Source organism: Mesoplodon densirostris, chromosome 14 (assembly GCF_025265405.1).
Source record: "Mesoplodon densirostris isolate mMesDen1 chromosome 14, mMesDen1 primary haplotype, whole genome shotgun sequence".
NCBI classification, from domain to species: domain Eukaryota; kingdom Metazoa; phylum Chordata; class Mammalia; order Artiodactyla; family Ziphiidae; genus Mesoplodon; species Mesoplodon densirostris.
Window position 1 is genome coordinate 78,897,872 of NC_082674.1, and position 129,767 is coordinate 79,027,638.

The window sequence follows — 129,767 nt, forward strand, 5'->3', positions numbered from 1 at the left end:
CACTGCATGGTTAGAGGGCTGGAATTTTTAGGACAGCAGCCTACTATCTAGTAGAAACCCTATTTGTCTTGGTACATTTAGAAGCCAGAATAAGACCCAGGATCATAAAACAAACAAACAAACAAACAAAGAAAAGCCAAAAAACAGGTCAAAGAAAGAAAAACTTAAAGAAATAGAATAAAATAAAAGGGTAAATAATACTGTGACTAGTGAAATATGGAACACATAATCTACATGTACTTCTACACCATGATTTTTTCTCAGCAAATGAGATTACTGCCATAAAGTTCAGAGTTTAAAGGTGAACATCATTTCTGCTCACTTGTCTTTTCAGTATTGTTTCAAAATCTTATTCTTGAGTGTTTCCCAGAGAATATGCAGACAAAACATGCTTGTGGAATCTCATATAGTATTGTATTAGTTCATTTGTTTTCATCAATTAAGTCCGATTTTGGATTTAAATTACCCAAATTTAATAAGAAGACAAAGTCTATTTTTACAATTTCCAAGACTCTATTTTCAGGACAAAAGCAATTTGATATTGCACTATTTTTTAAAAGCTGTTCAATTCAACATGACCTGCATCAGGCTGACACATAAGAATAGTCATGTTGGGCTTCCCTGGTGGCGCAGTGGTTGAGAATCTGCCTGCTAATGCAGGGGACACGGGTTTGAGCCCTGGTCTGGGAGGGTCCCACATGCCGCGAAGCAACTAGGCCCGTGAGCCACAACTACTGAGCCTGCGTGTCTGGAGCCTGTGCTCCGCAACAAGAGAGGCCGCGATAATGAGAGGCCTGTGCACCGTGATGAAGAGTGGCCCCCGCTTGCCACAACTAGAGAAAGCCCTCACACAGAAACGAAGACCCAACACAGCAAAAATAAATAAATAAACTCCTACCCCCAACATCTTCTTTAAAAAAAAAAAGAATTCTGTATGATACTGTAATGGTGGTTAAATGTTATTATGGACATGTCAAATGCATAGAATGTACAATGCAAAGAGTGAAGCTTAATATAAGGGATGGAATTTTATTAATATAATGGATCAATGTTGGGTCATCAATTGTAACAAATGTATACCACACCAATGTCTAACAATAGGGCACAATGACTGGAGTGTTGAGACAGTATTTGGGAACTCTCTGAACTTTTTGCTCAAATCCTCTGAAAACTTAAAATTCTAAAAAAAAAATAATAATACCATATGTACTAATTCAAAAAAATTGTGTGCACATGTCTTGGAGACGACTGAACTTAAATTTGCCTGTGCAGTTTGGTTTGGGGATTTTGTTCACTCCTGCAACTTCCCATGAGAATGTTGTGCTCTGAGTAACCACTGCCTTTCAGTCTTGGCCCAAATCAAACACAGTCCATAAGCTGGAGACAAGCTCAGGTGTCTGCCACAGAACCACCCTGCTGAGACCTGCCTGGATCAGCCAGGGTTAATCATGTTAATCATTGTTAAAATGAACATTTGTGAACATGAAAATAAATGCTTAGTGATAGACGCCACTGAGTTTTCAGCGGTTGTGTACCAATAATTATCGTCCAAGAGGTGACCTACATAATGTTTACACACCTACCCATCTAGATATATTTATTAAAATGTTTGGTATAAGTACAAATATTTAGTAATGTATTTATAAATATATTAAGAGTAAATTAAAACTAGACAATATTTGAATAATAAACGTGAAATTTACCTCCTTTTTGGAAAAATTTGCATATTATATGTAATATACATATCTATGCATGTGTATTTATTTGATATATTATTGTTGCATATACTTATATATACATGTTTATGTATAAATAAGTTTATAAATACATCTATGTACCCACATCACATGAATATGTGCAAAATGATTACATAAATGAAATGGATTAAGGTATACTACCTGCGCTAGCTATAATAACATCCTACGTAAACATTGTTTTTAAAACTCCCACAAATGGTTGTGTTCACCTTAAAACACTTTTCTATCTCAGTCCTGGTTCAAAGGGTATGAATGGAGACAATTTTGCCTAATGTTAAAAAGTAAATCATTGAAGCCTATGGAAGTGCTTATTATATGTATGTTCATGACAATACTGTAAGTTCTTAGGGTTTCTTTTCATTTTAAGTTGAAATCTAGTTGATATTCGAGTCACCTATGTATTAGCACTTGTGAGTTATAAAGATAATAGCAATTAAACAAACTGACCAACCAACAAACAAACCAATAAACAAACATAATAAACAAACCAATTAAACAAACTGACCAATAAACAAACATGAATGGCTGAAAAATTAATTACCTGGATAAATTCACATGTCTTCAAATACAGTATAAGGGACAACACTCAGTCTGAAGATGGGAAATATATCAGAATTTCAGGGAGAGAGAGTTATGAAGTTTTGATTTAGTTTACTTTAACAGTAGATTTTAAAGTCCCCTTTTCATGTGACAAATATTATACTAGCACATAATTTGCATGCTTTACTAGCTCCTGGCCTGTCTCACAATAACTCTTTGAGTGACACCCCTGGCCTTTTGGGCGGATTAGAGGACAAAACTACACTTTAGAAATGTATATTCATACATTAAGATTTTTCTTTCGGTCGTTTTTAGGTAGCCATTCCTATCATTGTATAGATTATTGATACTGGACAACTTGAAGAAAATGGGCCCAACTGAACAGGTTCTCCGTTGTCCAGCCGTGACCAAGATATGCAGCAAGAATAAATCCTAAGTCAACCCATGTCCTAATGACCTCTGAGAGAGATGCATTGTATGGACCACTGAGGAGTACATCACCTATATCCATTGACCTCCTTTTGCACATAAAGACAGAGAGGGCAAGAGATGCACATTCCCTTAGAGATTAAAAATTCACTAGTCAGTAACTATTATCATTCGAATCCTTCTTTTGTTCCATCCATTTTCTCTCCTCCTTCCACGATTCAAGTGACACATATGTTAGATCTTTTGTTATTGCCTGACATATCCCATTCCACCTGATAATCTGGTGGGTTGAAAATTACCAGATTAGGGCTTCCCCGGTGGCGCAGTGGTTGAGAGTCCGCCTGCTGATGCAGGGGACGTGGGTTCGTGCCCCGGTCCGGGAAGATCCCACATGCCGTGGAGCGGCTGAGTCCGTGAGCCATGGCCGCTGAGCCTGCGTGTCCAGGGCCTGTGCTCCGCAACGGGAGAGGCCACAACAGTGAGAGGCCCGCGTACCGCAAAAAAAAAAAAAAAAGAAAAAGAAAATTACCAGATTATAATGGGAAACTCAATCACGAAGCTACTTCACTTCCAAGGCCATGTCTAGCAAGCATCCCTGACATTCTGAGGGCTGATTTTTTAACATTGTATAGTTGATTTTTTAAATTTCCTGAGGGTGGCATGGTCTTGCCCTAGAACCCTAGAAATCTATCATGTGAGATCTATTACAGTTTATAGAGTGTACACACAATATCCTTATCTATCACAGATGTATCATGCAACAACATATGTACTGGATCGTATGGCCCAAGTGACACAGCCACTTATATATCATGACCTGAACCTGATGCAGAGACCTCTCCTCCCTGAGCCAACTCAGACCTGGCAGCTTTCTGTGTGAGCCACAAATGGGTGGTGTCGTGTACCTAAGTGTGGAATGTATTGTGTCAACATTCCACCAAGCCCACAAACACTCTACCTCACCCTCAGTGGTAGGAGGACAAGTTTCAATTTCTTGTTCTTTACCCTGAATAGCATGTGCCAGTCTGAGATGCCTCGGGCACCTGGACCCCTGCCATATTCACTGATTGGCAGCCCATGAATTTTGGTAGGATTTACATCGTATTGTCTGGAGCACATATATTTTTACCAGTCATTTACAGTCCTGGCAATTTCTTGCCCATCAAGTCTAATGAACGTGATGTCATCAATCCAGTCCTGCATTATACGACACACTGTGGAATGTCCAGACAATCAAAGTTTCTTCAGCCTTCACTGTGACAGAGAACAAGAGAATTAACACCGTCCTGGGGGGAGAACTGAGGATGTGAGCTGCTTTTACTCTAGATAAACACAAACTATACCAGAAGACTGTATTAGTTTGTGTGTTTTTATTCTCCTGCTCAGTTCTGCATGGGATCAAGCATGGACAAACCTTTTCAAAATAATGAGTATAAAGTCTCAGCTTTGAAGATGAGTGAGATCCAGTGATCTGCTGTACAGCACAGCGTCTAAAGTGACAGGACCATATAATGAACTGAATTGTTAGGAGGGGAGATTTCAGCATTGTCATTAAAAATGAATAAATAAAATAAAATGTAAAATCCTAACAACAACAAAATACCCAACAGGATGTGATGAAAATTTTGAAGGAGAACAATATATCTAAAACTTTGATGGTGGTAAAGATTTCATGAGTGTATGCATATATCCAAACTCACCAAATTGTATATGCTAAACATGTGCAGTTTATTGGATATAAATAAAGGTTGTAGAAAAAATCTTAACATGTCTCAACTCTAGATCACCAGCAGAGGGAGACATAATTCATTCAGAGACAGGACAAGGGCAGGTGCTCTCCTGACAAGCATTCCTGACTATTTAATCCAACATGAAACACCCATAATTTGCATGTAACCTTCCTCTTACATCTGCCTCTCAGAAGAAGGTGAGAAATCATGATAGATAGATAATAGACACATAAATATAGATATAGATAAGAGCTCTTATTTCTCCAATTGTACCAAGTCAGCCACAGTTAACATTTATAACTTTATATTTTCCACTACCCATGTGCCCACTGCCATATACAACAATGCTTTTGGTGTATAGTAACTCAAATCTTTTACTCATTAATGGATTAACCAATTTGACATTTATGTATTGTGTTACTGTAATCTTCTATTAACTATTAAACTTTACTTCTGTACCTGAAAATACTAAGGGGGCACTCCAAGAAATGTGCCCAGTCCTGAAGATCCATTTGAAAACTCTGCTTTAGATCTACTTCTCACCAACCTTCCAGTCATGGTTAATCCAATCTTCTGACCCTTTGGCCAAACTGTTAATCACTGCTCTTGAATTAGTAAAGATCTCTGACACAGGTTATCTCTGTGCAAGGCAAAGTGGATTAGAGCACATAACTCCAAGTCCTGCCCACTGAGATATTTTCTTCCTGCATGGTCTTACCTCACTATTCTTAAAGTGGGCTTCAATGCTATAAAAATCTACTTTGGGGCTTCCCTGGTGGCGCAGTGGTTGAGAGTCCGCCTGCCGATGCAGGGGACACGGCTTCGTGCCCCGGTGTGGGAAGATCCCACGTGCCGCGGAGAGGCTGGGCCCGTGAGCCATGGCCGCTGAGCCTGCGTGTCCGGAGCCTGTGCTCCGCAACGGGAGAGGCCACAGCAGTGAGAGGCCCGCGTACCGCAAAAAAAAAAAAAAAAAAAAAAATCTACTTTGAAAAGATGAAAGCATATATGACATAAATTTGATCTGAATTATTTTCTTCTTCAATCAGTTTGCTAAAGGGAATCCACATAAGTCTGTAGGTACAGCATGAGAGAAAAGGAGGAATTCTGCAAGTGTTGGTGCCAAGAGAGTTTGAGCAACCTACCTGGGTAAATCCTGTGTGCCTGGGGGACAGAATCAAGCCCTAGCCTTAATATCCCACTTCTACCTGATGATAGAATGCTCTTTTGCATGCATATGTTTATAGACTAGTGGGTCAGTTACCACTCAATTCATAAAGAGCAACTCAGGTCACAGGGCTCCTTTTGGGCCTATAGACAGCATGTAGTCTCTACAAGGAATTAATAGCAAATCAGAACCCATATCAAAGAAAGGGAATTGGTACCTTCAGAAGGGATTATGGCATTATTCCAATACTCTAGGGATCTGAACTGTGCTTCTCCTGCTGAGCTTTCTGCAGCCTCCATTACTCTGTCCCTATCTAACCCCAGGCACTTTAGCTTCACTGGTCCACTAGGTCATACAGTCCACTGCAGGTTGTACTTAGTGCAGAGCCTTCTTCTCTTCTGGGACTCGCTCAGAAATGGCAACCTTACAAGTTCTTAAGCAATCAGTCAGACCACTGACTCCAAAATATACATGCAACTTTCAGAACCCAAAGAAGGGTAACTAGTGTTGACTCTATTTTTTTGTTATGAGGGCTGTGTTTTCATTTTGAAGATAATTTCTTGATATTCCCCCAGCCATTCAGATGCTAGAAACTTATTTGCAACTACAGCCAGGACCCCAGAGGGAGTGGTGGGTTAAGTTGTGTGCTTTTTCTCAACCTTCTGCAAATTCAACCACTGAATTCATGGTTTTCACCTGATCTTGATTTTTAATTATTGAAGCCCTGGGTGTGATGGTTTTTAATGTGGAAAATTATAGACAATATTTTCTCAAATATTTCTTTGTACTCCTGTCCCTAATTCTTCCTCTCAGGACTTTAATTATACACACAATAGATTGCTTGAAGTTGGCTTGCAGCTCACTAATGCTTTGCTCATTTTATTGTATTTTTTCTCCTTGTGCTCGATTATGGATACTTTTTATTGAGAAAGTCACTAATCTTTTCTGCAGCAATATCTAATCTTGTTGGCTGAATCTGTTTGAGTCTAGTGGATTTTGCTTTTAATCTTTATTAGGGAAGACCTGAATGGCATCGAGAATACAGATAATTTTGCCCTCTACTGGAACAAAGCCTTTTGGAACATGCAACCTGATGTCTCTCAAATGATGAGACTTTGTGCTCTGGCTGGTGGAAACAACTAATCTTGGCTCTGTGTGAGCTCTGCAGGTATTTTCCCTCAAATAAGTTCAGAGAAATTTTTGTACAACATCGGTAGATTCCGAACATTCTGCACATGTCTGGATCTGGTGCATTGTTAAATATGGATGGGAAACGCTGTGGTTATCCTATGTTCTATCTCTCTAATAAAATTTATCACTCCAAGAGCATCAGGGAATCAGGTCAACAAAGAAGACATTCTAGCTTCAATGATATCCCCAGGTACCCAATGCAGAGATCGTGTAAAAATTCTTGCAGCTTCTTGAAGTATATCATCCATGATAGAACCCATATTAGATGGAAAGGTAGCAAAAAAATCATGTTATGAACATTGAAAAGAACAAAAGAACAGTAGAGTAATTCAAGTCTCTGGCCTCCAGGGAGAAAAGCATTGTCTGCAGTCAAGTTGGAGCTGCTCTGATCAGACTTGGGCATCTGGGAGACACGGCCCCTGTGCGGTGTTATTGAGATTGGCCAGCCCTGCAGCTGTGCCCAACTCTGCCCCATCCCCTGCTGATTTGCATGTTACTGGAGAACAACCCACCACCCTGGAGACTTATTAATGCTCTGAGCATATCTTGTGCAGAACTCAGTCCCAGTCAGGACACGGAGTGAACATGAGGGTCCCCATTCAGCTCCTCAGCTTGTTGCTGCTCTGGCTCCCAGGTAAGGACGGAGAGCTCTAGGAATTTACTCTGCTTGTGTGGTCATTACTGCCTGGTCTTACAGGATAGTCCTCTTATAACTTAGTAATAACATGGATATTTGTTTTTTGTGTTTCCAATCTCAGGTGCCAGGTGTGACATCCAGATGACCCAGTCTCCAACCTCTGTGTCTGCATCTCTAAGAGAAAGAGTCACCATCTCTTGCCGGGCCAGTCAAAGCGTTAGCAAATATTTAGCCTGGTATCAGCAGAAACCAGGGGAAGCTCCTAAGCTCCTGATCTATGCTGCATCCAATTTGGAAACTGGGGTCCCATCCCGGTTCACTGGCAGTGGATCTGGGACAGATTACACCCTCACCATCAACAACCTAGAGGCTCAAGATGCTGCAACTTATTACTGTCAACAGTATGATGAAACACCTCCCACAGTGTTACAAACCAGAACATAAACCACTAGGGGATGCAGATGTGTGAGGCTTGACTGCCCCAGCTGCTCTTGCCACCTCTATCCACTGAGAACATTTCTGAGATGTACCCACTTTTTGAATGTGGCTAGAAGTTTTGGTAGAAGTGGCAGGAACAGCACTCTAACTCTCCTGCCCCTCTTCAGTGCCAGTGGCAGAGACATGATGATGCCTCTTCTGATTTATACAGGACAGATGATTACACCTGAGGAGTTTGGTTGGAGTTCTTTCAGCAAAAGAAAACCAAGTCTACATCTTGCAAGCAAGGATTTTTTTTTTAATACATGGAATGTGAGTCTAAACTATACCCTTTTAAAGTCTGGGGAGTGTGATACTAAGTGAAGCACTATTAGAAATAAGTGATGCCCTGGTGTTCCCAGAGAAGCTCGAACATATCTGCCACTAGAGATACAGGCTGTAACCAAACCATGTGGCCTGTCTCTGATGCCCAGGGGTGGGTGTGCTGATGTAGCAAGCTGCCTGAAGCACCTCAGACGATTCTCAAGATCTTGCCTGTGGCCATGCATGGAGCTGGAAGAATCAGGCTCCCTGACTTCAGTAATCAAGACAGTATGGTGCTGGCACAAAAACAGAAATAGAGATAAATGGAACAGGATAGAAAGCCCAGAGGTAAACCCATGCACCTATGGTCAACTAATCTACGACAATGGAGGCAAGAATATACAATGGAGAAACGACAGTCTCTTCAATAAGTGGTGCTGGGAAAACTGGACAGCTACATGTAAAAGAATGAAATTAGAACACTCCCTAACACCATACACAAAAATAAACTCAAAATGGATTAGAGACCTAAATGTAAAACTGGACAGTATAAAACTCTTAGAGGAAAACATAGGAAGAGCACCCTTTGACATAAATCACAGCAAGATCTTTTCTGATCCACCTCCTAGAGTAATGGAAATAAAAACAAAAATAAACAACTGGGACCTAATGAAACTTCAAAGCTTTTGCACAGCAAAGGAAACCATAAACAAGATGAAAATACAACCCTCAGAATGGGAGAAAATACTTGCAAATGAATCAACAGACAAAGGATTAATCTCCAAAATATATAAACAGCTCATGCAGCTCAATATTAAAGAAACAAACAACCCAATCCAGAAATGGGGAGAAGACCTAAATAGACATTTCTCCAAAGAAGAGATACAGATGGCCAAGAAGCACATGAAAAGCTGCTCAACATCACTAATTATTAGAGAAATGCAAATCAAAACTACACTGAGGGGCTTCCCTGGTGGCGCAGTGGTTGAGAGTCCGCCTGCCGATGCAGGGGACACGGGTTCGTACCCCGGTCCGGGAAGATCCCACATGCCGCTGAGTGGCTAGACCCGTGAGCCATGGCCGCTGAGCCTGCGCGTCCGGAGCCTGTGCTCCGCAACGGGAGAGGCCACAACAGTGACAGGCCCGTGTACCGCAAAAATAATAATAATAATAATTAAACTACAATGAGGTATCACCTCACACCAGTTAGAATGGGCATCATCAGAAAATCTACAAACAACAAATGCTGGAGAGGGTGTGGAGAAAAGAGAACCCTCTTGCCCTGTTGGTGGGAATATAAATTGATACAGCCACTCTGGAGAACAGTATGGAGGTTCCTTAAAAAACTAAAAATAGAATTACCATATGATCCAGCAATCCTACTACTGGGCATATACCCAGAGAAAACCATAATTCAAAAAGACACATGCACCCCAGTGTTCATTGCAGCACTATTTACAATAGCCAGGTCATGGAAGTAACCTAAATGCCCATCGACAGAAGAATGGATAAAGAAGTTTTGGTACATATATACAATGGAATATTATTCAGCCATAAAAAAGAACGAAATTGAGTCATTTGTTGAGATGTGGATGGATCTAGAGACTGTCATACAGAGTGAAGTAAGTCAGAAAGAGAAAAACAAATATCGTATATTAACTGATGTATGTAGAACCTAGAAAAATGGTACAGATGAACCTGTTTGCAGGGCAGAAGTTGAGACACAGATGTAGAGAACAAACGTACGGACACCAAGGGGGGAAAACCGCAGTGGGATGGGGATAGTGGTGTGCTGAATTGGGCGATTGGGATTGACATGTATACACTGATGTGTATAAAATTGATGACTAATAAGAACCTGCAGTATAAACAAACAAATAAAAAAAACAAACAACTAATACTAAACTTTCTTTTGGTTATCTGTATGGAAATATGTTAATATAAGTGTTTCGGACATTATATGAAATTTCTAAAAATCTTATATGTTCTGGTATAATGTTATAAGTCATAATTCTAGTTATTACTTTAAAATGTATATCTCAGAAATAACTAAATTTCCTTGTCAATTGCATTATTATGAACTATCATCAAATCTTTAACTGTGGTCATTTTTAAGTCTTTTGTCATTTACAGACAGTTCTGGGTGTACTCTGATGCTTTTGCAAAAATGTTCCTATAAAAGTGTTACATCTTCAAGGAATTCATGCAAAAGACTCTGACAAGTACAGCTTTCTGGTAACTGACTATACTGCTGAACTGAATGAATAAGCATTTTCAGAACTCTAATGGAAAACTGATGAATTCATAAAAGTGCTAACAAAAGATCAAGATAAAAAAAATTAATTACATGGGACTGAGTGAACTGAAGAGGATGATTATAATTTTTGTGACTTTCTGTTTGAATAAAAAAAAATCCCACAAGGACTCAGAGGCAAAAAATATAGAAATCAATTTTCACTGCAAAGTAAAGGAGCTGTTACAGTGGAGGATTACTGGACTGAATGTCAATATTATGACATAGTATGAGTGTGTTTCATGTTTGGTAATTGCAATCATTGTTGCTTTTGTTGTTGTCATCCATTTACAATGCTTGGTTTCAGTTTATTTATCTCTTGTAAAAATAAAATTCAGTGTGTGTGTGTGTGTGTGAAAAAAAAAAAAAAGAATCTTCCTGGCAATGCAGGGGACGTGGGTTTGAGCCCTGGTCCGGGAGGATCCCACATGCCGTGGAGCAACTAAGCCCGCGTGCCACAACTACTGAGCCTGCGTGCTACAACTACAGAAGCCTGCGCACCTAGAGCCTGTGCTCTGCAACAAGAGAAGCCACTGCAATGAGAAGCCCTCGCACCACAACGAAGAGTAGCCCCCGCTCACCGCAACTAGAGAAAGCCCGCACGCAGCAACAAAGACCCAACACAGCCAAAAATAAAAAAATTAAAAATTAAAAAATTTATTTAAAAAATAAATAAATAAAAAATACATTTCTTTAAAAATAAAATAACATAAAAAATAAAAGTGAATGTAAAAAAAACAAAGACACATATTCAACACCGTGGAAGGGGATGTACATCCCCGTGCTGTTTATGAGGCACGTGTGACAGCTCTCTTACTAGTGGGGGAAATTTTTTTCATGTGATTTGGTGCCAGCTGTTTTGTGTCAGAAATATAATCTGGACAGCAACTCCAGTAAAGGGAAATCAACCACAGGCAACGACCAGAATGTCACCCGACAGCCCCAAAAGTGTTCCCAACTCATTTCAGATGTCTTGGTTTCACACGATTTCTGGACTGGTGCTCCAGTCAGGAGGGCTTAAATGGAGATTATTACCTGTACTTGTACCTACTTTCACCTGGTGAAAGAGTGGCATGGACTTATATATACTACCAAATGTAAAATAGATAGCTAGTGGGAAGAAGCCTCATGGCACAGGGACATCAGCTCGGTGCTTTGTGACCACTAGAGGGGTGGGATAGAGAGGGTGGGAGGGAGATGCAAGAGGGATGAGATATGGGGATATATGTATATGTATAGCTGATTCACTTTGTTATAAAGCAGAAATTAACATACCATTGTAAAGCAATTATACTACAATGAAGATGTTTAAAAATAAGGACACCAGGGGGCAGTCAAGTCAAATTCTTAATACACATACATGTCTATCCTGTTGCGAGTTCTGGTCCTAAGTTTGTCTTTATTTGCCTATCACCTTGAAGATTTTGATGGTGGGAGAATGGTAATTCATATTATGGTTCCTCTTCCTTCTCTCTCTCTCTCTCTCTAAATCTCTGTCTGTTCTCGTTTTTCTCTGCAAATGTTAACAGAGACAAATTTTGTAACATGTTTTTCATTCTCTCTTCTTTTTTCTACATGTTCTGAGTGTAGTGAACTCCTGTTATGACCAACATTAGAAGTTTAGTTTATATGAAGACAAATAATTTTACTGAATCTTGAAACACTATTATTCCGTCCCAAACAAAAAAGTGTTGTAAGTTGAGGAGTATTCAGGATTATTGTGACCAGCAATTATTTGCTTTATTTTTTTATTTTTATTTTTTTTTTTGCGGTACGCGGGCCTCTCACTGTTGTGGCCTCTCCCGTTGCAGAGCACAGGCTCCGGACACGCAGGCCCAGCAGCCATGGCTCATGGGCCCAGCCGCTCCGCGGCATGTGGGATCCTCCCGGACCGGGGCACGAACCTGTGTCCCCCGCATCGGCAGGCGGACTCTCAACCACTGCGCCACCAGGGAAGCCCTATTTGCTTTATTTTAAAAATAGAATCAAAGAGTTCTCCTCTTTACATTTATAAAATAATAAAATATTTTGGTGCAATTCCCTGGAATACTATATTTGTATACTTTCTAATAACGGCCTCATATTTCACATAAGGCTGTGAGGATTCCAGAATAGAGAGCCAATCTGTGGGTTGAGGATGTTCCCAACTGACCAGGATAAGGATATGTAATGTGAGTAAGATCTGCACAAGCACGTTTCCAGTAATTTATCATAGCCTATAGTTCCTTCTTAAACTTATAATATCTTCCTGTCTCCTCCAAGGAGCTCAGATATTATCCTATTTAATTTTTTATTTTTTATTCATGTATTTATTTTTAATATCTGACCCTTTATCTCTGCTTGGTCTACTCATTGCTTTAGAAGAGTCAACATGCACATTTCTGGAAGCAGTAAAAGATGGGGGCAGTTGATTCTTCAAAGAGCATTTGCACTTTGGGTGACCCCTGGCTCTTGGTCAACAGTGACTAAGTGGACATGAAGTTCACTACCATGAGGCCAATACTTCCTTAAGGCAGAAAATAACCATGTTCCCTTCCTGATGCAGGCAGTGTATTTTTATTCTAGGATAAGGAATAGTCACTAAATACTTCATTCATCCCTTGCGTTTTTCATGTTCTGAAGTTTCCATTTATGTTAACGATAGGTAAAAAGGACTGGTTACAGAGAATTTAGCCGATTTTAGATATCAGTTTAAGTGATTGAATTTGATGTTTTTTCCAGATGATATGGAATATCTCTTTTTCAAAATTATAAGAATTTCTAGAATCCTGAAATTGCTGAATATGTAAGAAAAGCATTGAATTTGAGAATTCTCAGCTTATAGTCTCCATTTTTTTCAGTTACACCTCCTTATCTCTATAAAAAATTGGAGAAAATTATATCCTTTGAGATTTTGGATGACCATACAAACTCTTATCCAAAGGCAGCTTCAACTAAAATTTAATAGACTAGAATCTTTCATTTGGTGCTCAGAATCTTTTTCTGTTCTCCACTCCCCACTTCTCAAGTGACCTAGACTTTCTTACAAGGTCAAACCAAAAAAACCTCACATGTAGACAGTGGAAAAAATTATTAAACATCCAGAAAAGCTATGCCTTGTAAGGAGACCATCTTTGGAGTGCAAGGGTGAGCTTTGAGTGAAGATCCCAGAGGAGGTGAAGAACTTATAGGGCAGTGAAAGCTCAGGCAGGCAAATCAATGAAATTATTGTCTTACTTTGTCCAGTTAGTCTGTGGGTGAGTGGTACACAACATAGTATAACATTTACAGACAAAAGTCTTCATCTCCAGCACATGATTTTCCCATTCATCTTATTGATCAGTTATATTCAACTATGGGATTTTTATCTTTATTCCAAGAGAAAGGAAACAAAAATGAATCAAATATTTAGATACAGATTCTGTCATGAACATGGAGAGTAAGGTCTTGAAGATTCAGAAAAGTCAAGCAGGGAATCAAACCTGCTTCTCCAGGGTGTGAGGAAACGTATAAAGTTCAGATAAATACATTCACAGAGCCATTCCTGTGGCCCCTATAAGCCAAAATGCTTTTCCATGGACTTTGCCCTCTGGTGGGTGAGAACTTGCTGTTAGTTTTGACAGGTAACCAGTTCCAATTCAGGGCTCAGGATCCAGTCCAGCCCACCTTCAGCCAGAGAACTCCCTCTACTGAGTGGGTTGAGCTCAACTGTCCCTCAATGACAAACTGTCTCCTGTTGACACAGAGAACAGCCCTTTGGATCCAGGAGGTGAACAGGCCTCCGTGTGTCTCTAATCTTGTCCAAAGCACCATGGGTTTGGGCTATTTGGGTGGCAACGTCTACAGAACACCCTGCACTGAGTGTGTAACAGTATCACATTCTCCATCCCACAGAGCAAGGACAGCAGGAAAACAAACTCAAACACCAACAAGACAGTCTTCCCAGGCCATGAATATCAGACACTGGCTTTCACTTTTAAGGACCTCAAACTAATAGTATCTGACAAGAGACAAAAGTACAGTGAAGCTGCCTGCCTAAGACCTTCCTCATTCAGTTGACTGTGGTCAAAATTAGAGACTCACAGAGGTCTGCTCCCCGCCTGGAAGTCATGGAGGTCACTCATTCAACCCTGAAAAACTCTTATTATTGGTGCGTGGTGTGAAGTGACTGGTGTTGGCTGCTCGTTAGTTTTGTTTACAGGCCTCAACATGGTTTTGTCACATACCTGGGACAGAGAGCCTCTTTTAGAATCAGAAGTCTTATCATTTCTGTCTGAAGGTAGGAAAGGAATATTTCAAAGACTTTCCTGACCAAGAATGAGTTTTTAAGAGATTTTACATTTTCTATATATTTTAGGACAGTTGGTCATAATACAACAAATAATAATTGGAGACTTTAAAAAGTTTTCTGGTAATTTCACAAAAGAGACAAATTCTCTTTGAAATTCATCCATCTTAAAGAATATTTTGCAAAAGGGGTTTCTGGAAAATTGATTTGTAACAAAAGAAAACACAACAGAATTCTCACTTTCACTCTTTTTCCCCCAGTTTATGTTCCCATGTTCATTACTGGGTTTATTTGTTTCTTAAGGCTTCTGTAAGAAAGTTCTAGGAATTTGGTGGCCTAAAACAACAGAAATGTATTCTCTCTCAGGACTGCAGACTTGAAGTATGAATTTAAGGTGTTGTCCAGGCCAGGCCCTCTCTGAAACCTGTAGGTAAGGACCCCTTCTTGCCTTTTTTTCACCTTCTGGTGGCCCCAGGTTTTCCCAAACTAGTGGTATCGTAAGTCCAATCACTTGTCTTCACGTGGTCTCTTCTGTGTATTGCTGTCTTTGTGTCCTTTCTCCTCTTCTTGTAAGGCCACCTGTCATATTCATTAAAGGCCCACCATACTGTAGTATGACCACATCTTAATTACCTAATTATATCGACAATGAATATTTTCCAAATGATGTCACATTCTGAGGTCCTAGAGTCTAAAACTTCATTATAATATTTAGGGGAACAGAATTCATTCAGTAAGAGTGCCTAAAAACAATTCTTAATTTAATACTTGTTAAAAGGATCATATAAAACTAGCTTTAATATTTATAATACCTTCTCCATTTTGCTTCATATTTGTTTGTTTGTTTTTTCAGATGTTTGTTTATCTTTTGACTTCTTTCACTGCATGGTTAATTAAAGGGCTGGAATCTTCAGGACAGCAGCCTGCTACCTAGTGGAAACCCTTATTTGTCTTGGTACCTTCAGAAGCCAGAAGTAAGGCCCAGAATCTATTTGCTAGCATCATAAAAGAGACCAGGTCAAAGAAAGCAAAAACTTAAAGAAATAGAATAAAATAAAAAGGTAAATAATATTTTGACTAGTGAGATATGGAACATAATGTACTTCTGCATGTCCTTCTATACCACGATTTTTCTCAGTAAATGATATTATTGCCATAAAGTTCTGAGTTTAAAGGTGAACATAATTTTTGCTCAGTTATCTTTTCAGCATTGTTTCAAAATCTTATTCTTGAGTATTTCCCAGAGAATATGCACACCAAACATACTTGTGGAATCTTACTAGTTAATTGTCTAGTTAATTTGTTAATTGGTCTTCATGGTCAGTTAAGTCTGGCTTGGATTGAAATTACCCAAACTTGAATAGGACAACAAAATCTACTCTTTCAAATTCTCCAAATTCTATTTTCAGGACAAAAGCAATTTGACATTGGCACTATTTTTCAGGAGCCGGTCAATTCACCATGACCTGCACCAGGCTGACATGTGAGAACAGTCACAATGTTTTCCTATTTAATGAAAGCTGGTGTAACAGACTGACCCTCTGAGCAGTGGTAGTCTGGAACCATGCTCCATATGGACCATTCTTAAATAAAGGCCCAGGAAAGTGCCAATGATAGACACAGGATACCCTGAGACATTAAAATAAAGGATCCATCATTGCTCTTCTCACAAACTGCATCTTCTTTTGAACTGTAGACTCACAGCTGTGGCTTCCAACACACAGGCAGTGGGAGCTTAGGTGCTCACACAGAGCTGACAAAAATCGGGAAATCCTGCAGGACCTGGTTCTACTTGATGAGAAAGAGTCAACGGGGAAGAGTCTTTCTAAGCACCACTCAGAAAAATATATTATAAAATAATTCTTTTTTCATATTGTTCCATCATCCCAAGTGAAGTTTTTCATGAAAAAATCCTTTGATTAGTCTGCCCTATATATTTATATTATATATATATATATTTATATATATATATGAAGAGAGACAGAGATAGAGATATAGATAGAATTATGATAGAATATGCACCAGACTGAAAAAACTGGTTTTCAGGTATTTCATTTTACTGTTTTAGGCATAAAATTCTTATACCTTTTCTTATTGTCTTAAACTGAACTAACAACTCTCTGAACAGCAGACATATTTTTTCCCTGTCAGGCTTAAGTGCTCTTTGAAATTCCATTCACTAGGTGCCAGAAAAGACCAGTTCTAACACCTGCTTCTAACATTCTTAAACAGGTAACCTGGGAACTGCAGTTACCTGACAGCTGTTGAAACAGCTTAACTCTGTGCAGTTATTTGGAGAAAGTTCTGATGGTCAGTAATAGCGGGGAAGGAGCTGTTCTCTTATCTAGGCCAGCCTGGAAGTATCAGAGCAATATGACTGTTCCTCTCCTGGATATTGACCCTGGACACACATGTCCTCACTTCAGGGTCTCGTATGCTTTGTTAGAGCCACAAGCCATGTGCAGTGTGTTCTTGCAATCAACCTGGACTTTCACAGTGGGATTCTTCCTCCCACTATTCCAAGCAGTAAGGACTTTTGCTATTGGTTGTCATCTAAACACAGAAGACCTTTATTTCACTTTGCCCAAGTTGAGCCCCTCCCTCCCTCCCCCAGGCTCTTTCCACACAGCTGCCCCCCCCAGGGGATTTGCATGTTGTTCCCCATGGAGGACCTTCCCCTGCAAGTCTGAGATAAAAGCTCAGCTCTAGTCTTGCTCTGACTTATCAGGACTCCTCAGTTCCAACTTCTGAAAATGGGGTTCCCTGCTCAGCTCCTTGGGCTGCTAATACTTTGCATCCCAGGTAAGGACGGAGGGGAGATGAGATGGAAGATGAGCTCTGAAGGCAACACTGCTCACATGTGTGTTCTGTCTGCATGTTAGATGTGTATGACTTGTCCTGCAGACTGGCATTGGATGATTAGATCTGTGAGAGTGAGGAAGTTTCCAGAAGAAACAGTTACCTGGTCTTTGTTCAGGACTGTGACAAGGGAAGTAGGGATGGTGTAGGTAATGTTTAGAGGCCTCTTTGCACTTCGCAGATGTCAGGTTCATTATTGTGACTGTACAATTTTGCTGTATAGGTGAAAAGGACAGACAATGAGAGTAAAACAAACTAGCATTTTAGATAAAATAAATAAGAAATTGGAAATGATAAAAATGGCTGCTAATATTTTCATGGAACTTGGTACTTTTTGTCATGATTTTAGGATCCAGTGGGGACATAGTGATGACCCAGACTCCACTCTCCCTGTCTGTCATCTCTGGAGGGACGGCCTCCATCTCCTGCAAGTCTAGTCAGAGCCTCGTACACAGTAATGGAAACACCTATCTGAATTGGTTGCAACAGAAGCCAGGCCAGTCTCCACAACTCCTGATCTATGAGGTTTCTAACCGTAACTCTGGGGTCTCAGACAGATTCAGTGGCAGTGGGCCAGGGACAGATTTCACACTTACAATCAGCAGGGTGGAGGCTGAGGACGCTGCCGTTTATTACTGTCAGCAAGGTAAAGAGGATCCTCCCACAGTGGTACAGCCCTGAACACAAACCTCCCTGCCTCGGGCTGCTCAGCTGCCCCAAGCACACCTTCTCTGGGGAACTCACAGCAGGTTCTCTGTGTCTGTATAAGAGGAAGATGTTGGAGATCTCAGGGGAATAGTTTGAAGCCGAGGGCTCTGGACCATGAGTGTCTCGGCTACACCTCAGGCACCACATGTTAAGGCATCATCAGCTGCACGGCCTGGTCCTGGCAGAAGCAGCAGGGAAAGGTAGGGGGTCCTGTGTCCTGTAGCAACCAGTTATGTGAAAGGGAGGCTGAGGGAAAGGTCAGCCTCATCCTCTCTGCCTTGTCTATGTTTGTCAATTTAATGCATCCAGTCCAATAATCAGACAAAGGACACTAATACGTGGCAACAAAAGTTTAACACATTTGCAAATGCATAGTCTGGGGTATATTTTCCTCAGGATAATTTTTGGTCACATTGGTAAATTGGTATTTTCCCTCTTTTTCTACTTCCTACTTCTTTATACTTAGATGACCTCCTCCTCTGACATGTTCCAGAAAGTATTCTACACAAGCTGTCCTCAGGGAGACTATGAATGAGAATAATCGGTAAAAATGTTTAATCTTTGAATATTTAAATAGGCTCTTTGAAATTCACAGAAAATAAAAGATCTCAATGCCAAAAGATTTTTTTTTTTGGCCTCTTTTACTTTTTCTGAGTGAAAAGGCTTGCAATTTCAAATGTGGGCTTTGAATATAAACAGCAAAAAATGAATAATGGAGGACATCAAGTTTACTGCATGTGCAACAGGAAAAACCTAGATATGACATGTTTCTTTTTACTCCCAATTTGAAAACAATATTAAGAATATTTAACCAAAATAGTATTTTAGATATGACAAATTTGGTAGTATATTGTCATAAGAAAACTTTTCAAACAATGAATATGTTCACTATTTTCACATGACATAGTTATTAACTGAAAATAAACATGAAAAAATGTATTTTAGTTGGAAATGTACATAAAATGTATGCATTGCATAGATTTCATTTACAGTAGTGCCCCAAATGAAATCTGACCGAATCAGGGGTCCTGTCATTTAAGTGTCAGAACACAGGGTGATAGAATTACAAGGATGAATGGATGAACAAAACAACATGATCTTAATTCTCGTTAAGAAAATGAAGTATTTTAGAGTTGATTGTCTACTCTAAGATAATGGACTCCATGGCAAGTGTAGTGAAAATCCCAATGTGTCAATTGCATTAGGTTTCAAGGTGTATGGGAAAATATATATAGAAATAAGCAGACAGGAGCCTTCAAACTGAGGAATTTAAGACTCAATAAATTATTTGAAAATACTAGTTCATCACTGAGTTGAAAGAGATTGTGGAATGCACTGGGAGAAAAAGGAAGCGAAAGTAGGAAGAGGAGGACTTAAACTTTTCTGCAGTCATCTGATGCCTCATGAGATTGATAACACCCAGAGTTTCCAAGCTCAGAGAGGAGATAAAACCAAAACCAGCGCCAAGGTGGTGAGATAAGTAAAGGAATCCTACAGAACACGAATACCCCAAATGGCTAGATTCTCAAAATGAAATGATCTCAAAAACTGAAAGGGGAATGTGGGGGGAATGAGTGTCTGGATTTTTCCTGTGGCTTCTAGTGTCCCTCAGTTCCGATGTGCAGACATATTTCTCTCAGTCTCACAATACGTGGCTGAAAACTATCACTTCCTGAGTAGCAGAGCTAATTACCTGGGCAAAATAGTAAATATTTTGATTGCCTATCAGTCTATTGACATATATTACCACATACTGATACAGCTTTAGAATATCCTACAGAATCTTCAGGTAGACATATAGTTCTAGGAATAAGAAACTTTGTTACAGCAAGGCCCCAAATTGTATGACAGGAAGCAGGCATTTCCCAAATTGGTCATTGTGTGTAAGGATTAAAGAGCTTGCTATAAATTTCACCCTTGGATCAAACCTATTCGTTCCTGCTGTCATGGTCACTTTTTCAAAATATACAGAATATCTTAATGGAGAGTTTCCTAAGTCTACAAGATTTCACACCTAAGCAGCCTCCTTTGTGTAATATTGTGTTTGGTAGGATTAATGGATGCTATGATCAGATGTCTATTGTTATACGACTTTTTTCACAAAGTAAGTTCCTTGATCCAATGGCTTCTCCTATGGGCAAACCACAGGCTCTGTGAATCCGTAGATAGTAACAGCAACTGAGGCTCTGTGGGTAGGGAAGGCTAATCTCTATCCAGATTGCAATTAATCCCAGGAGCAATGCATCAAAACTTCTCAAGGAGGAGTTGATATGGGGTACAAAATACCACCATGTGGGTGCTGGTATCGATGCCTAATGCTGGGAACACTGATATCCAAAGATTACAATATGAGATCTACACTCAGTGTATGAGATCTACATTGCTGTTGGGCATCTGCACAGCCTCCACCCATGTCACCAGGGCTGCTCTATTCATGGACACGCAGAGGAAATACTGTAGTAGTTGTGACAAAGTCTGGGGCTAGTTAATCTGCTCAGGTATGTAAGAATCTTCTGGTGCTTGGTTGTTTGGAGTCTTTTCTGTGGTAGATGTTCTGCAGATTTTTTTTTTTTTTTTGCGGTACGCGAGCCTCTCACTGCTGTGGCCTCTCCCGTTGTGGAGCACAGGCTCCGGATGTGCAGGCTCAGTGGCCATGGCTCACGGGCCCAGCCGCTCCACGGCATGTGGGATCTTCCCAGACCGGGGCACGAACCCGCGTCCCCTGCATCGGCAGGTGGACTCTCAACCACTGTGCCACCAGGGAAGCCCTACGTGACTCTTTTTGAATTATGGTTTTCTCAGGGTATATGCCCAGTAGTGGGATTGCTGGGTCATATGGCAGTTCTATTTGTAGTTTTTTAAGGAACCTCCATACTGTTCTCCATAGTGGCTGTACCAATTCACATTCCCAACGGCAGTGCAAATATCGAGGAATAAACCTACCTAAGGAGACAAAAGACCTGTATGCAGAAAATTATAAGACACTGATGAAAGAAATTAAAGATGATACAAATAGATGGAGAGATATACCATGTTCTTGGATTGGAAGAATCAACATTGTGAAAATGACTCTACTACCCAAAGCAATCTACAGATTCAATGCAATCCCTATCAAACTACCACTGGCATCTTTCACAGAACTAGAACAAAAAACTGCACAACTTGTATGGAAACACAAAAGACCTCGAATAGCCAAAGCAATCTTGAGAACAAAAAACGGAGCTGGAGGAATCAGGCTCCCTGACTTCAGACTATACTACAAAGCTACAGTAATCAAGACAGTATGGTACTGGCACAGAAACAGAAATATAGATCAATGGAACATGATAGAAAGCCCAGAGATAAACCCACACACATATGGTCACCTTATCTTTGATAAAGGAGGCAAGAATATACAGTGGAGAAAAGACAGCCTCTTCCATAAGTGGTGCTGGGAAAACTGGACAGCTACATGGAAAAGAATGAAATTAGAACACTCTGTAACATCATACACAAAAATAAGCTCAAAATGGATTAAAGACCTAAATGTAAGGCCAGAAACTATCAAACTCTTAGAGGAAAACATAGGCAGAACACTCTATGACATAAATCACAGCAAGATCCTTTCTGACCCACCTCCTAGAGAAATGGAAATAAAAACAAAAATAAACAAATGGGACCTAATGAAACTTCAAAGCTTTTGCACAGCAAAGGAAACCATAAACAAGACCAAAAGACAACCCTCAGAATGGGAGAAAATATTTTCAAATGAAGCAACTGACAAAGGATTAATCTCCAAAATTTACAAGCAGCTCATGCAGCTCAATAACAAAAAAAGAAACAACCCAATCCAAAAATGGGCAGAAGACCTAAATAGACATTTCTCCAAAGAAGGTATACAGATTGCCAACAAACACATGAAAGAACGCTCAACATCATTAATCATTAGAGAAATGCAAATCATAACTACAATGAGGTATCATCTCACACCAGTCAGAATGGTCATCATCAAAAAATCTAGAAACAATAAATGCTGGAGAGGGTGTGGAGAAAAGGGAACCCTCTTGCACTGCTGGTGGGAATGTAAATTGATACAGCCACTATGGAGAACAGTATGGAGGTTCCTTAAAAAACTAAAAATAGAAATACCATGTGACCTAGTAATCCCACTACTGGGCATATACCCTGAGAAAACCATAATTCAAAAAGAGTCATGCACCACAATGTTCACTGCAGCTCTGTTTACAATAGCCAGGACATGGAAGCAACCTAAGTGTCCATCGACAGATGAATGGATAAGGAAGACATGGCACATAAATACAATGGAATATTACTTCGCCATAAATAAAACATAAAATTGAGTTATTTGTAGTGAGGTGGATGGACCTAGAGTCTGTCATATAGGGTGAAGTTAGTTAGAAAGAGAAAAACAAATACCGTATGCTAATACATATATATGGAACCTAAAATATATATATATATATATATAGGTTCTGAAGAACCTAGGGGCAGGACAGGAATAAAGACGCAGACATAGAGAACAGACTTGAGGACACAGGGGGGGAAGGGTAAGCTGGGACAAAGTGAGAGAGTGGCAGTGACATATATACACTACCAAATGTAAAACAGATAGCTAGTGGGAAGCAGCCACTTAGCACAGGGAGATCAGCTCGGTGCTTTGTGACCACCTAGACTGGTGGAATAGGGACGGTGGGAGGGAGATGCAAGAGGGAGGAGATATAGGGATATAGGTATATGTATAGCTGATTCACTTTGTTATAAAGCAGAAAGTAACACACCATTTTAAAGCAATTATACTCCAATAAAGGTGTTTTTTAAAAAAAAACTCAGTCAATATTCTTTGAGACTCTGCATTGAAGATTTTATGAACTGCTGTATCACAAACTGCCGTTAGATGGCAGACATATGCTGAATAAACACAAGACATAATCCTGTTCTCAGAAATACTGAGAAGATTAGTGACACTGTACCATTTTCAACAGGAGCCCCTAAGGCTTGAATGGCTTCTGGCGTGATGGGGACACCTGGGGAGGGGCTGTCTTCTGCTGAGTGGTGGAGAAACCCTCCTATATGCTCTGTGCTCTGTGGCTGGAAGCCCTGCCTTGTCCCTCCCCTCTGTGATGGCTGTGTCCCCAGTGCTCATCTCTACCCTCTCTGAGCAGGACCCGCCTCAGGAAGCACCTCGGGAAAATGGGGACGCCAGCTTTTCTCCTCTTCCTCTTGCTGTTCTGACTCTGGTGAGGAAGGAGGACTCAGGCTGCATCCTCAGTTTCTTTGCACTGAACACGCACATGCCCTTGAAGAGGAAGTTGTTAGTCTGTTATTTTCTGAACAGAAATGCATCAAATGGAATGAGCTACCTACATGCTTCATTTTCATACTGGGGATGTCCATGTTTGCTCCCCCACTGCGATGACACTGGACACACTGTGTGGACACCGTCTCCAGCCTTCCTCCCTGTGTCCCAGGAGAGATGGGCCCCATCACCTGCAGGGCCAGCCAGAGTATTCACAGCGTTATGGCCTGAGCTCAGCAGAAAGCAGGACCAACTGCTGAGCTCCTGCACACTGACACTTACCCCTGGTCATGAGGCAGTGGATCTGCACAGACATCACTCTCATCACCAGCAGGAGAACTACCTTCAGGAGTCCCGGGACACTCCTCCTGTCATCACTCTGAGCCCAAGCCTAACCCAGCTTTCTCTCCTGGAGCTCCTAAGCTTTCTTGGGCCATCTCAGGGGAATAAGGCTGGGCCAATACCCTCTCCTCCTGACCCTCGCTTCCCACCTCCTCTATGGGCACCTCCAGTGCATTTCACCTTGATCACTGAGTGAAGCACTTTGGTGTGTTCTGTCGACCTCCTACTCTGAATTCACTGATTTCAATGCATCTTTAGGTCATACACATGTCTCCTCATCTTGAGATTTGAGGCCCCTGTTCCTCACATATCCTGGCCCACTGTTATCCTGTAGTTCTAATTCCACTCCATGAATTCTTGTGGAGGAGTCACTGTTGGCATGTTGAGGTTATTGGAAACCATAAAGTAAAATTCAAATACTCAGATGCTAGCAATAAGGGACAGGGGAAGACCTGGCCCATTGAGAACAAGAGTCCTGGCAGCCATGAGAAGCAATGAACCCTGGGGCAGGGGGGACATCCCTCCTCACTCCGAGTCAGACCCAAGGCTGACAACAGGCTTGAGTGTTCTCAAGTAGAGTGGTTTCGTCTGTGTGACTACACTTGCACCTGAGGTCACCTGTGCTGTTCTTAGGGAGGGAAGCCACCAGGGGAGGTTCTGCCTATGGGATGAGCTCTGGAAATAAATATTTCTCCTCTTGAGTTCCTGGCACACTACATACCTCCTCCAGTGCCTACAGCTTCACAGGGTCCCCCAGACCTCCCTCGGAACACTCAGAGTCCTCAGCAATGAGCAGATCCTGATAGCCCACCAGGAACATGGGTGTGGGGTCCTGGGCTTCATCACCATCAGGCTCTGTAGTGGGGAAGTGGCCATAGAGCAATGAACTCATTGTTGATTTGAAAGGTTCACGCTCATTTTTCAAAATATAAAATCATTTTTATGACCACCTAGAGGGGTGGGGATAGGGAGGGTGGGAGGGGGATGCAAGAGGGAGGGGATATGGGGATATATGTATATGTATAGCTGACTCACTTTGTTATACGGCAGAAACTAACACACCATTGTAAAGCAATTATACTCCAATGAAGATGTTAAAAATATATATATAAAATCAATTTTATAATGCAATTTAGGTTATGGTAATTTAGCAAAACAAGGGAAAACAAGAAATGTGTCACACTTATACCAATTTGAGGATGTTGATTTATGTTACAAATGTATGTAACTTTAATTTGATTTAACAGTCTCTGCCAAAATAAACTTTATTTCCTATAACTTAAAATGTTTATATATGCTGAGAATATAAAACATAGGTAAAAGAAATTGAAGATGATTCAAAGAAATAGAAAGATATCCCATGCTCTTGGATTGGAAGAATTGACATTGTTAAAATGGCCATACCACCCAAAGCAATCTACAGATTTAATGCAATCTCTATCAAATTACCCATGACATTTTTCACAAAACTAGAACAAATAATCCTAAAATTTATATGGAACCACAAAACACCAAAATTACAAAGTAATCCTGAGGAAAAAGAACCTAGCTGGAGGCATAACCCTCCCAGACTTCAGACAATAGTACAAAGTTACAGTAATCAAAACAGCATAGTATTGGCACAAAAACAGACCAATGGAACAGACTAGAGAGCTCAGAAAAAAACCCACACACCTACTGTCAATTAATCTTCAGCAAAGGAAGCAAGAATATTCAACGGAGAAAAGATAGTTTGCTCAGCAAGTGGTGTTGGGAAAGTTGGACAGCTCATCTAAACCAATGAAGTTAGAACACTCCCTCACAAAACGCACAAAAATAAATTCAAAATGACTTAAAGCCCTAAATATAAGACATGGCACCTTAAAACTCCTAGACGAGAACATAAGGAAAACATTCTCTGATGTAAATTGTAGCAGTAGTTTTTCAGATTAGTCTCTCTAGACAAAAGAAATAAAAGCAAAAGTAAACAAATGGGACCTAACCAAACTTACAACTTTTGCACAGAAAGGAAACCATAAACAAAATGAAAACACTACCTACAGACTGGGAGAAAATATTTACAAACGATGTGACCAACAAGGGCTTAATTTCCAAATATACAAACAGTTCATACAACTCAATGTCAAAAAACTAACAGTGCAATGAAAAAACTGGCAGAAGACCAGAATAGACACTTCTCCAAAGAAGACATACAAATGGCCAACAGGCACATGATAAGATGCTCAACATTGTTAATTATTAGAGAAATACAAATCAAAACTACAAAGAGATATCACCTCATACCAGTCAAACTGACCATCATCAAAAAGTCTACAAATAGGAAGGAGCTTCAAGATGGTGGAAGACGTGGAGATCACCTCCCTCCCCACAAAAACATCACAAATACATCCACATGTGGAACAACTCCTACAGAACAGCTACTGAATGCTGGCAGAAGACCTCAGACCTCCCAAAAGGCAAGACACTCCCCACGTACATGGGTAGGGCAAAAGAAGAAAGAATAAACAGAGACAAAAGGATAGAGACGGGACCTGCACCAGTGGGAGGGAGCCGTGACGGAGGAAACGTTTCCACACACTAGAAGCCCCTTCACTGGTGGAGATGGCGGGCGGCGGAGGGGGGAAGCTTCAGAGCCACAGAGGAGAGCGCAGCCACAGGGGTGCGGAGGGCAAAGAGGAGAGATGCCCGCACAGAGGATCGGTGCCGACGGGCACTCACCAGACCGAGAGGCTTGTCTGCTCCCCCGCCGAGGCGGGTGGGGCTGGGAGCTGAGGCTCAGGCTTCGGTCGGAGCACAGGGAGAGGACTGGGGTTGGCGGCGTGAACACAGCCTGAAGGGACAAGAGACTTTTTCTTGCCTCTTTGTTTCCTGGTGCCCGAGGAGAGGGGATTCAGAGCGCTGCTTAAAGGAGCTCCAGAGACGGGCGTGAGCCGCGGCTGAAAGCACGGACCCCAGAGACGGGCATGAGATGCTAAGGCTGCGGCTGCCGCCACCAGCGGGTCTGTGTGCAAGCACAGGTCACTGTCCACACCTCCCCTCCCGGGAGCCTGTGCAGCCCGCCACTGCCGGGGTCCCGTGATCCAGGGACAACTTACCCGGGAGAGCGCACAGCGGCCTCAGGCTGGTGCAACGTCATGCTGGCCTCTGCAGCCGCAGGCTTGCCCCGCACTCCGTACCCCTCCCTCCCCCCGGCCTGAGTGAGCCAGAGTCCCCGAAGCGGCTGATCCTTTAACCCCGTCCTATCTGAGCGAAGAACAGACGCCCTCCGGCGACCTACACGCAGAGGCGGGGCCAAATCCAAAGCTGAACCCTGGGAGCTGTGTGAACAAAGAAGAGAAAGGGAAATCTCTCCCAGCAGCCTCAGGAGCAGCGGATTAAATCTCCACAATCAACTTGATGTACCCTGCATCTGTGAAATACCTGAATAGACAACGAATCATCCCAAATTGAGGAGGTGGACTTTGGGAGCAACAATATATATATATTTTTTCCCTTTTTCTCCTTTTGTGAGTGTGTATGTGTATGCTTCTGTGTGTGATTTTGTTTGTATAGCTCTGCTTTTACCATATGTCCTAGGGTTCTGTCTGTCCAGGGTTTTTTTTTTTTGTTTGGTTGGTTTTCTTTTGTTTTTTTTAGTATACTTTTTGGCGCTTGTTATCATCAGTGGATTTGTTTTTTGGTTTGGTTGCTCTCTTCCTTCTTTCCTTCTTCTTTTCTTTTATTACTTTTTAAAATTGTTTCTAATAATTATTTTTTATTTTAAAAACTTTATTTTATTTTATCTTCTTCTTTCTTTGTTTCTTTTTTTTTCTCCATTTTATTCTGAGCCATGTGGATGACAGGCTGTTGGTGCTCCAGCCAGGCATCAGGGCTGTGCCTCTGAGGTGGAAGAGCCGAGTTCAGGACATGGGTCCACAAGAGACCTCCTGGCTCCACGTAATATCAAATGGCAAAAATCTGGCAGAGATCTCTATCTCAACACCAAGACCCAGGTCCACTCAACGACCAGCAAGCTACAGTGCTGGACACCCTATGCCAAACAACTAGCAAGACAGGAACACAACCCCACCCATTAGCAGACAGGCTGCATAAAATCATTATAAGGCCACAGACACCCCAAAACACACCACCAGATGTGGACCTGCCCACCAGAAAGACAAGATCCAGCCTCTTCCACCAGAACACAGGCACTAGTCCCCTCCACCAGGAAGCCTACACAACCCACTGAACCAACCTTAGCCACTGGGGGCAGATACCCAAAACAACGGGAACTATGAACCTGCAGGCTGCAAAAAGGAGACCCCCAAATACAGTAAGTTAAGCAAAATGAGAAGACAGAAAAACACACAGCAGTTGAAGGAGCAAGATAAAAACCCACCAGACCTAACAAATGAAGAGGAAATAGGCAGTCCACCTGAAAAAGAATTCAGAATAATGATAGTAACGATGATCCAAAATCTTGGAAATAGAATAGACAAAATGCAAGAAACATTTAACAAGGACATAGAAGAACTAAAGAGCAAACAAACAATGATGAACAACACAATAAATGAAATTAAAAATTCTCTAGAAGAGATCAATAGCAGAATAACTGAGGCAGAAGAACAGATAAGTGACCTGGAAGATAAAATAGTGGAACTAACTACTGCAGAGCAGAATGAAGAAAAAAGAATGAAAAGAATTGAGGACAGTCTCAGAGACTTCTGGGACAACATTAAATGCACCACCATTTAAATTATAGGGGTCCCAGAAGAAGAAGAGAAAAAGAAAGGGACTGAGAAAATATTTGAAGGGATTATAGTTGAAAACTTCCCTATTATGGTAAAGGCAATAGTTAATCAAGTCCAGGAGGCACAGAGAGTCCCTTACAGGATAAATCCAAGGAGAAACATGACAAGACACATAGTAATCAAACTATCAAAAATTAACTACAAAGAAAAAATGTTAAAAGCAGCAAGGGAAAAACAACAAATAACACACAAGGGAATCCCCATAAGGTTAACAGCTGATCTTTCAGCAGAAACTCTGCAAGCCAGAAGGGATTAGCAGGACATATTTAAAGTCTTGAAGGGGAAAAAGCTACAAACAAGATTACTCTACCCAGCAAGGGTCTCATTCAGATTTGATGGAGAAATTAAAACCTTTACAGACAAGCAAAAGCTAAGAGAATTCAGCACCACCAAACGAGCTTTACAACAAATGCTAAAGGAACTACTCTAGGCAGGAAACACAAGAGAAGGAAAAGACCTACAATAACGAACCCAAAACAATTAAGAAAATGGTAATAGGAACATACATACCTATCGATAATTACCTTAAATGTAAATGGATTAAATGCTCCACCCAAAAGACATAGACTGGCTGAATGGATACAAAATCAGACTCGTATATAGGCTGTCTACAAGAGAGCCACTTCAGACCTAGGGACACATACAGACTGAAAGTGAGGGGATGGAAAAAGATATTCCATGCAAATGGAAACAAAAAGAAAGCTGGAGTAGCAATTCTCATATCAGGCAAAATAGACTTTAAAACAAAGACTGTTACAAGACACAAAGAAGGACACTACATAATGATCAAAGGATCAATCCAAGAAAAATATATAACAATTGTAAATATTTATGCACCCAACATAGGAGCACGTCAATACAAAAGGCAAATACTAACAGCCATTAAAGGGGAAATTGACAGTAACACAATCATAGTAGGGGACTTTAACGCCCCACTTTCACCAATGGACAGATCATCCAAAATGAAAGTAAATAAGGAAACACAAGCTTTAAATGATACATTAAACAAGATGGACTTAATTAATATTTATAGGACATTCCATCCCAAAACAACAGAATACACTTTCTTCTCAAATGCTCATGGAACATTCTCCAGGCTAGATCATATCTTGCATCACCAATCAAGCCTCGGTAAATTTTAGAAAATTGAAATCATATCAAGTATCTTTTCCGACCACAATGCTATGAGTCTAGATATCAATTACAGGAAAACTTCTGTAAAAATACAAACGCATGGAGGCTAAACAATACAATATTTAATAACCAAGAGATCACGGAAGAAATCAGAGGAAATCAAAAAATACCTAGAAACAAATGACAATGAAAACACGATGACCCAAAACTTATGGGATGCAGCAAAAGCAGTTCTAAGAGGGCAGTTTATAGCAACACAATCCTACCTTAAGAAACAAGAAACATCTCAAATAAACAACCTAATCTTACACCGAAAGCAATTAGAGCAATTAGAGAAAGAAGAACCAAAAAAACCCAAAGTTAGCAGAAGGAAATAATCATAAATATCAGATCAGAAATAAATGAAAAAGAAATGAAGGAAACAATAGCAAACATCAATAAAACTAAAATCTGGTTCTTTGAGAAGATAACAAAATTGATAAACCATTAGCCAGACTCATCAAGAAAAAAAGGGAGAAGACTCAAATCAATAGAATTAGAAATGAAAAAGGAGAAGTAACAACTGACACTGCAGAAATACAAAGGATCATGAGAGATTATTACAAGCAACTATTTGCCAATAAAATGGACAACCTGGAAGAAATGGACAAATTCTTAGAAATGCACAAGCTTCCGAGACTGAACCAGGAAGAAATAGAAAATATAACCAGACCAATCACAAGCACTGAAATTGAAAGTGTGATTAAAAATCTTCCAACAAACAAAAGCCCAGGACCAGATGACTTCACAGGAGAATTCTATGAAACATTTAGAGAAGAGCTAACACCTATGCTTCTCAAACTCTTCCAAAATATAGCAGAGGGAGGAACACTCCCAAACTCATTCTACGAGGCCACCATCACCTTGATACCAAAACCAGACAAAGATGTCACAAAGAAAGAAAACTACAGGCCAATATCACTGATGAACATAGATGCAAAAATCCTCAACAAAATACTAGCAAACAGAACCCAACAGCACATTAAAAGGATCATACACACACAGCAAAAGAAACCATAAACAAGATGAAAAGACAACCCTCAGAATGGGAGAAAATATTTTCAAATGAAGCAACTGACAAAGGATTAATCTCCAAAATTTACAAGCAGCTCATGCAGCTCAATATCAAAAAAACAAACAACCCAATCCAAAAATGGGCAGAAGACCTAAATAGACATTTCTACAAGGAAGACATACAGATTGCCAACAAACACATGAAAGAATGCTCAGCATCATTAATCATTAGAGAAATGCAAATCAAAACTACAATGAGATATCATCTCACACCAGTTAGAATGGCCATGATCAAAAATTCTAGAAACAATAAATGCTGGAGAGAGTGTGGAGAAAAGGGGACCCTCCTCTTGCACTGTTGTTGGGAATGTAAATTGATACAGCCACTATGGAGAACAGTATGGAGGTTCCTTAAAATACTAAAAATAGAACTACCATATGACCGAGCAATCCCACTACTGGGCATATACCCTCAAAAAGCCATAATTCAAAAAGAGTCATTTACCACAATGTTCATTGCAGCTCTATTTACAATAGCCAGGACATGGAGGCAACCTAAGTGTCCATCAACAGATGAACCGATAAAGGAGATGTGGCACATATATACAATGGAATATTACTCAGCCATAAAAAGAAACAAAATTGAGTTATTTGTAGTGAGGTGGATGGACCTAGAGTATGTCATTCAGAGTGAAGTAAGTCAGAAAGAGAAAAACAAATACCATATGCTATCACATATATATGGAATCTAAAAAACAAAAAAAATAGTCATGAAGAACCTAGGGGTAAGACGGGAATAAAGATGCAGACCTACTAGAGAATGGACTTGAGGATATGGGGAGGGGGAAGGGTAAGCTGGGACAAAGTGACAGAGTGGCATAGACATATATACACTAGCAAATGTAAATTAGATAGCTAGTGGGAAGCAGCCACATAGCACAGGGACATCAGCTCTGTGCTTTGTGACCACCTAGAGGGGTGGGATAGGGAGGGTGGGAGGGAGGGAGATGCAAGAGGGAGGAGATATGGGGATATGTATATGCATAACTGATTCACTTTGTTATAAAGCAGAAACTAACACACCATTGTAAAGCAATTATACTCCAATAAAGATGTTTTTTAAAAAAGTCTACAAATAATAACTTCTGGAGGGGGTGTGGAGAAAAGGGAGCCCTCCTACACTGTCAATGGGAATGTAAATTGGTGCAACCACTATGGAAAATAGTATAAAGTTCCTTAAAATAAAAAATATAGTTACCATATGATCCAGCAATCACACTCCTGGGCATATATCTAGAAAAGACGAAAACTCTAATTTGAAAAGATACATGCACCCCAATGTTCACTGCAGCACTATTTATAATAGCCAAGACATGGAAGCATCCTAAGTGTCTATCAACAGATGAGTGGATAAAGATGATGTGAGATATACAGAGATAGATAGATATAGATATAGATGAAGGAATATTACTCAGCCATGAAAAAGAACAAAATATTGCCATTTGCAGCAACACGCATGGACCTAGAGATTATAATACTAAATGAAGTAAGTCAGAGAAATACAAATGTTATATGATGCCACTTGTATGTGGAAGCTAAAAAATAACACAAATGAAATTTGCAAAACAGAAACAGACTCACAGAAATAGAAAACAAACTAATGCTTACCAAAGGGGAAAGGGGTGGGGGAGAGATAAATTAAGACTATGGGATAAAGAGATACATGAGGATCTTAAAACAGGGAAATTATCCTGGATTATCTCTGGTTTACCCCTGCTGGTGAGTTCTTGTTCACTCAGGCTGGGGCTATTGACATTTGATAGGTCCTATAGATAAAAATATTGAAAACTTTAGCCCTTGCTTTCAAGGAAGACACTGCCTTTTGGGGAAGATGATCCCTTAGATATACAAATGATTACAGCATAACTGATTTAGGCTGTGGTTATAGGTAAAGACAAAAGGGACTGTAGTGGAACACTGCACAAAAGAGACACTGCATGAGGAAAGTTTTTACGGAGGAAAAGGGATTTTCATGGGTATAAGATGGGGAAGAGTATTTCTTTTCCCCGGAAAGAGGTTGGGGCAGCATCTCACTGCTGTTATGAAGTCTCACTTTAGGGATATCCCTTCCCTAGGGCATCACAGAAATATTCTTCACTCTTGCAAGGAAGCAAAGTAGAGGGAGGCCCTAGCCTTCTTTCCAAGAACCTCAGCACCCTCGAGAGTCAGACTGAGTTCTTTTTCTGATGTCTCTGTTTTCTAGACTATGACCTACTTTAGGGAAAGGCTGACTCAACTTTGGATGCTGAGGAGTTCCAAAATTTAAATGGTTGAGAATCTGTGTTTCCAGTGGGCATGCCATCTCTCACATGGGCAATGACCATGGCGGGGAGTGGGAATCAAGGAAAGGAAATTTTTTGATTAAAAAATGCAGTGTATATATATATATATATATATATATATATATATATATATATATATATATATATATATATATTCCATTTTATATATAATATATTCCATTTTATATATTATATATATAATATATATATAATATATAAAAGGAGGTGTGAAAGGAGGAAAACCTGCCATTTGCAACAACATGGATACACCTCGAGCACGTTATGCTCAATGAGGTAAGTCAAAAAGAGAAAGACAAGTACTAGATGATATCACTTATATGTGGCATCTAAAACAGTTAAACTTGTAAGAAAGGCATGATCAATGAGGAGTTTTCACCAGGTTTTCACGTGTGCAAACTCAGCCTGCGCCCTCTGCTCCTGTCTCCCACAGAGCTCGTCCCATTTTCCTGCAGAGCAGTGAGGTTGCTTCCGTCACACATAACACAGCACTCAGGTCCTGGTCCTGCCCCAACAGGATCAACAGGGTTGGGTATGGAGCTGATTTTCTGCTGACCGCTAGCAGGTCTGCCGCAGAGAAGGCCACTGAATCTGTCTGCAGCCTGATGCTGGCCCTCTCTGCTCCAAGGCTCTGGCACTTGCATGGACTATTCCATGGAGGTCAGGGTGACATCAGTGAGCTGTCACCTCCATGACCACACAGGGCCACACAGAACTCCTCCCACTCTCAGACCCCAGGCTCATTTTTTCCCTTAAAATCAATCTCAACCGGCTGATTCCTTTCTTTGGTCATTAAAGATGCTTTTGTAGAATCAGCAAAAGTCCCTACCTACAGTGAGGAAAGAATATTCCAGTTCAAAATGCTTCCTTAAATTCCTGAGGATTCTACGTGCAGCAGTAATGGGATTGTTCAGCCTGCTTGTTTGCCCAGGTCTCATGTTCTCTGGGAACATGTAGTTCTAAAGTCTAAACAGTCAGAGTGACCACAGGACTGCGTCCTGTCCCTGGGGAACTGCCTACCACCTCATTTCCCTGCTGTGTTCGGTTCACCCCTTACGGTGACTGACAGGGTCTTCCTAAGGAAGGTTGCCAACAGACAGATAGACCCACAGAAAGAAAGAAGGGGACCAGACTAAACCAGAAAGGCAGGCATGCTCCATGAAGGTGCCAGAAGACTAAAGGAGATTCCTGACATTCCAGGAGGTCCTCACAAATCTCACTCCCGTAATCATCACTCAGTCCTGTCCATGAGAACCCCAGAGCTACAAACTTGTCCCAAAGACCTGAAAATAATACAGAAGACTTGATCTGAGACCCTGAGACTCCCCAACTTACAACACACAGGAAAGAACCCAAAGGCCCCACTGTGGTCTCTGAGGGCAGCAGAACATCATCCTTTCTCTGGAGACGTGGGCTGGACAGGCTACTGCATTGTTAGGTCAGCAACATATACCCATATTCTCTCTGCCAGTATGTGGCTTCCCACATTAACTTTTTCCTTCAGCAACAACTTAATTTTAATTGCCAGTCTTTGTTGGTAGTGGTTGTGTATATTTGGAAATACATTCTCTGTGATGAAGGCTGGCTGACTTGGCTTTCCTGTGATATCTTGATTGGCTGGTTTGGTCTTCAATCAAGGGTAAATTTGGAAACTGGTTAGAGCAGAAAGTAAAACAAGCCCCCATCTCTGTAAGAATAGAGCCTTGAGTGACCACTCTGCAGGCATCTGGCTGGCTCTGGAGTGACCTCTGTCCCAGCCTCTGCAGAGGAGCCTGTGAAGGGGGCAGCCTCACTGGTACCACTCAGTCCAGCCTAAGAGTCTTTGGGACCAGAGGCACCTCCCTCACCTCCAAGTCCTCCTGCAGCTGTAGGTGCAGTAAGCCTGCTGCCCTTAGAGGGCTCTAGAGAAGAGCTCTGGTCAGGCCATCAGACATGCAAATCAACTCCAAGGAAGCCTGTGTTTATTTAGTCCCAGGGCTCAGCCTCAAGTCCAAAGCAGTACTATCTCCCGCCCTTTGGTACAGAAGCAACGGATTCCAGGACACTCCAAGATGAGCTCCCAGACCCAGCTCCTTTGTCTCCTGGTGATGGGTTTTCAGGGTAAGCATGTTTCCCACTGCAGATTCTGAGCTAGAACTTTAGCCCTTGACAAAGAGATCATGTGCTCATAGGGGCTTTAGAAATTACAATGCGATATGTAGAGTTGTTTTGACTTAACTCTTATTAGCATCCAAGGCAGAGTCCAAGGCTGACACTGAGGCACAGGCACAAAGAACCTTGAACCTGTCCTCTTCCCCTGAGGACGATGGAGCCCTCTGACCGTGCCCCCACCCCATGTCCACCCTCTCCTTAGAGGTGCACCGGGGACCCATTTAGACCAGAATGAGTGGACTCAGCCCTCAGGCCCCCAGGATGGGACTGTCCCATGTTCTGTCACTTTTCACAGCTTGCCCTTGTCCTGAGGACTTATCAATAGCCACTTCGATGTGGATTCTGAGTCTTTGAGAAAAGCAACACTTTGTTTTGCCTTGGTGGGGTGTCCTTACAGGCTGCTGGGGACAGATCACACTGACCCAGTCTCCAGAGACCCTGGCAGCATCTCAAGGAAGCTTTGTCTCCATAACATGTAAAAGCAGCGTGGAGGTAGGTACGTCCATGGCCTGGTACCAACAGAAACCCAAGGAGGCTCCCAGGCTGCTCATCTTTGGAGCTTCTGCCCGGGCCTCAGGAACCCCGTCCAGGTTCCAAGGAAGTGGCTCTGGCTTTGACTTCTCCCTCTCCATCCATGGCGTAGAAGCTGAAGATGTTGGGGTGTATTACTGTCAGCAGCACATCAGCCCGCCTCTCACAGTGACAGGCCCTCAAATAAAAATATCCTTTCTGGTCTAATGATGCCCACTTGGTGAAAAGACACCTGCTTCCTGCAAGAGGCCACAATGTGAGATGTAAAATGTCCATATTTTAGATGCCCATATTCTCAGAGTCTAAGTTTCTGTGCTGGGTGAAGCAGGGGTATGCTGAAGAGTTATTACTTCACATTTAAACTGGATCTGCACGGGGGAAAAGGTGGAGGAGATTAGAGCCAAGCTGTGATCCAGACAGAAGCTTTAAATTGATTTTGTTGTTATTTCCATTATCAACTGCAGCATAAAAGAATACCCCCAAATCACAGCTTAGAAAAGCAACAGTTTATTATTTCTCGTGATTCTGTGGGCTGGCTGGGTGCTTTCTCTGCTGCTTTGCCAGGGGCTCACCCATGCTGCTGCAGTCAGCTGAAGGTCACCTGGGCTGAAAGGTCCAAGCTGTTCTCAGCCACAAGTCTGCCTATTGGTTCTGGTTGATGAGTGGGGAGTCTTGGTTTTTCCCTTAGGCACATGTAAGGGAAGTGGAGGTTGGTGAGAGACCTGCACCTCAGGTGCAGGCTCTAAACAGTGAATTGACTATAGAGAATTTTAAATTAATAATAATGCTCCGGCGGCGGCGGCCGCGGCGGCCGCGGCGGCTCGGCAGGACCGAGGGCGGGAGCGGCCGAGACCATGGCTGGACGCAAAGCTGGAAAGGACAGTGGAAAGGCCAAGGCTAAGGCAGTGTCTCACTCACAGAGAGCTGGGTTACAGTTTCCCGTGGGCCGTAACCACAGACATTTGAAGACTCACACCGCAAGTCACGGAAGGGTCGGTACCACTGCTGCAGTGTACAGTGCCGCAATTCTGGAGTTCCTCACTGCTGAGGTGCTGGAGCTGGCAGGCAATGCTTCCAAGGATCTCAAAGTTAAGCGGATCACTCCACGCCACTTGCAACTTGCAATCCGTGGTGATGAAGAGTTGGATTCTCTTATCAAGGCTACCATAGCTGGGGGTGGTGTGATCCCTCACATCCACAAGCCTCTGATTGGAAAGACAGCAGAAAACTGCTTAGAGAGTTGTTCTAACCAACCCTCTGCCTCCCCGTCATTGTACTGTAACTGGGACAGAAGAAATAATGGGGCTATGTGGACTTTTTAAAACAGTTAAGTGGAAAAGCATAGACAATTACTGTAGACGTGAAAAAGAAACATTTGTATGTTCTTAGACTCGAAGTTTGATAAAACTATCTTTTCGGGCTTCCCTGGTGGCGCAGTGGTTGGGAGTCCGCCTGCCGATGCAGGGGACGTGGGTTCGTGCCCCGGTCTGGGAGGATCCCACATGCCGCGGAGCGGCTGGGCCCGTGAGCCATGGCCGCTGGGCCTGCGCGTCCAGAACCTGTGCTCTGCAGCGGGAGAGGCCACAGCAGTGAGAGGCCCACGTACTGCAAAAAAAAAAAAAAAAAAAAAAACAAACAAAAAAAACTATCTTTTCATGTGGCAACAGCTGTGTGTTGATTGGCTAGGTTTCTCCCATGTGTTTTATACAAAATGGAATTGATAAACCTTTTTTTTTTTTTTTTTTTTTTTTTGCGGTACGTGGGCCTCTCATTGTTGTGGCCTCTCCCGTTGCGAAGCACAGGCTCCGGACGCGCAGGCCCAACGGCCATGGCTCACGGGCCCAGCCGCTCTGCGGCATGTGGGATCTTCCCGGACCGGGGCACGAACCCGTGTGCCCTGCATTGGCAGGCGGACTCTCAACCACTGCGCCACCAGGGAAGCCCTGATAAACCATTTAAAATAATAATAATAATAATAATAATAATAATAATAATAATAATTTGTCTCAAAACCATTCTGTTTGTGCTGTGTTGAAAATATTTTGCTCATACTTCAAAATTTTTTAAATTTCAAATTGGTTGCATATTCAGAAAAATCTTAAAACAGAAATTGGGAACCTACTTCTATCATGATTGATACCATATTATATTGAATCTTGGCTGCTACCTGTTAGTAGCAGGCACCAACTATGTTACATACCACTAAAGAAAAAACTGCCAATTAAACCATAATATGCCATCAATTATGAGATGCATCCCAATTTCAGAGATGTTAGAGTATGAAATCCTGCATTTAGAATTGAAGAGATAGGATAGTGGAATTATTTGAATTATTTAATGAGCACTTACTATGTGGCGAGCCCTGTGCTAAGCGCTTTATTGATGAAGAAATTTTATTACCCCCATTTTAAAGATGTAGAACCTGAGGCTCACAGAATTTAAATGGCTTGCCAGAGAACATTTATCTAATAGATAGAAAAGGGCAGAACTGGGATACAAACCTAGATTTGGCTGACTCCAGAGCCCACACCCTTACCTCGAATTGAAGTTAAGGTTATCAAAGTTGTCTGCTTTTGGCTTAAAATTCCAGCTTTTAGTGATCTTATATTGATACAGTAACATTCAGTAATTTGTACGATATTTTAAAAATTCTTTTTCTTTGTCAGTTTCTAAGTAACTTGTAAGATTTAAGTTAATGTATCAGTTAACGGTCCATCAGAAAATTATATTTTTCTGGAAGTCTGGAAGTCTTCATTAAAAATGGAAATTCTTTACTGTTTTTTAATACAACAGTATCAAAACAAAACTCTCATTTTTAAAAACATTTTATTATGGAAATTTTCAAAAATAAAGAGAATAGTATAATGAAAAAATAATAATAATGCTACTTTTTATTATCACTGTGCACAGAAAATTCTGAACAATTCTCCTCCCCACAGGAAGGACCACTCCCACTCCCCTAGCCATCCTTGTCATGCCACTGGATGGCCTTCTCACATGTCTGGTGGTCAGTGCCGGCTGTTTGCCCAGAGCCTCAGTTTTCCTCCATGTGACCTCTCATCTTCTAATAGGCTACATCTGCTTTCTAACATTCAAGAGGGGAGATGGAAGCTGCAACACTATTTGAGACCCGCTATCCAAAACTGGCACAGGGTTCTTTTAACCACATTCTGTTTGTCAAAGTAAGACCCAAACCCAACTTGATTCAAGACTTGATGAAATAGACTGCAGTCTTGATTAGAGAAACGTGCAGCAATGTTTTTCTGATCTACCATAACTGTCTGAGTTATAAATTTAAGGATGACAAAGAAGAATGGCTGCAATATTTATCAAATGCTTATTATGTTCCATGAATTGAGCTAAGTCTTGGTATGAGAAGGATGTTTTATTCCCATCTTCCACTAGAAAACGCGGTGGCAGAGAGAGGTTATAAAATGTGTTCAAGGTCATCCAGATAGTAAGGACAGATTCTAATCAGAAAATCTGATTCATAGAAGGGAGTGAGTATTATGAGAACACAGAAGGATTCTGTGTAGGTAGCTGATTGGAAAGATTCTGTGAGAGGCAAGGACACTGGTACTAGACAAGGCTCCACATGTAACTTGCTGAGGACAGGGTTTGGGATCTCTTAATACCTTTTTTTTTTTACATCTTTGTTGGAGTATAATTGCTTTACAACGGTGTGTTAGTTTCTGCTGTGCAACAGCGAATCAGCTATATGGTTACATATATCCCTATATCCCCTCCCTCTTGAGCCTCCCTCCCACCCTCCCTATCTCACCCCTCTAGGTGGTCACAAAGCACCGAGCTGATCTCCCTGTGCTATGCAGCAGCTTCCCACTAGCCATCCATTTTACATTTGGTGTGTATATATGTCCTTGCTACTCTCTCACTTTGTCCCAGCTTCCCCTTCCCCTCCTGTGTCCTCAAGTCTGTTTTCTACGTCTGCGTCTTTATTCCTGCCCTGAGTCACTAGGTTCATCAGTACTCTTTCTTTAGATTCCATATATATGCATTAGCATATGGTTCTTAATACCTTTTTGTACCTTCATTGACAGTTCTGAAGCTAATCAGTGTGACTAAGATGACATTTGATCACTTAGAACCAGAGGGAAAATGGGATATTTTATTTTATTAAGATGATGACAAAAAAAAACAACAACAACAACAAGAAAATAACATACAAGCAATAGAGAAAACACTAGACTGAGGCCTTTTGATCAGAGGTTAAGACTCTTATTAGGGAGTAAACTGACCTTCTCCTTGCAGAAGACAGAGAAAACCAGGAAAGGAGATGTGAAACAAAGGTACAATCTTGGTTACTCAAAGGAAACCTAAGAGGAAATGATGATTCTTTTTCCTGAGCGCCAACAGGCAGAAGGAATATTCTCATTCAAAAATAAATAATTAAGAGTGATTATAGGGCTTCCCTGGTGGCCCAGTGGTTGAGAGTCCACCTGCCGATGCAGGGGAAGTGGGTTCATGCCCCGGTCTGGGAAGATCCCACATGCCGTGGAGCGGCTGGGCCCGTGAGCCATGGCCGCTAAGCCTGCGCATCCGGAGCCTGTGCTCCTCAACGGGAGAGGCCACAGCAGTGAGAGGCCAGCTTACCGAAAAAAAAAAAAAAAAGAGTGATTATAGTTACAGCATACTCAACACAGTGTGCTGGGAATCCTGGAGCAAAGAGAAGTGGACAAATTATCCCAGATCTCCAATATATCCCAAATCTGACCACCTCTGATCACCTTCACCTTCACTGCCCATCCCGGTGCAAGCTTCCATCATCTTTTACCTGGACCAGGGCCACACCTTCCCCAAAGATCAACATGTCTATTCTCAAGTCAGCAGCCAGGGCAATCTTTTAAAATGTGAGTTAAGCTTGTCCTCTGTTCAAAATCTTGCACTAGATTCTACTTCACACAGAGGAAAAGCTCAAATCCTTACAATGCCTATTAGGCTCCAACTGACCAGGACCCTCCCTGTTACTTCTCAGACCCCATCTCCTATGGCTCTGTCCACTAACTCACTGGGCTTCAGCCTCCCTGGCCACCTGGCTCTGCCTTGAACAAGCCACACACAGTCCTGCCCTTGGGCCTCTGGTCTTACTGGTCCCTCTGACAGCAAAACTTTTCCTCCAAACACGCATTGTGTTAACTCCTCATCCGTCAGTTCAGCCCAAAGCTTCCCTTCTCAATGATCACCCCAATCCTGCATGAATAGTGTACATCCTGCTCCACACTTTTGTTCAAAGCACTTCTCAAGTTTACTTATTTCTTTTTTTAAATTTTTGGTCACACCCTGTGGCTTGCAGGATCTTAGTTCCCCAACCAGGGATTCCACCATTGCCCTTGGCAGTGAAAACTTGGAGTCCTAACCACTGAACTGCCAGGGAATTCTCAAGTTTATTTATCTCTTTTTGATGTTTACCCTTTAGAGTCTGATTCTCTCTAGTAGAATTTCAGCTCCATAGGGTCAGGGACATTTGTTTCCTGTGAGCATTGACGTATCTCAGAGTTACACAAGATTATCTGCCTGGCATATTCAAGGTGCTCAATAAACATCACTGCATGAAGGTTGTACATTCTCATTAAGAAGAAAAATGACCACAAAGAAAGTAAAAGCATTCCCTCTAAGACAGTGTATCATTAAGGTATTAAATTTGTGCTGTGCCATTGCACTAAAGTAAGCAAGAAACAGAGTAGCTAAGGAAAAGCTCATGCATCTGATAGCAGGAAACATGGTAAGTCCAGAGTAAGCTAGAGTGAGGATTTCAGAGGTGATATAAAAGCACCTGAAAGGGCTTCCCTGGTGGCGCAGTGGTTGAGCGTCCGCCTGCCGATGCAGGGGACACGGGTTTGTGCCCCGGTCCAGGAAGATCCCACATGCCGCGGAGCGGCTGGGCCCATGAGCCATGGCCGCTGAGCCTGGGCGAGCAAAAAAAAAAAAAAAAACAACAGGTTTCATGTACTGCTGTGGCCTCTCCCGTTGCGGAGCACAGGCTCTGGACACGCAGGCTCTGCGGCCATGGCTCACGGGCCCAGCCACTCCGCGGCATGTGGGATCTTCCTGGACCGGGGCACGAACCCGTGTCCCCTGCATCAGCAGGCGGACTCTCAACCACTGCACCACCAGGGAAGCCCCACAACCTGTTTTTTTTAAAGCCATTTTGATTAATTAATTTTCTTTCCAAATTTTTAAAATTACTCTGTTCCTCTGATGTATTCAGCTTTCATTTTTGTATGCACTGATGATGTGCCAGGCACTGATCTAAGGACTGCAGTTTTAGGAGGTCAAGGTTACATTGTATTGGGTAGGGGTAGGCAGTAAACAAACATTTTAATTTCTAATACTTTCTTGTTTCTATGGTAGAAACTTAGATAACTGATTTTAAATCTATTTTATTTTTAAAAAACTCTTAAAACTCTATATTACTCTCTAAACACTGCTTTTGCAACATCTGACAAATGTTGACATTTTGTGTTTTTATTATCCTTCAGTTTAAAATGTTTTCTAATTTTCTCTTTCTGACCCACTTGGTATTTATAATTCTGTTGCTTGATTTTAAATATTTGGGGATTTTCTTCAGATTCTTTTTATATCTGGTTTGATTGTGTTGTTGCCAGGTAAAAATGAACTTAAGAAATTTAGTAAACTTTACTTTATAGCCCAGCATATTGTCCATTTTGGTAAATGCTCTATTGTCACTTTAAAAAGGATATACTTTATTTGTGGGAGTATTGTTTCGCAAAGTCTATTTGTTCAAGACATTTAATAGTACTATTCAGATCAGTTATGGCATTACTGCTTCACTGAGTGTTTTTTAGGTTTACACTTTATCTCTCAATTGACTCTTTGGCTACATCTTGATTGATTGACTGATTTTTTTCCTAGAAGTTATTGTAGTGTAGTGCTTTTCATCTAGGGAAATTTTTACCCCTTCTAACCTGGGAACATTTGGAAATCTCCAGAGACAATTTTATTGTCACAACTAGAAGGCAAGGGGGTGGGCTGTGGCCTTGGCCTCCAATGGTAGAGGCCAGGATGTTGCTAAACATCCCATGAGGCACAAAACATCTCCCCACCGCACACACACAAATTATCATGGTCCAAAATGTCAATAGACCCACACTGAGAAATCTTGTTCTATGGGTTATTTGTATCCATAACTATACCAGTCTCCAATAAATTAATATTTTTCCACGACACAGTCTAATGTGACACACTTACAGCTGTCTACTGTCATTTAGCCCCTGCCATTCTTTATGCTATTTTTGCCATGCATTTTATTTTGACAGATGTTTTAAAACCAACAATACGCTTTTATTTGTTTTTCTTTAAATAATTGGGAGTCTCTAAGGAAATTTTAACCAAAGAAAAACTCTTTTACATTTACCTGTGTATTTGCCATTTGTAGTGTTCCACACTTCTGTTGTGTTTCTAACTGGTAAAATTTCTCTTCAGCCTGAAGAATTTTCCTTGGTGTTTCTTATTCAGATCTGATGGAGACAAATTGTCTCAGTCTTTTTGATATTTAAATGTCTTTATTTCACCTTTATTTTTAAAATTATTTTATTTTATTATTATTATTATTTTAATTTATTTTTGGCCGTGTTGGGTCTTCATTGCTGTGTGTGGACTTTCTCTAGTTGCGGTGAGCAGGGGCTACTCTTCGTTGCGGTGCTTGGGCTTCTCACTGCGGTGGCTCCAACAAGAGTCGCGGAGCACGAGATCTAGGTGCGCGAGCTTCAGTAATTGTGGCACGTGGGCTCAGTAGTTGTGGCTCATGGGCTCTAGAGCACAGGCTCAGTAGTTGTGGTGCATGGGCTTAGTTGCTCCACGGCATGTGGGATCTTCCTGGACAAGGGATAGAAATCGTGTCCCCTGCATTAGCAGGTGGATTCTTAACGACTGCATCACCAGGGAAGTCCCCTCACCTTTATTTTTGAAGGACATATATTCTGGATATGGATCTAAGTTAATGTATTTTTCCTTCAATGTTTGAAGATGCTGTCTTGTATTCTGTTTTGCATTTTGTGTGTGTGCACAAGATGTATGCAGTCACTTTTTGTGGACTGCAAAATGAAAATTCAGTTTGCTGTTTTTCAGTAACTTGTTCCTGAACCTGATTGTTTTTAAAGTTTTCTCCTTATGATGTTTCATCAGTTTGTCTAAGATGTACCTAAGTGTAATTTTCTTTGTGTTTTTCCCACTTGTGGTTTGTTGAGCTTCTTGGATATGTGGGTTAATATTTTTCATCAGCTTTGGGAAATGTTCAGTCATCATTTCTTCAGCTTGTTTTTCTCTCACTATTCTATGCACTGTCAATTCAAGCTGCATTCTGCTGGGTAGTTCTTCATCCTGGTTGGGATTCCTTATACTTTGTGTTCAGCTGCAGACTAGGGAGAGAGAGAGAGGGAGAGGGAGGGAGAGAGGAGAGAGAGAGAGAGAGAGATCTGCAATTCTAGCCTGGGCTCCCTCAGAGGTTGCCTGGCTGGTAGGCTCCCCTAGAATAGCTTTACCTTTGATAACTGGATTCTCTTCCACATGGTCTCTAATCTTCCATGGTCTTCAAATATGACTCGATAGCAAGTCAGCTGTAGGAGGCCAAGAAACTAAGGAGAAATTATGCAAGGTCTTTTCTGGTCTAGATTTGGAGCTGACACAACAGCTTGTCTGCCACATTCTATTGACTGAAGCAAGTCACAGGCAGCCCAGAATCAAGGGTGGGCAGATAGACTCCACCTCCTGATGAAGGAGCTGCAGGGTCACGTTGCAAGGGCTGTGCCACAGGGAGGGAAATCACTGGAGGAAGGAGTCCTTGAGGGGCCGGAGAGCACAGCACCCACACTGCAGTGTGAGGATCCAGGTTCACTCTGCTGAGAAGACGGTGGTTCAATCTGGACAACACTGGAGACATGTGGGTCATGTTTACTCTCTGGGGCCAGAAGGGATACCATGCTGACTGTTTCCAGCCTCCATGACTCCATGAGAGAAACTCACCACTGGCTGCAGGCCAGTGACTTCAGCCTAGAAATTTCAAAGATTAGGAGAGGCTCCTAAGCTCTGTTTTGTAAAGTGACTGATCAATGTTCTGTGACCTCAGGTAAGTTCTGTAACATTCTCAGATTCTGGGGATAGTCAGCAACTTGGGGGCTCTCGTAATACTGGAAAGATTTCTGTCAATATATAACTTTCCCTTTACAACTTCACTTCTCTGAACATAAACCTTAACACACGCAAGCTTATCTCTCAGCGGAGCCTTGTGCTTCCTCGCAAACAAGGAAATTGCTTTGTGTCTCAAATCCTGTTGGGCAGAAAGGTTTGCAGGGCTCCTAACAAACTTGATTAGTTCCCATCTTGATAAAATAAACACCTACAAACTTCAAGAGTACTTTCTCAACAGGATAGTGAGCATATGGGTTCTTTCCTTCATTCCTCCCCTCCTTCTTTCTCTTCTTTCCTTTCTCTTCTCATTCTTCCTCTTGTACTTTTTCCTCTGTCTATATATATATTTGATAACATCATTTTGTATATTTAAATATTCTCAAAACAAATCCCCCGTGATATTTCACAATTTATATACCCAATTTCATGTACCATATTGCCAAGTTTGCTGTTAAAAATTGTACCTTAGGGCTTCCCTGGTGGCGCAGTGGTTGAGAGTCCGCCTGCTGATGCAGGGGACACGGGTTCGTGCCCCGATCCCGGAAGATCCCACATGCCGCGGAGCGGCTGGGCCCGCGAGCCATGGCCGCGGAGCCTGTGTGTCCAGAGCCTGTGCTCCGCAACGGGAGAGGCCACAGCAGTGAGAGGCCCGCGTACAGCAAAAAAAAAAAAAAAAAAAAAAAATTGTACCTTAAATGCGTCAATTAATTTTAATGTGAATTTTTGGATTAATTAATTTCCATTAAACCAAGAGCATTTATTACATATATTAAACACTCAGAAAATATTTTAAAATTAAAATTGTATACATTTTTCAATGATGCAGGGTTTTCCAGTAATAGCAGGTAATCATAGGAGACCAGGCCTTCTGCTCCCCTTTGAGACTACAATGAGAGAAAGATAAGTTGAATGCTTGCCGTTATGAGGAGGAAAGCAATGGGATGAAGAAAGCAGTTAATACATCTCATAAGATTTTAATTAATTGGATATGATTCAAAGTAATCAAATTAATTGGATATGATTCTTCCCCTACTATCCTTAAAGTAGGTTTTATGGCTATAAAAATCTACTTTGAAAGGATGAAAGCATTCTTCATAAATTTGATCTGAATTCTTTCCTTTCTTAATCAGTTTGCTAAAAGGAATCCACATAAGGCTATAGGTATAGCATGAGGAAAAAGGGGGAATTCAGCAAGTATAGTTGTCAAGAGAGTTTGAGCAACTTACATGTGTAAATCGTATGTGTTTTGGAGACACAATCAAGCCCTAGCCTGTATATCCTGCTTCTACCTGATGATACAATGCTCTTGTGCATGCATATATTTATAAACGGGTGGATCAGTTACCACTCAATTCATAAAGAGCAACTCAGGTCACGTGGCTCATTTTCGGCCTATAGACAGCCAGGGATTAATGGCAAATCAGGACCCATATCTCAAAAAGGGAATTGATATATTCAGAACGGATTATGGCATTATTCCACTACTCTAGAGGTCTGAACTGTGGTTCTCCTGCTGGAGCTTTCTGCAGCCTTTGCACACTGTCCTGATCTACCCCAGGCACTTTAGCATCATTGGTCCACTAGGTCATAGTGTCCACTGCAGGTTGTACTTAGTGCAGAGTCTTCTTCTGGGGATCACTCAGAACTAGCAACCTTACAAGTTATTAAGAAATGAATCAGAACACCTGACTCTAAGATTATATGTTACCTTCAGAATCCAAAGAGGACCTACGAATGTTGACTCTACTTTTTAGTTATGAGGGTTGTGTTTTCATTTCGAAGATAATTTCTTGATATTCCCCCAGCCATTCAAATGCTAGAAACTTATTTGCAACTACAGCCAGGACTACAGAGGGAGTTATCGGTAAGTTGTGTGATTTTTCTTGGGCTTCTCTATTCAGCCACTGAATTCATGGTTTTTAGCCGACTGTGGCTATTTAAGTTTGTAAACCTTTGGAATGATTTCTTAAACCCTGGAAAATTGTAGACGATACATTCAAATATTTTTTGTACTTCTCCTCCTTACCTCATCCTCTTCAGGACTTCAATTATACACACAATAGACTGCTTGAAGTTGTATCTCACTAATGCTCAGCTCATTTTATGGTAATTTTTCAATATTTTTCCCCATTGTGTTCAATTTTGGATATTTACTATTGCTAAAATCACTAATCTTTTCTTCTGCAGCACCTAGTCTTGTCACTTGAAACTGTTGGACTCTATTGCTCTTGCTTTTAAGCTTTATTAGGACAGACCAAAATGGCATTTGGTACAGGGATAATTTTGCCCCACTACTGAAACAAAGCCTTTCAGAGTACACAATAGGATGCCTCATGAATTTTGAGATTTTCTTCTCTGGCTTATGGAAACAACTAATCTTTGCTCTGTGTGAGCTCTGCAGGTTTTTCCTCTAATAAGTTCAGAGAAATTTTTCTATGACATCAGTAGATTCTTCACATGTCTGTATCCATCTGTACATTGTTGAATATGGAGGGGAATCTCGGTAGTTATCCTGGGTTATCTCTCTGTGCTGGTCATTTATCACTCCAAGGGCATCAGGGAGTCAGATGTATCCTTTAAAGAAATTATAGAACCTATCTTATATGGAAAAGTAGCAAGAAAAACATTGTATGAACACTGAAAATAGCAAAAGATCACTGTACTGAAAGGACACTAGACTGATTCAATCCCTCGGCCTCCAGGAGGAAATGCAGTCTTTAGCCAAATTTGAGCTGCTCCGATCAGACTTGGGCATCTGGGAGACACGGCGCCTGTGCTGTGTTATTGAGATTGGCCAGCCCTGCAGCTGTGCCCGACTCTGCCCCATCCCCTGCTGATTTGCATATTGCTGGAGAACAACCCATTGCCCTGAAACTTATTAATAGTCTGGTTATATCTTGTGAAAGAATCAGTCCTTGTCAGGACACAGAGTGAACATGAGGCCCCCATTCAGCTCCTCAGCCTCCTGTGGCTCTGGCTCCCAGCTAAGGACGGAGAGCTCTAGGAATTTACTCTGCTTGTGTGGTCATTACTGCCTGGCCCTTCAGGGAAGTCCTCTTATAATATTAGTAATAACATGTTTGTTTTTTTTTAATGTTTCCAGTCACAGGTGCCAACTGTGAAACCCCATCTCCATCTTCCCTGTCTGCATCTCTAGGAGACAGTCACCATTACTTTCTGGGCCAGTCAGAGCACTGGCACTTTGTTAGCCTAGTATCAGCAGAAACCAGGGGAAGCTCCTAAGCTCCTGACCTATTTTGCATCCAAGTTGGAAACTGGGGTCCCATCCAGGTCCAGTGGCAGTGGATCTGGGACAGATTTCATCCTCACCATCAACAGCCTGGAGGCTGAAGATGCCGCAACTTATTACTGTCAGCAGTTTGGTAGTATACATCCCAGTGTTACAAACCAGAACATAAACCACTCAGAGATGCAGATGTGTGAGGCTGGGCTGCCCCAGCTGCTCCTGGTGCCCTCATCTGCTGAGAGTGTTTCTCAGACACACCCACACTTTGAATGTGACTAGAAGGTTTTGTAGGAGTAGGGGAACATCCTCAGCCACTAACTCTCTTTGTCCCTCCGCAGCCCCAGCAGCATGACACTTTGTCATCTGATTTAATAAAGGACAGATGATTACACCTGAAGGGTCTTGTTTATGGTACCAGTCAGGGTTCATTCAGCAAAAGCCAGTTTACATACTCCAAGCAGGGATTTGTTTAAATACGTGGAGTGTGAGTCTAAACTATAACCTTTTGGGCTTCCCTGGTGGTGCAGTGGTTGAGAGTCCGCCTGCTGATGCAGGGGACACGGGTTCGTGCCCTGGTCCGGGAAGATCCCACATGCCGTGGAGCGGCTAGGCCCGTGAGCCATAGCCGCTGAGCCTGAGCGTCCGGAGCCTGTGCTCCGCAGCGGGAGAGGCCACAACAGTGAGAGGCTGCATATCGCAAAAAAATAAAAATAAAAATTAAAAAAATAATAAAAATAAAAAATAAACTATAACCTTTTAAAGTCTGGGGAGTATGATACTAAGTGAAGTAGTGGAAGAAATAAGTGATTCCCTGGTGCTCCAGGTGTGGGAATTATGCCCCCTGCTGTGGGAATCATAAGATTCAGCACCATCCACGAAGGGACCCAGAAGGATACTTACCCCCCTGGAACCTGGGTGAGAATAAGCAGACTTATTACCCACTATAACCTGTGGACCGGCAGAGCCAGTGAACCTACTCTAACCCCACTCAGTTGTAGTCTGGGAACACCTGAAGAGTGCTTACCTAGGTAGATATCCATACACACCCATATTTTAATCCAGCAATAGCCCTCCTTGGTATTTACCAAAATTAGTTTAAAACATATATCCACGTAAAAACCTACACAGGGATGTTAATAGCAGTTTTCTTCATAGTTGCTCAAATATGGAAGCAAACAAGATGTTCTTCAGTAAGTCAAGGGGTAAATAAACTGTTGTATGTTCAGACTGTGGAATATTATTCAGCTCTAAAAAGAAATAGCTATCAAGCCATGAAAAGACATGGAGCAAACTTAAATGCATATTACTGAGTGAAAGAAGTCAATCTGAAAAGGCTACATATTGTATGATTCCACCTATATTACATTCTTAATGGAAAGACTGGAGATAATAAAAAGGTCAGTGGTTGCCAGAGATTGGGTGCAGTGGGGGACAGAAATGAATAGGCAGAACACAGAGATTTTTCAGGGCTCTGAAAATACTCTGTATAATATTAAAATGATGTATAACATTTCATTATACATTTGTCCAAACCCACAGAATGTACAACACCGAGAGTGAACTCTAAGGTAAATTATGGGCTTTCAATGATCTTGATGTGTCAGTGTAGGTCCATCAGTTGTAGGATGTACCACTTTAGTGAGTGATGTTGATAATGGGGGTGGCTGTACATGTGTTGGGCTGGGGGCATATGCAGAATCTCCTTACCTTCCTGTCAATTATTCGACCAATATATTTTAAGCATCATTTATGTTGGTGGTGTGGCAGTAATTTGTTCCTTTTCACTGCAGAATATCTTGTATATGAATATATCAAAATTAATTTATTCATTCTTTAATTAAGGAGTTGTTTACAGCTTTTATGAATATAGTTGTTTTTGGAATATTCTTGCAATGTCTTTTGTGGACTTATGTACTCATTTCCCTTGGGTACATTCCTAAGAGTGGAAGTGCCAAGTCATAGGATTGGGATGGGTTTGGTAAAATTGCAAAATAGTTTTCCAAAGTGGTGAACATATTAAAATCTGCCAAACATGTATAAAAGTTCCAGTTGCTGCAATCTTTTCCAATATGAGGTACTCTCAGACTTTTTAAAAAATCTGTATTGGTAAACCTGAAGTGATGTTGTATTTAAAATTTATATTTCCCCTATGACTAATCGTGTTGAATGACTCTTTATATGCCTACCTATACATGTTTATGCATATATATATTTTTTTTTCTGTACGCGGGCCTCTCACTGTTGTGGCCTCTCCTGTTGCGGAGCACAGGCTCCGGACGCGCAGGCTCCGTGGCCATGGCTCATGGGCCCAGCCGCTCCACGGCATGTGGGATCTTCCTGGACCGGGGCACGAACCCATGTCCCCTGCATCGGCAGGCGGACTCTCAACCACTGCGCCACCAGGGAAGCCCTGTTTATGCATATTTATGTAATATGAATCACATATAATACATAAATTATATATCATTTGAAATTCTTAATTATAAAGCACTCTATTATCTATTTTGTTCTCTTATGTTTGCTTCATGTGTTTATGTGTGTGCTCTGTTCAATAAATTTTTGCCTACCTTTAGGGCCTAAAGATATTTTCCTATACTTTCTTCTAGGAACATCACTATTTTACCTCTCACATGAAGACTATACTCTAATTCATATTTTTGCCTGGTATTAGATGGGTCAGAATTTCATTCAAATTTCTCATTTTATTTACATTTCCATATCTAATAGCTTCTCACCAATTATTGTGAAACAAAAACAAACAAACAAAAAACAAACAAGCAGCTCAATATCAAAAAAAAGAATAACCCAATCAAAAAATGGGCTAAAGATCTAAATAGACATTTCTCCAAAGAAGACATACAGATGGCCAAAAAGCACATGAAAAGATGCTCAACATCACTTATTATTAGAGAAATGCCAATCAAAACAACAGTGAGGTATCACTTCACACTGGTCAGAATGGCCATCATCACAAAATCTACAAACGATGGATAAGAGTGTCACCAGAAGAGGAGGAACCAAGATGGCGGAGCAGAAGGACGTGCTCTCTCCCTCTTGTGAGAACACCAGAATCGCAACTAGCTGCTGGACAATCATCGACAGGAAGACACTGGAACTCACCAAAAAAGATACCCCACATCCAAAGACAAAGGAGAAGCCACAATGAGACGGTAGGAGGGGGTGCAATCACAGTAAAATCAAATCCTATACCTGGTGGGTGGGTGACTCACAGACTGGCGAACACTTATACCACAGAAGTCCACCCACTGGAGTGAAGGTTCTGAGCCCCACGTCAGGCTTCCCAACCTGGGGGTCCGGCAACAGGAGGAGGAATACCTAGAGAATCAGACTTTGAAGCCTAGTGGGAATTGAGTGCAGGACTTCGACAGGACTGGGGGAAACAGAGACTCCACTCTTGGAGGGCACACACAAAGCAGTGTGCGCATCAGGACCCAGAGGAAGGAGCAGTGACCCTGGGGGAGACTGAACCAGACCTACTTGCTAGTGTTGGAGGGTCTCCTGCAGAGGCGGGGGGTGGCTCTGTTTCACTGTGGGGACAAGGACACTGGCAGAAGACGTTCTGGGAAGTACTCCTTGGCATGAGCCCTCCCAGAGTCTGTAATTAGCCCCACCAAAGAGCCCAGGTAGGCTCCAGTGTTGGGTTGCCTCAGGCCAAACAACCAACAGGGAGGGAACCCAGCCCCACCCATCAACAGTCAAGTGGATTAAAGCTTTACTGAGCTGTGCCCACCAGAGCAACAGTCAGCTCTACACACCACCAGTCCCACCCATCAAGCCTCTTAGATAGCCTCATCCACCAGACAGCAGACAGCAGAAGCAAGAAGAACTACAATCCTGCAGCCTGTGGAACAAAAACCACATTCACAGAAAGAGAGGCAAGATGAAAAGGCAGAGAGCTATATACCAGATGAAGGAACAAGATAAAACACCAGAAAAACAACTAAATGAAGTGGAGATAAGCAACCTTCCAGAAAAAGAATTCAGAATAATGATACTGAAGATGATCCAGGACCTCAGAAAAAGAATGGAGGAAAATCAAGAAGACGCAAGTAATGTTTAACAAAGACCTAGAAGAATTAAAGAACGAACAAACAGGGATGAACAATAAAATAACTGAAATGAAAACTAAACTAGAAGGAATCAATAGCAGAATAACTGAGGCAGAATAACGGATAAGTGACCTGGAAGACAGAATGGTGGAATTCACTGCTGTGGAACAGAATAAAGAATAAAGAATGAAAAGAAATGAAGACAGCCTAAGAGACCTCTGGGACGACATTAAACACAACAACATTCACATTATAGGGGTCCCAGAAGGAGGAGAGAGAGAGAGAAAGGACCAGAGAAAATATTTGAAGAGATTATAGACGAAAATTTCCCTAACATGGGAAAGGAAATAGCCACCTAAGTCCAGGAAGTGCACAGAGTCCCATACAGGATAAACCCAAGGAGAAACATGCTGAGACACATAGTAATCAAATTGGCAAAAATTAAAGACAAAGAAAAATTATTGAAAGCAGCAATGGAAAAATGACAAATAAAATACAAGGGAACTCCCATAAGGTTAACAGCTTATTTCTCAGCACAAACTCTACAAGCCAGAAGGGAGTGGCATGATATACTGAAAGTGATGAAAGGGAAGAACCTCCAACCAAGATTACTCTACTCGGCAAGGATCTCATTCAGATCCGATGGAGAAATCAAAAGCTTTACAGACAAGCAAAAGCTAAGAGAATTCAGCACCACCAAACCAGCTCTACAACAAATGCTAAAAGAACTTCTCTAAGTGGGAAACACAAGAGAAGAAAAGGACTTACAAAAACAAACCCCAAACAATTAAGAAAATGGTCATAGGAACACACATATTGATAATTACCTTAAATGTGAATGGAATAAATGCTCCAACCAAAAGACACAGGCTTGCTGAATGGATACAAAACCAAGACCCATATATATGCTGTCTACAAGAGACCCACTTCAGATCTAGGGACACATACAGACTGAAAGTGAGGGGATGGAAAAAGATATTCCTTGCAAATGGAAATCAAAAGAAAGCTGGAGTAGCTATACTCATATCAGATAAAATAGTCCTTAAAATACAGAATGTTACAGGAGACTAGGAAGGACACTACATAATGATCAAGGGATCAATCCAAGAAGAAGATATAACAATTATAAATATATATGCACCCAACATAGGAGCACCTCAATACATAAGGCAACTGCTAACAGCTATAAAAGAGGAAATCAACAGTAACACAGTAATAGTGGGGAACTTTAACACCTCACTTACATCAATGGAAAGATCATCCAAAATGAACATAAATAAGGAAGCAGAAGCTTTAAATGACACGATAGACCAGATAGATTTAATTGATATTTATAGGACATTCCATCCAAAAACAGCAGATTACACTTTCTTCTCAAGTGTGCATGGAACATTCTCCAGGATAGATCACATCTTGGGTCACAAATCAAGCCTCAGTAAATTTAAGAAAATTGAAATCATATCAAGCATCTTTTCTGACCACAACGCTATGAGATTAGAAATGAATTACAGGGAAAAAAACGTAAAAAACACAAACACATGGAGGCTAAACAATATGTTACTAAATAACCAAGAGATCACTGAAGAAATCAAAGAGGAAATCAAAAAATACGTAGAGACAAATGACAATGAAAACACGATGAACCAAAACCTATGGGATGCAGCAAAAGCAGTTGTAAGAGGGAAGTTCATAGCTATACAAGCCTACCTCAAGAAACAAGAAAAATCTCAAGTAAGCAATCTAACCTTACACCTAAAGGAACTACAGAAAGAAGAACAAACAAAACCCAAAGTTAACAGAAGGAAGGAAATCATAAAGATCAGAGCAGAAATAAATGATATAGAAACAAAGAAAACAATAGCAAAGATCAATAAAACTAAAAGCTGGTTCTTCAAGAAGATAAACAAAATTGATAAACCATTAGCCAGACTCATCAAGAAAAAGAGGGAGAGGACTCAAATCAATAAAATTAGAAATGAAAAAGGAGAAGTTACAACAGACACCGCAGAAATACAAACATCCTAAGAGACTACCACAAGCAACTCTATGCCAATAAAATAGACAACCTGGAAGATATGGACAAATTCTTAGAAAGGTATAACCTTCCAAGACTGAACCAGGAAGAAACAGAAAATATGAACAGACAAATCACAAGTAATGAAATTGAAACTGTGATTAAAAATCTTCCAACAAACAAAAGTCCAGGACCAGATGGCTTCACAGGTGAATTCTATCAAACATTTAGAGAAGAGCTAACACCCATCCTTCTCCAACTCTTCCAAAAAGTTGCATAGGAAGGAACACTCCCAAACGCATTCTATGAGGCCACCATCACCCTAATACCAAAACCAGATAAAATACTACAAAAAAAGAAAATTACAGACCAATATCACTGACGAATATAGATGCAAAAATCCTCAACAAAATACTAGCAAACAGAATCCAACAACACATTAAGGGGATCATACACCATGATAAAGTGGGATTTATCTCAGGGATGCAAGGATCCTTCAATATATGCAAATCAATCAATGTGATACACCATATTAACAAATTGAAGAAGAAAAACCATATGATCATCTCAATAGATGCAGAAAAAGCTTTTGACAATATTCAACACCGTTTATGGTAAAAACTCTCCAGAAAGTGGGCATAGAGGGAATCTACCTCAACATAATAAAGGCCATATATGATAAACCCACAGCAAAAATCATTATAAATGGTGAAAACTGAAAGCATTTCCTCTAAGATCAGGAATGAGAAAAGGATGTCCACTCTCACCACTATTATTCAACATAGTTTTGGAAGTCCTAGCCATGGCAATCAGAGAAGAAAAAGAAATAAAAAGAATACAAATTGGAAAAGAAGAAGTAAAACTGTCACTGTTTGAAGATGACATGATATTATACATAGAGAATCCTAAAGATGCCATCAGAAAACTACTAGAGCTAATCAATGAATCTGGTAAGGTTGCAGGATACAAAATTAATGCACAGAAATCTCTTGCATTCCTATACACTAACGATGAAAAATCTGAAAGAGAAATTATGGAAACACTCCCATGTACCATTGCAACAAAAAGAATAAAATACCTAGGAATAAACCTACCTAGGGAGACAAAAGACCTGTATGCAGAAAACTATGACACTGATGAAAGAAATTAAAGATGATACAAATAGATGGAGAGATATACCATGTTCCTGGATTGGAAGAATCAACATTGAGAAAATGACTCTACTACCCAAAGCGATCTACAGATTCAATGCAATCCCTATCAAACTACCACTGGCATTTTTTATGGAACTAGAACAAAAAGTCTTAAAATTTGTATGGAGACACAAAAGACTCCAAATAGCCAAAGCAGTCTTGTGGGAAAAAAACAGAGCTGGAGGAATCAGAATCCCTGACTTCAGACTATACTATAAAGCTACAGTAATCAAGACAATATGGTACTGGCACAAAAACAGAAATATAGATCAATGGAACAGGATAGAAAGCCCAGAGATAAACCCACGCACCTATGGTCAACTAATCTATGACAAAGGAGGCAAGGATATACAATGGAGAAAAGACAATCTCTTCAATAAGTGGTGCTGGGAAAACTGGACAGCTACATGTAAAAGAATGAAATTAGAACACTCCCTAACACCATACACAAAAATAAACTGAAAATGGATTAGAGACCTAAATGTAAGACTGGACACTATAAAACTCTTAGAGGAAAACATAGGAAGAACACTCTTTGACATAAATCACAGAAAGATCTTTTTTGATCCATTTCCTAGAGAAATGGAAATAAAAACAAAAATAAACAAATGAGACCTAATGAAACTTCAAAGCTTTTGCACAGCAAAGGAAACCATAAACATGATGAAAAGCAACCCTCAGAATTAGATAAAATATTTGCAAATGAATCAGCAGACAAAGGATTAATCTCCAAAATATATAAACAGCTCATGCAGCTCAATATTAAAAAAAACAAACAACCCAATTGAAAAATGGGCAGAAGACCTAAATAGACATTTCTCCAAAGAAGACATACAGATGGCCAAGAAGCACATGAAAAGCTGCTCAACATCACTAATTATTAGAGAAAAGCAAATCAAAACTACAATGAGGTATCATCTCACACCAGTTAGAATGGGCATCATCAGAAAATTTACAAACAACAAATGCTGGAGAGGGTGTGGAGAAAAGGGAACCCTCTTGCCCTGTTGGTGGGAATGTAAATTGATACAGCCACTATGGAGAACAGTATGGAGGTTCCTTAAAAAACTAAAAATAGAATTACCATATGATCCAGCAATCCCACTACTGGGCATATACCCAGAGAAAACCATAATTCAAAAAGACACATGCACCCCAATGTTCATTGAAGCACTATTTACAATAGCCAGGTCATGGAAGCCACCTAAATGCCCATCAACAGAAGAATGGATAAAGAAAAAGTGGTACATATATACAATGGAATATTACTCAGCCATAAAAAGGAACAAAATTGGGTCATTTGTAGAGGTGTGGATGAATCTAGAGACTGTCATACAGAGTGAAATAAGTCAGAAAGAGAAAAAGAAATATCGTATACTAGCGCATATATGTGGAATCTAGAAAAATGGTAAAGATGAACCTGTTTGTAGGGCAGAAATTGAGACACAGATGTAGAGAACAAACATATGGACACCAAGGGGGGAAAGCGGCGGGTGGTGGTGGTGGTGGTGGTGGGATGAACTGGACGTTTGAGATTGACATGTATACACTGATGTGTATAAAACTGATGACTAATAAGAACCTGCTGTATAAAAAAATTTTTTTAATAAAAAATAAAAAGAAATTTTGAACAATGTAGAGGAGACGTAGCTTCTCCTATGGCCAAGGGAGAAATAGGGCTGAGCCGGAAGGAAGCAGCTGTTGCAGCAAATACTCACTGACCCATGGCTCTGGGGAGGGGTTTATGTTTGAGGCTGAAACACCGTAAGAGGCTTGCCATAATACTGCTGGCAATAATAAACTGCCACATCTTCAGTCTGGACGCTGCCTACGGTGAGAGTGAAATCTGTTGTGGACTCACTGCCACTAAATCAATCATGGCTCCCAGATGCCTGGATGGATGCCCAGGAGATGAGCATCTCAGGAGACTGTTCTGGTTTCTGCTGGTACCAGGCAAAATAGGTTTTCTGGTTGGAGTATAAGATTCTGGCTGGACCTTCAGTTGCTGGTGACCCACTCCCCTGTGGACACAGCCATGGAGCTTGGAGACTGGGTCATCACGATGGCCCCAGAGACACCTGCAATCACAATGGACCAGTGACCATATTTTGCATCATTAATATATTAACATATATATCTTAAAAATGTACGGTTTGTTCTTTGTCAAACCTAATCACACTGTTTTAGGTAAAATGGTTTATTCATTCTGCATTGTAAAATCAATTTTTAGTTTTATAAAGATATTTCTCCTTTAAATCTCTCCCCTGAGGGAGATCAGCTCGGTGCTTTGTGACCGCCTGGAGGGGTGGGATAGGGAGGGTGGGAGGGAGACGCAAGAGGGAGGGGATATGGGAACATATGTATATGTATAACTGATTCATTTTGTTATAAAGCAGGAACTAACACACCATTGTTAAGCAATTATACTCCAATAAAAGTGTAAAAAAAAAAAATCTCTCCCCTGAGACCCAGAGGACCAGGAAGATGAGAAGTTGTGGCTCTGGCATCATCTTGATGTTGCTCACCCGTCTGATGCACTCAGGCCCCATTTCCAGGAAACCCCATGAATAGAGCCTGAGCAGCCAGCCTAGGGCTCCAGGAGCCTATGCAAAGCATCAGAGCATGAAATCAAAAGCTCCTGTGCAGTGCGTTGTGAAGACAAATAATGAAAATAAGGAGGGCTTCTCTGGTGGCGCAGTGGTTGAGAGTCCGCCTGCCGATGCAGGGGACGCGGGTTCGTTCCCTGGTCCGAGAAGATCCCACATGCCGCGGAGTGGCTGGGCCCGTGAGCCATGGCCGCTGAGCCTGTGCGTCCGGAGCCTGTGCTCCGCAAGGGGAGAGGCCACAATAGTGAGAGGCCCGTGAATCGCAAAAAAAAAAAAGAAAATAAGGAGACGAAAATATCACTACCCCAGGAAATGTGATTGTATGCCTAAAAGAGGCCCAGAAACCAACTTAAAACTGTGATTTTCAATACAATTCGCCAAAATTCCCAAATGTAAAATTTTCTTAATACAGCTGTACTTTTTTCAAAACAGTTGAAGGAAACTTGAAAACATAAATTAACTTATAATAAATAAATTAATTGTGAGTATGTATACAGGACTTATTTAAAACATATAAATATGGCGTCAGTATATAAAATATATTCATGTCACTGAATAGAACAAAGATATTATGCACACGTTTGTATCTACCTCAGATTCTCTTTACAATTTTAAATTCATATTTGAAGTTCCTCTTGGACAGCTCATAAGCTCTCAATACATCCAAATTATACCTCTCATATTTCCCTCAACACATATGCTGTATTAGAAAATGAATCGCCACATACTGATGAACCACCCTTGTTACTAATCTTTAGGTCAATCAGTTAGTTTCTCGAATATCATTTTAAGTCCTCTCAGATTTCTTTCTCTAACTGACCTAAAGTAAATAGCTTCAGCTCACAAGCACTGCTAGAGCAGTTCTTTATTTATTCCTACTCCAAATGAAATACATATATAGAATTACACAAATAACAAACAGTATCATGAACGCTTCTAGGCACAGGACATTTTGAACAACTCCATCAGAACACTTGACCTCATAGAGCTTTCAGTCTAATGGGAGGGACAGATAATAAACAAATAAGCTCTCAGCTGTTCCTCCTGCCCTCTCCCTCTGAGATTCCTCCCCTGAAGAAATGTCATCACACAGGGTGAATGGGGCAATGAATGTGCAGGTGCACTTATTTTATCCTCATCCTGCATCATAAAAAAGAGTCAGAGGAAAGCGGAAAAAATCAGTACAGTTTAACACTTGTGTTTCCTGGGAAAATAAAGTCAATTGTAGTCTCATTAATTGTCAGATATCCAAATCATCTCTTGATTACAAACAGTGGTCTTTCAGTTCATCATGTCTCTGCAGCATGAAACTACACAAGACACAGGTCAGTGACAAAAATCAATACACTGTACACAAAAATGACCTGGATCTAGTTTTAGAAGAGCACTTTATGTTTAATATTCATGTCTCGTGAAGGGAACCTTCTTCCATTTTACCCCTCTCCATTTTTTCTTGAAAAATGAAGTTTTCCTAGATGAAAGAGACATCCACTTATTCTTTTTGTGCCTCAGATTTATAGTGACTCCTTGAAGCGCTTATATATTCCTCCTGTAATCCTTAATTCAGAGCCTCATTCCTTGGCTTGCAAATTGCCGTCTTCCCTCTGTGTCTTTACATGCTCTTCCCTATGTGTGTGTGTCTGTGTTCCAATTTCTTCTTCTTTAAGGACACCAGACATACAGGATTAGTGGTCACATCTCATTTTAACTTAATTACCTCTTTAATGATCCTATTTTCAAATACAGTTACATTCTGAGGTAATTACCACTGGCTATTACAACACATGAATTTGGGGGATAGGATTCAGCCCACAACGTACAGTGATAACCAGAAGCGATGTTCTGCTCTGCTCACTGCATCCTATCAGGTGGTGCATGATTTCAATCGGCCCCATTACTGATGATGTTTCCTTAGAATCTTGAATTAAGGTAGTGTCTCCCAGACCTCTGCTGCATAGTTACTTTTGCCACTTTGTACTTAATAAGAACGTATGAATAAGTTCTTTGATACTATATGAATCCATATTCCTCATCAAAACATCAATATGAACTCATGGATTCCTATTTTCATCAATGGGTTATAATATGTTACCATCATTAATTATTTTGGTACTCAAAGTTTCCCAGATTTGGCCAGTTGGTGAATGAACCACTGAAGTTGGCTTCTATTTCCGTCTGCCACAACTCCATCATTCTTTGAGCATTTCTTTAGTTTCTGGAACTAGATGGTCCAGGCTCATCTGGCTTTTTTCCTGTCCTAAATCCAGAATCAGACATTTCTCCAAGAATTATTGGTTCCTTTTAGTGGAGAATGGTATTCAGAAACCAAGATTTGAGCACTATGGATGCTATTTGGGACCGGGGTGTCATTGCTTACAGCCTAGGGAAAATTTATCTATCTATCTATCTATCTATCTATCTATCTATCTATCTATCTATCATCTGTCGATCTATCTACACACACACGTATATACATGTGCACATTCATAGCTGTATCTACAAAAGCCCAAGGGTTTACACTATCTCCAATTCCAATCTAACACCACAGAGTTTATTCTAATACTCTCCTTCGATTATTCATGACTCTTTCTCTAACACTGATAATTTGACTCCAAGTATCATTATTGCGTTTAATTACTTGATCAAACCACTTGATCAAATTGATTTGAAATCAATCTCTGGTGGTGGCCTTCCCTTCCACCTCTTTTGCAGACAACTCCACCTCCCTCCCTCCACACACATAGACCTTGCTCCAGCTCTGATAGCCCTTGCACAGCCACCACCATTCTGTGCCTCCTGCATGGGTGGACTCCTCACCCAGCCTGGGCTCTGACTTCTGCACTGTGGGCCCCTGCCCACGTGAACATCCTCTCAACCACCCATCAGCTGGCACACCCAAACTAGGAAAATAGTGCCAGCATTCCTTGCTGTAGCCCCAGCAAGCCATGTTGCACTTCCAACTCCACCCCACACAGATGCCCTTTCCATATTACGGGCTCCAAACCTCACATGGGTCTTCCCCCTTCATTTCCCTATGTGGTTGCTTCCTCATCATGCTTGGGCTCTAATGTCCTAAATGCAAACATTGACAGCTATGTTCTCTTAAGATCTGGAAAAGAGTTGGTGATAGTATGGTAGAATATGCAGGTTTAGGGAACATAGCAGATGCAAGGGTATACATGAGCATTTGGTCTAAGGAAGACCTTAACTTCTAGAGAAGAATAGCTTGGGTTAAGAGGGAATAGAGAGCAGTGATGTGTGCAATGCAGAGAGCATCTAGCATGTCATAGCAAATAGAGTTAGGAAGGTGGCTGATACTTCTCAGATGTAGAGATAGAAAATTTCTGACCTTGGCTGGCCTTGATGGAAATGGTGGGACGGAACAACCATAAATGCTTAGCTGGAGATGAGCAGTTGGTGATGACAGATAACCAGGGCCTGGTCCTTTCTTTACAAATCATGGCTGTGCATATTTTTATTGCTCTTCGACTTCATAGCATCTCTCATTAGTACTGCTAATAATTTATCTTATTAAGAGCATCAGAGGGCTTCCCTGGTGGCGCAGTGGTTGAGAGTCCGCCTGCCGATGCAGGGGACACGGGTTCGTGCCCCGGTCCGGGAAGATTCCACATGCTGCGGAGTGGCTGGGCCCGTGAGCCATGGCCGCTGAGCCTGCGCGTCCGGAGCCTGTGCTCCGCGGCGGGAGAGGCCACAACAGTGAGAGGCCCACGTACCACAAAAAAAAAAAAAAAAAAAAAAGAGCATCAGAGAGTCAAAGAGAAAGCCTCTCTGGCCTCAGTATCCATAGGTTCTAAGTTGAAGGAGGTTATAAAATTTCTTGCAGTTTCTGGTGTTGTGTCATACCTGAAAAACCCTGCCTTAGTTGGAGAGACAGCAAGAAAAGCATGTTTTGAACTCTGAAGAGAGCAAAATATTACTCTAATTGTAGGACCGCAGACAACCCAGCATCATCACTAGTTCCCCAGCTCTCAGAATTTTAAGACAGGGGGTGGACCAAACTCTACTTGAATGTGCTTCCAAGAATCATCAGCAAGTTTGGATTCACAGCAAGAAAACTTCATCAAGTCATAGATGAAACAGAAAAATGAGCAAATTGCATTAAATATATAGCAATCATTTGACAAACGAATGAAAAGTGACCATACTAGGCTTCAAATCTATCTTATTAGTAGTATGGTCTGTGTGACCTGTCGGTTTTTCTGGTTATGAGACTATTCACCCTATACATATATAATACTGTGAAAAGTGTGTGACATAAGCTTCCCTTAACAAAACTGTGATCAGTGATCAAGAACCTCCTCCCAACAATACAGAAAAATTTTACTCTTAAATGATACAACTCATATGAGTACAAATCTTAAGTACAAATTCAGATATGTCCCCGTAACTCAGTGGTATAGAGAAGATAAATAATATTAATAAATGTGAAAAGGCTCTAAATTCTTAAAAATCTATTTGACAAGGAATGAATAATCCATTCACTACAAAATAACCTAGTAATCTTCCAGAAGTAAATCTGACATATTACATCTTTCTCCTTCATGATAAATACAGAGTAATTAACTCTGCCTGCATGGACAGTACCATTGTCTGTCTTCATGTATATGGTATCAGTACACTGGAGGGGGGAGGGAGGAGGGGAGAGCCAGGGTCCTCCTCATCTGTGCAGTTGTCGTTACCCTTACAACCATGTTGCCTGGCCTAACCTGACAGTACTCTCCTAATTCTAACAAATAAGGTGACTTCTTGGGAAGTGCCCTTGGGAAATAGCACTGTGCAGCAAATAAAAGGTGTATCTGGAACATAAAGTTCCTATAAACTTCTCAATCCATTTTGACCCAAGCATGCACCAAGGGAGACATCTAGGCATAGTGCTGGTAGAAAGAGGAAAATAGAACCAAAGGCATCTATTTTGTTCCCAGCAGGCTTATACCAAACACCATCTCTCTGAATCTAGGTGAATAATGAAGTGAGAGGACACGGAAAGGAAATTCTGTGACCAGAGGAGAAAAATTCATCCCTCAGACTAAGTCAATAGGCTTTTCTGACTTGACCACCTGGGGATGGGTTGCTCAAGTGTAGAGAAGAGGAGGAACGTGGTTTCTGCAGCTGGAAACCCAGCTCGCCCCACCCCAGCTGCTTTGCATGTCCCTGCCAGCCCACCCTGTTGCCCAAAGCCCATATCTATGCCTGAGTCAGTGCTCTGGGGGAAGATCTGCCTCAGATCTGCCTCTGAGTGGATCATGGAAGCCCTAGCTCAGCTTCTCTGCCTCCTGTTACTCTGGATCCCAGGTGAGAGGAACATGGGGTGGTTGTGCATGTCAGTGAAGATTTGGTTCATGCAGTTGGGTCCTGCACCTTTGCTCAGCAAGCAAAAAATTAAAGCTCAGTGCCGATCGATGATCCTAGCCCTGCTGGGAAGACAACAAGTAGGCTCTAGATTACATGAGTGACTTTTTTGTTTTATTTCCCATCTCAGATACCACTGGAGAAGCCACGTTGACACAGTCTCCAGCCTCCCTGTCTTTGTCTCCAGGGGAAAGGGCCACCCTCACCTGCAGGGCCAGTCAGAGTGTTAGCAACTATTTAGCCTGGTATCAGCAGGAACCTGGGAAGGCTCCCAGGCTCCTCATCTATGATGCAACCAGCAGGGCCTCTGGCATCCCAGCCCGGTTCAGTGGCAGTGGGTCGGGGACAGACTTTACTCTCACCATCAGCAGCCTGGAGCCTGAAGATGTTGCTGTTTATTACTGCTATCAGTACTATAGCAGGTATCCACAGTGATTCAACGTGAAACAAAAGCCTCTACAAACCTTTGAGGGTTTTTCATGATACCAGCTGTTTCCTTTATAAGCAGCTGCTGTGATGGCTGTGCAGTTTTAGCATCTCTACCTCTATTTGGAAATCTTAACGTTCTGAAAAGTAACCCCATGACAAGATTTGCACGCGGATTCCTGGAATTTTTCTTGGACTTAAAGGCACAGCCAGGTTTAGGCACAATTTCTCTGCCAGTGGCATTGGATCAGACTCACATGAGTGGATGCCTTTAAAGATGTACCTGTCCTGGCCAGTGCAATAAGGCAACAATAACAACAACACAGAACAGAACCGGAAAGGAAGAATTAAAACTGTCAAGATGAATGGATTGTGTGCAGAGAAAATTCAAAATAATCTACAGAAAAACTACTGAAATCAATAAGAGAAATAGCCACCCACTGGATTCAAGGTGAATATACAAAAAAAAAAAAAAAAAAAAAAAAAACCAATTTGATTTCTCTATAACTGCAACAAATTATAAAAATTAAAATCACAAAACACACCATCTACAAGAGCATCCAAAGCATCATATATTTAGGAAAAATAACAAAATACACTGTAGACGCCAGAATATTATTCAAAGAAATTGAAAAAAACCTAGTCAAAATCAAAATCTCAACAGGGTTTTTTAAAAATCACACTTGCTGTGCCATTCAATAGAGATGAATAAGACCCAGATAGGTAGGTGGTAGGAGTTGTTCAAGGTCGTCCACCTAGTTGAAGAGCATCACAGATAATTCTAGTAACTCCATTTTAGGACAAATTTCTTTCTCAATAATTCAAAAAAATGGATCATCTTTAAATGTTCAAAACACATCTCAGAACACAAAGCCCCAGGCTTACCAATAGCTCTTTCGGTCTCTACCACTCACATATTCTTGCTGTTCCTTGCCGGAGGTCTCTTCACTCTTGAAACTCTAGACTTTTTTTTTTTTTTTTTTTTTTTTGCCGTACGCGGGCCTCTCACTGTTGTGGCCTCTCCCGTCGCGGAGCACAGGCTCCGGACGCGCAGGCTCAGCGGCCATGGCTCACGGGCCCAGCCGCTCCGCGGCATATGGGATCCTCCCAGACCGGGGCACGAACCCGTGTCCCCTGCATCGGCAGGCGGACTCTCAACCACTGCGCCACCAGGGAGGCCCGAAACTCTAGACTTTTAAGTAACACCTTTATGGCATTATAATTCATATACAATATAGTTCACCAATTTATCTTGTCCAACATGATGGACTTTAGTATAAGAGTTGTGCAATCATCACCGCAGTCAATTTTATATTTTCGAAAAGAAATCCTGTACCCATTACCAGTTACTCCCCATTTCCTCCAGCATCAAATATCCCCAAGTCCTAGGTAACCACTTACTGTCTGTGTCTACGGTGAATATTTCATATAAACAGCTCATGCTGCATGTTGTCTTTTGTGACTGGCTTACTTCACTTACCATAATGTTTGCAAGGTTTATCCATGTTGTAGTTTATTATAGTACTTTATTTCTTATTATGGCCAAATAGTATTTCATTATATGACTATGCCACATTTTGCTTTTCCATTCAACACTTGATGGACATTTGGGTTGTTCCCACTATTTGGTGAATTCAATGCCTCTGCTATGAACATTCTTTTACAAGTTTTTGTGTGGGTATCAGGTAAACAGAATTTGATTAAGGAAAAGAAAGACACTTACCTTACTTTCCTTTCAAACTGACAGTAGCAATTTAATGTCTCACCCTTCATCTTTTTTGCCCTATTATTTAGCTGTAGTTCTCAAGTTTCCACTTTCAAATGCAGCATGTAGTTTTTCTGAAATGTAGATGGATGGTATACAAGGAAAATTATTTTAGGTTCTACCCAGTACCACCAAGTAGACATTAATTCACTTGAGTCAAAAGAAAATTTTAAATTTTTAATGTGAAAAAATCTCAGTGTAAGTAATTATGGTTTAGGGTAACTAATATGTGTGTAAATATTGGAACAGAGAGCTGAGTAATCATGGAAGCAAATGTGCAGTTGGAAACAGCATTACATAGACACCTCTCTGAATCCTGTATTCAACCATGATGTGAAGTAATTATGGTCCTGAGTGTGTAACCCAAAAAGGGGGGCAATGGTTGATGATGTCAGGAGTATTGCCATGGTATCTGTCACCCCAGTTTACTTGGCATCAGAATGGCAGAAGATGGAATACTGAATCCTGCAGAATAATGAAAAGTCTGGGGGCAGAAAAGCAAAGCAAAGGAAGGATGATGATTATTTGCCCAAGAGTTTAGATTTTACTCACAGCCCTTTAGAGAGTAAGGAAAGCTCTGACAATATCACCATGGACAGCTCATGCATGAAGTTTCACAGTCGGCCAGCTAAACACTGCCTGCCCATCCCACCACCACATACCATGTAATTTGCATATTGCTCCCATATATAAGTCCCTCAACATCTCAGAGGCCATATAATGTGTACTGTTCAACTGGTGAGGACACTGACTACAAGTGAACGCCAGGCCAAGGTTATGAGCTCCCAGGCTCACCTCATCTTTCTGCTCCTCTGGATCTCTGGTAAGAGAAATAGTTCCTCTTTTTGCAGCACTTAAGTCCTCTGAATCTTGACCAAAAAATATAGCATTTGTATATGAAATTGGTTTTTTTCATTCTCAACAAACATGATGCTTTTGATTTATCTTTTCTCTTTTCCTCCCTAAACAGAGACCAGAGCAGAAACACCCATCACACAATCTCCAGCATTTGTGTCAGTGACTCCAGGAGACAAAGTCACTGTCACCTGCAAAGCCAGCCAAGACATTGATGTTGATGAGCACTGGTACCAACAGCAACCAGGAAAAGCTCCTAAACTCATTGTGAAACATGTTTCTACTCTCATCTCTGGGGTTCCATCCCGGTTCAGTGGCAGGGGGTATGGAACAGATTTTACCCTGACAGTTGAGGACATGCAGTCTGAAGATGCTGCATGTTATTTCTGTCAACAAGATGATAATAAAATCTCACAGTGATATACTCTGTAACAAAAACCTCCAAATGGCCTCAGTGGAGTGACCTCAGCTGCTACTCAAACTGTTCAGTATATAGAACTAGGCAAGCCACAGGGATTTATAAGGTTCTCCATGTACATGCACACTCACTTCCTTTTTCTATTTGTTTCCATATTTTCTGCTACCTCTAGTGCTATGCCTGACACACTTGATATGGTAGAGACTATTACAGCCTTCAACCACATTGTCCAGCTGTTTCAATGAGCTCACTCTGAAGCAGAGATAAATTCACACGGCCATGTCCCTATCTTTTGTCACATCTTTCATTTCCACCTCCAAGAAGAAACGAAGGCAATGATGGATCCAGCTTAGGTTTCCAATTATAGCAGCAAAAGCAATCTTCTCTCACCCTCTAAACTCATCCACACATTCATTTAGACTTTTCCCTACTGATTTAGTTTTCACCAGCTCCTTTTTAATATTTCCTATGATACAGGGGAAAGCAAGTGATAGCTGTAAGAACTCAACTTACACAAGATGCAGGTCCCCAAAAAACCATAGTCCTTCTTTAGAGTCCTGGAATTTGTCCTTTTACTATTTCCCCTTGGTTGCTCTTGAAATAATGACCACCAGAATGGCACTTAATTAGTACTTTGTTAAGACCTTTGTTCTTCCGTGAAACATTTCATTTCCATAATCCCAAGGTTAAAAGTGTATCCCCTAGGGCTTCCCTGGTGGCGCAGTGGTTGAGAGTCTGCCTGCCAATGCAGGGGACACGGGTTCGTACCCCGGTCCAGGAAGATCCCACATGCCGCGGAGCAGCTGGGCCTGTGAGCCATGGCCGCTGAGGCTGCGTGTCCGGAGCCTGTGCTCTGCAACAAGAGAGGCCACAACAGTGAGAGGCCAGCGTACCACAAAAAAAAACCCAAAAAAAACAAAAACAAAAAACAAAAAAAACCCCTAAAAGCTGGATCTTTGAGAAGATAAACAAAATTGATAAACCATTAGCCAGACTCATCAAGAAAAAAAGGGAGAAGACTCAAATCAATAGAATTAGAAATGAAAAAGGAGAAGTAACAACTGACACTGCAGAAATACAAAGGATCGTGAGAGATTACTACAAGCAACTCTATGCCAATAAAACGGACAACCTGGAAGAAATGGACAAAATCTTAGAAATGCACAACCTTCCGAGACTGAACCAGGAAGAAATAGAAAATATGAACAGACCAATCACAAGCACTGAAATTGAAAGTGTGATTAAAAATCTTCCAACAAACAAAAGCCCAGGATGAGATGGCTTCACAGGCGAATTCTATCAAACATTTAGAGACGACCTAACACATATCCTTCTCAAACTCGTCCAAAATACAGTAGAGGGAGGAACACTCCCAAACTCATTCTATGAGGCCACCATCACCCTGATACCAAAACCAGACAAAGATGTCACAAAGAAAGAAAACTACAGGCCAATATCACTGATGAACACAGATGCAAAAATCCTCAACAAAATATTAGCAAACAGAATCCAACAGCATATTAAAAGGATCACACACCATGATCAAGTGGGGTTTATCCCAGGAACGCAAGGATTCTTCAATATACGCAAATCAATCAATGTGATAAACCATATTAACAAATTGACGGAGAAAAACGATATGATCATCTCATTTGATGCACAGAAAGCTTTCAAAAAAATTCAACACCCATTTATGATAAAAACCCTTCAGAATGTAGGCATAGAGGGAACTTTCCTCAACATAATAAAGGCCATATATGACAAACCCACAGCCAACATCGTCCTCAATGGTGAAAAACTGAAACCATTTCCACTAAGATCAGGAACAAGAAAAGGTTGCCCACTCTCACCACTATTATTCAACATAGTTTTGGAAGTTTTAGCCACAGTCATCAGAGAAGAAAAAGTAATAAAAGGAATCCAAATTGGAAAAGATGAAGTAAAGCTGTCACTGTTTGCAGATGATATGATACTATACATAGAGAATCCTAAAGACGCTACCAGAAAACTACTAGAGCTAATCAATGAATCTGGTAAAGTAGCAGGATACAAAGTTAATGCACAGAAATATCTTGCATTCCTATACACTAATGATGAAAACTCTGAAAGTGAAATTAAGAAAACACTCCCATTTATCATTGCAACAAAAAGAATAAAATATCTAGGAATAAACTTACCTAAGGAGACAAAAGACCTGTATGCAGAAAATTATAAGACACTGATGAAAGAAATTCAAGATGATACAAACAGATGGAGAGATATACCATGTTCTTGGACTGGAAGCATCAACATTGTGAAAATGACTATATTACCCAAAGCAATCTACAGATTCAATGCAATCCCTATCAAACTACCACTGGCATCTTTCACAGAACTAGAACAAAAAAGTTCACAATTTGTATGGAAACACAAAAGACCCCGAATAGCCAAAGCAATCTTGAGAACGAAAAAATGGAGCTGGAGGAATCAGGCTCCCTGACTTCAGACTATACTACAAAGCTACAGTAATCAAGGCAGTATGGTACTGGTACAAAAACAGAAATATAGATCAATGGAACAGGATAGAAAGCCCAGAGATAAACCCATGCACATATGGTCACCTTATCTTTGATAAAGGAGGCAAGAATATATAGTGGAGAAAAGACAGCCTCTTCAATAAGTGGTGCTGGGAAAAATGGACAGGTACATGTAAAAGTATGAAATTAGAACACTCCCTAACACCATATACAAAAATAAACTCAAAATGGATTAAAGACCTAAATATAAGGCCAGACACTATCAAACTTTTAGAGGAAAACATAAGCAGAACACTCTATGACATAAATCACAGCAAGATCCTTTTTGACCCACCTCCTAGAGAAATGGAAATAAAAACAAAAATAAACAAATGGGACCTAATGAAACTTCAAAGCTTTTGCACAGCAAAGGAAACCATAAACAAGACCAAAAGACAACCCTCAGAATGGGAGAAAGTATTTGCAAATGAAGCAACTGAGAAAGGATTAATCTCCAAAATTTACAAGCAGCTCAATATCAAAAACACAAAAAACCCAATCCAATAATGGGCAGAAGACCTAAATAGACATTTCTCCAAAGAAGATATACAGATTGCCAACAAACACATGAAAGAATGTTCAACATCATTAATCATTAGAGAAACGCAAATCAAAACTACAATGAGATATCATCTCACACTGGTCAGAATGGCCATCATCAAAAAAATCTAGAAACAATAAATGCTGGACAGGGTGTGGAGAAAAGGGAACCCTCTTGCACTGTCGGTGGGAATGTAAATGGATACAGCCACTATGGAGAACAGTATGGAGGTTCCTTAAAATACTAAAAATAGGGCTTCCCTGGTGGCGCAGTGGTTGGGAGTCCGCCTGCCAATGCAGGGGACACAGCTTCGTGCCCCGGTCCGGGAAGATCCCACATGCCTTGGAGCAGCTGGGCCCGTTAGCCATGGCCGCTGAGCCTGCGTGTCCAGAGCCTGTGCTGTGCAACGGGAGACGCCACAACAGTGAGAGGCCCACATACCGCAAAAAAAAAAAAAAAAAAAATACTAAAAATAGAACTACCATATGACCCAACAATCCCACTACTGGGCATATACCCTGAGAAAACCAGAATTCAAAAAGAGTCATGTACTAAAATGTTCAGCGCAGCTCTATTTACAATAGCCAGGACATGGAAGCAACCTAAGTGTCCATCAACAGATGAATGGATAAAGAAGATGTGGCACATATATACAATGGAATATTACTCAGCCATAAAAGAAACGAAATTTAGTTATTTGTAGTGAGGTGGATGGACCTAGGGTTTGTCATACAGAGTGAAGTAAGTCAGAAAGAGAAAAAAGAAATACCATATACTAACACATATATATGGAATCTAAGAAGAAAAAAAAAGGTCATGAAGAACCTAGGGGCAAGACGGGAATAAAGATGCAGACCTACTAGAGAATGGACTTAAGGATATGGGGAGGGGGAAGGGTAAGCTGTGACAAAGCAAGAGAGTGGCATGGACATATATACACTACCAAACGTAAAATAGATAGCTAGTGGGAAGCAGCCGCATAGCACAGGGAGATCAGCTTGGTTCTTTGTGACCACCTAGAGGAGTGGGATAGGGAAGGTGGGAGGGAGGGAGACGCAAGAGGGAAGAGATATGGGAACATATGTATATATATAACGGATGCACTTTCTTTTAAGCAGAAAGTAACACACCATTGTAAAGCAATTATACTCCAATAAAGATGTTAAAAAAATAACAATGGGTTAATGATAAAATCAAAGAGAAAATCCTAAGAATGGAAAGTAGCTCTTTTACATTGTTTGTCTAATTTTAGACTTCATTACTGCATAAGGATTCTCATATTACAGGATCATTTTTCTGATAACAGAATTGGGGTTCAAAAAGAATAATTTGTCCACAATTACACAGGAAAGTATTCTAACCCAGGTTGGCCTAGTGACAGGTTCTATATTATTTCTATACATCATATTCCACAGCCACTCCTTAGAGCTATTTTATATAACCTAAGTTAACTTAAGTTGAAATACAATGGTATTAGTTGACCAAATATTTCATGATCTATGAAATATAGCCTATATTACAGTCAGAAAATCTCTTAAGATATGCAGCTCTTTCTATAGACTGAACTAAAAGTGGTGGTCATTATTATACAATTTTTAAAAGCAAAGCTCAAAATCATAGTCAAAAGTATGCAAATATGTATATAATACATATATGTTAAATTATAATATACATATATATGTTAAACTACAGATAAGGAGATAAGAGAGATAGAGGTAGAGAAAAAGGAAGAGAGAGATACACACAGAGAGACCAAAATGTTTATATAGGGGTAATAAGTTTACCGGTGTATAAGGGTTTTGTTTTATTTTACTTTTCTATCTAAATTCTCCATAAAACATTCATAAATCTCATATGGTTTTTAAAATAATTTAAGATTGTTCTGTACCTGCTTTTTTTCTCTGCAAATCTTACCATGACTTTTTGACTAAAAACAATAAAATCTGACGTGGCTTGTAATACTGCTTTTGTTACCTTGCAACCTCAGGGGTCCAGGGAAGACTAGGTAGCCATTTACAGCCTTGTTGGCTTATACAGCATTTCCATCTACTGACAGAACTTCATAACTGCACCCTGACTTCAGCATGAGGCGAGTCACAGTCAGCAATGTGGCACTGTTTCTTTTAATTATTTTCATTTTTAATGTTTATAGAAATGGTCAACCTTATACAAAGATATATAAAACACACATACACTGGAGTATTTTGAAGCAAATCCATTAAGAATTTCAGTACACTGCTCACTGATGAGGACCTTTTCCCAAGCAGCCACCATGCCACTATAATACAGAATTAAGAGTAATTCCCTAACATATCTAATAACCAGTTGCTATTCAAAGTCGTTGATTCTCTCTAAATATGTTGTTACAGAAATTTCTCTTCGGTCAATATCCAGGTCCAGATAACTGTATGGTTAAGTTTTACCAAAACCTCAAAAAAAACCCCAAAACAAAAACCCTGTATTTTATGAAAATTGTCCAGGGAATAGTAAAAGAGAGTAAACTACCAGTATTTAGAACTATAAATCATGTGATGAGGCTAGGATAATCTTGAAACCAAAATTAAAGACTGAACATGAAGAAAGAACCCAAACTCATTTATCGTCCTCGATGTAAAACTCGAAGAGAAAATATTAGAAAGCTGTATCTGTTAGAATTTCACTTGGCTGCACACAATTGGAATCTAACCAGGGAATCTTTGTAACATGAGGGAGTGTTCTTTTCTCACAGAACCTGGGGCAGGGGGCTCAGGGACGGCACAGGCTCCTTTCCTTCCTGCCCCTCACCCTAGTTTGTGACCTTCACCCTACTTATCACAAGATGACTTTTCCAGTGTTCCAGGCAGAACCACTTGGACTTTACTGGTGTGGGTGGAGGTGGGGCCACTGTCTTTTCTGTGACATTTGGCTGTCTCTGTGGTTATTGTCTAAAAGTTTTCTGTCTTTCTAGGCTGCTTCTTTCCTAGTCCTTTGGCAAGAAAGAGCCAGCATTTGTTAGGGCTCTTTTTTGTCTAAGCCCATTTGTGTTCCCAAGTTGCTAGTTTCTCCAACACCTGCTCTGTGATATATGAGGCAAAAAAAAAACCTAGGCAGTTTTCTGTCATTTTTCAGGTCCCAAGACCCCTACATGGTCTGCCTTATTCTCTCTACCTGTGTTAATTCCTAGGGTCGCCATAACAAAGTACCAAAAACTGGGTGGCTTTTTAAGCCACAAACTGGGTGACTTTTATAACAGATACTTATTCTCTCACAATTCTGGAGGCTAGAAGCTCCAAATAAGGTGTGGGCAGGGCCATGCTCCCTCTGAAACCCGTCAGGGACAATCTTCCCTTGCCTCTTCCTAGATCCTGGCAGTAGCTGTCAATCTTTAGCATTCCGTGGTTTGCAGCTGCATCACTTCCATTTCTGCCTGTCATCACATGGCATTCTCCCATCTGGGTTTCTGTGAATTTTCTTCTTTTTATAAGAACACCCGTTGTATTGGATTAGGGACCAACCCTTTTCCAGTATAACCTTATCTTAATTTAATTAATTATATCTGCAACAACCTTATTTCCAAATTAAGTCACATTCTAAGGTACTGGGTGTTAGGACTTCAATGTATCTCTTGGGAGATCCACCCCATAACATCACCTTTCAGAGTATTATTTTTTTTAACAAGATGCCTGGGGTTTTTAGCTGTACTTGGTGGGAGGAATAAGGAAAAGTACTTCTTTCTTTTGGGAAGTGGAAGTCACCTTGTATATTTTTTAAATGTTCAAAAACAAAAAATAGCAGCAACAATAAAACAAGGAACCAGTATCAGCTTTAGGTGGAATATTCAATGGTCCAAATATACATCCACAGCTCAATAGTGAAGACAACTGAATATCCAGGGTTTTTAATAAATTTATATGCATAACTACTCATATAGTAAAAGCTGAAGATACCTTATATTTACTAAACACCTATCTTGTTCTTGACAAAAAAGCAAAAACCCATTCCCTACAAAAGGTGACTTAGCAGTTCAGCTGCCAGGTCACTGGAGGGCAAAGTAGAGAGGGTGGCACCCTTGCCCATCCACCCATGACAGGATTCCTGCTCTAGGAACTGAATCATCAGTTCCTTAACAATTAAATATTGTTTGTTAAGAACATTAAGTGTTTTAATAATTAAATGTTGTTGCTGTATGCCTTAAAAGTAACAGGGTGTGGGCCTCCCTGGTGGCGCAGTGGTTGAGAGTCCACCTGCCGATGCAGGGGATACGGGTTCGTGCCCCGGTCTGGGAGGATCCCATATGCCGCGGAGCGGCTGGGCCCGTGAGCCATGGCCGCTGGGCCTGCGCATCCGGAGCCTGTGCTCCGCAACGGGAGAGGCCACAACAGTGAGAGACCCGCATACCGCAAAAAGAAAAAAAAAAAAAAAAAAAAAAAGTAACAGGGTGTCCAGTCGTTTAAATTTCCCAGGTTTCAAGTTGAGGATGTGAACCAGTTAAAATGTAGGGACTCCATAAAACAATCTCATTCTAGCTCCATATAGTTTGTTTTGTTTTGTTTTGTTTTGTTTTGTTGTCTTTTTATGCCAATACCATACTGTGCTGACTACTAAAGCTTTGTATTATAGTTTGAAGTCAGGAAGTATGATGCCTCCAGTTTTATTTTTCTTTCTCAACATTGCTTTCGCTGTTTGGGGGTCTTTGTGTTTCCATACAAATTTTAGGATTGTTTTTAATATTTCTGTGGAAAATGCCATTGAAATTTTGATAGGAATTGTAATGAATTAGTAGATCACTTTGCCAAGACTAGGGGAAGGAGTCAATCTCACAAAAAAACAAAATAATCAGCAGTAATGTTTCTAAGGCTATAATAGTAAAGACCTGTCCAGAAGAAAGAATTTTCTGTATTTGTCATCTCCTTTCTGTTTAATTATTCCATGTAAATCTAAGTTCTACAATCTCTCTCCCCCACCTCAGTCACTGCCCTACTGCTCTGGGAGGTATAAATAGGATGTGGCAGCCCTTGGGATGAAGCCTGCATGGCACTGGGCAGGAGAGACCCTGCACCCATCTAGAGAATATTTGATAAGATATGTGGTTCTCCATGTTCTTCAAGGATCTGTACATCTTTTGCCATACCTCATGTCCTCATGACATTATGTTACTGCTGTCTGCACAACAGTGGACCCCAGCAATACTAGCTTGGAGAAGAAAGGAAGGAAGGGAGGGAGGGAGGGAGAGAGGAGATACTTGTTGATTTATCCATAAAAATTCTAATTTTTCTAATTAAATTATATATCCAAGTAGTTTCAATGTGACATATTCCCAAATACACGTATTTATCAAATTCAGTTTGAAGAGCAATCACTGAGTACTCAGTAGAGAGGCATGATGGCGAATACAGAAGTATTTCAAGCTGTTCAAATATGATTATAAAATTCCATGATGTAAGGCAGCATGTGGGAAGTACAATAAATACCACTTTACCAAAGTGATTGCCTACCTACCTGGAGAGTTTGGGTCGCTCAGGTTTTACCCTCTCCTTAAATAGTCAAAATCTCCTAGGCAGCAATGGAGAACTTCATTATGTGTAAAGCTCGTCATCCACAAAGCCTCCATTCTAGTCTGGAACTCCAGCCCGATTCAGTGGCTGTGACTGTGAGGTCAAACTTCCTTTCATAATCAGTAGTCTTGCAACTCATTACAGGAGCTTTAAGCTGAAGATGGCCTTTGTCAGCCTGTGTCCCTCAGAGACAGCATGGGACAGAAACCCTACCCTCCACTGCCAATTAGAACTTCCCACAAGTGAAAAACAAATTTCCAGTGCATTAAGTCACTCAAGCTTTGGATCGTATCTATTAGAGTAGCTATCATTGCTTTTAGTTAATACACGTATCAGGCTGAAGATTATTCCAATTGGCAGCATTTAGTGGAAATCACAAACTGGTTCTTAGAAGGCAAAGGTTTAGACCCTGACTGTGCTCCTACAACCTCAGTATCATTAAGGGGGCCTTTGTTTCCTCAGTTATAAAAGTCAATAGTTAAGGCTCTTTTCTATATTAACTGTGATGTTTGTACCCTGACTGAGTTCCAGAGCAGCTGTCACGCTGAAGAAAGAAACGTATTTTCATGCTGCACAGACTCATTTTTCATTCTGTCACTGGATTTCAGAAAATGCATTAAAATGTCTCCTCTGACTTAAGGGAAACGGACGGCAACTGTGCAAACAATTTTCCTGGTTTACGAAGGTTTTGCCAAGTGCCTCAGGAAATGTAATGGAAGCACTTTAATTGGGAGGCAAGGCACTGGGTTCTTCCTGCAGCCCAGCTCTTCCCCACTTCTGTGGCCTGGAGTGAATCACTTCCTCTCTTAGGGACCCAATTTTCTCTTGTTTGTAATGCATAGAGCTAGACATGGTTTGTCTCTTCCAGTTCAAACAGTCCGCAGATCTACAAAGACCCTCCAAGATCACGCTAAATCTATACACTATTCAGTCTAACATGGTCCCAGGCTCAGCTGCAGCCCAGACAATCCCAGTTAAGGCACCACCTTCAGAAGCAGTTTTCAGGGCTTCAGAAATTACCGAAAGTGATCACCAGAGTGTGCGCCAGAGCAAGAGAGGAGAAAACAGCAAGTACCATGTGACTGCTGAACAATCCTTGTTCATTTCACTCATTCATTTGGGTAGACATGTATTGGACACCAAGTGTATGCCAGACACTTGTTAATCACGGAGAGTGCAGCGGTGAGTGCGATCCCTCAAGAGATGCCTGTGCAATGCAAGAAATAATGAGGGATGTGAAGAATATTCTTTTTCATGGAAGTGGAAGATATGATATCATATCATAAGATATGATTGACACTTGAGACAAGTGTCAATGATACGTTGTGTGTGGTTATTTTTGCGATCCTGGTTTTTCCCTAGGTTGATGTGTCCCGGTGTATGTGCCTTACATTTGGGTGGACTCCTCCTGGTTTCTGGTATTAATTTCATCAGCTACCCCTTGTCTAGTACTTATCCAAATTCCCAGCCATGCCAATTACAAGATTGACTAAATATTTACCCTTTCTCCTCACTTCACTTTAAAGGGCCATGAAATTTGCAGTTCAAGGAATAGAGATGAGCCTTTCTAATCTGTAAGGGTCCTAGGTTTCATTTGAGGACTGCTCCAGTCCACTTGCAGTATCACAGTCATGCCAACTCAGAGAATAAATGGAAAAGTATTCCATATCTGTGTATCTCCTTGACATAGGAATTATCAGTTTCAAAAAAAAAAGCTTATAAAGAAACTGCTTGAAAACTGTCTTGTATTAGGTTCTTTCGGAGGAGGTAGGTCTTTGACAAACTCCTCAAATTCTTCTAAAATTAGTGTCTATCTCTTCTTGGGCAAATTAGTCCATTTATTTTGGGAGATAAGGAATTGTGCCCTTCATTTAGATGTTCAAAAAAGCAAAAGCCTATCTGGGGGGAGGGGAAATTGGATGAAGGTGGTCAAAAGGTACAAACTTCCAGTTATAAGATAAATAAGTACTAGGGATGTAATGTACAACCTGATAATTAACACTGCTGTGTATTACATATGAAAGCTGTTAAGAGAGTAAACCCTAAATTCTCATCGCAAGGAAAAGGATGTGTTTTCTACTTCTTTAATATTGTCTCTGTAGGAGATGTTGGATATTCACTAAACTTATTGTGATCATCATTCCATGATGTATGTAAGTCAATTCATGATGCTGTATGCCTTAAACGTACACAGTGCTGTACACCAATTATATCTCAATAAAACTGGAAGAAAATATTAAAAATTTAAAAATAAAAATTTATAAAAGCAATGGCCTATGGGGGCTTTAATCTGAATATGGGTAGAAAATGAGAAGAAGAAACATTCTATCAAACCAACCCTGCCTAACCTAGAAACCCTGGACAAGTGGGTTTCTGGAAAATGAAGTAAGAGGACGAGTCAAGCATGAGGTGAGGAGGGGCAGAGAGAAGGCAATGGTACAGGAATCATGACAGCAGTCAGGGAGATCAATAATCTCATTGCAATAAGAATCTGAAACAGGAAGGGACCACACGTTTGAGAAGCTTCTGAGAATCCTTGAAAAGATGCAGCCTTCACCAACATGTCACAGGGAGGCCCGGACAGTTGTATTTGAATAACAGAAAAGGGTGAATTAACTGATTAATGAATAAACAAAATGTGGTATATCCATGCAGTGGGATATTATACATGTTACAGCAGAGATGAACCTTGAAAACATTAGGCTAAGTGAAAGAAGCCAAACACAAAAGACCACATATTATGATTCTACTTTTATGGAACGTTCAGAATGAGAAAATACAGAGAAACAGGAAGTAGATTAGCAGTTGCCAGCAGCTGGGAAGGATGAGAATACTAAGAGGTGATAGAGAAGGAGAATGGGGTTTCTTTTTCGAGGTGATGAAAATATTCCCAAATTATGATGACGGTTGCATTTGTAGTGTGATATGGTGAATATACTAAAAAACACTGAGCTGTGTACTTTAAATGGGTGGATTATATGGCATGTAAGTTATATCTCAATAGTGAGGTTACCCCCAAATCACTACCAAAAAAGGAAATGGAAAAAAATAGTAGTGAGGATGGCCCCAGAAGGCTGGAAGAATGGGGGAAATCCAGGCAGCTTTACTATAATCTCTTTCTCATTTTCAATGTCTATATGTGTTTTTCTCTTTTTCCTTGGTCACACTGTCTAGAAATTTGTCTATTTTATTGATCATTTTCAAATAAATATCTCTTGGTTTTATTCACCAAAATAGCTTTGTTTTTTATGTGCTTCTGTTTTTATTTTTACTAATTATGTCCTTCTACCTTCTTTTGGTTCATCTTGTTCGGTGGCTAGCTTCTTGAGTTTAATGCTTCGTTTATTATGTTTGATCTCTTGGCTGTTTTTCTTTAATAAATTTATTTATTTTATTTTTGGCTGCGTTGGGTTCTCGTTGCTGTGCACAGGCTTTCTCTAGTTACGGCGAGCTGGGGCTACTCTTCGTTGCGGTGCACGTGCTTCTCATTGCGGTGGCTTCTCATTACAGTGGCTTCTCTTGTTGTGGAGCACAGGCTCTAGGCACGCGGGCTTCAGTAGTTGTGGCGTGTGGGCTCAGTAGTTGTGGCTTGCGGGCTCTGCAGTGCAGGCTCAGAAGTTGTGGTGCACGGGTTTAGTTGCTCCGCGGCATGTTAGTTGCTCCGGCATGCTTCCTGGACCAGGGATCAAACCCGTGACCCCTGCATTGGCGGGCAGATTCTTAACCACTGTGCCACCAGGGAAGTCCTCTTGGCTCTTTAATCAGTAAAGAAAACACATTTTCATTTGAGACCCACTTTGATTCCATCCCATGAATTTTAATATGCAGTATCAAATACTAAGAGTATTTAATAAATACTTAATATTTAATAAAATACTGCATTTTAAGAGGCAGTATTCTCACTGTTGTTGACGCTTCAATAATTCGTTGCTCTGTAATTTGATATGTTTCCTTTTTAAGATTTTTAGAGTGGTAATTTTTTAAATTCCAAGTCAGCAATCTGTTAGTTGGCTACTTTATGGCTAAGTTCTAGGTTTATTGTGTTGTGGTAAAGATAATGTGACCAAAATGATTTCTACTTTGGGAAAATGTATAAATGTTTCATTCTCTTTTTGGCCCAGTACACAGCTAAATGTTATAAATATTCCATAGGCATTTGAAAAGATTATGTTTTCAATGTTATATACCCAAGTATCTACTGATATATATATATGTGTGTGTGTGTATTATATATATACACATATATATTAAAATGAATTGAGACATATATCTCTTTTTCTTTTTCTAATGAGGGTCAGTATGTGGATTAGAAAGAATCTATTTGAAGCTTGTGCTTCTCAACCAGGGAACTTAGACAGAAATATTCTCAGCTACTTTTGGAAATTTGCCTTATTACATAAACACACTTGGGAAAGAGGCAAATAATCTTTAACATGTTGATGCCAGCAAAATTATTTCACACTATTGTCAGTTCTGTTATTCCACACAGGATAGGATGATGGGCCTGGGAAGGAATGAAGAAGGGAGAGAGATTCCAGTTTTCATTGTGTTGGTCCCAACTTCTTTGTCTATATAGAAAGTCTTCTTCTCTGCTACTTACTAAATGTAACCTTGGACAAGTTACTTAAGATCATCCTGCATCAGTTTCCTCATCTTTTACATGAAGAAAGCAACTATCTAACAGAATCAATCTCACAATCAAAAACAGTGATATATATAAAACACTTAGTACAATACTGACTGCCAGTAATAGTTTAATAAATATACCTATTATTCCCAATAGGCAGAAAAAAAAAGTCTTCTGGTGTAATTGTCATTTTCTCAAGCTCTACTGTGTCTCTAATAAAAATTTTTAATGTATTTTGATGCATTTTGACTCAGTATAAAAGTCCATCACTATTAAGTCTTCTTGGTAAATTGTATCTTTTGTCTATAGTCAAAATATCCTAATTCACCAGCTTAGGATTCAAAATACACAGAAGAACATAGAGCAGTGGACATTCCACTTCCTAACTGCATCCTTGCACTTCCTAAGAGCAAACCAACCTCCCCTTTTGAGGAATTACTTCTTTCTGATTAGGTGGAGTCAGCTGAGGATGTCATGGGACCGACACTTTCCTTAGCCAAGGGGTAGCCCTTGACCCAAGCTAGGCTAAACAAACCTCCCCGGCTTGCTGAATCTTGAGGAAAAGGACCCAGAGACTGAAAGCATTTCATTCTATCTAATCACTCAACCTGAGCAGGCTGTTCCTGACGTAAGAACATTTGAGGATGAGCGTGAATATAAGTTAGACACTTGGAGGCACTGCCATGACTTCAAGTGAGTTTTGACGCTCCCCACCTTCCTCACCGCCACTGCCACCACCAGACTCTCTCTCAGCCCCTAATGGTCCCTGAGCCCCAAGGGACACACCCCTCCTTGGGCCCCAAGCCCACCCATTTCCTGTCCTTGGGAAAAGTGGCAGTCTCAATACCCACTGCTTTGCTACCATGCTTTCCAAATGATATTCACAAAAACAGAACAATCTGTTATAAATGTATTTCCCACAGTCTGAGTTCTTCAGTCTTATTTATTATATTTGATTTTGTCCCTGGAAGTGTTCTTTCCTCTAATTCTATTTCTTCAATATTACATATTGTCCTTCCTTCAGTTAGCAGTTGCCTGACAATCCTCATCCATTGCATTAGTTGCTCCAATCATTTTATGTATTAGTTTTAAATACATCTCTTTTCAACAACTTATGGCCAGATTTGTGTGTTACATTCACTGTTCTTGGTCTTTCAGTTGCAAAGTTTTTCTCATTTATATTGTCAAGGTACAAATTTTTCCAAAAAAATTAAAGTTCTCATGCATATATATTGTGAGCATGTGTCAAAGATTCATTTAATTTATTGATGACAGAACCAGATGATAAAGCTGGTGAAAGGAGGTCATAGATACACACACACACACACACACACACACACACACACACACACCCCTATCAAGGCTAGAATAAGATTGCTAAACAAGATTTAAAACTGGTTAATGTCTTACAGAGCAATAAAACCATAAGCCCTGGAGTGGTCTTCCCAGACAAAAATCATTTGTCATTTTCATGATATCAGTTTTTTCTAGGCTAATATCTAACTTTTTGGACTCTAGTTTTTAATCAGTAATAAATACAAGTCAAACAAACTTTATTTCTCTAGCAAATCAAAGGACCTTGAAAGGACACATAGTGTTGAAGAAAAATCATGTATGACAGTTATTAAAGAATGGTAAGGCTTGGGAATTCCCTGGCAGTCCAGTGGTTGGGATTCCTCTCTTTCACTGCCGAGTGCCCAGGTTCGACCCCTGGTCAAGGCTCCCATAAGCCACGCAGCACAGCCAGAAAAAAAAAAAAAAAGGTAAGACAGACCCTATTCCGGACCATTACCATCATAAATGTAGAGACCACCATGCAGCAATGGGGTTATACAGAAGGGGAGAGAGATTGGGGTTCAAATACAAGGACTAGTGGGAATTTATAGCCAAGGAGTAAGGTAGGGGTCAGTGGATAGAAAATTTCTAAGAGGAAACATCAGGGGTAATTCTGATTCTGGCTGAACCAACCCGATGGGAGCCTTGCTGAAGGCAGGCCAGGGTCCTCAGACATTACCTGGGAGATGATGGAATATAAGGAACTCAATTAGATACCAAGGAGGATGCAGGATGGGGAATTCTGGTTAAATTGACTTAGCAGGGGCTTCCCTGGTGGCGCAGTGGTTGAGAGTCCGCCTGCCGATGCAGGGGACACAGGTTCGTGCCCCGGTCTGGGAAGATCCCACATGCCGCGGAGCGGCTGGGCCCATGAGCCATGGCCACTGAGCCTGCGCATCTGGAGCCTGTGCTCCGCAATGGGAGAGGCCACAACAGTGAGAGGCCTGCATACCGCAAAAAAAAAAAAAAAAAATTGACTTAGCAGGATTCTTGCTAAAACTGGACAATGCAGTGATAAACACAGAAGCCCAAAATTCAGAAGAGAGTTCAGAGGAGCCTGAGTAGAGTTTGGTCAAGGAGAGAATTTTTCTCAGTAGTCATCATTTTGCCTTATCTTCAAGCTTTGGATAACTTAACTTTTATTATAGTTTGTTTTATTTGGACTTGGCCTGTCCATCTTATTTTATATTTCTGTTTATCATATTTTTCTCTTGATTTTTTATTTCCTTGTCCTGAATTTTGCTACTTTGGTTTATTAATTTTTTTCTTCTTCTGGTGCTTTGGAAGACTTTTATCCCATTGCTGTTGAATGCCTGTCACTTGACCCCTTTTTATTTCCATCACTAGTCACATGGCCTGAAGGGCAAGTGTCAGGCATCCTGGGTGTTACTCCACATTCCACCAGCCCCCATCCCACTTCCAGTCCCAATGTCTTTTAACTCTGAGGTGCATGTGCTTTTTTGAGGGCTTTGTGGGGAAAACTAGTGTTGGCTGCTTCAAGGGCCCTTGCCTATTTTTGTGATGGAATGGAAGATTCTAGATTCTAGTTGCTCCATCATTTCAATCATGTAATTTAAATCAGTGCAGTTTTCTCCCAATTTTTTTTTCTCCTAACAGGATCCTTTGTGATGCTCCAATCATGGAATACATTTATTCTCATTTTTATATTTTTTCTGTCATTGCAAAGGGAGTTTGAGAGTGGTGGACAGGTCCATCATATTCAATGTAAGTCCACATTATTCCTTGCTTCAGTTGTTGGGTTTCTTGATTTTTCTTTTTGTTTCTTTGTTGTTTGTTTTCTTGCCACCCTGCCCTCTTCCCATCCTTCCCTCTTAGGTTCGGAACTCTAGTCTCAGCCAGGGTGATCAGGCACTTCGGGGTTGAGGGTGCGTTAAGGGGAAGAGAGTGATCTGTGCTTCTTTCCCCAGCACCAGACTAATAGCCCTTTAATGTGATACTGATTAGTATGGGGAGAAGAGCCAGGAACCAGCCTAGTTTAACCCCACTTAGAACCCAAAGGAGCCAATTTAAGAAAGATACAGTTTAAGATGATGAATTAAACTCACACATTCAATCACAATACCCCCTTGTTTAAAAACAAAATTAAGGGGCTTCTCTGGTGGCGCAGTGGTTAAGAATCTGCCTGCCAATGCAGGGGACACGGGTTTGAGCCCTGGTCTGGGAAGATCCCACATCTCCCAGAGCAATTAAGCCCGTGTGCCACAACTACTGAGCCTGCGCTCTAGAGCCTGTGAGCCACAACTATTGAGCTCGCATGCCACAACTACTGAAGCCTGCGTGCCACAACTACTGAAGCCCACGCGCCTAGAGCCCGTGCTCTGCAACAAGAGAAGCCACCATAATGAGAAGCTGGCACACTGCAACAAAGAGCAGCCCCCGCTCGCCACGACTAGAGAAAGCCCATGCGCAGCAACAAAGACCCAACACAGCCAAAAAGTAAATGAATAAATAAATAAATAAATTCTTTAAAAAAACAACAAAATTTAAAAAACCTAAAATACAAAAAAAAAAATTTAAGAAATTATTTAAAAGAAATAAACCCACAGGGAATTCCCTGGTGGTCCAGTGGTTAGGACTCTGCACTCTCATTGCCAAGGGTCCGGGTTCAATCCCTGGTCAGGGAACTAAATCCCACAAGTGTCACAGTGCAGCCATAATAATAATAATAATAATAATAATAATAATAAACAAACCTACAAGGACAAGAAGAACAGGGCAGAGTCAACAGCAACAAAATATTAGGTTGAGTGGTAACCACCTTAACTGACCCGTGGAGCTGAACAGAAGAGCTGGTGGAACTACAAAGCAAAGAGAGATTGAAATCCTTTCGAAATGGGATCAGGATATACATATGGAGGGAATGAGGCAATGTCGCAGAGTGGGCAGGAAAGATGCAGAGCCCAGGTCCTTAGTCAAGATGAGCAAGGCTGGGGTGGGGGGGGGCATGGTCAGAGGGGTGGGAGGGGGCACTCAGTGAGGGTCCCTGAGCCAGCACAAAGCAGAGCAGAGTGTCCATAAAGGACCTGAGGATTCTGACAACAAAGGCAAAAAGTGTGAAGAACCAAACCTGAATTCACGTCCTCCACAGCTGTCTGTGGAGCTGGTCCGCGACGGGTTTCTCTGAGTAGGGTGAGAGGAGACGCAGGGCTGGATGTCAAGCAGACAGACAGGGAGCCAGGGGACTCCAGGGCCGAGCTCAAAGGGCGCATCACTAGTGGAAACCCGCTGGAAACCACAAGCCTCAATATGTAAATCTCCAAGGGTCCATAAGCCCTGGTACGTTGCTGCTGTTTTCTCTTGCACGCTAGAACGTCAAGAAACACCTGCAGCCTTAAGGTCCTCGTGGAAACAAGATGAGTGTCTACATTTTCCAGAGTGGGGCCAAAATCTTGGGTCACGTTTACGGCACACGCATTTGCACAGGGTTGGGCAAAGGACTTTGCTTCTCTCAGCATGTCTCTCTTCAGAGATGAATGGAAAGAGACACAGCTCCAAAGCAGCAAAGCAGCAGCGAGTTTTCAAGTGACCTCCTCTGCCTCCCTCCTTCCAGGCTAATGGAGCCATCCTTGCCCCCTTGGAGAAGCAGGGCAGATGTCCATTTGTGGCACTCTAGCCCGAAGACCGGCAATTGATCAGATTCTGAGCACCACTGAATGTGGACTCCAGAATTTCCTCCTCCCCTTTTGGAATATCAGCTTAAGTCAAGTACAAATGACAGACAATATGATCCTAAGGAGGGAGGGATCAAACTGAAGTCAAAAGAATCACCTGCCTGGGACTCTACTGTGAATGATCAGCTGAAGAAAACCTTTGAACCACAAACTTCAGGATGGATTATCAGACACAAATTTTCAGGAGCCAGGTAGGGAAGCCCCCCTCCTTCAAACTTCGCGAAGAGCAAAATTGTGTCATTGTGTCTCTAAAATGCTGGGTGATTTACTCTATGGTACTGGTGGGAGGCAGACCTCTCAAATTGGCTGGCTAATCATGTCAAATAAAAATTAAAAATGGTGTTTCTTGAAATATTAGACCTGAGGAACATTGATAAGATAGCTTATCAAGAGTGTTCAGGGTGACTTATAAACGTGCACTTAGCCTCTCCCTCTCTCTCTCTCTCTCTCTATCCCCACAAGCAGTTTAGAATTTATTCTAAGAATCTAACTTTGTTGCGGGCCACATGGAAAGCAGCTTCATTGATGAGTTTGTTGGAATTCTCCCCCAGATGTTCTATTTCCAACACTCATGCATAAATCCAAGAACCTCTCAGACTAGTTTATTGACACGGCCTTTCCTCAGTAAATCAATCTTAGTAAGGTCCATCCTGGACACTCTGTAGAATGGTAGATGCTCACAGATGCTCCTAAGACATCCTTTGCCTTCAAATAATGAACATCCATATTAAGGATCTCAACCACTTCTCAGTGATACACGGGATATCATAGCAAACGTGACAACAACCATTCCTATTGATCCTACTGTGTATGATCAACAAACTGGTTTTTGCCACAATGGTTCTTATGACAACCATCTTTTATCAGTAGCAAATTCTGCTTTATAACGCGCTTCACTTTCTGCTTGCACGCTTCACTATGTCTCCAATTTACTCACTTAAGAATATATATTTTCCAGCCACACCCACATCTCCTGCACAGAACCAGGAAAACCCCTACCTTTTTGTATTCTTAATCTAAAGATTATAAAAAAAATATTTGAAAAGCAAAGAAAACTTAAGCATATGTATATATTATTTAAAAATTATATTTATACATTGCACATAAATACTGAGAATTCTACTAGGCAATATCAGACTTTACTTTTTATCAAAACTGGTACAGCCTTAGTGTTTCTGAAAGCCACAAAATGAATGTATTCATATAATTTTTAAAAATCAAACAATCTGCAATATACAGGACAGTAGAAAATGTCACTACTCCCCTTTCTTCCACAACAACACACCTCTGTAATCGATTTCAGGAGATAACCACTGAGCACAGTTCACTGTATTTCCTTCAGCAATTAGCCTGTATTCATACCCATACATATTCAATTAAAATGGGATCACAATATCATACAATACATACCATTCAGCCTATATCTTTACAATCACCTTCCATGTGACTATACAGAAACCTACTTCATCCTCTTATTGGCTGCTTTGTGCTCCACTGCAAAGCTCTATCATAATTAGTTTATGGTGAAGATGTCAGTTATTTTCTATTTTTTTACCTTTTAAACAACATTTCAATGAGCAGTCTTGTATATACCTTTGAGACTATTCTTCTACTCATTTCCAACCCGGGGACAATCTAAGGAGTTTCCTTTTTCTCCCCTCACCCCAGTGTTTTCTGCCAAGTGTATTGCTTCCATTGGGTGACTTCATTCCCAGGGTCTAATCTGCAGACTGGTGCAACTAAGTGCATGAGCTCTGAGTTGAAATCCCAGCTCTGTCACTCACTGCCATGAGCAACTCACTTAACCTCTCTGCAGTCAAGTTTCCTCATCTACAAAATAAGGGATAGAGTAGTTTCTAGTTCCTAAATTTGGAGGGATAATTAAATGTGGTGATCAATGTACAATGTCTGGCACTTCATAAATGCTTAATAAATGTCAACTATTTTGATTGGTATTTGCTTGCATCTCTGCAGAGAAAATCACTTTCTATCCTCTTTAACATCCATGTCGACTGTGTCCTCAGTCAACTGTTTTTTACACTTAATTTCCACTCTCCTTTCTATCTCCAATTTGCTTTCTCTCTTTCTTCATCTTCTGGTGAGATCCACTGCTGATTCTGCTATTCAAGGTAACTAGCAAAGCTCTCAGTGACAAAATCAATGAAGGCTACCCTAATCTTCAGAATTACTATTACAATTTCTTTCGTAAAACTTACTATCGCAGTGGTCTGTATTAGTCCTTGGTCCATTATAATTTATCAGCTCTGATCTATTATTGATTTTCAACTATTTGTGGTAGGGTTGTATTTTTGTTTTTTGGGGTTTTTTTTTTTTCATTCATTCTGCAAATGTTTGTTGAGCATTTACCAAGTGAAGATGCTGGACTGGGCCTTCCAAATATAAGACAATGAAACATCAACCAGCTTACAATCCAGTAGGGTAGAAAGAATCTGACAGCAGATAAGAGCAACTAGGTGTTCTAGGCCCAGTGACCTGCCTCTGTACTCTACAAAGTTGAGTCACTTGCTAGGAGACAACCCAACAGAAGGTCTCTCTTGAGTTGAGTCTTGAAAGACAATTTGTTGTTCACAAGCTCATGGAGGTGAGCAAAAGTGTCTCCAAGAAGAGGGAGAGTTTTGTAAAGCTGGAGGTCACAGAAGTACAGTAAGGACTTGAAGATGCTGGGAGCAATGTATGCTAAGGTGGGAATGGAAGGTTAAGAGGGAAACAGGACTGCAATAAGTAAAGCTGGATTCACAGCAAAATGAGGTCTTCAGGGCTCTTGATGTGGTTACTATGGAAACACCAAGGCACGCCATGATTCCCTGGCAGCTCCAAAGACAGCATGCACCTGGTTCAGCTCATTGTGGCATGGTGGGTACCCCTCTAGCTCTACCTATCCTGTGACAACAGACAACCAACCAAGTAAAGTCTGCTTTTCTACTCTTTTGATCTTTGTTTTTGTTTCACAGGCCATCTATAGCTTCATTCCAAAATAGATTTCAAAATAAGACATGGGCCTTTGTTTGATATGGATTTAGTCTTTTTTGAAACAACATGGTGGCAAAGGAGAGGTTCAATTAGGAAAACATTTTTTATTAATATTATTAACAAAAGAAGCTAAAAACTTTCATAATGGCATTGAATGAGGTTTATCATTTGCAAAAGCCCCCCACCCCACGAGAAGGTATAAAGCGCACTTTTTATTTTTAAAAAAATTTTATTTATTTATTTATTTATTTTTGGCTGTGTTGGGTCTTTGTTGCTGCGCGTGGGCTTTCTGTAGTTGCAGTGAGCGGGGGCTACTCTTCGTTGCGGTGCGCGGGCTTCTCGCTGTGGTGGCTTCTCTTGTTGTGGAGCACAAGCTCTAGGCACGTGGGCTTCAGTAGTTGTGGCACTTGGGCTCAGTAGTTGTGGCTCATGGGCTCTAGAGCACTGTCCCAGTAGTTGTGGTGTGTGGGCTCAGTAGCTGTGGTGCACAGGCTTAGTTGCTCCACAGCATGTGGGATCTTCCTGGACCAGGGCTTGAACCCGTGTCCCCTGCGTTGGCAGGCGGATTCTTAACCACCGCACCACGAGGAAAGTGCAGAAGTGCACTTTTTAAAATGAGCTTATTTATAAAACTGAAATAGAGTCACAGATGTAGAAAACAAACTTATGGCTACCCAAGGGGAAAGGCAGGGGAGGGATAAATTAGGAGTTTGGGATTAACAGATACACACTACTATATATGAAATAGATAAACAACAAGGTCCTACTGTATAGCGCAGGGAATTATATTCAATATCTTGTAATAATGTATAATGGACAAGAATGTGAAAAGAATATATATATAAAAATATATGTATGTGTGTATATAGCTGAATCACTTTGCTGTACACCTGAATCTAGCACAACATTGTAAATCAACTATACTTCAATTGCTTAAAAGTACAGGGGTTTCTTTTTTTAATGTGCTTATCTTTCTTTGTAATTTATATTCAACCTACTTTCCGGAAAATAAACAAACAAATTAATAAATAAACAAACAGCAGTCCAGATGTGGGAGACTGCTAAACTATGGGACTATCAGGCCATAGACATAAATAAATCATCTTCTAGGACTTTAAAGCTCACCTAAGAATGACAAACATTCTCTGTCAGGGAAGCCCCAGGGCCTCCACTCCTGCTTGAGAAGGGAGGTAAGCTTCAGTACCTGACCCAGGGTTCCGCTCCCCTTAGGTGAGAAGGGTTTTTGCACAGTGAGACAATGGACACCTATCACTGTGGTGGACGTTCAGTGAAGGAACGAAGCTGGAGATCAAACGTGAGTTAAATCTAAACTTTCCTTTCTCAGTTGTCTGTGTCTTATGGTCCCTGTGTCTCTGAAGTGACCCGCATGCTGACTCTTTGAAACCAGACTCTGAGGTCCTCTAGGGCAAAGCTACAGTCCGTAATCAAACTGGAGAATTGATTGCACATTTTCTATGAAGAACAAGAGTCAGGCATTGGGGGAGAATAACATGTCTGAGTGATAGTTTCAGAAATGTATTGGGGAGCAAAGCATATGTTTTGAACAGAGCTTTGCTCAATGGTCAGGAAGGGACACGGTTTTTGTACAGAAGCGAGGTTAAGAGGAACTTTTGTGTGTATACTTTCGGCCCAGGAACCAAAATAGAGATCAAACGTAAGTATTTTTTTCAGCTGATTCTTTGCCGTTTCTGTCTAATTGGTTTGCTTTCTGTTCCTTTGTGCATGTTTTCATTAATTAGGTGTCAGGGATAAAACAAATTTCATTCCCAGATTAGGTGCAGAGGAGGGGAAATTGTTCTACAGGAGGCTAACTGGTGACTAATTTTGAAGATTTCCAAACCAAAATAACTGAATTGGGGAAGGGGGCTCACTGCCCTTTCAGGGTAGGGTTTTGTGTGAGTGGAAGTTAAGGGGAATCACCGTGGTTCACTTTCAGCCCAGGGACCACAGTGGAGATTAAATGTGAGTACATTTTTGCTCTGTTATTTGTGAGGGTTTTGTCCTGCTGTATAATTTGTGCAAATTTGTGACATTTTGGTTAAATGAGCCATTCCTGGTGACCCAAAAGTAAAAGGCAGAAAACCAGAAGATAGTCAATTTTTAAGCTGAACAAACAGAAAAGTTGTTGAATTTGTAAGGAGAGTAGGGTTTGTGGAGAGAAAGGGGAAGAAAAATCTGGATTTTTCTGTGAATAAGCCTTTTTCCTGTGATTGGCTTCAGAAGGAGGTTTTTGATTGGGGGGGGTTGTTAGCTCACTCACTGTGGCTTACGTTCGGCCAGGGGACCAAGGTGGAAATCAAACGTAAGTGCACTTTTCTACTCCTTTTTCTTATAGAGTCGTGAAATTTGGGGGTTTTCATGCTTGGGATATGAGTTGAGGTCACTTTAGAAGAGAATGGGATTCTTCTGAAAATTAGATCAGAAAGGGACTGAAAATCAGGTTGTCTCAGAAGAGCAGAGAGCTAGTTAGTTGATGTGGCATCGAAATGGCCAGATTTTCTCTGTATCTGACAGTCAAATGACTTTAGCAGCAAAAAACAGATTTTTGTTGAGGGGAAAGTAATTAAGTTAACGCTGAGGATCACCTTTGGCCAAGGGACACGTCTGGAGATTAAACGTAAGTAATTTTTCTCTACTACCTTCTGAAATGTGTCTGGGTCTAAATGCCAGTGTTGACTTTTAGAGGCTTAAGTATGAGTTTTGTGGAGATGGGTAAATGAGAACATTTCAGAATTATTATCAGTTTCAAAAGTTAAACTCAGCTCCAAACCTGGGTTTGTAGGCAAAAAGATTAATCTACACCGAATGACTCAAAGGGAAAAAAAAATTAGTGTCAATGAAAAAGGAATCCTTGGAGCTCTAAAAAAGCTAAAGCGAATTAATTTTCATTGAAATTTGCCAAATATTGTATTGATTTTTGCTTGTATGTACAACACGGAAAAGTAGAGAAATGTATTTCTTAGTCTGTTTTCTCTCTTCAGTCCGATATATTATTTTATAAGAATAAAAATCAATAGAATGCACTACAAAATCAGTAAGAAGTTAGAAAAGCATACTTATTTGTGTTAAAGTTGCCGCTTAATTGCGAATCAGCAGCACTGTCATTTTTAGAGGCTTAAAATGAGTGCTAAACTGTCAATATTTAGAAATTCTATAGAGATCCTATACCTTAACGGATTACTCTTTTTTAAAAAACCACATTTCTATATTAGACTAAACTGGAAATGATCTCTTATCATAATGGAGGAAAGACGGTTGTCTCCAAAAGCACAGTTTTGAAGTAATTTGTTTAAGTGAAGGAAAAGAAAATAATTGCGTTTTTTAGATGTCCACGGACATGTAGAAAAATAGGAAATATTTTAATGAGTATGTTCTTTGCTATTACTTGCCGGTGTTTTTATACTGCAGAGGAGGCCGTGGCGTAGCTAGGGTGGTCTGTAGACTTCTTGGCGGTCTCTTTTTGTGATTGAATGACGTTGGCGGCCGGGTCCCAGGGCTCTGGTGACGGCGCACCTGGCCGCTAAATGCCACCAAAGGCCACGGCAACACTGCGATCGCCCGTTCAGCTGTGCTGTGGCCCTCTTTCCTGACACAGTGATACAAATAATGTCGCTAACGGAAGAGAACAGAAATGTGATGGGCATGAGTTAACATGGGGAAAACAGGGAGAAACCTGATTTTTATTAGCGATTCCAGAAATGAAATTCACATTATTATATCCTCTTAATGAAAATTTCCAGTAGAAGACTATAAAGAACTTAAAGCTATTTTTTTGCAGTGATATGTAATTTCTTAAATATCTTCTCATCAAATGTGTTTTTTTTTAAATTGACTTTATTCCCCATTTTTTTTTTTTTTTTTGTGGTATGTGGGCCTCTCACTGTTGTGGCCTCCCCCGTTGCAGAGCACAGGCTCCGGACGCGTAGGCTCAGCGGCCATGGCTCACGGGCCCAGCCGCTCCGCGGCATGTGGACCAGGGCACGAACCTGTGTCCCCTGCATCGGCAGGCGGACTCTCAACTACTGCGCCACCAGGGAAGCCCCAAATGTGTTTAAGTAATAAAAGCGCAATCCAAATTTTATATATATATATATATATATATATATATATATATATATATATAAATTCTTTCAGAGCAAAATCGACACCAGCAAAAATATAACTGAAGGCCAGCAACAATCTGGCTGTTCAGGTTTTGATCAATTAATTTTTACTGAGTTGAAAATAAATATCATTAAGATATATTTGCTGACAAAAAATAAGATAAATTTGTGACATGTTTTTAATTTTCAGAAATTTAATGGCTTCAGTAGGATTATATTTCAGGTGTACAAAATATCTAACCATATATAAATACCATTGATAAAAACTTAATAGAATATATTTTCTAATCCCCTCATTCTGTGATTAGAACATTTTAATCTGGCTATTTTAATTATATACTCTTTAACATAGTTTAGTTATTTGTTATTGTCATTGTTTACTCCAGGTAATTTCAAAAGCAATACTTGAAAAAGATTATTTTTGGTTTGTGACAACCTGACAGGACTATTTTGGGGCCATTTTAAAACTCTTTTCAAATTATTTAAACTATGTAAGTATTTTAAACTGTTCTAAAACTGTATTTAGGGCCTTTTAAACATCTTTTAATAAATTTTAAACTCCATTAGAGAGCTAGTAAGAGGTCTTACAAGAGTTTCCATATCAAATATGCTAATTGTTCAGTGCAAGATAGAAAGTTTAAAGCTATCAAAAATTGACCCAAATAGCAGTATCTTCATAGAATATTTCCTCTCCTTTTTTTCTAGAATTCATATTATTTTGCTACTAAGGCTATTTTATAAAATTCTCTGAAAAAAATAGTGATGATGGTTAAAAGAGAAGAAAGTATCAAAATATTAAAAATTCAGTATCTTATATTAAACTGCTTGGTTAACATGGAGGCTTATAGCTTTATAAAGGTTTATAGCTTTATAAAAATCTCTTCACTTATCTGTGACTTCTCACAGCAAAAGAAGATTCTTGGTTTGTTATTTAACTCATGCTCTCCCACCTGAGGGCTTGAAGGCCCACAAAGGGGATTTCCAGCAGGCCATCTGGCAGCTGTTCATGGTCAGAAGTGAAGCTAGCCAGTTCCTCCTGGGCAGGTGGCCAAAATTACAGTTGACCCTCCTGGTCTGGCTGAACCTTGCCCCATATGGAGACAGCCATCAGGCCAGGACCCAGGTCTCCCTTTGAGGCCTTGGCGAGGAGTGGGTGAGTTGCTGGCCTGATCACAGAGGGTGAAGGGGCCAATCCCCCCACTGACCCGGGCCCAGACTGAGTTTGGGGCTCACCCTGCATGGTGGGTCTGACCCCAACACGCCCAAAGGAAGCCCGGGAAGTGAAAGGCAGCCTGATATCACTGCACAGAACTAGGAGAGGCACAGGGGAAACGATCTGTGCAAGTCCTGTTCTCACTTCTAAACTCTGATGGGTCCAATGAAGTGGTTTTGTTTCTTGGCCTGAAGCACTGGGTTCCCTGCAGGAGGCAGAGAACACAGATGAAGGAGAGAAACATAAGGTCAGAAGGGCATGCAAAGAGCTTCGAAAGGCTGCAAAGAGTTCAGACAAGACAATTTAGAACTTTCTTAAGGGGTAGGGGCTAGGGAAAATCTCCAAATCACGGCGATGAGAAATATGCTTCCTGGCTTCCCTAATTGCTCCCTGGATGCCACAGAATAAGCATGCTGCTCTCTGCATGTCTGTCCCTTACAGTTCCAGGCTCACCCACAAACAATGCACCCAAGTGGAGAACTTCCCTGTTACTTAAACACCACTCTCTGTGCTTCCTTCCTCAGGGTCTGATGCCCAGCCATCTGCCTTCCTCTTCCACCCATCTGAACAGCAGTTAAAGACTGGAACTGCCTCTGTCGTGTGCTCTGTGAATGGCTTTTACCCCAAAACTATCAAAGTCACTTGGAAAGTGGATGGAGTTGTCCAAGACAACAACATCCAGGAGAGTTTCACTGAGCAGGACAGCAAAGACAGCACATACAGCCTCAGCAGCACCCTGACGCTGTCCAGTTCCGAGTACCAAAGCCATAGTCTCTATACCTGCGAGGTCAGTCACAAGTCCCTGGCCTCCGCCCTGATCAGGACCTTCAATAAGAACGACTGTTAGAGCGAGAGGCCTGCAGGCTCGTCCCTCACCTGTGCTGGGTCCCAGCCCCCTTCCTCGCCTCTTCAGGCCTCAGGCTCTTTTCCCTATTGCAATCCTCCAGCCCATCTCCCCACCTCATCCTCCTCCCCCTCTTTGGCTTTAATCATGCTAATGTTGGGGGGAAAATGAATAAATAAAGTGAATCTTTGCACCTGTGATTTCTCTCTCCTTCCTGATTTAAGCTTTTTAAACATTGTTTTTCTTTTCTTTTCTTTTCTTTTTTTAACATGTTTGTTGGAGTATAATTGCTTTACAATGGTGTGTTAGTTTCTGCTGTATAACAAAGTGAATCAGCTACACACATACATATGTCCCCATATCTCTTCCCTCTTGCGTCTCCCTCCCTCCCTCCCTATCCCACCCCTCTAGGTGGTCACAAAGCCCCGAGCTGATCTCCCTGTACTATGCGGCTGCTTCCCACTAGCTATTTATTTTACACTTGGTAGTGTATATATATGTCCATGCCACTCTCTCACTTCGTCCCAGCTTACCCTTCCCCCTCCCCATATCCTCAAGTCCATTCTCTAGTAGGTCTGCATCTTTACTCCCCTCTTGCCCCTAGGTTCTTCATGACCTTTTTTTTTTCTTTAGATTCCACATATATGTGTTAGCATATGGTATTTGTTTTTCTCTTTCTGACTTACTTCACTCTGTATGACAGTCTCTAGGTCCATCCACCTCACGAAGATATACAGATTGCCAACAGACACATGAAAGAATGCTCAACATCATTAACCATTAGAGAAATGCAAATCAAAACTACAATGAGATATCATCTCACACTGGTCAGAATGGCCATCATCAAAAAATCTAGAAACAATAAATGCCGGAGAGGATGTGGAGAAAAGGGAACCCTCTTGCACTGTTGGTGGGAATGTAAATTGATACAGCCACTATAGAGAACAGTATGGAGTTTCCTTAAAAAACTACAAATAGAACTACCATATGACCCAGCAATCCCACTACTGGGCATATACCCTGAGAAAACCATAATTCAAAAAGAGTCATGTGCCACAGTGTTCATTGCAGCTCTATTTACAATAGCCAGGACATGGAAGCAACCTAAGTGTCCATCAACAGATGAATGGATAAAGAAGGTGTGGCACATATATACAATGGAATATTACTCAGCCATAAAAAGGAACAAAACATTGTTTTTCTAATGACCCAGTTTATCTTCCAAGGCAGGGGTCCCCAGTGGGCCGTACAGCAGGAGGTGAGTGGCAGGCAACTGAGAGAAGCTTCGTCTGCAGCTCCCCATTGCCTGAATTACCACCTGAACCATCCCCAACCCCTCCCCCCACACCCCCCACCCCATGAAAAAATTGTCTTCCACCAGGTCCCTGGTGCGAAAAAGGTTGGGGACCGCTGCCAGCAGTTCTAAGGAACTAAATATTGAGTTGCTAAAAACTACACCATCATTTATAAAAATCATCATCCTCCATTCTACCCTACTGTACTGTCCTCTATAAGACACTCTTCCATGAAACCCATAAGCCGCCTATTTCCCAGCCCTCTCCTGGGCCATGGTATGAGAGGCTTGCTTCTTCTTTTTTTTTTTTTAATTTATTTATTTTATTTTTGGCTGTGTTGGGTCTTCATTGCTGCACACAGGCTTTCTCTAGTTGCAGCGAGCGGGCTTCTCATTGTGGTGGCTTCTCTTGTTGCAGAGCATGGGCTCTAGGTGCACAGGCTTCAGTAGTTGCGATGCACGGGCTCAGTAGTTGTGGTGCACAGGCTTAGTTGCTCCGCGGCATGTGGGATCTTCCCGGACCAGGGCTCGAACCCGTGTCCCCTGCATTGGCAGGCGGATTCTCAACCACTGCGCCACCAGGGAAGCCCCACCCCGTTTTTTTAAATTGAAATATAGTTAATTTACAATGTTGTGTTAGTTTCAGGGGTACAGCAAAGTGATTCAGCTGTACATATACATATATCCACTCTTTTTTAGATTCTATTCCCATATAGGTCATTACAGAGTACTGAGTACTGTTCCCTGTGCCATACAGTAGGTTCTTATTAGTTATCTATTTTATTGGGATTGAGATGCTTGCTTCTTTGATTCCCCTCTTCAGCAGGCCCTAGGAGTCCTTTAAAGGGTGACGGTTCTTACTATCACATATTCTTTGATCCAGTCGAATCTAATTTACCAAAAGCAAATCTATCAAAAGAAGGGAACAGCTAGAAAGAGAGGCATCCACTGCAACACTATGTAAAATAACAAAACAATGATAATAACGTAAGTGAACAAGCAATAGGAAATGTTTAAGTCCACTATGGCACTTCAACTTAAGGGAATATGATGCCTTCATTACATTTTACATACAATACGTATTAAGGGCCTCCTATCTGCCAAAGACCATGCTGATTGCTTTCCACAACATAATTTAATTCTCACTACGTTACACAGTTAAAAGCATTCATTAGGGCCTCCCTGGTGGCGCAAGTGGTTGAGAGTCCGCCTGCCGATGCAGGGGATACGGGTTCGTGCCCCGGTCTGGGAGGATCCCATATGCCGCGGAGCGGCTGGGCCCGTGAGCCATGGCCGCTGAGCCTGCGCGTCCGGAGCCTGCGCGTCCGGAGCCTGTGTTCCGCAACGGGGGAGGCCACAACAGTGAGAGGCCCGCATACAGGGGAAAAAAAAAAAAAAAAAAAAAAAAAAAAGCATTCATTAAAATGTGAGTCAGGTTCTATAAAGCTGAGAGATATTCATACTCTATAACCCAGCAATCCTACACCTGAATGACTGTGTCCCTGTCCACCAAAAAAACTCATGCAAGAATTTTTCAGAGTAGCTTCATTAACAAAAGCCAAAAACTGGAAACAATCCAAATGTCCACCAACAGGAGAATGGGTCATTAAATTGTAGCATGTTTGCACATTGGAACACTACTCAATAAGAGAACTAATAAACTACAACTGTACCCAACAATAATGATGAATCTCATAAACATGACATAAGCAAAAGAAACCAAACACAAAAGACATGTCTTATATATTATCATCTATATAAAGTTCAAAATCAGGAAAAATACAACTAGAAATTGAGATAGGGATTACTTTTGGCTGGAGGGTGGGGTGAGGTAGTGCCTTGAAGGAGACAAGAAGGGGCTTATGAAGTTTTGATAATGCGATGTGTGCCACTTTGTGGAACTTTATCGAGCTGTAAAGTTATGATCTGTGCACATCTCTATACATACATTCTACTTCAAGATAAGTTCACATAAAGAAATATACTCAATTTACAGATAAGAGAGGCTAAGAGGCATAAGTAATAGGTCAAGGCCACACAGCTGGTAAGTGGTGGTCCAGGAATCAAATCCCTACCTGTCTAATTCTGCTCTCTCTCTCTCTTTTTTTTTTTTAATATTTATTTATTTGGTTGTGCTGGGTCTTAGTTGTGGCATGCGGGATCTTTAGTTGTGGCACGAGGGATCTTTTAGTTGCAGCATGAGGGATCTAGTTCCCTGACCAGGGATCAAACCCATGCCCCCTGCATTGAGGGCAAGGAGTCTTAATCGTTGGACCACCAGGGAAGTCCCCTAATTCTGCTCTCTTGACACCTATACAATTCTGCCTTCTAGTTCTTACAGTGCTGCACAGAATAGAGGGTCAAATTCTACCTTCCCAGGGACTCCTCCTCTATCTGGCTAACCAGGAGCATACATACGTAGAAATGGAATGGAACAGACATTCAACAATGGGCAAAGGATGGAATTAACCTGGACCAGATATTGGGATCCCGTGTATGAAAGGTTATGTGTTGGGGAAGCGGGGAGCAGGAGGGGCACATATAAAACAAATTTTGACTGTCTTCCCCCAGACCCCAGCCCTTCCCCTCTCACCTACTCATCCATCCAAACATTTACTGAGCACCTTTCTTAGCCTATACCCTGGAAGAGGTACAGAAGTAACTAAAATGGTGTCCTTTCCCTAAATAAATTTATAATCCAATTTTTCTTCTCTTTTTTCCTTTCCTTTGTCATTCCTGGAGCAAGTGGGAAAGAACACTCATGGGAAAAAGTGGATAGAAGGACAACACTGACATTGTACCTCTTGAGAATATTCATTATTATCACGTCTTTGAAATTTTGGAGGTCTGAGTAGAGTTCAGAAAGACTCAGTTTTGTCCCTTCAAATGACATAAACTTTCTCATTCATCTCTGGTGGCAAAACTCAACAATCAATGGTACGTCTGATCCCAAGCAAGGGTCTTCTCATAAAGCAAAACTCTGAAACCAGACCCACCATGACCCAAAGAAGTGAAGACAGGTGTTATGGGTTGAATTGTGTCCCTCAAAAAGATATGCTCAAATTCCCAGTCCCGGGCTTCCCTGGTGGCGCAGTCGTTGAGAATCTGCCTGCTAATGCAGGGGACACGGGTTCGAGCCCTGGTCTGGGAGGATCCCACATGCCACGGAGCAGCTACGCCCGTGAGCCTGAGCGTCTGGAGCCTGTGCTCCGCAACGAGAGGGGCCGCGATAGTGAGAGGCCCGCGCACCGCGATGAAGAGTGGCCCCCGCTTGCCACAACTGGAGAAAGCCCTTGTACAGAAATGAAGACCCAACACAGCAAAAATAAATAAAAATTTAAAATTCCCAGTCCCTATAAATGTGACCTCATTTAGGAATAGGGTTTTTGCAGATGTAAATACTGAAATGCTGGTGAAGATACAGTGAACTGGATCTTTCATACACTGCTGGCAGAAAAGTAAGATGCCTCAGGCAACGCTCTAGAAAATAGTTTGTCAGTTTCTTAAAAAACTAAATACACCAGCAATTGCATTCCAGGGCATTTAACCCCACAAAATGAAAAAGTACATCCACACAAAAACCTGCACCTACTTTTCATAACAGGTTTGTATGTATAACTAAAAACTGGAAACAACCAACATGGCCCCCAATAAGTGACACAAAAGGTGACTCAGTAGATCCCTCAACATGCTTCTCAATAGGCTGAACAAATTGTGATACATCCATGTCATGTTTGCCATGTAGCAATAAAAAGAAACAAAGTACCGATACATGCAACAACTTGGATGATTCTGAAGTGTACTATACTGAGTGAAAAAAAGCCAGTCTCAACAGGTCACATAGTACATGATTTTTTTTTTTAATTGGGTTAGAGCTGTTTTACAATGTTGTGTTAGTTTCTACTGTACGGCGAAGTGGAGTTCCCTGTGCTATACAGCAGGTTCTTATTAGTTATCTTTTTTATACATATTAGTGTATATATGTCAACCCCAATCTCCCAATTCATCCCAACCCCCATCCTCCACTTTCCCCGCTTGGTGTCCATACATTTGTTCTCTACATCTGTGTCTCTATTTCTGCCTTGCAAACCAGTTCATCTGTAACATTTTTCTAGATTCCACATATATGTGTTAATATATGATATTTGTTCTTCTCTTTCTGACTTACTTGACTCTGTATGACAGTCTCTAGGTCCATCCATGTCTCTACAAATGACCCAATTTCGTTCCTTTTTATGGCTGAGTAATATAGTACCTGGTTCTTTTTCCATAACGTTCTTTTTTTCTTTTTTTTCTTGGCTGCGCCAAAGACCACTGGACTGCCAGGGAAGTCCCCTACATAACATTCTTTTTTTTTGCGCTTCGCGGGCCTCTCACTGTTGTGGCCTCTCCCATTGGAGAGCACAGGCTCCGGACGCACAGGCTCAGCGGCCGTGGCTCACGGGCCCAGCCGCTCCACGGCATGTGGGATCTCCCCGGACCGGGGCACAAACCTGTGTCCCCTGCATCGGCAGGCAGACTCGCAACCACTACGCCACCAGGGAAGCCCCCTACGGCCCATTTTTGAAGCCACTCTGATATACATACAGACATTAGAGCTGGAAAAGGACTCCAAGGTCCCCAATCTAGCTCTTTGTCTTAAGATCATGCGAAGAGGGCCCAGAGGGGAACTGACGTGCCCAAGAGTACTTGGGATGGTGTGGGTGGCCCATAGGAGTGGTGGGTGGAAGTGGTGGGTTAGTAGTTGGACTACCCCAACCTCATGACACTAAATATTTATTATTATTCTAAACCCACTCCCAATTACCAGGAAGTTTTCATTCTTCTTACTGTGTCTTAGTGTATATACAGTCCACATGCTGCTTCCAAGATGTCCAGTTATTTTTATTCCCAAATGGTTGATGCCCAGCTCTGTGCCATGGATGTGGACCTCTTTTTACTCAGGAATGATGGCTGTTTCACGCATGGTAAGCTTCAAAGTGTGCTGAGATGCTATCTCTGCCCAGGAGAGAGGTACCAACCCTGCTGCCCGTGGGGGCATGTCAGTGCAGGGCCCTCCAAGTTTTCCTTGACAGACCTCCTTTTCTCATTTTTTCATTCATTTTTTCATGCTTAAAATATGCCCAGCACTGTTTTAGATAATAGAGATAGAGCACAGGTAAAATTCTCTGCCCTCGTGAAACTTATAGTCTAGTTGGAGAGATAAATAATAAAAAAGATTAAAAAAGATTAACACATAAAAATGTATTATCTTAATGATATGTGTTAAAGAGAAAGAGCAGAGAAAGAGGGCAGGAATTATTAAAGTAGATTTATAAAGTCAGACAAGTCATCAGGAATGTTGTCACTGAGAAGGTAACATTTAAGTAAAGAACTAAGTGAAGTGAGGAAGTGAATCATGACAAGTGGATAAGATCATTCTAGGCAGCATGAACAGCAATGATTGAAAAGTCCTGAAGTAGATGTGAACCCAGAGTGTTCACTGCACAGAGTTACAGGGGGGAAGGGCAGGTCCTGCAGACTCTCCGAGGTCACAGGAAGAATTTTTTTACTCCAAGTGAGATGAATGTTGGTGGATTTTGAGCAGAAGAATAATTTCACCTGGCTTATATGTAACAGGATGTCCCTGGGTGCTCTGATGAGAATCAACTGTCAGAGGTGGATGAGGGCAGATATGGCAGTGGGAGCCCTAGTTAGGAGTCTATTAGAATAACCCAAGCAAGAGATGGTGCTGCTTTGAAAGTAGGACTAATAGGACATGCTGACAGTGTGGATGTGGGGAAAGACAGAGGAAACAAGGGTGCATCCAGGGTTTTTTGCCTACGGAATTAGAAGGATAGAGTTGCTCTAATGAAATAAGAAAGCTTACAGAATGTGCAGGTCTGGGAGAAAAGACAGGAGCCTCAATTTTGACCCATCTGGAATTAATTTTGCATATAGTATGAGGTATAGGAGTCAACATACATTTTTTTCATATAATATCCAGTTGTTCCAGCACCATTTATTTTTAAAGACTTTCCTTTCCTTTGTTGGATTACTTTGGCATATTTGTTGAAAAAAATTGACCCTGTAAAGTAGGGTCTATTTCTCTGCTTTCTTTCCCATTCCATGGCCTATTTGTCTATCCTGATACCAATAGACATTGCCTTGATTACTGATGAGTTAAGAGCTCTATTTTGGACATGTTAAATCTGAGACGCCTATTAGACAAGCAAGCAAACATGGCAGGTAGACAGCTGGATATAAGAACCTGGAATTCAGAAGAGAGAGGTCAGTACTAGAGACATAAATGCAGTGTCATCACCATGCAGATGGTGTTAAAAGCCATCAGATCGCAACAGACTGTGAGAGGGTACCTAGCTAGTGAGCATGGATAGAGAAATCCAAGCACTGAACTGGGAGGCACTCCAACATTAAGTGATTACTGAGATGAGGAGGAACCAGAAAAGAAGATTGAAAAGGATTAGTCAGAGAAGAAGGAAAATCAGGAGAGTAGTGTTGTCCTGGAATCCAAGAGAAGAGATGTTCCAAAGAGGGAAAATTGATCAGTTGTCAATTGGAATGAAAATGGAACATTGGATTGAGTGACGTAGGGGGTCATTGGTGAATAGATAAAAGCAGTTTCTATAGAATGGCAGGCAGAAGTCTGATCTGAATGGATTCAAAAGAAAATCAGAGGAAAGAAATTGGAGACAGTGGGCATGAACAATTCTTTCAAGGAAAGAGTTGGAAAACGGAAGAAGAGGAGTGCAAAACTTGCCACCCCAAAATGTCTCTTTGGCATGTGGATTATTTTGAGCTGAAAACAATTAAGACCCAAAAGACTCAGGAAGAAATGTTGACCTTCCCCCTAACTGCCTAAAAAAATTTAGATTGAGGGCCTGTTCCCAGAGTAGAGCTATCACCAGACATGTCTACAAAGAATATGAGCTGCGTGTGGTGGGGAAACTCTCAGAGATCAGAGTCCACTCCATGTCCCATTATCTCTGCCTGGCCCAGCAAACATTTATTTACCCAACATTTACCTTTCCATCTCCATGTGAATTGCCTTCCTCCCCTTTCAAGTCCCAAGCCACTACCCCCAACATCCTCTTTTGTCTTTAGCTGAAGATGGTAATTAAGGTGATGGTTTCAGCCATTTTGGCGAGTTGCTCAGTTTTTCTGGGTCTCTCCCACTTATGCAGGTTATTTTTTTTTTATTAGTTTCTGCTTTATAACAAAGTGAATCAGTCATACATATACATCTGTTCCCACATCCCTTCCCTCATGCATCTCCCTCCCTCCCACCCTCCCCATCCCACACCTCCAGGCGGTCACAAAGCACCGAGCTGATCTCCCTGTTATGCGGGTTATTAAACTGTGTTTTTCTCCTGTTAATCTGTCTCAGGTCAATTTAAATCTCAGACCAGCCAGAAGAACCTAGAAGGGTAGAGGAAAATTTCTTTCTTCCTGACAAATGTTTATGAGAACCATCTAGTAGAGAAAGAAGATCTGGTGCTGTAGGAGAGAGAAGGGAAAACTACTGGAGCATGTCCTTGAGAAGGTGAGGTGGGAAAGGGGGAGCACAGGTGGAGGTGTTGCCCTTAGCTAGGAACACAGACAGCTCACCCAGTAACAGAAGAGAAGGGGGTGTCCATGGGCACTGATGTCCTTGCCTCATGGATGAGGAAACTGAGACTAAGAATGTTATGTCAAGTGCTTAGCATTACAGAGCTCATGCGAGGTAGAACCATGATTTAAACTATGGTTACCAAGCCCAAACCACCATGTCTTTCTCATAGTTTTGCACGTGGAAGGTTCTCTGTAGGTTTTCAATGTTATTGGTTTGTAATCGTACCAGTTAGGCATCAACCAACTCCTCTAATACTAACCAAAGTGTTGGACTGGATGGTGAATAAGGATCTTCTCTCTCTATGAGTCCTTTTCAAGAAAGTATACAAATTTTTATTTCATCAGGGGCTCACAGAGCAAATGAGGAGCTGCCTCCAATCTATGACACTGTAACAAAATGTTGATGGTCAAGGTAGGAAACAAAGAATACACAGAGAAGACCTTCTGTAATACCGTTGGTGGTTCAACACATGTTGAGTTGTAATAGGTTTGTACTCTATGATAGAGTAATGGATAGTAATGTCTCAACACTGACAGAGATCATGCCACTGAATCCTCCAACAACCCGTGGGTAGTTTGTATTATAAGGAAACTAAGACTTAGAGTAAACACTGTGTCCAAGTCACACAATCAGTAAATACCAAAATCAGTTTTCAAACTCAGGCAGCCTGATCAAGAGCCCAAACTCTAAAACACAATCCCTTAATAACCACTATTCACAGTTGCCATTTTCAGGCGCAAAGAATCATTGAATCCTAGAGTGAGAGGAGCTTAGAAATCAAATCTCTCATTAACAGATGAGGAGACTAAAAAGCATGGCATAGCCTGGTCACTTAGAGACAGAATTGAGATTCGAAGCCAGTGTTTTTTCTACCTGTTTTGTTTTTACTAAATGTAACAATGAGCTCATTACAGACTTCTCATGGGGGAGGAATTCACGACCCTCAGCAAAAATAGAGAGTCAGCCAAGCCTAAGACAACTAGGTGTGTTGGTCTAGTTTGGAAAAATAACTCATTAACCAAACGTCCCTCTTAGCACCCCCAATGTTTTTCACCATCACAGTGCTTTGGCCCCAAAACCATGCCCAGACCACCCCAACCCCAGACTGGTTCTTACTGAGTTTCATGGTGACTGGCCTGAGAAGACCAAAAAAGTAATGACACCTTACAAAGGAGAGCCCCAAGGACCAAGATAGCAACTGTCATAGCAACGGTCACACCACTTTGGTCAAGAAGATCTTTTGGGGAAGTGAAAACAGAACCTTGAGCACATCTGCTGGTTTCACTCCCACCCTCCTTCAACAGGCTGGGTGGTGCACTCCACACCCTTACAGTAGTTTCCACGGCCCCCTGCACCTGGGGCCCCCACAGCACCTGGCTAAGTCTGTGTCCAGCACTGGAGTGGAAGTAACATGGACCCTAACCTTGTTTAATACCATTCTACCAAACCCCACTGCCCCATCTCCAGTCCTAGAATTCTCCTACTTGAAAACCTCAGCCCAGGATGGTCAGCATCCCCTAAGTGGTCTGATACAGTAGTAGAATCTATATACACAGCATGTGAGAAAGAAGTTGTGGGCAAGCAGGTTCCTCATGAGGCCCACAGAGGTCCTGGAAGTGTTTGAGAGCAGCAAGAAAAAAATTCATGCTGAATAGTTTGGGCATCTCAGGGATAGGAGGCTGGGAAGGATAGGGATGAGACACAGCAACATTTCAGAACATATTTCATAAATTTCCTAGTGCCCAGGACAGAAGCATTCTCTTCTATTGTACTATCTCCCCCTTCCATCTATGCGTGTAGCCATCCACACATCCATTCAGCCATCTGTTGGCCCTTACCCTAGGCACAGGGTTAGTTGTTTGCCCTTCTACCGAAGCAACCCTAACTACTACAGGAATTACCCATTTGTGTGATTGCATGTATGGAGGCCCACCTTCATTCATTCCACAGACCTTATGATTAGTATCTTCACTACCGGGCTCTGTGTAGTGCTATGTTCTGCAGAAACAGAGTGAACAAGATAGAGCTCTCAACCTCAAGGAGCTCCCAGCCTAGTGCAGAAACAAGTTAGCAGAAATACCACACAGAGCAGTGGGATGGAGGGTGGGATGCCTAAAGAACCCTGTGGAACCACACAGGATGGGCCCATAATACACGTTAGAGGTCAGGGAAGATACATACCTTCATCCTCCTGCCCAAACATTAGCCAACCTGGGATTTACCTGACACCAAGGGTATCCTCACAAATCACTCCAGGGCTCCAGCCCTGTGACTGAGAAGCCATAGGCTAAGGAGCTCTGACATGGGGACTCATCACTTCAAAACTTAGTTACCTCCTCTTGGTCTTAGGTTCTTTGTCTATACTAAAGCAATAGAAGAAAAACCTCTGTCTCAGTATTACTATGAATATTAAATGAAATACTGTATATAATCCACTTAGCACAGGGCAGGTCACAGAGTATATGGTCAATCCATGATCTTTTCTGATTCTTAATTATTAATAGGTTCTCAGATTCCATGGCTGCGTTCAGTGGATATTCTCCCTGCAGTGATTCCACAAAGAAACCTTTTTAGTTTGGTTTGAAATCTTCATTTCTTCCAATTTGCAATAAAACATCACAGTCCTTCTGTTCCTCTTTACCTATTTGACATGTAAAGCAAGAAAAATCTCTCCATCTGAAAAATAGAGAAACTAAGGCATGGAGTGAAGGAACTATTTGTTGCTACAATGTCTCACCCACAGGCCTAAGGCTCAAGTTCAGTTCAGGGTATTTCCTTCCCCAGCGCATCGTTCCTGACACCGTAACGGAACATAAAAATGTTGCAGGATTAAGGTGGAAGGTGCATTTCCCAAAAGAACACTATTTCATGCTGAACAAAAAAAAAAAAAAAAAGAAAGAAAGAAATGTGCTCTCCAGATATTACCACGTGGTTTCATGTGTTCCAGCCATTCAGCTGTCTTCCTCACCAGAAGGACAGTGAACTAAGAGTGTGTTTATATCCTTGTGGAAAGGATACTCTGGAGTCTAAGGCATCACAAACTCTTCTTGGACGGAAGAGCTGGCTTCCCACCCACTTGGTTCATGGGCAGACAGGTGATGGCTCATTTACTGAAGTCCTCTAATAACCGAAACTGGGGTTTTTGCCCTTCCCTGTTGGAAAGAGACACATAACAAGGAAAAAACTAACATCATGGATAGAAAGGAATAAGAAAATAAATAGATAAATAACTTGGAGAATCAGAATATATTCAACCCATTCTCTTATAACTTCTGACCCGACACCTATTCCTGGATTCTTTCGTTCTATAGACATTTTTGAGTACTAGGGTCTGTGTCCTGGGGGCTGGGAGGTAGGCAAGGGAAGATGCACCGTGGAGAGGAGTACACAGCTGTCCCTGACCTCATGGGGCTGCAGCATGACCTACAAACACTCACCTTGAGCCCTTTAAGATCCTCAGTCACCAAACAGAAGCTTAAATCTGTTCCCTGGACCTGAATAAAATGAGGACCTCCTCCTACCCCCATTCACTTCTCTATACTCTCCACAGACTCAAAGATCTACCTATGGGTTTCCCACATACATTTTCTTTTTTTTTTTTGCCCACAATCCAGACATGAGGATATTCTGGATTGAGGATCACCAATCCAAACAGACAATCTGCCCCAGACTTCTACATTCTGGAGAGCTGTTTAAATTCTCTTCTTTTGTTTTAACAAATAGAAAATATTTCGTGTGTGTGTGTGCAGTGTTTTATTAAGCAAACTAATGGTTATGATTTTATTCCAAAGCATGTTGAATTAAAGCACATTTTGTAAAGGATTCGAGGGAAAAGGAAAATAAAGAGAGCTGGAAGAAAGACAAAAGATAACAGAGATAGGAATAATGAGAGAGACAAAAAGACAGAGAAACAGAGAGAAACTGGGTAGGCTCTGAAGACAGTTCTCATCAGGTCTTTCCCCTGAGGGCCCAGCCCAGGCTGCGGGTTTCTGAGACAGGCTGTGCAGTGAGGTGATGATCAGCTGGTCTGCCGTGCACTGTATCAGGATTCCAATGCTAGATGATAATCTAGCAATTAAATAATCTAGCAATGATGATCTAGCAAAGAGTCTCCTATGACTTTATTGCCTAGAGCAGCCACCCTAAGATCGAAAGATTTCCTCGGATTGCAGCAACTGCAAAGAGAGCCCCAAACCGAAGGGCTGGATGGGTCTGAGCCTTCCTGCCCTGATGTGAGCTTGTCTTCTCCTCCCTTCCCCCTCCCTACTCTTTTGGGATTATAAATGCTTGAAGACACAGTGTCTCCTAAATTGACTGTAAAAATCCAAAGTTCTTGAAACAGGAGACGCTAAACAGACAGATGTGAAAAATGATACAGTGCAACCCTCCTCGCCCCCAACCAACACACACGCAGACCCACAGACCCACGCTTCTGTCCAGAGCATTTCTCACCCCAACCACTGGCTCCCTCCACTCTCAACCTCAACATGGTTTTCTAATATGCATTTTTCTCAGAAATATAGTAACCCCTAATTTTTTTTTTTTTTTTTTGCAGTACACGGGCCTCTCACTGTTGTGGCCTCTCCTGCTGCGGAGCACAGGCTCCGGACGCGCAGGCTCAGCGGCCATGGCTCACGGGCCCAGCCGCTCCGCGGCATGTGGGATCTTCCCGGACCAGGGCACGAACCCGTGTCCCCTGCATCGGCAGGCGGACGCTCAACCACTGCACCACGAGGGAAGCCCCCTAATTTTTATGTAAGAAAAAGGAGTGCACTTCTTCCAGTTACTGTATTCTGTAGTCAGAGTTAATGAGTCAAATCAACCAGTTGTGTTTTCTCTCGGCCTATCTGATGTGACAGCTGCAAATAAACTTCTCACCCGTGTTGTCAGATTTACGACACACTCCAGAATGATGAGGCACGGATGGTTTGTCCCATGGAACAGTATCGAACTCGGGAACCTCAGAAGTCCTTAGTTATGTATCTGCAGGTATGTCTGAAAATCAGTGAAAACTTGGTTCTATTTTCAGCTGACCTCCAGATATCCCCCAGATAGCCCACCTTCCCTAAAAGATCATCTGTGAATAATGAGAAACTCTGCTGATTTCACCCAGAGTCTACTCTCTTGATTCCCCACATCACTGTGCTCGGTACATACGATCCATCACGTATGTATTTGATTGGTGTAAGACCCAAGGATCTCTGCCTTTATTTCCCATCAAAATATAAGCTCCTAAAAAGGAGGGTCTTCTGTCCATTATAAAGAAACTGGCACTGTTTTGCTCAAAAACTGTGCACCAAAACAATATTTGAGGATCACAATAGTAGCTGGAGAACCAACTGAAAGTCATTCTTTATTTCCATGCTTTGGTTTAGGATTCATCTACCATTTATTAAGGACTTGAACTAGAATGTTTGCACCTTCATTTTTATGCAGTTGTATACTTGTTGCAGTGCTTAGCACAAGGCACAGTGCCTTGGCTGCAAAAGCATTTGTTGAATAAATAAATGAGTGAATGAATAACGAATTGTTTACGGTTGATATATGTTGGGAGAACTATTATAGGGGTTGTTTTTCTGTGTGTGTGGTTGTGTTTGTTTGCTATTTGGATAGACCAACTCACAGAGTGTGACGCTATTACCCCACTTGACAGATGAAGAAACAGAACCGGAAAGACTGAGAGACTTGCCCAAGTGGAAAAGCCATCTCTCAGATACCTGCCCTCTGATTTCAAGCCTGTTCCTCCTTTTGCTCAAAACAACCACCTGCCTGGAACAACAAAATTGGATCTGACCATCCAGGTCCTCCTAAAGAGTCCCGCTGGACTTGGAATCCACTTTCCAAAAGTGAACTTCAGGGACTGGTCTTCCTATCGCTTTGCTATCCTTATATAGCATATCTGCTCTATGCTGCCTTCAGTTCCGATTTCATGTAAGGATAGGAGATTGCTTATCTCCACCTTCTGGAGCCAGCCACCTAGAAATGAAGTGTCACTTCTCACAATCCCAGATCATTTAATCCAAATCCACCAACACCACACCCTACCCAGCACGGTGCCATTCTCTCCACCTCTGTGCACACACGATGGGCACTTTCTCTTTGAATGGAAAGGAAGCACGCTTTTGGGCAGAACGGTTTGACCAGACGTAAGAAGTCATTGAGTTGACAGGAAAGACCTGCTGATTTGCACCAAATAACTTAGAACCACTGCTCTTTCACTACTGGAAATGATTGTTTGTGTTTCTCACCAGACAGATTTATCAAACAACCTCATTTAGTTTTAAGAATAAATCTTTAAAAAAAATTTGTGTGTATAAAGTTACTTCCAACATTTACTCTCAAAAGAAATATTGGAGCTATAAAAATTCAAGCATTTATTTAAATTTTGATAACTTTTTACTCTTGAGTGAAGAATGTTTTATAGACAGGGGACTCTAAAAGAAAGGATAGACTTACCAAGAAGAATGTCATTTTTACAATGGCCCTAAAAGTTCAGATCACTGTGAGGAGACATAAGGACATGGAAGTCACAAGTTCTACCCTCAAGAAGTCTGTGTGAAAAATAAAGCATAATCCTTGCCCCCTCCCCAAAATGAGTACAGACACGGGAAAATTAGAATAGTGCCAAACTGAGCACTACCACCCCAAAAAGAGCCAGCTAAAAGCATCATAGTGATTGGGATTTGGTTTGAATGAATCAAGAAGTTTGGATAAAAGAGCTGGAGGTGAATTCACAGACCACTAGGACTGAAGAGAAGTGGCCAGACAAGTCAGTCTACCCTCTTTAGTGTAATAAATATGGAGACTACGCCCTCGAGAGATTGACTGACTGATTCAGCGCTTTGTATTTGACGAAGTAGATAACTAGTTAACTTCCAATGACTTAGCAGTTGAAGTTGAGCTGAGACTAGAAGCCACTCTTGAGGCTCTCTGCCCATCTCTCCTTCCTCTAGCAGACTCAGGCAAGGAGGCCTTGAGAAGCTGGCACATCGAATGAGTGGAAAAGGGCCCCAGGCTTCCCTGTGGTGGCAGGAAAGATTAGAGGGCAACCTGGGCCAGGCTGCTGTGTTAACTTCTGATTCGGGGGGAATGACTGATCCTCAGTCACTGGCCCAAAACACCCACATGTTTTCTGGACTGGTTAGACTGGACTAGTTTGCATTGGATGGGCTTGCATAGAGTCGAATCAATTTGACTTAAATCGAATTGAAAGCTGGAAGACTACTGAGGGTCCCAGTTGTGTTGCATCTCCTCAGATTCTTCCCCTTACCAAGAACCCTGGAAAAAAAAGGGTCAGGGTTAGGGTTAGGGTTGGTCAAGCTCTAGCACAACCAGCCCTAAGTATTCATGACTTGACCTATAGGCCAAGTCACGGCATGAAATCAATGTGTTCCTGAAAGGTCAATATATTTTTAAGGGATATTTATGAGGGATTCTTTTGAAAATAAAGGGTTCATCTGCCAAAATAAAACGTAAATTATCCATTTGCCAAGTTGACTGTTGGTATATTGTTTTTTTCTTGAAGAGATATGAGCCTCTATTGGGGCCGACTGATTCATGGAGGAACCAGACATTTTCTAGAGAAGTAGCAGGACAAATCCGTGAAGCTCAGAATCAGAGATCTCAGGGCCTCTCCCTTCTTCTTTTTTTTTTTAAAATAAATTTATTTATTTAATTTTAGCCGTGTTGGGTTCTTCGTTTCTGTTGCGAGGGCTTTCTCTAGTTACGGGGAGCGGGGGCCACTCTTCATCGCGGTGCGCGGGCCTCTCACTGTCGTGGCCTCTCTTGTTGCGGAGCACAAGCTCAAGACGCGCAGGCTCAGTAGTTGTGGCTCACAGGCCCAATTGCTCCGCGGCATGTGGGATCCTCCCAGACGAGGGCTCGAACCCGTGTCTCCTGCGTTGGCAGGCAGATTCTCAACCACTGCGCCACCAGGGAAGCCCCCTCTCCCTTCTTTTGGATTCAATATCAGGTTGTAGGGAATTTAGGAAGAATTGTAAATGTAATGGAAGAAATGTAAGTGGAAGAGGACTCCACAACCTACTGGATTTATACTTTTTTCTCTTTAAAAAAAATCAAGTCATTCAAGACAGAGATCACACTGAATATCAGAGAGGAAGTCCTACCCCAGAGAAGGATGGAGCCTTCACCCATGCACTGATACAATATTCAATCCAAGCCATTGTTCAGTATGAAGTTATTCAAAATATGTGGTCTATGTCAATTATTAAAAGTGAAAGACTACTAAAGAGAATGTTTTTGAAATTTATCCATAAATCCATAACCCTAATACATCTATTATTTTCATTCCTCACATCATATTATTTTCTAATATTTATTTATGTATTTCATTCATAGTGACAGGGGTAATTCACATCATTACCACAATTTTGTGTTCAACTTCTTTCACGTGCTGTTTTTCCCAGCACTTCTATTTTTGACTTAGATATTATATTGATCATTTTGAAAGATACACATCATTCTCTTATTGATAGTGCATAATTTTACTTAGCCTTTTCCCCATTGTTGGAACCCACAACCTATGGCCTTGACTCTTTCTTAGAATGGTCAGCTATGCTGGCACACCACTCTCCTTGAAAACTTGACTCCGAGACCATCACTGTGAGAATTTGCCTGCTCTGCTTGGGGCATCTTATCCCCAGAGCAACAAGTGGTCATGTCCTGATTTAAGCTGTTCTCTAATTGTTTCATACGTTTATTTTGTCTCATTAAAATATTGCTAGCTTCTTGAGATCATGGGGCCAAATCAGTAGCTAGGCCAATCAATAGGTAGCACACATGAGCAGAAAAAATGTAACTTATTATTTGACTCTAAGTGAACAAACATTTTCTGTGTGCCTAATATGTGTCAGACACTTGCTAAGCAGAGCCACATCCTTTTTCCCATTTATTTCCCACAACAACCCCATGAAGGAGGCATTACTATTCCTAAATTACAAAAAATGGAGCATAGGACTCAAAGATTAGTTTGACCATCAGGAAAAAAAGCCAGAGGAGTTTTATAAATATCAATTTCTTAAAGTCTAATCTCTTGGGGCTTCCGTGGTGGTGCAGTGGTTAAGAATCCGCCTGCCAATGCAGGGGACACAGATTCGAGCCCTGGTCTGGGAAGATCCCACATGCTGCAGAGCAACTAAGCCCGTGCACCAAAACTACTGAGCCCACGTGCCACAACTACTGAAGCCGGCGTGCCTAGAGCCCGTGCTCCGCAACGAGAGAAGCCACCGCAATAAGAAGACCGCGCACCGCAATGAAGAGTAGCCCCCGCTCACCGCAACTAGAGAAAACCCGTGCGCAGCAACAAAGACCCAATGCAGCCAAAATAAATAAATAAATAAATAAATAAATAAATGTATATTAAAAAAAAAGTCTAATAGCTTAAGATTTAGAACTTTTGAAAGGAATCTTTAATTCTTATGCCAGAAAGGAAAAACAACTGTCATAGAAATAACCCTCCCTGATGCTAAATTAAATCACCTGTTGTTTTCTGTGATCCTATACGTATACATGGGGATTTATTCAAAGTTTTAAATGGTGTTTGACACTTGTTTAGAGAGGGTTGCTGATGCAGAACAAATGGGAAGTCAAGGTAGTGGGATGATGTACTTTAATCAACAAGACTCATTTGTAGGCCCAGCTACTCCTGCTAGAATAATATTGCTGGGAGAATGAAACAAAATAGAGATGGTGAATTCCAAGATCTGAGCTCTCATCAGAAGCACGGACACAGAATATCAAAGCTAGGAAGGATCCTCGAGGTTACCTCTATTTTACAAGTGAAGAAATTAGAAACGTCAACTGACAAACCAAAGGTCCCACAGAAGTCAGGAAAATGGCTCGATGGAAAACAGATCTTCATCATTTCATTAATCTGGACAGCAGGTGAAGAGGCAAGGGGGTTTCCATGTGGCCACGTCACATGGAACAAAGGCTTCTATTTTAAGAGCCCAGCCCTGCACCTGCGCTATCCAGCTGGGCTTGGCAAGAGAAGAAATGAAAACAGGCTTTTTTCACTAGGGGGCTGGCGTGAGGGTCCAGCTGACAGGTTGCTTAAGCCACAATGGAGGAACCAAATGTTGCTGACGTGTACCCCACGGTGGAACCTTTTCTCCTAAGAATCCCAGTTTCAATTACTACAGAGCTATTCCCCATAACACCAAGGGGAAAGTAAGGAAAAGTCAGAGAAAGAGACTGTTTAATACCCTGGCTGATACAGGGGCTCCCCCAACCACTGTGTGCTGATTAAGCAAAAGAAATGGGAAACAAGAGAAGGTCCAGCCCAGCCATAGTTAGAGGAAGAGAAGTTAAGAGCCTGCACATGTCCAGAAAAAGGAAATGATTCAATCTTGGAATAAACTGCCAAGAAAAGCAGAAAAATATTTTAATCATAGTTTTTTCAGCATGGTAATAAAAGTTCAATGAAAAGATTATGGACTTCAGAACAGGCAGACATGACTTTGAATCCAGCTCTACCATAACTTGGGTGACTGGCCTTGAGCAAGTTAGTGACACTCTCAAAACATCAGTTCCTTCGTCCATAATTTTAAGATAATAACAAAGCACCTCTTTGAAGGTTACTGTAAGAACAGTGACAAAATGAAAGCACCTAGTGCAGAGCCTAGGTAAAAGTAACTACTCTTGTTCTTTTTATCAACCTACACGCAAACATTGCTTTACAACTTTCAAGCTCACACATGACGCTTCACTGCTGTTTCTTCATTTCGGAACACAAGCAATCAATCCCAGCCTCAGGGCTCCACTAATGATACAGCAGCCACTCTCTAGCAGCCCCCTCCTCTTCTCAAGAAACTGTCATTCAAATTCAAAGGATTCTGTGAATTTTAGTTTAAATCATGTCATTAGACCTCCTTGTTCTATCAAAACTTGATGATATAAAATCTGTTGTGTGTAGTTATCAAAATCCACAAACCCTATTTCTTTCACAAAAGGTGAAAGAAGAAGCATCCAATGGAGGACTAACAAAATCGCCAAAATTTTTTAAGCAACCTCAGAAAATTCCCTGTTAGCTGCCTTACTTAAGGAATGGGTTATTCTAGTTAAAGTAAATAAATTTTAAAAGATCATGACTGAGGTGAAATAAAACCAGTAGATCTGGTTTCCTCTCTCTAGTAATTTTATTTCATTGATAACTCAGAAGTCACTTCAGTCTCCCAAAAAATTACTGTAGTACTATAAAGGGACAAAATGTTGGCCAATTAAGAAACTCAGAAAACAGCAAATAAATTTGATTTTATGTATTCATACTTCTGAGTATGAATTCATACTTCTGAGCGTGCAAGAGCTTTATAAACGACAAAGGGCTTCACAGTTGTAAGGGGTCCCCATGATTATGAATACTGTATGCCTCTGATTCCAGAACTAGGGTATTTTTCTTTTTGTCTGCTCTCCTCTCATAGAAGAGCAAACATCAGGTGCTCGTTACACAGTCTTTACAACAGTGGACTGGGGCTTCCCTGGTGGCGCAAGTGGTTGAGAGTCCACCTGCCGATGCAGGGGACACGGGTTTGTGCCCCAGTCTGAGAAGATCCCACATACCGCAGAGCGGCTGGGCCCGTGGGCCATGGCCACTGAGCCTGTGCGTCCGGAGCCTGGGCTCCGCAACAGGAGAGGCCACAACAGTGAGAGGCCCACGTACCGCAAAAAAATAAAAAACAAACAAATAAATAAAACAGTGGACTGGAATCCTAAGATGTGCTGGAGACCCTCCTTAGCACCACTTTGCTAACAATCTAGAGCAAGCCAGGGGGCCCCAGTTTTCCAGTCTGTAGGATGAGCAGGTTGAACTGGGTGTCTGTGAAGTTTCCTTCCACATCTAAGGTGCTATGAGTCCTTCATGACCATATGAAGAATTTTTAAGGTCCTTTCTTTGAACATGACTTGCTAAGTATAATATAGAAATAAATACTTTAATATGAAAAAGAGGCTTTTCAGTATTCCTTTTAGCAAGGATTTTTAAAGTTTCAGCAGATGAAAAGGCGTATAATGAGGCACTGCTCTAAGGAAGGTAACTAGCCAAAGAGAAAGTAAGATAACAGCTCCACCAGAGATGGACTGGGCCCACCATGCAGGTTAACCTATGACCCCCTGATGTGTGGGCCTTGTACCAGGCCTCCAGAGACCTTTTAGGAGCTTATCACTTAAAGCAGGCCCTCACCCACATGGGTGTTGAGAATATGCCTACAGAGTGCAAGAGTGAAAGTAGGAGACTACCCAGATGATATAAACAATGCCATCAGAAGGAAACAACTTAAATCTAGAAATCCCTAAGTATCCTGGTTTGGGTACCCTATCCAATGAGTCAACATTGGACAAAATTGCCAAGGCAAGTGATCTAATTTCCCCTTCATCTCTGCTGGGGATGCAGATTGAGAGATTTCTACCCTCAAATGGCATGTTTTTAATAAGTGGCCTGGGACTTCCCTGATGGCGCAGTGGTTAAAAATCCACCTTCCAATGCAGGCGATGAGGGTTTGATCCCTGGTCCGGGAAGATCCCGCGTGCTGTGGAGCAGCTAAGCCCATGTGCCATAACTACTGAGCCTGTGTGCTGCAACCACTGAAGCCTGTGCACCTAGAGCCCGTGCTCTGCAACAAGAGAAGCCACCACAATGAGAAGCCTGTGCTCCGCAACGAAGAGTAGCCCCCGCTCACCTCAATTACAGAAAGCCCACGTGAACCAACGAAGACCCAATGAAGACCCAACGCAGCCCTAAATAAATAAATAAATAAATAGCCTAATATGGCAATAAAACCTAGTAAAACCACACTGGATTTGAATACAGACTTTTGTACTTGCCTCTGGTTCTGCTCCTGTTATGCTGACTGAGTCACTTAGTCCAGATAAAATAAGTCCTAGTATAAAATTGAGGCTAAACACACCTTATGTCCTACACAGTGTTGAATAACGGTCACACAAACAATGTTTAAGAAAACTCCTGGCAAGCTTATTGTACCCAGTCTTCTGAACAACAGCTCTCAGGGACAGGCACAGAATTCATTTCATAAAAAGCAACATGGTGCCACTTCCTGCCCCACCGGCAACATGAAACAAAACTGTTTTGTTTTGAGTGGTGGGCTCACAGGCATGCTCTCCTTCCTGCCTCCACGCCGGGCACTTACTTCGTCCTGAATAATGACATGGGTGGGAACAACTTCCCTCAACTCCTTCTGTCTGGAGAGACACCTGTGATCATAGTCAGAAAGTCAAAGTCTCCACTTTTTGCTGATAAGGGTTTGTGACCAAAAACTTACAGAATTGGGCTCTCAGAAAAGACCCAGTGCCAGACTTGAGGCCTGTAGTTAAGTGGGTTATCTCTGTATTTCTCAGTGAGATAATATCTATAGAATTTAGCGTGTGAAGCTTAGACATTCACAGTGCACATACAGGTATTTATGTATGTCTAGGTCTTACTTCACCCTCAAGCCAGTTTTTTTGCTGGCTGTACAGGAGAGGTACAGATGTGTGTAAATAGACTGTAACATAATTCTCCTATGGTTGAAAAATAACACTTGTGAAACACTTAATTGGCATTGTAAATTGGTACAAGCTTTTGAAAATAAATTTAGTAACACATATCAGAAGCCACTAAAATCTCATTAACTCAAAAATTTCGAGAAGTCTAAAAACCAAACATTAGAAAACTCTTACATGCCCAACAATAGGAGAAGTGGCTAAGGAAATTATGGAAAGCCAACTCAGTGAACTAACTTATAGTCATTTGAGAGGAGGCTTCTGAAGTCTGTGCAGCAACATGGAAAACTCAATTAATGAGGCATCTGTAAAGTGTGGAACTCTATATGCCTTACAATTAGCTTTATGTAAAAATACATGTGCCTATGAACAAAGGCTGGAAAGAAAACGTGGACAAAATGCTAAAACTGTTATTAAGTCCAAATTTGTGAATTTTCTTCCTCTGAAATGTTTGTTATTAGAATATCATTTTCCAATAAGTAATATTTAGGAACAGGAAAATATTGCCAAGATTGCACAGTGGAAGTCAGAAATAAATCGTTCTGTTTTCAGATTCAAATAGAACCAATACCTCCTGAGCACCAGCTCTGTGCCAGGCCCTGGGCACATCATTCCCCAGCTGTGAAGATCCTGCCCCAGCACCAGGGTAAATAAAGCACTGTTATTTAACCAGACAAACATGAGAGCTTACTGCTTCCTAACAATTTGGACTAAGTGATTTGAAAGGTTAAATTCTACCAGTTACAGCAAATATTTCTCAGAATCTGAAATTATCCTTTATTGTCAAGTGACACGTGGACTATAAAAATAAGTTCAGTCATTCTGGATTGAGAACTGAAAATACTTTAGGTTTAGACAATTGTCTAAAATAAATTACCAAGGGTATGTTTGGGTGCAGATGCATGCTTTAGTCAATTAAGTTGCTTCTCTCTAATTTCTCACATCCATTTGTCTAGTTCCATTCTTGAAAGTACTTAAAAAGGCAGAAATAGGTTAATGAAAAACACTAAAGGGCATCAAGTATTTTACTGAAAATTTTTCCACTTGATTGTTAAAAAGGTAATCCATGAACTTGGCAAAACACTCATAGAGTACAAAAGAAAAATCATGGGAAATAATTCTCTCTCCACCACTCCATATCCCCCAGACTAATAAATTTTTAATAAAATATTTTAGTTCTCAAGTAGGTTTTTTTAATAAAAGTGGACTGAAACCAAAAACTGGAATGTTAGAAAAGACATAACAAGAAGTGAGACCTGGAGGTACATGCTGCATAAACTCTCCTTACAGAGCAAACTAATTTTTGAACTACTTCCAAAACCAATACTTCTGGAATTCTTTTAGAATTTTCCTTACTATAAAAACTCAAGTTATAAAAGTGTTAATTATTTTAATTACAGAAAAGTGTTCAAAAAATAAGTTCTAGAATTCAGTCTCTTATTTGGATAAATATTTGGGGTCATTTACTAATTGCCATTATTTATATCTGGTATACAAAAATGAGATGATCCATTGAGGTTCCTATGGATAGGGGTATGCAGAAAATATATTTTGCCCCATGAAATGAATTTATAATTAATGAGAGTGGAGGGATAAATTAGGAATTTGGGACTAATAGATATACACTACTATATATAAAATAAACAGCAAGGACCTACTGTATACCACAGGGAACTATATTCAATATCTTGTAATAACCTATAATGGAAAAGAATCTGAAAAAAATATATATATATATGTACATATAACTGAATCACTGTGCTGTACACCAGAAACACTATAACTCAACTATATTTCAATTTTTTAAAAAGGAACAAAAAGAAAAAATTATAATTAATGAGTACTTGCCATAATTAAAAACAAAAATCTACAAGGTTACTTAGAGAAAGATTCCTCTTTTCTCCTCAAAACTTTTAAACATAAATGTAAAAATATTTATGCATACATCTTATATAACAGCAATCAATTTTAGGAAGATGAATGCATTGAGGTGAATTGTATTGTATGTGAATTATATCTCAATAAAAAATAAGAGTGCATTAAATAAAACCCAAGAAAATTGTACTTGAGAGAAAGGAGCTGATCTAAGCCATCAGCCCAGAGGACCCAGCTCTCAGCTCTGCAAAGTACCCCAAGAACTTCCCAGATCAACATTTACAAGGATTATCAGCCTGGATTCATGCTTAATCAGAGACTCAACTTTTCATGCCTAAAATAGCTTACTTTGATGAAACTATGCTTATTTTTCCCAATTAAAATTGCATCTACCAGTAAGGGAAAAGAATTTCTAAAAGAATATATGTATATCTGAATCACTTTGCTGTACACCTGAGACTAACACACTGCAAATCAACTATACTTCAATTAAAAAAAAAAAAAACTAAAAAAAAAAATTGCATGTCACCCTCTTAACACTTACTGATTGTATTTTGCTTATGCAATCTCTTTAATTACATTTCACCAAAGCAATCTTTTCCTTAGAGAAGTTTTAACTCATTTCCAAAAACAGAAAAGCATAAAGTTGTAAAGCATTCTATACTTATTAAGGGAAAGGAAACCACCCAAATGAAAGCACACTCTCTCTGTTGGGGAGTAAGAGAGAGGAGGATGTCTGGAAAAGACACACTATCTGGAATTATATGAAATTATGCTTCCACCTGGACCTCCCTTGGATTTTCCAAGAACACACACACACACACACACACACACACACACACACACACAGCCTGGGTGGGACTCCAGGGCCCAGCTCTTACCCCAGAGTTTTTGCACAGGCAGCAGGCTGGCAGCCCTCACTGTGGGAGCCCTAGTGGCAGCCCAGGGGGTGTCCTGATGGTGCTGCAGGTGCCTTCATTAGCAGAGGCCTGCTACATTTTTACAATGTCCACTATTCAGAATTTGACCCCTTCTCCCCCGGGTAAGCTTCCCCACTCCCTAGAGCAATCTCCTGTGACCCCTGGGGACCTGTATATAGGTGTCCAGGGAAGATCATCTGCCTGAAGAGGTCATGGAGTTGCTTCGGGAAGGCAGGAATTCCAGCCCAGCCCAGCCCAGCCTGCACTTCCAGCCATGAGAAAGTTCTGTGTACCCCGGGGAACAGGCAAAGATAAAGGTTAGGTGAACAGAGGTACCTTACTGTCAAGGTACTCATGTTGACCGCCAAAAACAGTCCTCTGGCCACTCAGTGATGCAGCTCGAACTGCTTTTGGCATTTCGCTGGTTAAGCAGCCCAAGCTGGTCTACCAGAATCAGTCACTTTAGGTGAGATAGTTTGAAGAAACAGCAGAAACTGCAAAATATGGAGCCTTGCACACAGCAATTTCAGGTCCATACTCAAGGAAATGCCAAGATGGATTCATACAGCATTTACTGTTATATGACATCTAGGGCTGAGAGTCTAACCAGTGACCACTGGCACCTCCAGGGAAATCCCTTTAGGCCAAGCATGATCAGTACAGTGGGGCTCAAGATTCAATGGACACATGTGCCAAACACCCTAAAGGGACAATGAAAGCCCCTCAAGTTCCAGTGGTGCTTGTCTTGGCTTTCTCATGAATCTTGGCAATAGCTTGTCTAAAACGGAAGGGAGGGGCAGCTCTGAGATGGAGGCCTGAAAGAGACAAATCTCTTGGGGCCAGGCTAGTCAACAGAGCAACCTCTCCCCTAGGGTCCCACTCAGCAAGGGCCGCCGGAAACCCCAGCCTGCCAGCCAGCCTGTGTGCTGGGCTGGCGTGCCCCCTGCTGGCTGCCATGAAGAGAGAACATCCAGCGGTGGTAGGAGGACCACTCACTAAAGCCTGGAGCTTAATGAAAGAGACCCAGTATCTAAAACGCGGTTGTTTGACTGCATCACATCCATCCTTATGTACGTATTATCTTTGTAAGAGTATCTGGCATCGCCCCTGAATATACTCACCATTTTTTTTAGTAATATTGTTTGGGTTCTTTAGAAAATACAAAAAAAAACATGAAAGTAAAAGTCATATATAATTCCATCAGCAAAATAACTATTAATTTTAACATCATTTAATATGCACAATTTTCATCTAGTGGAGATCATGCTCCATCTCCTGTCAGATGCATTTCCTGCCCTTGGCTTCATTGCCAACTGACTTTGGCTGGTTGGCTGATGGGAGGAACTGGCAAAAGCTTAGAGAGTGGGAATTAGGGTTAAAGCAAGGCCTTAGTGCCTCTCTGCTTCGGGGAGGAATTTTCCAGCAGTGGCTACATCTCCTCTGTGGTCCTAGCTTCCACCAAGTGCCCAGTTTCTGGGTTCTGGTAACCCCACGCCCTCCAGCCCTGGGAGTGCAGTGGCCTGTGGCTGTCACTCATCTCTGAGTTGCTTTAACGTAAGGATGGATTCTCTGCCCTTCTATCTCCTGGGAAGCATTTCCCATACTGAGTTCCCTTTGTTTGAAATACCTAGAGTGGTTTACTTTTCTGACTAGGTCATGACTGACATATGTCACTCACATCTATAATTTTTGGTTAATTTATCCCTCAATATTATTCTATAAAGTTTTTCTGGTATCTTTCGTTCTTTACAAAACTTTCTTAATGGCTGCATAATATCTCATGACATCACACCTTAACTCATTTGTGTCATTCAAATTTCTAATGTTTGCTAGATTATAACATTGGTATGAACATCTCTGTAAATTTCTATTTACATTTATAAGTATTTGATCAGACTAGATTCCTGGATGCGACTAAAAAGGATTGATTCATTTGAAGATTCTTGGTAAATATTGCCCCAAAATCCCCAGAAAGATTAGACCAGTTTTCAATCCTACCAGAGGTCTAAAGAGAGCTTGTCTCACCTTGCCCTCTGCAACACTGATTACCTTATTTGCTAATTTTATAAGTAAAAAAAAAAGGCATCTGGTGGTTATTGTTTTATCTTAGATGTGTTTTGTTTTTGTTGTTAGTGAGGTAGAACTTTTTAAATTTATTTTATTTATTTTTGTCTGCATTGCATCTTCGTTGCTGTGTGCAGGCTTTCCCTAGTTGCGGCGAGCGGGGGCTACTCTTCATTGTAGTGTGAGGGCCTCTCACTGCGGTGGCTTCTTTTGTTGTGGAGCACAGGCTCTAGGTGTGTGGGCTTCAGTAGTTGTGGCATGCGGGCTCAGTAGTTGTGGCTCACGGGCTCTAGAGCACAGGCTCAGCAGTTGTGGTGCACGGGCTTAGTTGCTCCGCGGCAGGTGGGATCTTCCAGAACTAGGGCTCAAACCCATGTCCCCTGCATTGGCAGGCGGATTCTTAACCACTGCGCCACCAGGGAAGCCCCAGTGAGACAGAACTTTTTTGGGTGTTTATTAGTCATGTGCTTTTCCTCTTTGGTAAATTATCTATTTTACTATTTTACTGTACAGTCCTTACTGATTCTCTTATTGATTGGGGTATCAGGCAGAGTTCTTAGATGTAAACAACAGAAGTTGGTTCTGGCTAAATTAGGCAGAAATGGGATTTATTTAAAGAGTATAACACAGCTCCAAAACGGATGGGAAGACTGGAAAATTAGGTTTAGAAAATAGAACCAAGGGTACCTGACACACTGGAAATATGGCCAAGATCTAACCCTAAAATGGTCTGAATAAGATGCTATATTGTTTTTGTTACCCTGAATGTCATTCCTGGCCTTACTGCCACCCACCACTGAATTCTGGATGCCACCAGCAGAAGAACATTGGGTCTATTTCTCCACCTCTGTGAATCTGGGCTGGTATTTTGACTTGCTTTGAGCAATATAAGTGAGAGACATTGTACAATGTCTGAGAAAGCCTTGTACAATGTCTGAGAAAGCCTTCCACCTTCCACAAAAACACTCCTTCCTGGAATCCAGCCACCAAGCTGTTAGGAAGCCCAAGATGGCCCAGGGAGAGTGAGAGGCCCAGGCAGCTCCCAGACATTCCAGCCTCTGACAAGTTTCCCCAGCTGAAGCCACATACAACAGCGATGAGCCATCCCCAGCAAGCTCTGCTCAATTTGCAGGACTGTGAGCAAATGAATGGTGGTGGTGGTTTTAAGCTACTACACTTTGAGGTGGTTTACTATGCAATAGATAGCTGGGACACTGCCTTAAGGGTCAAGCCTTGGGCAGGAGCAGCCCACTGATCAAGCCTAAGTCCATGCCCTAACAGCCAGGGAGCAGGAAGAATGGACATTTCAGCTGTGGTAGAAAGGGCAAGACATGCCTCACATCAAGTTCCCACAGTGAGGAATTCCCCAGGTATATATAGGGGGTTCAGATGCTGGAGAAGGGAAAAAAATAAATCTGTTAAACTCAGTACCTGCCTTTTATATATTGATCTCCCTCTACAGACATTGATGATTGTGTCTGCTTCCCAAGAATCCTATTTCTTACTTCCACTTTATATCTCATCGTGTTTGAGGGGTTCCTAAACAATGGATCATTTTAACGGAAACACTTTGAAGGTAACTGGATTTAGGAAGTGCCAAAGTTCCTGCCCCCAGGGTAACTAGTGACGCTCAGAAAAAGTACCCACATGATAGACCATTTCCTGGCATCTTGCACAACCCAGACTTGTTGTGTCCTGAAACTGTAAAGAAAACATTCTACCAGCCTTTAAAAAAAAAAAAAAAAAAAAAGTCTTCAAATAAACTGGGAAGCCCTTCTGAACATTTTCTTTCTTTTTTTTTTTTTTGCCGTACGCGCGCCTCTCCGTGTTGTGGCCTCTCCCGTTGCGGAGCACAGGCTCCGGACGTGCAGGCTCAGCGGCCACGGCTCACGGGCCCAGCTGCTCCGCAGCATGTGGGATCTTCCCGGACCGGGGCATGAACCCATGTCCCCTGCATCAGCAGGCGGACTCTCAACCACTGCGCCACCAGGGAAGCCCCCTTCTGAACATTTCCTACAGACTCATCACTGATTTCTCCGGCCCAGACTCTGCCTTGTTCATCCCACCCTCCTCCCTGCTGCCAGCAATGATGGATCATACGTCTCCGCTGCCTAAATCCCCCACTGTCAGGATGAAGACCATAGTCCATTGCTATGGTGAACATGGCCCTTCAGTAAGTGGTTCCTGCCTTCCCTTCTCTCAGCTCCTCCCCAAAACCACCATCACTTGTCGCCCACACACAGCTCCTCGAGTTTACCCGTACCCACTAGGTCCTCACTAACCCTTGCCTTTGCACATTCTGTTCCCCCTCCGTGGAATGCTTCTTTCCACATCACTCTTCCCACCACCACCACTGCCTACCTGGTGGTCTTTTACTCTTCCTTCAAGAGTCAGCAGCTAGAACAACCACTTTAAAAAGTCACTAAAATATAAACAGTAAAAAAGAAAACAAAACACAGAGGAATTAGAACAGTAGGCTTTAAATTTTATTTAAATCGAAAGAAGGAAGTACGAACAGACAAGGAGATAACAAATAACATATATTCACACAAAAACTTGTACATCACTGTTCATAGCAGCATTACTCATAAAAAGTGGAAACAACCCAAGTGTCTATCAACTGACGAATAAATAAAATGTGGCATATTCATACAACAGTATTCAGCAATAAAAAAGAATGAAGTATCGATACATGCTGTAAGAATGAACAAGAACTGAAAATGTTATGTTAAATAAGACACAATGAGATCATACATTGTATGACTCCATTTATATGAAATTACAGAAGAGGCAAATCTATAGAGACAAGAAGTGAATTCATGGGACTTCCCTGGTGGCGCAGTGGTTAAGAACCCGCCTGCTAATGCAGGGGACGTGGGTTCGAGCCCTGGTCTGGGAAGATTCCACATGCCACGGAGCAACTAAGCCCGTGCACCACAACTACTGAGCCTGCGCTCTAGAACCCACGAGCCACAACTACTGAGCCAGCATGACACAAATACTGAAGCCCACACGCCTAGAGTCCGTGTTCTGCAATGGGAGAAGCCACCGCAATGAGAAGCCCACGCACCACAACGAAGAGTAGCCCCCACTCGCCGCAACTAGAAAGCCCACACGCAGTAACGAAGACCCAATGCAGCCAAAAATAAATAAAAAATTTTTTTGAAAAAAGAAGTGAATTCATGGTTGCCTGGGACTCGGGGGTGTGGGTGGGAGGCATTGAGGGGAAACGGAGTTACTGCTAATGGACAAGGGGTTTCTCTTTGGGTTGATGAAAATGTTCTAGAATTGTAGCGACAGCTACACAACTCTGTGACTATACTACAAACTGAACTGTACACTTTAAGTGGGTGAATTGTAGGGTATGTGAATTATATCTCAATAGAGCTGAAAAAAAATTTTTTTTTTTTTTTGAAAAAATTTTTTTAAAGATACAACTAAATGACCACCTACCCTACGAGGCTTTCCCTGACTTTCCCAAGCAGAACACACACATATACTCACACATCTCGATAATCCTATATGGCACTTCATAGGGGCATCTAAAATTATTGTAACAATGTTTTCTTGCAGCAAATTCCAGAATAAAAGTTGGCAAGCCATTTTAAGAAAAATTTTATTATGGAAAATATCACACATTCAAAAGCAGAGAGCAGTGAACCCCATGTACCTATGACTCAGTTCACTGTTTCCCCATCCAATGCACCCCCTAATTATTTTCAGCAAGCTATTTTGCACATCCCAATGCTCTTCATTGTGAGGCCCAAGGAATCTACAAAATATAAGTCCACAGCAGTCTAACGAGAATAAAACATTCAAGTGCTTTATGTGCCAATAACTGCTCTAAGCACTTGGCATGAATTAATTCATTTGATCCTCAAAATTACCCTAAAAGGTAACATTTTTATAGCCATTTTACACTGAGGAAATCAAGGCTTATGAGTGAAATAACTTATCCAAAAGTTAGTAAGTGGAAGAATGGAATTCCAAACCAAGGTTATTATCTTTTTTTTTTTTTTTTTTGCGGTACACGGGCCTCTCACTGTGTGGCCTCTCCCGTTGCGGAGCACAGGCTCCGGACGCGCAGGCTCAGCGGCCATGGCTCACGGGCCCAGCCGCTCCGCGGCATGTGGGATCTTCCCAGACCGGGGCACGAACCCGTGTCCCCTGCATCAGCACGCAGACTCTCAACCACTGCGCCACCAGGGAAGCCCCTCCAAGGTTCCTATCTTAATCATACTTACCTCTCTCAGAATAAACAGTACACCTCAACCAAAATAATCCTTTAACTCAGAAGCTGAAGGAATGGTATTCTCTTTCCTGGAGTTAAGGCCACTTATAAGGTCAAAAAAGTCATCTGCTTAATGGGAATTCCCTGGTGGTCCAGTGGGTAGGACTCCACACTCCTAATACAGGAGGCCCGGGTTCGATCCCTGATCGGGGAACTAGATCCCACTTGCATGCCACAACCAGGAGTCAACATGCCGCAACTAAGACCCAGCACAACCCAGATATATAGATAGATAGATAGATAGACAGATAGATAAAGAGATGCAAAAAAAAAAAAAAAATGGGGCAACTGAGTGGAGCCCCTGGGGAGCCCTCTATTTGACTCAATGCTCTGTGGGCTTTAAAAAAATCTAGGGCCACAGGAGAACCCAGGCTTGCTCCAGGAAATCAAAGGAGGCTTTAAAAAGCCAGAACGAGGACAACACCAGAGATCCACTTGAATTCTAGAACCTTGTTCCCCAATCCTATAGCCACTACTGAGCACTTGAAATGTGCCCAGTCCAAAGTGAGATGTACTGAAGTAAACTATACATATTTTGAAGACTTAGTTAAAAAAAAAAAAAAGAATGTAAAGTATCAACTATGTGTTAAAATAGTAATATTTTGGATTCGCTGGGTTAAATATTTTATTAAAATTAATTTGTCCTGTTTTGGGTTTGTTTTTTTGGTTTGTTTTTGTTTTTACCTTTTTAGTGTGGCTACTAGGACATTTAAAATAGCATACGTGGCTCACATTTCCACTGGGCAGTGCTGTTCTTGACCTTACCTGTACTGCCCTGGGCGCTAGCTCCCTGCAGGCTCTCGCCTCGTGAATGCTTCTCACAAGTTCACAAAGAAACAGGAGGCAGCGCCACTGGCACAGGAATGTGGGCCAAGTAGAGCTCAACTGAGATCAGAGCTCTAATCTGAACTGAACTCATCAGAGACTGGAGACTGGCCTAACACTGCACCAAGAACAGCTTCTGAAAGAAAATGAGGATGCGTGCAACTCTCCTATTTGCAACTCAGGTTGGAATACCCTTGAACCTGGGAACTCCCTCCAATGTATTTCTGTCATCAGGGAGACATTTGGGGGTCTTACTGCCCATGGGCTGAAGCTGATAGAGATGCAGGCAGCCAGGGCTTCCGTTCCCAGAGAAGCTGCTTCCTCTCCCACCTTGCTGCTGAGCAGAGATGTTCTCAGGGATGGAGTTTCAACACTGAATCAGGCTGCATAATGCACTGTCCACAGAACACTGGGGTGGCCTTTCCAGGGAAGACCTTTCCCTTCCCCTCTGGATTGCACCTTACCACACTGCCCTCACTAACCATTACATTTCCATGCCTCTCAAAGCATCGTGAAAGATGTTTACTTGCAGAGGTCAACTTGGGCACATTTGAATGCGAGGCTATATTGGAGTGTTTTGCTGTCCTGCAATACAAGCTGGTTACTAAAAAAAGCAAAGGCACTGAACCTGTGTTGAAAACATCATCTGATTACTGGGTTAGTGGAGAATGAAGGCTGATGCAATCCTAAATATGGCTGCATCAGCTGCCAGGTGGGACAGGAAGTGAGCAAACATCAGGGCACCAATGAAGTCTTTGAAGGCTAGAGTCACATCATAGGGTATCTGTGGCCTGACTCTTCCATCCCAGTGCCCAGGACACAGAAAGTGCTCAGTACCTGTTCACCAAAGGGAAGGGAAGAGTAGCTTATAGAACACTCAGGTCTCCAGACCCTGAGGTCAGAAGATCCTGAGAAAGAGAAATGCAGCCCCTGACAGCTGGGAACTGGCCAGGCTCTATAGCCCAGTCTTGGTGTTGCTAAGAGCTGGCCTGGCACCCCACAGTAAGGCTGTTGTGTTCTCCTGTGCATCATAAACAATATCACAGAACACCATCAGACAAAGCCACTCCGACTGTGAGGACAAACATGAGATGACTCCATAATCATTTCGTGTCTCCGTAAGAGACAAAACATGATCATCCAAACCAGAAATAGGACCAGACATCCCCCTCTCCTTGCTATTTGAGTGACTGCTGCTTCTTTACCAATCTCAGCTTTAGCCTCACTCCGTTCTTCTTACTGTCGCAGTGAAAATTAAGATGCCCGATCACAGAATTCTCCTGCTGCTTTTTTTTTTTTTTTTTTTTTTTGCGGTACGCGGGCATCTCACTGCTGTGGCCTCTCCCGTTGCGGAGCACAGGTTCTGGACGTGCAGGCTCAGAGGCCATGGCTCACGGGCCCAGCCGCTCCGCAACATGTGGGATCTTCCCAGACCGGGGCACGAACCCGCGTGCCCTGCATCGGCAGGCGGACTCTCAACCACTGCGCCACCAGGGAAGCCCTCTCCTGCTTCTTGATGACATCCAATCCAGTACAAAGCCCTCCCCCAAAGCCCCAGGCATAAGCCTAAATCCTCTAAGTCCTAACACCCTTGGACAAAGACTCCCCATGGCATGCAACTTCCTTCACTCAGTGGGTCAATAAAACCAAGTTTGTTCAACTACATGTTCTGAAGAGTCTTTGGCTACAGGGAACTAACAACCCTTAGCCATAAACATCCTTCCCAGGCTAGCAGTGACTATGGTTGCCACTGTGTGTATATCTTGGAAAGGGGAGAAAGGAAACAAGCACGGGAGGAGAGAAAATCAGTGGTGGCGTTAAGGACCAACTCCTACAAGGGCCTTCCCACAGCCAACCCTAGGTTGTACAATGTCCTACTCCTTTCTCCCATTAAAAGAAAGCTCATTAGAGAACAGAAATTTATTAATATTATAGGATTACCCACGAGTCTATACACATACAGACGTACACAATAAACCATTCACTAACTTCAGTACTTTAACAAACTACAAATTACCTGTGATTCAAGTTACAGATGATGGATACAACAATTAAGAACGCCAACCCTTCAGAGTCCTACAACCACCTGGAATTATGAGCCAGAAAAGTCCGGCCTGCTTTCCAGTGTACGACCTGAACAAGTTACGTAAACTGAGCCCGTTTCCCACTCCGCAAATGAAAAGAACAGACACCACCAAGTTGCTGTGAGATAACAGGCCAAAGGCCCAGGCCAGCACCTGCACACAGTGAGTGAGGACAGGTAGGGCTCTGTCACCAGTCACCTGGTAACTTTTCCTACCTCGTGGCCCCTCCTCCTTACTGTGCTCACAAGTCCTCTGTCAATCTGTCTCGCCCAAAAGGCTGGAAGCATCTGGAGCACAGGAGGTGTCTCGTCTCTGTCCCCACCCTCCCCGCACCCCGGCCCCCAACTATTCCCCAGTAAGAACTGGCATGTGATGGGGACTTGATGATTGAAAAACACTTGATGATTGAGGAGTATCAAAACTCGATGAGCTCTAACTGAAACCAAAGTAGAATCGATCTGATTCAAATCCAAGGATTATTTTTCCTCTTTGACGTCTCCCAGAAAGGTGGCAGCTTAACTTGGTTATAAACCTTTCCCAAACACCGGACTTGCAGCTTGCCTTGTGCCCCTCCAACCAATCCCAAGCCTGCAAATTGTGTCCATCCAACAAGATCACATTTACTAACAATTTTATTGAAGAAACTTTAATCAAAATTGACCTCTAGAACAAACTGCTGTATGCGTACCTGAAGCACAGCAGGTGTTTTTTTCTTCTTCAAGAGAAGAAAA

The 129,767-nt window shown here is 41.5% G+C and overlaps 2 protein-coding genes and 1 gene segment (V, D, J or C); all 3 read left to right on the forward strand.

The window, feature by feature from the left end:
- The first annotated feature begins 7,391 nt into the window (after window positions 1–7,391).
- Window positions 7,392–94,562, forward strand: LOC132501570 (immunoglobulin kappa light chain-like). The gene is made up of 5 exons (XM_060117212.1): window positions 7,392–7,446; window positions 7,571–7,850; window positions 8,361–8,362; window positions 90,651–90,701; window positions 94,240–94,562. Exons 1-5 carry the CDS (start codon window positions 7,398–7,400, stop codon window positions 94,560–94,562), a joined length of 705 nt encoding a protein of 234 aa, XP_059973195.1. The 5' UTR covers window positions 7,392–7,397.
- On the forward strand, window positions 36,829–37,296 carry LOC132502109 (histone H2A.V-like). Its single transcript, XM_060117911.1, has one exon. The coding sequence runs from the start codon at window positions 36,829–36,831 to the stop codon at window positions 37,294–37,296; it is 468 nt and encodes a 155-aa protein (XP_059973894.1).
- Window positions 63,534–64,074, forward strand: LOC132501568 (immunoglobulin kappa variable 3-11-like). The segment is given in 2 exon segments: window positions 63,534–63,582; window positions 63,770–64,074. Coding segments are annotated over 2 exon segments (354 nt in total).
- Window positions 94,563–129,767: the final 35,205 nt, after the last annotated feature.

What these genes read in the sequence shown, in the direction of transcription:
- LOC132501570 (XM_060117212.1), top strand. Translation starts at nt 7,398, where the DNA reads ATGAGGGTCCCCATTCAGCTCCTCAGCTTGTTGCTGCTCTGGCTCCCA. An exon ending in GTTGCTGCTCTGGCTCCCAG is followed by an intron (nt 7,447 to 7,570) that starts GTAAGGACGGAG and finishes TTCCAATCTCAG; the next exon opens with GTGCCAGGTGTGACATCCAG. An exon ending in GACCAAGGTGGAAATCAAAC is followed by an intron (nt 90,702 to 94,239) that starts GTAAGTGCACTT and finishes TTCCTTCCTCAG; the next exon opens with GGTCTGATGCCCAGCCATCT.
- LOC132502109 (XM_060117911.1), top strand. Translation starts at nt 36,829, where the DNA reads ATGGCTGGACGCAAAGCTGGAAAGGACAGTGGAAAGGCCAAGGCTAAG.